This window comes from Phocoena sinus, chromosome 17, assembly GCF_008692025.1.
Source record: "Phocoena sinus isolate mPhoSin1 chromosome 17, mPhoSin1.pri, whole genome shotgun sequence".
In the NCBI taxonomy this organism is placed as follows: Eukaryota; Metazoa; Chordata; class Mammalia; order Artiodactyla; family Phocoenidae; genus Phocoena; species Phocoena sinus.
The window spans coordinates 12,084,965-12,228,850 of record NC_045779.1 but is presented as its reverse complement, the minus strand read 5'-3'; the positions used below and the strand labels follow the sequence as shown (position 1 = coordinate 12,228,850).

The 143,886-nt window shown below is 43.2% G+C and overlaps 3 protein-coding genes across 12 annotated transcripts; all 3 read right to left on the bottom strand.

The window, feature by feature from the left end:
• Positions 1–28,311: 28,311 nt before the first annotated feature.
• Positions 28,312–50,942, bottom strand: VXN (vexin). The gene is made up of 6 exons (XM_032610451.1): positions 50,876–50,942; positions 45,346–45,401; positions 36,978–37,128; positions 33,028–33,089; positions 30,389–30,480; positions 28,312–28,495 (listed from the first exon to the last, which is right to left on the bottom strand). Exons 1-6 carry the CDS (start codon positions 50,940–50,942, stop codon positions 28,312–28,314), a joined length of 612 nt encoding a protein of 203 aa, XP_032466342.1.
• Positions 50,943–77,308: 26,366 nt separating this feature from the next.
• ADHFE1 (alcohol dehydrogenase iron containing 1) lies at positions 77,309–111,409 on the bottom strand. 10 transcript variants are annotated; one of them, XR_004346533.1, is made up of 16 exons: positions 111,336–111,409; positions 104,679–104,716; positions 102,828–102,874; positions 101,469–101,522; positions 100,926–101,080; positions 100,583–100,779; positions 98,785–98,862; positions 97,105–97,210; positions 93,401–93,553; positions 91,499–91,597; positions 88,815–88,893; positions 88,555–88,651; positions 87,858–87,931; positions 85,428–85,585; positions 78,407–78,506; positions 77,309–77,843 (listed from the first exon to the last, which is right to left on the bottom strand). XR_004346533.1 is itself a non-coding variant. In XM_032610445.1 (15 exons), the coding sequence occupies exons 1-15, from the start codon at positions 111,389–111,391 to the stop codon at positions 77,664–77,666; spliced, it is 1,398 nt and encodes a 465-aa protein (XP_032466336.1). In that variant the 5' UTR covers positions 111,392–111,409; the 3' UTR covers positions 77,309–77,663. The 10 variants fall into 10 exon arrangements, 6 of the variants coding, with proteins under 6 accessions (XP_032466336.1, XP_032466340.1, XP_032466335.1 ...); XR_004346531.1 differs by lacking the exon at positions 87,858–87,931 and having other exon boundaries at positions 77,656–77,667; positions 77,767–77,843; XR_004346532.1 differs by lacking the exon at positions 78,407–78,506.
• Positions 111,410–112,836: 1,427 nt separating this feature from the next.
• Positions 112,837–114,621, bottom strand: RRS1 (ribosome biogenesis regulator 1 homolog). Its single transcript, XM_032610609.1, has one exon. It carries the CDS (start codon positions 114,509–114,511, stop codon positions 113,381–113,383), a length of 1,131 nt encoding a protein of 376 aa, XP_032466500.1. The 5' UTR covers positions 114,512–114,621; the 3' UTR covers positions 112,837–113,380.
• Between the last annotated feature and the right edge of the window lie 29,265 nt (positions 114,622–143,886).

Below are 143,886 nucleotides of genomic sequence, written 5' to 3'. Positions count from 1 at the left end.
GTCGGAAAAGATACTTGATACAATTTCAGTTTTCTTAAATTTACCAAGGCTTGATTTGTGACCCAAGATATGATCTATCCTGGAGAATGTTCCATGAGCACTTGAGAAAAATGTGTATTCTGTTGTTTTTGGATGGAGTGTCCTATAAATATCAATTAAGTCCATCTTGTTTAATGTATCATTTAAAGCTTGTGTTTCCTTATTTATTTTCATTTTGGATGATCTGTCCATGGGTGAAAGTGGGGTGTTAAAGTCCCCTACTATGAATGTGTTACTGTTGATCTCCCCTTTTATGGTTGTTAGTATTTGCCTTATGTATTGAGGTGCTCCTATGTTGGGTGCATAAATATTTACAATTGTTATATCTTCTTCTTGGATCGATCCCTTGATCATTATGTAGTGTCCTTCTTTGTCCCTTTTAATAGTCCTTATTTTAAAGTCTATTTTGTCTGATATGAGAATTGCTACTCCAGCTTTCTTTTGGTTTCCATTTGCATGGAATATCTTTTTCCATCCCCTTACTTTCAGTCTGTATGTGTCTCTAGGTCTGAAGTGGGTCTCTTGTAGACAGCATATATAAGGGTCTTGTTTTTGTATCCATTCAGCCAATCTGTGTCTTTTGGTGGGAGCATTTAGTCCATTTACATTTAAGGTAATTATTGATATGTATGTTCCTATTTCCATTTTATATATTGTTTTGGGTTCGCTACTATAGGTCATTTCCTACTCTTGTGTTTCGTGTCTAGAGAAGTTCCTTTAGCATTTGTTGTAAAGCTGGTTTGGTGGTGCTGAACTCTCTCAGCTTTTGCTTGTCTGTAAAGGTTTTAATTTCTCCATCAAATGTGAATGAGATCCTTGCTGGGTAGAGTAGTCTTGGTTTCAGGCTATTCTCCTTCATCACTTTCAGTATGTCCTGCCACTCCCTTCTGGCTTGTAGGGTTTCTGCTGAGAGATCAGCTGTTAACCTTATGGGGATTCCCTTGTGTGTTATTTGTTGTTTTTCCCTTGCTGCTTTTAATATGCTTTCTTTGTATTTAATTTTTGACAGTTTGATTAATATGTGTCTTGGCGTGTTTCTCCTTGTATTTATCCTGTATGGGACCCTCTGTGCTTCCTGGACTTGATTAACTATTTCCTTTCCCATATTAGGGAAGTTTTCAACTATAATCTCTTCAAATATTTTCTCAGTCCCTTTCTTTCTTTCTTCTTCTTCTGGAACCCCTATAATTCGAATGTTGGTGCGTTTCATGTTGTCCCAGAGGTCTCTGAGACTGTCCTCAGTTCTTTTCATTCTTTTTTCTTTATTCTGCTCTGCAGTAGTTATTTCCACTACTTTATCTTCCAGGTCACTTATCCGTTCTTCTGCCTCAGTTATTCTGCTATTGATCCTATCTAGAGTGATTTTAATTTCATTTATTGCATTGTTCATCGTTGCTTGTTTCATCTTTAGTTCTTGTAGGTCCTTGTTAACTGTTTCTTGCATTTTGTCCATTCTACTTCCAAGATTTCGGATCATCCTTACTATCATTATTCTGAATTCTTTTTCAGGTAGATTGCCTATTTCCTCTTCATTTGTTAGGTCTGGTGGGTTTTTATCTTGCTCCTTCATCTGCTGTGTGTTTTTCTGTCTTCTCATTTTGCTTATCTTACTGTGTTTGGGGTCTCCTTTTTGCAGGCTGCAGGTTCGTAGTTCCCGTTGTTTTTGATGTCTGTCTCCAGTGGCTAAGGTTGTTTCAGTGGGTTGTGTAGGCTTCCTGGTGGAGGGGACTAGTGCCTGTGTTGTGCTGGATGAGGCTGGATCTTGTCTCTCTAGTGGGCAGGTTCACGTCTGGTGGTGTGTTTTGGGGTGTCTGTGGCCTTATTATGATTTTAGGCAGCCTCTCTGCTAATGGGTGGGGTTGTGTTCCTGTTTTGCTAGTTGTTTGGCATAGGTTGTCCAGCACTATGGCTTGCTGGTCGTTGAGTGAAGCTGGGTGCTGGTGTTAAGATGGAGGTCTCTGGGATATTTCCACCGTTTAATATTATGTGGAGCTGGGAGGTCTCTTGTTGACCAGTGTCCTGAAGTTGGCTCTCCTACCTCAGAGGCAGAGCCCTGACTCCTGGTTGGAGCACCAAGAGCCTTTCATCCACACAGCTCAGAATAAAAGGGAGAAAAAGTAGGGAGAATTAGTAGAAGTATGAGTAAAGAAAGAGGGAAAGGAGGAAAGGAAGGAAGGAAGAAAGAAGCAAAGAAGGAAAGAAAGGAGGGAGGGAGGGAGGGAGGGAGGAAGGAAGGAAGGAGGGAAAGAAGGAAAAAAAGACAGAAAGAAAGATGATACAGTAAAAATAAAATAAAGTATAATATAGTTATTGAATTAAAAAATATTTAGAAAAAAAAAAAAGGGACGGATAGAACCTTAGGACAAATGTTGGAAGCAAAGCTATACAGAGAAAATCTTACACAGAAGCATACACATACACCTTCACAAAAAGAGGTAGAGGGGGAAAAATCATAAATCCTGCTCCCTGAGACCACCTCCTCAATTTGGGGTGATTCGTTGTCTAAAGGAGGGAGGGAAGGAAGGAAAGAAAGAAAGAACGAAGGTAAAGTATAATAAAGTTATTACAATTAAACTTAATTATTAAGAAAAAGAATTTTTAAAAAAAAGTCATGGACGGATATAGCCCTAGGAGAAATGGTGGAAGCTAGAGTATACAGACTAGATGTCACACAGAAGCATACACGTACACATTCACAAAAAGAGGAAAAGGGAAAAAAATCATAGATCTCGCTCCTAAATTCCACCTCTTCAATTTGGGATCATTCCTTGTCTATTCAGGTATTCCACAGATGCAGGGTATATCAAGTTGATTGTGGAGCTTTAATCCGCTGCTTCTGTGGCTCCTGGGAGAGATTTCCCTTTCTCTTCTTTGTTCTCACAGCTCACAGGAGCTCAGCTTTGGATTTGGCCCTGCCTCTGCGTGTAGGTCGCTGGAGGGCGTCTGTTTTTTCGCTCAGACAGGACGGGGTTAAAGGAGCCGCTGATTCGGGGCCTCCGGCTCACTCAGGCCGGGGGTTGGGGGATGGGGGAAGGAGGGGCACCGTGCGGGGCCGGCCTGCGGCGGCAGAGGCAGCGTGACGTTGCGGCAGAGGCCGGCGTGACGTTGCACCAGCCTGAGGCCCGCCGTGCGCTGTCCCGGGGAAGTTGTCCCTGGATCCCGGGAACCTGGCAGTGGCGGGCTGCACAGGCTCCGCGGAAGAGGGGTGTGGAGAGTGACCTGTGCTCGCACACAGGCCCCTTGGTGGCGGCAGCAGCAGCCTTAGCGTCTCCCGCCCGTCTCTGGGGTCCGCAGTTGTAGCCGCGGCTCGCGCCCGTCTCTGGGGTTTGCGCTTTCAGCCGCGGCTCGCGCCCGTCTCGGGGGCTCGCGCCCTCAGCCGCGGCTCGCGCCCGTCTCTGGAGTTCCTTTAAGCAGCGCTCTTAAACCCCTCTCCTCGCGCACCAGGAAACAAAGAGGGAAGAAAAAGTCTCTTGCCTCTTCGGCCGGTGCAGGCTTTTCCCCGAACTCCCTCCCGGCTAGTCGTGGTGCACTAACCCCTTCAGGCTATGTTCAAGCCGCCAACCCCAGTCCTCTCCCTGAGCTCCGTCCAAAACCAAAACCCGAGCCTCAGCTCGCAGCCCCGCCCGCCCCGGTGGGTGAGCAGCAAGCCTCTCGGGTTGGTGAGTGCTGGTCGGCACCGATCATCTGTGCAGGAATCTCCCCGCTTTGCCCTCCTCACCCGTCGCTGTGCACTACTCCGCGGTCCCGAAACTCCCCCCTCTGCCTCCCGCAGTCTCCGCCCGCGGAGGGGCTTCCTAGTGTGTGGAAACTTTTCCTCCTTCACAGCTCCCTCCCACTGGTGCAGGTGCCGTCCTTATTCTTTTGTCTCTGTTTTTTCTTTTGCCCTACCCAGTTACGTGGGGAGTTTCTTGCCTTTTGGGAGGTCTGAGGTCTTCTGCCAGCCTTCAGTAGGAGTTCTGTAGGAGTTGTTCCACGTGTGGATGTATTTCTGGTGTATCCGTGGGGAGGAAGGCGATCTCCGCGTCTTACTCTTCCGCCATCTTCAAGGTCCCCCCCTGGCGCGCTTCTTAAGGCCCATTTAGCAGACTTCATTTTGTTATAGCTGTGTATACTTAGGAGCAATTGCTTTGAAGGTAGAAGCCATCTCTTCCTGTTATCTTCACATTTTCTTTTATAACCCTCATACTAGCAGCACACAGTAAGTCTTCACAAATGTTTGTTATATGAATAAGTGAGTGAATGAATGGGCAAAGCAAAACTATAAAACTGTATTCCAGGGCACAGTTGTGCCCCTCAGAGAAAGCTGAGTCCAAGAAAACAAATCAAGGTGTTCGATGGAAACTGACCTCTGTCAGGAGCTGACCTCATTGCTTAGGGAGAGGGACCATTTTGAACTGACTGGACCATATGCCCTTTTGAATACCATAGGCTCCCAGTTATACTTTGGAATGTGCCACTAGGAAGGACACACCACATAACATATGGCAGTCACCATACACTGGGGTTTAGTGTTATGAACCTCTGGCAACTTCTCACCACAATCCTGTGTAATTATTCAAATGCTAATTATAGAACCCATGGAGTATCCAGGCTCTTAGCCTTTTCTACTTATTTCTCCCTCATTGTTTATTTTTGGTCACTTTTCAACATTTTGGCACTATTCATCATGTCATGTGCAGAGCTGCTAGTGAGAGCTTTACTGTAACAGAGATCTCTTCAGAGCCCTTGTCTTCCTGGGCTTCAAATGCCTGCCCACTGCCAACCAGAGTCAAGACCCCTGCTGAGCAGGGCCTCCTAGGCCCTTAGGTGCCCGCCCTGTGGCCTTTCTCCGCTTTATCTTTCAGCCTTTGCCACCATACTCTCCACTCCCTCCAAAAGGACTGTTTTCCAATCCCTGAGCACATGCTTAGTCTCCGTGTGTTTGCTTTTCCTGTTTGCTTTGCCTAAAATGCCTTCTCTCCACCTGGCAACCTCCCTTTCCCTGCCCTGTCCAATCGTCCAATCCCACCTTCCCCTGGGGTCCTCCTGAAACTCCAGGAAGAACAAGTCAGTCTTCCGGGGGCCCTGCCTCTTTGATGCTCCTCTGTTTCTTCATTCATCCCATTGCGTTATCGATGGAGCCCTACTCTGGCCCACCTACCTTCCCCTTTTGTCTCCAGCCCCACCATGGGCACCCAACTCATGCTCGTTGAAGAAATGGAGTCCATGGGAAAGCACTTTAACCACCGCTGTTCACGATAATCCCTCTTCCTTTCTCCTGGCCGTCCAGAAGGAATTCCCATCAATCCAGGACCTGCTTTGTGCCAACCTCATTACCTCCTGTCTTATTTCTTCTTCACAACTTCTCTGCGTGGTAGGTGTTATTAACCTTACTGTGTTCACGGGAATGCTGTGGTTCAGGGAAGCTAAGTCACTTGCCCCAGAGCTTTCTGAAGGTTTTGTCTGCAGATGTGGGACCCATATGCTAAAAATTGGGGCTCTGGAAGCCTAAGTCCCATAAAGTATGTGCTGAAAGCTGGTGCCTCCTTAATAAGGCTGTTGGTTGGGTAGGAAGTCTGTCAGAGGCATCTGAGTCACTCATTCCTGAAACAAGACCTCAGTTCGAATGGAATTCCCCCTCTTTCCTGTCCCTGGTTCCTTTATATGACTCAAGAGGAGGGCACGGTACGTAGGGAGCCCGCGGACTTGGTAGGTATGACTTTGAGGGTGGGGCAGCATTTTTCGAACCACAAGTAGCCAGATTATTTCCCCTTTCCAGAGGGGTTATTGTTGGTCATGCTCATGGAGCCATCATTTCAAAATATTTTCAAGAGGTTTTTTTCTTTTGCCATTAATTTAAAGACAGGTGATTTCACGCTTGCATGTTTCCTTCTTTAGATAGATTGCACTTGTGGGTAATTGACGGTTCTAGGATTGATACAACACAAACACACCCAGTATCTGTGTGACCTTGGACAAATGATCGAACCTCTCTGAGCCTTCACTTCCTCATTTAGAAAATGAGGTTGCTGGGGGGACTACCTGAGAGCACGCATTTGTGAAAACAGGTGCTGAGCCTACAGTAGCCGCTCACAAATATTTGCCGATCCCGAGGTCCCAGCACCTAGTTTTCCCCAACGCTTCTTTCTCATCAAAATCCTCCTCAGGCACTGAAGTGCTTAAGCAATTCTAGAAAGAGTTTGGATATAAATTACAAGCAAATAATCAATGATATAACTGAATATTTAAATAAGGCTGTCCTTTGGGTTTCTGTTTCTTCTCCAGAAGAATGTGGGCCACAGTGAAGTGAAGGTAAAATAAAAATGAATGAAACTCATTCACTCACTGAGGATTGAGAGCCAACTGGACCACTAGCATCAGAATCCCCTTTAATGCCCCATCCTAACCTAGGATGATCTCTAGCTGAGGAGTCCTAGAGTTTGGGTGAGTATCAAGAAAGGAGATGTAACTTAGTGAGAAACAAACTCATCAGGTGATTCTTACAAGGATTAAGAGTTTAGGATGACTCAGCTGCTTTTCTTAATTCAAACTAACAAAAGGTGCTATGGAGAATCAGTCTCCCTGCTATGGTCACGGTTTTTCCTTCAGGAGACCTCAGACCCATGTTTGGCATTTGTCACACCCCTTGTTGGTTTCTGTATACAAACCTTTTAAGCCTGAAGGTGGTGAACTGACATGTGTTTTGGAAGGAAGACCATGGAGACGGTAGAATTGCAGCACTGGGGTTTTAAATCACAGCCTGTGATTAGAAGCAAGCAAGAAGATTCATTCTGATATTGCTATTTGGCATTGATTTAGAAAATTCAGAAATTCTGAGAGTCTCTACAGGGAACGCAAAATGAATGAATCAACTCTGTTTGGGTGGAGCGCATTTAATCCAGGGAAATCGGTTTGTGTAAGTTACGACGTGCACTTTGGGGGCCGAACGGTCCTTCCACCTGTGTCTGCTTCCACTTCCTGTCCTTGGAGCAAGAGGCGTACTAGCATCCCATTAAGTCGGGGAGGGCACATGGCATTTTGACACCGTCGTTTTTATACAAGTACATTTGATACAGGCTTAAAAATGAAGCCTAAAAAAAAGCCTTAAAAAATCTCTTATTTTTTAGTTTTATTACCAAATGAAGTAAGACAAAGAGCTTCACCCATCCCCGCCCATTCAGTCCCAGAACATCACCTCCGTGCTAATCCTCCGGAGCTCCTCTGATGTAAAGATGGGACTAAGCTGGGCACCAGGGGTGTGTCAGGTCGTCAGGGTGGGCGGTAGCTGTTGGAAAATCACTAGTAACGACACAGCAGTTATGTGCCCTCAGGAAGGGCATTGTCATCCTGAGTGTCATTTCTTGTCTGAGAATCTGGGAGTTCTCTGTCTCGTGTCCTCTAATTTTGCTCTTTGAGTTGCAACACCCATAATTATTACTTTCGATTAATAATAGATTGGCAAATACCTCTGCTTTGTGTAAGTTTCTTGATTATGTCAACTTAATTATTCTTTAGACACTAGAGGGGATGGAGGGAAAGGAAGTTATTTGGCACACAATGTAGTCCTTTTTCCTTAGGCTGTCCGGAAAATGTTCATTTTTGTTTTTAATAATTTTCTCAATACACATTTTATAGAGGTTTGTTCAATATTGTTAAATTCCCTTATGCTGACAGTTTGGAGGGGACCCTCCCGTGAGACTCAGTTTGAATAGACTTTTCCAAAATATTTTTGCTGCCTTAAAAGTGGTTTTTGAAAAATGAGTAAAAGATACACACGGCAAAAGAAAAATCAAACGCACAGCTATGGCTACAGTAGAATGATCAGTCTTTGCTGGGGCTTAGAGGGAAGGAGGGAGGAATGGGTGGGCAGAGGGGATGTTGAGGTCAGTGAAACTGTTCTCTGTGATATGATAAGGGCAAACACACGCGATATACATTTGTCAAAACCCACAGAATGTTCAACATCAAGGGAACCCTAATGTGCACTGTGGACTTTCGTAATCACTTATTAGTATTGGCTCATCAGTTGTAAGATGGGAACCCCACACCAGTGTACGATGTTAGTGATGGGGTGTGGTAGCTGAGGGAGTGCATCCTGTACTTCCTGCCCATTTCTTCTGTAAACCTGAAACTGCTCAAAAATAAATTTTAAAAAAAGACTTTAGAAAATAAGTAAAAGATGCATATGGTAAAAAATGTATAATGTATAAAGTAGATGACTAATGAGAACCTACTATATAGCACAGGGAACTCTACTCAATGCTCTGTGGTGATCTAAATGGGAAGGAACTCTAGAAAAGAGGGGATATATGTATACATATAACTGATTCACTTCGCTGTACAGCAGAAACTAACACAACATTGTAAAGCAACTATGCTCCAATAAAAATTACTTTTAAAAAAATACAGAGTTTGTGAGGAGGGAGTTGTCCCCATTTCTGATCCTCAGTCCTCAGCATCCCGCCCCAGAGGCAGTGATGTTTGTCAGTTTAAAAAATATCCTTCCAGAGATATTCTCCTCGAGCACACATACATGTAAATATGATCTCCTATCTTTTTAAATACAAATATTGCATGTTATATATAATTTTCATTAAAAGGAAATAAAATATAAGACTAACACAGAACAGAAAACAATAGAGTAGGCAAAAATCCCCCATAAATGGTGGAGGCAGGAATGGAGCAAGGTCAGGGGTGCAAATGGGGTTTGGTGATACCCGAGAGAGGTGTTTGACAGGGTGGTTCTGAGGCAGTTCCGGCAAAATCGCTGCCCCCCAAAGCTGTATCGAAACAGCCTGCTCCTGTGTCTGAGTAGACAGTACTGTGAAAGCTGTATAATCTAAGGGTTGTTCTCTTCAAGACCTTGGCAAGCCGTCCATTCATTCCGGTGACATCATCTCTCAAATGTTTTTGGAAACTCTCCTCTGTAATTGGCCTTCAGAGTCGGCCAGACAGTTTGTTTTGTTGCATTTTTTAAAACTGAGAAAGGGGATCATCTGATGGCTCTGAGCCCGAGGGGTGTGAGCCCCGGGGACTGTGCACCTGAATTTGCTAATGTGGTCGTGCTGCCTGCTCCCACCACCTGCATTGCGGTAGGATAAACGTGGATGCAGGGGGCTGCTTTGCATCTGAGAAAAATGAATGCTAATACAGCAGCTTGATTTGTTTCTGACTTTTCTCCAGGTTAAGTTAAATGACATCCAAGGAGTGAAGACATTAGACCTGCGCTATCCAATACGGTAGCTACAAGCCACGTGAGTTGAGTACTTGCCACTCAGTAATGTACTAAACAGTTTACTTATTTATTAGCTTATTGTTCATTGTCTCTCCTTGCCCTTACCTCACCCCACCCCACTAAAGTATAAGCTCTGTAAGCCAGGGATCTTCGATTTATCTACTTATGTATCTAAGTATTTGCACACAGTAGGTTCTCAATAAATGTTTGTTGAATGAATGAATGAAAGACCTCACCCTCATGCCTGAAAACCTTTCTCTCTGGTTGGGAAGGGAGCAAAGGTACACACAGGAAATGTGTCGAGAAAAACATAGGAGATACATACACGCATACATATATATGTTTGCATGTGTACATACAGATTGTGTGGTATGGGTTATAAATGCTATTAGAATTCACAGAAAGGAAATAGTGAGGTCTGGAGACAGACTTGAGCTGAAACATGAGCGCGGGACCTGGAGTCTGTGTGAGAATCAAGAAAGGAGGAGATGTTACTCAGTGAGACAGATGGTAAGTGAAGCTCCAAGAGGGTGCTTGTGAAGAGGAGGAGCTAAGGACTGAGACCTTGGTTTTAGGGGGACACCTACAGTTAGGGTGTGGAAGCAGGAAGAGAAACCAGCCAAGGAGTGAGGAAAGAGAAAGTCAAGATAAGGAAACCCGGGAGTGCTCTGGGGCCAGAAGCCTGGGAAGCAAATTTGAAGAAAGGGAATGCAATCATGAGGATTCCGTGCAGGAGCCAGTATGGGATATAAACACACACAGTGAAGGTAGGTGTTTTTTTTTTTTTTCTTTTTTGCGGTACGCGGACCTCTCACTGTCGTGGCCTCTCCCGTTGCGGAGCACAGGCTCCGGACTAGCAGGCTCAGCGGCCATGGCTCACGGGCCCAGCCGCTCCGCGGCATGTGGGATCTTCCCGGACCGGGGCACGAACCTGTGTCCCTTGCGACGGCAGGCGGACTCTCAACCACTGCGCCACCAGGGAAGCCCTGAAGGTAGGTTTTGACCTAAGGGGAGTTACTAGATTTTGTCGGCACTTGCTAGATTTTGAATTGCCAGGTGTAGTTATTGCAGTTTGGATAGTTGCCAGTAGGTGCTGCTCTGCTTAAGTTTGATTGGTTCATGAATAACCAGGAGACCATAGATGGATCGCTCTACCATCCAGTCTCTTAGCATTTTCCTCTAAAATAGAAATCTCCTCTAAAATATGTATCTCGTTTGTAAAAAATAAGCTATTATTAATTGCTGCTTATAAAGAAAGTGCTACATAATTTAGAGTAACTAAATAGAGGTTAAATTCCATTGACATTAAGCTCAATTATATTTTTAGTCTTTCCTTAGCTAAGTCTTGGCTTTTTTGTTTTCTCCTAATTTAAAGGAATTTTTCTAATTTAAAGGAATCATACTTATTAAGAGTAAAACTATAGGTCTAGGTTTGCTTGAGACAGTCCCGGATTTTGCCTCTTATTCTGGCATCCTGTCTGGATTAGCCTTTGTCCCAGATGTTCCTTTTTTTTTTTAATAAGTGTATTTCTTTATTTTTGGCTGTGTTGGGTCTTCACTGCTGTGCGTGGGCTTTCTCTAGTTGCGGCAAGCGGGGGCTACTCTTCGTTGCGGTGTGTGGGCTTCTCATTCGGTGGCTTCTCTTGTTGCGGAGCACGGGCTCTAGGCGCGCAGGCTTCAGTAGTTGTGGCATGAGGGCTCAGTAGTTGTGGCTCGCGGGCTCTAGAGCACAGGCTCAGTAGTTGTGGTGCACAGGCTTAGCTGCTCTGCGGCATGTGGGATCTTCCTGGACCAGGGCTCGAACCCATGTCCCCTGCACTGGCAGGCGGATTCTTAATCGCTGCGCCACCAGGGAAGTCCCCAGATGTTCCTTTTTAACGGAGGTACTGTTTCTACTAGCACAGAGATAAGCAGGGGTGGGTTTGGTAGCTTTTACTCCTTGACCAATCGTATGTGAGACACAGTGCAGCAGCCAGAGTTCTCCCTTCAATGCATGGTTAAGTCTGAAACACAGCTAATCATCAGGCCTCTTTTCTTGTAGCTTTCCAGATGTAGCCTGACTCCTTTTCAAAGACAGTATGCAGCATGTTTGCTGATAAAATGAAGCGCTCTGGACAGGGGCAGCTGGGGATAACGAACGCCCTTTCTTCCCAGGTGCTGGTAGTTGATGCCGCTGGACCAAGTGCTGGTTGCCGCTGCTGACTTGGTAAACCAGCCAGTTGTGCTGTAACCCATCCTTTGGTCTGTGTGATGCTGTACCCTCAAAGTGCCAGTCTGCAGTCAATGGGGCCAAGGTGAAATATGAGAAAATACAGGCTAATATAGGTGGACTTGAGATATGTTCAGGAAAGAGGCTAAGAAGTTCTACCTCAGAGCTTATAGGGAGTATCTGAAAGCTGCTGCTACATTGGTTGTGTCGTTTACCGTATTGTGTAAATCTGCATCTAGTGTTTATATTGTTTAGTGTAGTAGGCTGGATAATGTCCTCCACCCCCTGAAGATGTTCATGTCCCAATCCCTGGAACCTGTGAATATATTACATTTGAAAATGTAGGTCAGTTATGGGTCTTGAAATGGAGAGATTATTCTGGATGATCTAGGTGGGCCTGATGTACTCAAGGGTCCTTATATGAGGGACGCAGGAGCTCAGAGTCAGTAGTAGATGTTATCACCAAACCAAGAGTTTGGAGTGATGTGAGGAAGGGGTCATGAGCTAAGGAATACAAGTGGACTCAAGAAATTGAAAAAGGCAAGGAAATGGATTCTCCCCTCTGAGCCTCCAGAAGGAACCAGCTTAACTGACATTTTGGCTTTAGCCCAGTGAGACTGATTTTGGACTTCTGACCTCCAGAGCTGTAAGACAATACATTCGTATTATTTTAAGTCACTAAGTTTGTGGTAATTTGTTATAGCAGCAATGGGAAACTAGCCCATTTAGAATGCCTCTTTGGCTTCCCTGGTAGCGCAGTGGTTGAGAGTCCGCCTGCCGATGCAGGGGACGTGGGTTCGTGCCCCGGTCCGGGAAGATCCCACATGCCACGGAGTGGCTGGGCCCGTGAGCCATGGCCGCTGAGCCTGCGTGTCCGGAGCCTGTGCTCTGCAATGGGAGAGGCCACGACAGTGAGAGGCCCGCATACTGCAAAAAAAAAAAAAAAGAATGCCTCTTTATTTTGCAATAAATCTTTCTGCCAACAATCAGCTAAAAACATGAAAAGTTCGTACTTAATGAAAAATTAGATGCTTAGATGTCTGTGTCTTAATGATAGTCGATAATGAAACTATAACATGAACAAAGCATTTGTCGACATTTATTGTCCACAGTGGGGGAACCATAATGATATCACTGACTACATAAAAAGCGGAAGACACACATCTGTTGAGACTGCATCAGCATCTACTTAAAAGTTTTGCTTAGCTGCAGAAGATGTATTTACATATTGCTCAGTGAAGCGTGACTTTTTATTTAGATCAAATACCATTTCTTCTAGATTAATTTCACTCATTTTCAATTCCAAGTTTTCTTATATATATACTAAAAAGAGAAGCAATTGACATTAATGTGGCTTCATTGGTAGCAGAAGAAACTTTTTTTTATATAAATAAGTCTTCTGATTACTTTTGGATTAAAATCAATTTTAAATGTTTAATCGAAGTAGTCAATGAAGGAAGGACCAAAAAAATTTAATGTTGGAAGCTTTTAACAAACTGAAACCATCAAAAACCAAGTTGCAAATAGGGAGATTTTGAAAATTATCCCTAAAAAGGCAAAGGAGAAATTGAACAATTAAACATTGAGGGCTCAGATGTTGTACAAGATTTAATTTAAAAAATCTATACTCGTGCTTGTGCTTTGGAAGATCTTGATTTGTGGCGCTCTGTTGACAAAACTCTTACTTTTAATTGTACAGATTTAGATTCTGAAGTGGAATAGAATGATATCTAGAAGGCTTACAATTTTGCAGCATCTACATTTGGCAAAATATTAAAAAGAATCATAAATAGATACAACTTAATTTGATCAGATTTATCTTACACAGTATTTGTTAAAGAAATGTACTTTGGGGGCTTCCCTGGTGGCGCAGTGGTTGAGAGTCCGCCTGCCGATGCAGGGGACACGGGTTCATGCCCCGGTCCGGGAAGGTCCCACATGCCGCCGAGCGGCTGGGCCCGTGAGACATGGCCGCTGAGCCTGCGCGTCCGGAGCCTGTGCTCCGCAACGGCACACAACAGTGAAAGGCCCGCGTACCACATAAAAAAAAAAAAAAAAAAAGAGAAAAAGAAATGTACTTTGGGGTCGGGGTTGGGCAAAATGGGTCAAGGAGGTCAAAACTTGCAAATTTCCAGTTATAAAATAAATGTCATGGGGATATAATGTATAGCATGGTGACTTTAGTTAACAATGCTGTATTGTATATTTAAAAGTTTCTGAAAGTAGATCATCACAAGAAAAAAAATGTGTAACTATGTGTGTTGATGAATGTTTAGATTTATTGTGATCTTTTCACAATATGTATATGTCAAATCATTATGTTGTACACTTGAAACTAATATAATGTTGTATGTCAGTTATATCTCAGTTTAAAAAAAGAAAAAAAAGAAATGTACTTTTTCCTAAGAAAAGAGATAGTACCTATAAAAGTATTTGGTCTGAATTATTTACATATTTCAATGTAGAAAAATAATTAGAATTGTGAATTAGAATTTATACAAATAAATTCTTCTATTTAGCAGAATTTGTTCTCAGTTTACCAAGTACTTTAGCATCTGTAGAAAGAGTATTTTTCCAAATAAAAATATTGTGGTCTATAGAGAAATCAATTGAAGATATAAACAATTTAAAATTTATTAATCGTAAAATGCAACTTTGCAGAAAATTACAGGCAACTTCATTAAATAATTAAAATCTTCAAGACTGCAATAAAAAATACATTCTTCAAAATATTTCAGTTAGATAGATATGACTAAGTAACGGATTAAAGTACATGAACACATACCAAGAATGTTTTTCTTTATTTTTAAATTTCAGATAATCCATGTAAATATGTATTTTTTTCCTATTTTGCTTTAATATACATGGATATTGGCTACTTTTTTGAATTTAATTTTATTTTTTTATACAGCAGATTCTTATTAGTCATCCATTTTATACACATCAGTGAATACATGTCAATCCCAATCACCCAATTCATCCCACCCCCACCGCCAACCCCCGCCACTTCCCCCCCTCAGCGTCCGTACATTTGTTCTCTACATCTGTGTCTCAACTTCTGCCCTGCAGACTGGTTCATCTATACTATTTTTCTAGGTTCCATATATATGCATTAATGTGTGACATTTGTTTTTCACTTTCTGACTTACTTCACTCTGTACACCAGTCTCTAGATCCATCCACATCTCTTCAAATGACCCAATTTCGTTCCTTTTTATGGCTGAGTAATATTCCATTGTATATATGTACCATAACTTCTTTATCCATTCGTCTGTTGATGGGCATTTAGGTTGCTTCCATGACCTGGCTCTTGTAAATAGTGCTGCAGTGAACATTGGGGTGCATGTGTCTTTTTGAATTATAGTTTTCTCTGGGTATATGCCCAGTAGTGGGATTGCTGGGTCATCTGGTAATTCTATTTTTAGCTTTTTACGGAACCTCCATACTGTTCTCCATAGTGGCTGTATCAATTTACATTCCCACCAACAGCGCAAGAGGGTTCCCTTTTCTCCACACCCTCTCCAGCATTTGTTGTTTGTAGATTTTCTGATGATGCCCATTCTAACTGGTGTGAGGTGATACCTCATTGTAGTTTTCATTTGCATTTCTCTAATAATTAGTGATGTTGAGCAGCTGTTCATGTGCTTCTTGGCCATATGTATGTCTTCTTTGGAGAAATGTCTATTTAGATCTTCTGCCCATTTTTGGATTGGGTTGTTTGTTTCTTTAATATTGAGCTGCATGAGCTGTTTATATATTTTGGAGATTAATCCTTTGTCCATTGATTCGTTTGCAAATATTTTCTCCCATTTTGAGGGTTGTCTTTTCGTCTTGTTTATGGTTTCCTTTGCTGTGCAAAAGCTTTTAAGTTTCATTAGGTCCCATTTGTTTATTTTTGTTCTTATTTCCATTACTCTAGGAGGTGGATCAAAAAATACCTTGCTGTGATTTATGTCAAAGAGTGTTCTTCCCATGTTTTCCTCTAAGAGTTTTATAGTGTCTGGTGTTACATTTAGGTCTCTATTTTGAGTTTATTTTTGTGTATGGTGTTAGGGAGTGTTCTAATTTCATTCTTTTACATGTAGCTGTCCAGTTTTCCCAGCACCACTTATTGAAGAGACTGTCTTTTCTCCATCGTATATCCTTGCCTCCTTTGTCATAGATTAGTTGACCATAGGTGTGTGGGTTTATCTCTGGGATTTCTATCTTGTTCCATTGATCTATATTTCTGTTTTTGTGCCAGTGCCATATTGTCTTGATTACTGTAGCTTTGTTGTATAGTCTGAAGTCAGGGAGTCAGGTTCCTCCAGCTCCGTTTTTTTCACTCAAGATTGCTTTGGCTATTCGGGGTCTTTTGTGTCTCCATACAAATTTTAAGATATTTTGTTCTACTTCTGTAAAAAATGCCATTGGTAATTTGATAGGGATTGCACTGAATCAGTAGATTGCTTTGGGTAGTATAGTCATTTTGACAATATTGATTCTTCTAATCCAAGAACGTGGTATATCTCTCCATCTGTTGGTATCATCTTTAATTTCTTTCATCAGTGTCTTATAGTTTTCTGCATACAGGTCTTTTGTCTCCCTAGGTAGGTTTATTCCTAGGTATTTTATTCTTTTTGTTGCAGTGGTAAATGGGAATGTTTCCTTAATTTCTCTTTCAGATTTTTCATCATTAGTGCATGGGAATGCAAGAGATTTCTGTGCATTAATTTTGTATCCTGCAACTTTACCAAATTCATTGATTAGCTCTAGTAGTTTTCTGGTGGCATCTTTAGGATTCTCTATGTATAATATCATGTCATCTGCAAACAGTGACAGTTTTACTTCTTCTTCTCCAATTTGTATTCCTTTTACTTCTTTTTCTTCTCTGATTGGTGTGGCTAGGACTTCCAAAACTATGTTGAATAATAGTGGTGAGAGTGGATATCCTTGTCTTGTTCCTGATCTTAGAGGAAATGCTTTCAGTTTTTCACCATTGATAATGATGTTTGCTGTGGGTTTGTCATATATGGCCTTTATTATGTTGAGGTAGGTTCCCTCTAAGCATACTTTCTAGAGAATTTTTATCATAAATGGGTGTTGAATTTTGTCAAAAGCTTTTTCTGCATGTATTGAGATGATCATATGGCTTTTATTCTTCAATTTGTAATATGGTGTACCACATTGATTGATTTGTGTATACTGAATAATCCTTGCATCCCTGGGATAAATTGCACTTTATCATGGTGTATGATCCTTTTAATGTGTTGTTGGATTCTGTTTGCTAGTATTTTGTTGAGGATTTTTGCATCTATTTTCATCAGTGATATTGGCCTGTAATTTGCTTTTTTTGGTAGTATCTGTGTCTGGTTTTGGTGTCAGGGTGATGGTGGCCTCATGGAATGGGTTTGGGAGTGTTCCTTCCTCTGCTATTTTTTGGAAGAGTTTGAGAAGGATGGATGTTAGCTCTTCTCTAAATGTTTGAGAGAATTCACCTCTGAAGCCATCTGGTCCTGGACTTTTGTTTGTTGGAAGGTTTTTAATCACAGTTTCAATTTCATTACTTGTGATTGGTCTGTTCATATTTTCTATTTCTTCCTGGTTCAGTCTTGGAAGGCTATACCTTTCTAAGAATTTGTCCATTTCTTCCAGGTTGTCCATTTTATAGGCATAGTGTTACTTGTAGTAGTCTCTTATGATGCTTTGTATTTCTGCCATGTCTGTTGTAATTTCTCCTTTTTCACTTCTAATTTTATTGATTTGAGTCCTCTCCCTCTTTTTCTTGATGAATCTGGCTCAAGGTTTATCAATTTTGTTTACCTTCTCAAAGAATGAGCTTTTAGTTTTATTGATCTTTGCTATTGTTTTCTTTGTTTCTATTTTATTTATTTCTGCTCTGATCTTGATGATTTCTTTCCTTCTACCAACTTTGGGTTTGGTTTGTTCTTCTTTCTCTAGTTCCTTGAGGTGTAAGGTTAGATGGTTTATTTGAGATTTTTCTTGTTTCTTCAGGTAGGCTTGTATTGGTATAAACTTCCCTCTTAGAACTGCTTTTCCTGCATCCCATAGGTTTTGGATCGTCGTGTTTTCATTGTCATTTGTCTCTAGGTATTTTTTGATTTCCTCTTTGAGTTTTTCAGTGATCTTTGGTTATTTAGTAACGTATTGCTTAACCTCCATGTGTTTGTGCTTTTTACGTTTTTTTCCCTGTAACTGATTTCTAATCTCATAGTGTTATGGTCAGAAAAGATCCTTGATATGATTTCAATTTTCTTAAATTTACTGAGGCTTGATTTGTGACCCAAGATGTGATCTATCCTGGAGAATGTTCCATGCGCATTTGAGAAGAAAGTGTAATCTGCTGTTTTTGGTTGGAATGTCCTATAAATGTCAATTAAATCTGTTTGGTCTGTTGTGTCATTTAAAGCTTGTGTTTCCTTATTAATTTTCTGTCTGGATGATCTGTCCAGTGGTGTAATTGAGGTGTTAAAGTCCCCCACTGTTATTGTGTTACTGTCGATTTCCTCTTTTATAGCTGTTAGAAGTTGCCTTATGTATTGAGGTGCTCCTATGTTGGGTGCGTATATATTTATAATTGTTATATCTTCTTCTTGGATTGATCCCTTGATCATTATGTAGTGTCCTTCCTTGTCCTTGTCACATTCTTTATTTAAAGTCTATTTTATCTGATATGAGTATTGCTACTCCAGCCTTTTCTGATTTGCATTTGCATGGAATATCTTTTTCCATCCCCTCACTTTCAGTCTGTATGTGTCCTTAGGTCTGAAGTGGGTCTCTTGTAGACAGCATATATATGGGTCTTGTTTTTGTACCCATCCAGCAAGCCTGTGTCTTTTGGTTGGAGCATTTAATCCATTCACGTTTAAGGTAATTATTGATATGTATGTTCCTATTACCATTTTCTTAATTGTTTTGTGTTTGTTTTTGTAGGTCCTTTTCTTCTCTTGTGTTTCCCACTTGGAGAAGTTCCTTTAGCATTTGTTGTAGAGCTGGTTTGGTGGTACTGAATTCTCTTAGCTTTTGCTTGTCTGTAAAGCTTTTGATTTCTCCGTCGAATCTGAATGAGATCCTTGCTGGGTAGAGTAATCTTGGTTGTAGGTTCTTCCCTTTTATCACTTTAAGTATATCATGCTACTCCCTTCTGGCTTGTAGAGTTTCTGCTAAGAAATCAGCTGTTAACCATATGGTAGTTCCCTTGTATGTTATTTGTCATTTTTCCCTTGTTGCTTTCAGTATAATCTTTCTTTGTCTTTAATTTTTGTCAGTTTGATTACTGTGTGTCTCGGCATGTTTCTCCTTGGGTTTATCCTGCATGAGACTCTCTGTACTTCCTGGACTTGGGTGGCTATTTCCCTTCCCATGTTAGGGAAGTTTTTGACTATAATACTTCAGATATTTTCTCAGGTCCTTTCTCTCTCTTTTCTCCTTGTGGGACTCCTATAATGCAAATGTTGTTTCGTTTAATGTTGTCCCAGATGTCTCTTAGGCTGTCTTCATTTCTTTTCATTCTTTTTTCTTTATTCTGTTCTGTGGCAGTGAATTCCACCATTCTGTCTTCCAGGTCGCTTATCCATTCTTCTGCCTCAGTTATTCTGCTATTGATTCCTTCTAGTGTATTTTTCATTTCAGTTATTGTATTGTTCATCTCTGTTTGCTTGTTCTTTAATTCTTCTAGGTCTTTGTTAAACATTTCTTGCATCTTCTTGATATTTACCTCCATTCTTTTCCTGAGGTCTTGGATCATCCTCACTATCGTTATTCTGAACTCTTCTTCTGGTAGGTTGCCTATCTCCCCTTCATTTATTTGTTTTTCTGGGGCTTTATCTTGTTCCTTCATCTGGTACATAGTCCTCGGCCCTTTCATCTTGTCTGTCTTTCTGTGAATGTGGTTTTCCTTCCACAGGCTGCAGGATTGTAGTTCTTCTTGCTTCTGCTGTCTGCCCTCTGGTGGATGAGCCTATCTAAGAGGCTTGTGCAAGCTTCCTGGTGGGAGGGACTGGTGGTGGTAGATCTGGGTGTTGCTATGGTGGGCAGAGCTCAGTAAAACTTTAATCCACTTGTCTGCTGATGGGTGGGGCTGGGTTCCCTCCCTGTTGGTTGTTTGGCCTGGGGAGACCCAGCACTGCAGCCTTCCCAGCTCTTTGGTGGGGCTAATGGGAGACTCTGGGAGGGCTCACTTCAAGGAGTACTTCCCAGAACTTCTGCTGTCAGTGTCCTTGTCCCCATGGTGAGCCACAGCCACCCTGTGCCTCTGCAGGAAACCCTCCAACACTAGCAGGTAGGTCTGGTTCAGTCACCTATGGGGTCACTGCTTCTTCCCCTGGGTTCTGATGCTCATACTACTTGGTGTGTGCCCTCCAAGTGTGGAGTCTCTGTTTCCCCCAGTCCTGTAGAAGTCCTGCAATCAAATCCCGCTAGCCTTCGAAGTCTGATTCTCTAGGAATTCCTCCTCCCGTTGCCAGACCCCCAGGTTGGGAAGCCTGACGTGGGGCTCAGAACCTTCACTCCAGTGGGTAGACTTCTGTGGTATAAGTGTTCTCCAGTCTGTGAGTCACCCACCCAGCGGTTATGGGATTTGATTTTATTGTGATTGTGCCCTTCCTACCGTCTCATTAAAGCCTCTCCTTTGTCTTTGGATGTGGGGTATTTTTTTGGTGAGTTTCAGTGTTTTTCTGTCGATGATTGTTCAGTGGTTAATTGTGATTCCGGTGCTCTTGCAAGAGTGAGTGAGCGCACCTCCTTCTATTCCGCCAGCTTGAACCAATCTCTCTATTTTTCCCCAGTTTTATTGAGATATAATTGACATAGAACATTGTATTAGTTTAATTTGTACAACACAATGATTTGATGTATGTATATATTGTGAAATGATCATCACAAATTTAGTTATCATCCATCTCACATAGAGTATTTTTCCTTGTGATGAGAACTTTGAAGATCTATTCTCTTACCTATATACTTGTATTCTATGAAAATACCACCTCAATAATAGTGTTGACTTCTTAAAAATGTACTGAGGTTGAAGGGGTGGGGTGGAGAATTACATTTTTAAAGGAATAAATTTGTTACTGAGTCTAAGCTCGTACTGTTTGCCATGCGAGAAGCCAGTAAATTGAGAAACGAGTTGTTGGGGCAAGGAATAGCTAGAAACTTTATTCAGAAAACCAGCAGACCGAGAAAATGGTGGACTCGTGTCCCAAAGAACCATCTTGCCTAAGTTGGAATTTAGACTTCTTGTATACTAAAAAGAGAGGGAGTAAAGTGAGACGTTTCCTGGTTCTGCTCAGCCTCCAGAGGGGGTGTGTTAATTTCTTCCTGCCTGCAGTCCTTCACAGGTGGGCCTGGTCAGGATATTTCCTGTGAGCTAAACAAAGGTATTTTATCTTAATGTTTATTAGCTGGGGGGTTTAGGCAGGGTCCCCAGAGATGGGCCATTATGTATAATTTAAGAGTATAGGCAACATCCCTTTAGTGATTAACTTGTAATAGAATACAAAGGCTCTTCCTTATTGCAGTTTCTGTATTGCTTGATGTTTTTCTTAGCATGAGACTATATGCATGCATTGCTGGTTTGTTTTAAAAGTAAATGAAAAGGTAAAAGTAATAAAATGTTAAGAGTGAGTTGCTGGCATGAGAGCCTCCATATAAAGATCTTGCCCTATATAACCCCAACAGAACCAGCCAATCAGGAAACTAACATGGACACATGACTGCCATCTATCGGCACACTCCATTCCAGTCTCTCCAATTGTTCCAGTAGCGTCCTTTATCTCAAAAGGATCCAGCCCTCCTCCCTCCTGGGTCACTATGGCTCTGCCCTCTTACACTGCATGGATGCCTGTCTTGCTTTGTCAGGCCAGACAACTTTAGGAGTAAGTTGGTTAAGAAAGAAAAGGAAGGGAAGGAAAGAGGAAGATGTCTCTCTCTCCATCTATTTATCCATCTGTCTATCTATATGTAAAATTTGTTGCTGTTTTGGTACAACACCTCCAAAGAGAGCCTCAAACCGTAACTGAAATATTTGAGTCAAGTTTGCCCCCTCCGGGTAGGTGCCCCGTCAGGGAGGGCCGGCAGTGTCTCTGTGTGGAGAAAGCAATGGTAATTGCCTCTAGTAGGGCTCCTGAGGGCAGTGCGCAAATCGGACATCTACATTCTGTGGTCTCCAGAGTCAGGTCTCCAGGCCTGTCACCGATGGCTTTGTGACTTCAGACAAGCCTCTCTCTATGTCGGGGTGAATGGAGTGGGTAAAAGAAAGAGCTACCTCACCGCGTTGTTTGGAGGGCTACGTGAGCCAAGGCACTTCAAGCACTTAGCACAGTGTCTGGAGCATGGTAAACACCCCGTAATGTTCGCTCTTGTTGATATAGCTGCATTTATCTTAATGTAAAGAAGTTCACTGCACCCCAGCCGGAGGGCCCAGGAAGATGTGTGGGTGTAGCCTGTGGCTTTGCGTAGCCCCTGGCACACAGCTCTAGGCACCTAGCAGTGTGTTTATCCAGTTTCAAAGGCCAGGCTTGGCTTTCCGTCCTTGCTCTCCCCTGGCTGAAGGAGCAGGGGGTAAACAGCAAGAACAGCCAGGCATCCCTTCTCCTACTTCCTGCTTCCTTCCCCGATCTCCACCTCTCAGCACATCCTGAGGAAGAACAAAGCAGAAGATGGGGAAGTGAAACAGGACCAGGCTGAGTGGCTTCACGGGAGCACCAGCTCGCAGGGGCTGCCGAGGCAGCACGCTGACACCCAGAGTCCCGCCAGGGTCCTAGGGAGCCCAGATGACAAAGAGCCTCGGCTTTGTTCTGGTTTCTTTATGTGTGGCAAGAGGGCAGGACCCTGAGGCTGGAACCCCTTCCCCTGGGAGGATGGTTTCTCCAGACAGCAGGGAAAAGTCTCCATCCCACTTTCCAGCCAGCTTCTAAACTGGCCACCTGCTTGGTCTACACGGCAGTGCCTCTCTGGGGTTTTTCATGACAAACTGAGTCCCCTGGGTTATTTGGGATACGGGGTTTGTGTGAGAGACTGGGGGGACGTACTTTCCTGATGAGGTCACTGTTCCTTGAGTAACTATCTTGCTTTCCTTGGCCTGAGTAAGCGGCAGGAGTGCCTTGGAGCCGTGTTTGTTTGTGAAACATCAAATCCATGCCTAGTTACGCCCAAGCGGGCCAGCTTGCTTCCAGACCCCGAGCCCTTGTACTTCTTCTGTCTTGAGTCCTGCGGGTACCGGTGTCTGTTCCCTGCCTTGGAACAGAGGGGCTGGGGCAGGTGGGACGGGGGCCAGCGTGCCTCGTCGGGGCCTGTGAGCTCCTGAGCCAATGTGCGCTGTAGGTCTCATCTGAGGGGGAGTTTTGCAGGTGGGGATCGTTGGCAAGGCGCCAGGGCGGCATCTGGCAGTGAACGCTCAGCTCCTGGAGCCAGAGGGCTGCTTGAATGTCAGCGAAGACGAAGGAGCGGTCACTGCTTCCACTTCCTGCCTGGGAGCCGAGGGCCCCTGGCTTGCCCTGGCCTGGCCGGGTGGGCGGCCGCCTGGGGAGGGGGTGAGGGTGGGTTGGTGGGGGCAGCAGGTAGCCTGGGGCCCCGCCGGCCTGGAGCCCACCAGCTGCCGACGGGCCCAGCCCGGGAGTCAGGCTCCAGGCTCTGAGAACGGTTCTGTTCCGGACTGCTGACTGGCTCCTGAGCCCTCACTCCTGTCCCGAGCTTCCTGAGTCACTTCTCCCCGCCCCCAGCTCTGCTTCTTTCTGAATGGAGTGGATTGTCACAACACCATATGCTGGGAAAGCAATTCATAACTCATAATGCCCTTCTATGCACCAGCTCTCTTCGAGCTTTCATCAGTCTGTGAGGGCCACTGGGCAGGTAACCGAATCCATGCGTCACAGAGGAGGGGCAGTGGAGGCTCAGAGAAATGTAAGCAGCTTGACCAACAGGACGCACACAACACACACACACACACACACACACACACACACTGCAAGTCAGTGTGTGGCTGGGTCTAGAATCAGGCTTCCTGCCATGAGCCTGGTGAACATCCCCAGCCCCTAGGTGATCATGGCGCACAGGCTGGCAAGTGGGCCCCTGCAGTACCACCTGTGCTGGCCACTTCCTTTCTTCTTCCTGGAGGACGTGTGTTTTCCGGGCATATCATACTTCGACTCCAAAGAATTTAAAACACTGGTGGTGAGAAACAGGTCTCTAGACAAAGTGGAGAAAGTCACCTGAATTTGCTTCTCCTTTCCAGGCCCTTTCTTCCCTCCCTGCCTCAGCATTTCACCTCCTCCTTTCACCTTACCTCCTGGTCCCTAAGAAACCCTCTTCTCCTTTCCTTCGTTCACCTACTCTAAGGCACAAATGACTGATAGGGTTCAAAGGGTTCCCCCTCCATACCTTAGCCCCCCTTACGATCATGCGGTCTATGCCTCAACTTACAAGACAGGCACATTCAAACACATTGTCTCCAGGAGGCAAGCACAGATTTTTAACAACTGGTGTTGCCTGGGCAAACGACCCATGAGAACCAACACTGGCCCTGGCGCTGAGTGGGCCCTGGAGCCCCTGCACCCTAGAGCTGGGCGTTACCCCCAGCAGCTGGTCCAGGGGCGGAGGTCTGCAAGGGTCCCGGGGAGGGCCTGGGTAACCGGGGCTGGGTGAGTGGTGCTTCAGGGAGCTCTGGGCGTTGACCTTTACTGGCTAGAGTGGGAGCACGGCCACACTTTCGCACGCGCACTGCCGTACTGCTGCGTACTGGCTGCATGTTCACGCCCACATTTCGTTGCATTTTTTCCAGGACATTCGGAGGAAGATACCACATTTTCTTTTTAACTACTGTGGAAACTGAGTCTCCATGAGGTTCAACAGCTTCTCAAGCTTTCATAGCCAGTGAGTGTTTCTGGCAGTTGGAGAAGTTCAGAGCATGGGGTACCCAAGATGGGAGGCCCTTCGTGGGATAAAGGAGGTCAGAGCCCTGGGTGGGCAGAGGACACGGGGAGGGCTCAGGCCCCACCAGAGGGCGAGGAGCAGGGGGAGGGAAAGGGGGGACAGGGACAGAAAGATGATGTGTATGCTTATGCAGACTGGGAAGATGGCAGGGGTGGGGTGGGCAGACACTGAGAGACAGAACACGCTGCAGTTTCAGTGCGGCCAGAGCCAGTCCTGAGTGAAACAAAGAAACCATTTCCATTGTTTGCTTTGCTTCTTGCCCTGTATCTGAACGTGGTCGCCCAGAGAATGTGATCCCTTGGCGGACTGGCTATGGCGTTTGATTTTAGAAGTAGCTGTGTCTTGTTCATCGGGGGCTGCTGCTGCACTCCTGATGTCCTCGCCACCTCCTCTTCCCCCCAAAACCCTGAGCTCCGTGGAGTCTGTGAGCAAAAGCTGGCTGGTGTTAAGTGGGGCTTCTCCCTGAAGAATTCTGGGACCCAGGTGGTCAAAGAGTAGGAAATTCAACTTGTTCTTCTGCGGATCGAGTCCAAAACGTGGGTCAGCACTTGCCCGGAATTCCAGGTAGCCCTCCCTACTGGGGGCTGGATCCAGATCCCCCTGTCCCTCCTGGAAAAGCACAGGCACCTCTTAGGCCAACAGGCAAAGCCCTGGCTGTTTGGCTCCAGGGGAAGGGAGTTTATCCTCATGGCAACCTGTGTTCCTAGGGGCCAGCCCAGGGCTTGGGACTTACGAGGTTTCCAGGAACACAAGGGGTGGAAGGAGGGCCTATGGGTGAGGCGGTATGAGACTCCGTACTTGTCTCTCCACAGACCCAACAAGGGGCACAGACCCAGCTGCCCTATCAGTGATGGAGTCACACGTCAGGTCTTTCTGTAGGTCAGTTCCACTCCCTGGGCAGCACATGCCTCTCCCAGCAAAGGACATTCATAGGTATGAGTCTTGTCCCACATCCAAAGTGACAGCCCCCTGAGAGCTCTGTCCCTCTGTACCGTGGCAACGCCTTCACCACAAACCTCTCAACAGAGGCTGACATTCTTCTAAGAAATTGAAAACTAAACGGACCTGTAATCCTTAGGAGAGCTGTCTTTTCGTCTGTGCTTTTCCTCGCATGTCCCTAGGTCTCTGCCAACTTAGAGACAACGTGTCACGTGATACCTTTTCAAATCGGGCTCCGGCTGTCGCTGCCTCTCCCTACCCACTGCCCATCTGCCTGATCTAGGGGCAGGGTGGAGGCCTGCCACAGAGAGCATCCAGTAAGAACTGAAATATGTGACTGGACTTGGTCCTAACAGAGGTGACTTTATTACCCTAAATGTCTTGGAATTCCTGTTGCCTCTGGCTCAAGAGGACTCCAGGCTCCTTCATTCCCGGACAGCCATCTGCAGCCAGCCTTGGCATCCTTTGGCAAGTGGCTGTGATGTGAGTCACGGGGGCAGTCTCCAGACAGGCTGACCGTGAGGTGGGCACAGAGGGATGGTCACTGAGCCCCCTGGGATTTGTGGTGGGGACTGAGGGCAGCATCCCAGGGAGGAGGGTGAACCCTGAGAGCACAGGTCAGGCCAGGCCAGACCTCAACAGAAGTGGCTCCGGTGCTGACTGCTGGGCAGGGCCCGTAATATCAAAACCAGACATTGCCTTAGGATGGAAAGAACATGCTGGGTTCTTTCTCACAATCCTTTTCATTTAGGTAAAGGAGCAATGAGGTACAGATGCATAATTCTTTCCCTTTGTGAAAGCCTTCTCTCATTCAATGAAGGAGCCCCAGGCATACTCTTATGCTGATTTATTAATGTCACAAACAAAGCAGACTTTATTTTTATTTGAACTGGCCAATGAAAATGTTCTATACAAGGCAAACACTTCATCATGAAAGTTTTAAGTTAAAAATAAATAAGTTCCAGCCTACATAGATCTCCAGCTGCCACATACAAATAGAGGATATCAGTTATAAAGTAAATAAGTTAAAATAAATAGCCATAGGATACTCCGATAGGTCCAGTGTAAACTACCTGTTTTCTCCCTACCTTTGTTCCGGGCCCCTTCACCCATACACTGTAAGATGATTACACAGTCCATTGAAAGAGCACTTGATGCCCAAATCTCCAAGTCATGTTCTGATGGGAGGACTGGGTGTTCGGAGTCTAAAACAATGGTTGAAGAGCAGAGGTCAGCAAGGTGAAAGCCCGGAAGCCCAGGCCCCTTATCCCCCATGCCTTCTTACATTTCACCTGGAGATGTGGAAGCAGGTAATTTAGAGATCAAAAAGCAACATGTGGTCACGGAGCAGCAGCATGTGAATTACAGTTGAGTCTGAGACCAGTGATGTGGCCCAGGTCTTCCTTGTAACCAAAAAATGGCCATTTCCAACCTGGTCTTAGACTAAAATTCACCATGGAGTCACTGGTTTTGTTAAGTGGGTTGGATTAATTTAAGCTTCTGAATTAGAAAACAAGGCTTCTGGGGGCAGAGTTGAGGCCACAGATGACAAATATGTGAGGCACATCCCACTAATCTGCTCCACAGGCAGGCATTACCAATTGATCGCTGCACTCCTTTATCTCAGATCCTAGCTCTTCTCTGTGTTCTGAATACTCTTGTATGAAGGAGTAGATATAACACAGGCATTGGAGCCTGACACCCACATGGGTTAGGTGCCTTCAGACTAATCATTTAACTACTTTAAAGCCGTGTCTATTACATGGGGAAGGCCACCTAACTCAGAGTTGACAGAAAGATCGGGATAATGTATGTAAAGTGCTCACTAACCCACCTGGCACATAGTAAGCATTTAATAGATGGTAACTATCATTATCATATTATGTTATCATTTTAAGGCTACTGATGTTGATATAGAATTGATGATGACATTTCCATTAAAAGAAGGAAAGCATAATATGATATATTATGAAACCATATGAATGGTTTACATCATTTATATCATGTACTGGTTCTAACTCTGTCAAATCGTTTCCTTAAAATGTTGCCCCCAGAGACATATTCCTACCCCTCAAAACCATCCTCAAATCAGTTACTAGAGTAGGCAAAGCAAGGAGTCTGGTGCAGAAGCTGAGGACCTGGTATCTAGTTCCACTACCAGGTATCTAGTCGCATAACCTCTTAAGGCCCTTAGCTTCCCCATCTGTAGATTGGGAATAATTGTGCTTTCTTTAACAGGAATTTTGTGAATGTAAGAGGTAATGGATGGGAGAGCATTTTCAAAAGTTAAAATAATTATACCCAAGCAAGGTATTATTAGTTCCACTAGACTGTGTCACTTCAGAAAATGTTAGCATTCAAAAATTTAAATCATGTTTTCCTATAGAAAAATCACATGTAAAAGAATACAGAGTTCATGCAATCATGCCAAATGTCATCAGAACTGATCTTGACGATACACTCAAATGAATATTAGAACTACTAAGTAAATATATATAGCACTTTGTCACTAAAAATCGTACCTCATCAAGATGAAACAAATATGGTGGCAGGAACAGTGAGAACCATTGTGCTTACAAGTGCCTGAAACATCAAATTCTTACATTTATACCGGAAATTAGAACGACTCACAAGGAAGACTGAGGAATTGCCTGCTTGCTTCCTTGGAGGTCTTTAAAATGGGTTGGGAAAGTTTGATTTTGGTGCCATTTTGCTTAAACATAGGGATATAAATTTGATGACCTCCCGAAGTCACTTTCAGACCAATGGCTTTATCGATTCTAAGAAGGAACAGTTTTCTTTTGCCTTCGAGGGAGGTTCCTTTCCTGTTTCCTGAGCCGGGGCGATTAGTTAGTACTGGAGGGTGATGTGCGTGGACCAGCTAGTAGCAGAGGTGAATGTCGCTCAGTTCCCATCTGGAAGTTTCCTCCCCTTGTGCAGTGAACTCGGGCCAGCGCAGGGCACCTGGGGAGGGTCACCTTTAGTCAGCCTCAAAGGCGCTGTTGGTAGCTCCCACGTATTCAGACTTCTTCTTGTGCCTGGTCCACATTTTCCGGAGGATGCTGGGGACACCGCAGGAAGCACTTCCTGTCAGCGGTAGGGAGGCTTCTGCTCCCTGAGGGAGGGTAGGATACTCTTCAGTCATCTTCTTGAGGTGCCTGGATCTACAGAAAATGCACAGGTGGGTGAGGAGGGCGGTCACTGTGCTGAGCCTGTCCTTCTTTAATTGCTGCCCTCGATAAGAGGAGCCAGAGCCCTCACTCCTCTGCTCATACATCCTGTGACCACGGTGGAGGGTCGCTGTTGGGGCCCACGCAGGAATGACACCCCATCCCCCTGCCCCAGGGAGGTCCTTGCATGGGGAGAGGGAAGCAGGTGGCCCTGAGCACACTGGCTCATGGATCCCAAGTTCTGGTCTTGTTCCAAACTCTACCCTTCCTCACCCCAACCCACCATCCCTCTACCTCTACACAAACGATCTTGCTGGAAAGAGCAGATGTCACAAAGCGTCAGCTATTGAAAGCCCATGAGCCCTGGGGCTGAATCCTGCTCCCCACTTACTGTGTGACCTCAGGCCAGTGATTTGACCTCAGCCAGCCTCAGTTTCCTCATGTGCGAAATGGGGATAATTTCATCTAACTCACGGGGCTTTTGTGAGGAGGAAAATAAGGTCACAAAGCATCTGGCACATGGTCCACGTCAATAAATGTTCATTTTTCTCACTTGCTCTCCTTCAGTGAAAGAATGGCCTTCGTTTTCTTTTCAATAGCCAGGGTCCAGGAACAAATGGAAATGAGAACGTCTAAGCTTAGAGAGAAACGGGCCATTTAGAAGAACCCTTTGCGATGCAGCTGCGCGGATGGAAAGGGCGCCTCTCTTGAGGCACACGGTTCACGTCTGCTGGTTACTGCAGCAGGCAGCAGCAGCCATTGCTGCTCACAACAATTTGCTGCTATAAACTTAATACAATCGAAAAGATACTTTTCTCTAACTAGGTCCCAATACGTTGAGTGGCTTGGCTTTTATCATTCATTCTAGATGGCTTTCTTTCACCTAAAAGGGCTTCACACTGGTCTGTTCCTCCTCTAACTCCCTCAGCTTTCAAGGTGTGCATACCTTGGGTTGATATTGTAGGGCATGGCCCCTCATATGTGAGCATCTATTGCTTTCCCAGGCACGTGTCTTTCCGATTCCCAGACTGTAAGCTTCTTGAAAAATGATGCAACTGTTGGTGCTACGCTCTTCTCACATTATCTCATCCTATTCTCACAGTAATCTCTCAAGAGGTTATGAGCGTCCCCATTTTTTGGGTTTTGTTTTGTTTTTAAAGAAATGAGGACACGGAGGTCTGAACAACTTGCCTGAAGTCATAGCAAGTCAGCAGCGGTGCTGGGCATGCAGGCAGATCTGAGTCAAGAACCCACACCCTGCATCATCCCCGAAGCCACTTTTCTGCTCTCTCCAGGCTGGAAGATGATGATGGGGGCGTAAATGTACACACTGAGTTGAGTTTAAGACTCTTATTGCCATCTTCTTTGCGCCATGTTGAAGGCAGTGAGGGCCTTCCTGGGGGGCTTATCACTCCTGCTACTCTAGCTGCTGTTTCTGGGTCAGAGTTAATAGTAACGTGCTGGTTATAAATTTGGTTTGAAACATTTGTATTTTGTGTACTTTCTACCTGGGCAGGGGCCCTTAATCTAATTCGTGAGGCATTTCTGACACCAGCATGCCTTCAGGAGGCTCTGCATATGGCCTGTGATTACATTTGTCTAATTAACCAAAACCCCTCCCTCTTTAGACTTCTCCTAGTCTAAAGAGTGGGGTTAATGAAGTGGAAACCATCAAAAACACTTCGGCTTAATCCTAGGGGAAAAGTTGATGTGGCGACAGAAACCCGGGATTAGTGCCCTCATTAGAAGGTAATTTACAGCTGGCAGGGATTCTCTTTTAGCTTCTTGAGGGTCTGACAGCCGGCCACCTGTTACTCTTTGGCCCAGGAGCAGGACAGGAGCGGGTGGGGAACCCTGAGGCAGCCAGGCTGGAGGCACAGCACTTACCCTCTGGTCAGAACAGCTCCGTTCTCCGAGCCCAGAGCTGCCACCTCCAGGACGGCAGGAGCTTTCACTGAGATCCGGGCCACCGGAGGCATCTAGGTTGTGAGAAGGGAGTGTGAGGATGGCACCATGTCCCCAACTCCGGCAGTGGCTGGAGCCATTGGAAAGGGCATCAGCTAAACTGAACTACCATCAATCCAGGGCAATGGTCCTCATACCGCCACGGGCACCAGGTGCCCCCGGGAGGGCTTGTTAACGCAATGCTGGGCCCGCCCCAGCTTCTGATTCAGTAGGTCTCATGTAGGCCCGAGAATCTGCATTTGTAACAAGTTCCCAAGTGCTCTAGTCCCAGGGCCCCCACTTTGAGAACCACCTACCTAGAGAAACTTGAAAGCAAGCAACTCAATCTGGCAAGGCCTCTGTCCCCCTTGCACCCCTACGGTCTGTGTCCACTTTGTTGTCAAATCCTGCAGGTTCTGTAAGATCAGTGTCACCCTCTCCCTTTTCTCTGCTGCAGCCTCAGGACCAGTCACTTGGGACAGGACCTCCTTTTTTTCCCACAAGACCTGCCACACACCTTGGGCCCCTCCTGGATTCACTCACCCAGCTTTTCCTTCATTCTCTGGATCAAGCCTCATCTCTGCCTACCCTTCAAAGACCACTTCCTCCAGGAAGCCTCCCCTCAGGCTGGTGCCCCAGCTGATTTCTCTCTGTCTCCTGCATCCCCACAGCACTGAGTCCTTAATGTGATATGTTTTGGCATCCCACCAATTCTCTCTTTACGGTTGTCTACTTGTTTCTTATGCCGGTGCAGTCTCCCCAGGAATGGCATGCGAACGACAGGGTCTGGGGCTTACCCTTTGGCGGCCCTCCTCAGCTCTCCTTAAAGGAGGTGGTGAGTGCTCAAGAAACATGTGCTGCATTGAAAAATCACTGGTAGCCCAAGCAGGGCTAGGTCCCCAGTTCGTTCAGTCAGCGGACCTCCGCTTTGCACCCCCACCCCACGCCCCGGGGAAGGCTTAAGATCACCACATTCCTAAAACTGCTGGGAAATTCCAGGTTGAGGACATCAGGAGTCACTGCCCCTTCTCTCCCGCAAGGGCCAAAGGTTGTGGGGAGAGTCACTGTGCCACCTTGTGGCCTCTCGGGAGCTGTCCCTCCCCATCGTGCCAGCAGCCCAGAAACATGCTTCTTCCTGGGCCGTCCACCATCCTGTTTGCCCCAGCGCATGTTAGCGTCAAAATCAGATTTAGCTGTTCGAGCTCTGAATTGCTCTCCGCCCTGGGATGGGGGCTCCAATGAGCTGCAGGACCCCAGCCCTACCATCTCAGACCCAGAGGAAAGGGTCAGTCATGCTGCCGCTCTGTCCTCTGCACTACTGTCGCCCCCTCCTTTGTGACCACCTCCCCATCACCACCCTGTCCCATCCCACCTCGCTCTGGCCTCCCAGCTGCAGCTTCCTCTCTGCCAAGGACACTGAGTCCAGCCCAGGGGCTGGGGGCAAGTAATCCAAGGCAGTGAGCTGCCCTCTCCCCTTAGCCTTGGGCTCAGCTGAGGGCAGCAGTTCGAGCTGTCACAGCCTGACCACCTTCACTCTGTGGTAACGGCCCAGCCATCCTCAGTTTCCCCTGGGTCCCAGGTTGGGACAGGGGGCCCTTGATTGTCCCATCCCTGCCCTTTGTGTGGTTTTCCTAGTACAGGGATGACCTAAATGAAATAATTGGCTTCGATTTCCTGCCCAGACCAGGAGCAAAGCGCTCGCGTCTCTGTCCAGTTTGTTCCATAAGGACGAGCGGGTGACTCAGACACTCTCTCCAGTCTGTTCTAGTTCCGTGAATCTCGAGAGCTGATGCCCGCAGAGCCCAGGATGCCCGAGCTGACCTCACCTCCAGCCACCACTCCACCCCTTCTGTGCTAACCCAGGGGACACCCACATTCATGCCCAGAGGATGGTGAAGGAGATGTATTTTTTCAGGGTGACGCTGAGCTAGACCCAGACATGCACTACCCGATCCCCCTTCAGGGAAGGACAAGCCGCCTTGTCCTCCCCCTGGGGGAGGGCGGGGAGCAGCTGGCCCTCAGCTCCTTCAGGTGTCCTTGGCTACGGAGGGCCACCTCGCCCAAGGTCATGCTGTCCTGGGCAGCCTGCATGCCATGAAAGAGCGGGAAGAAAATATAAAGGATCGGTCAGCTGGGTCCAACTCGGGCAGCCCAGATGGACAATCCTTGCCCCAGAGCTCCCAGTGGGAGGTGGCTCAGCAGTTCCCTCTGAGGTGATGGTGTTTTGTGTTTCCACAGTGCTCGAGACCCTTGCATCTCTTTACCCCCGTAGCTGCCCCTGGGAATTGGTCAGACACCTCCACCTGGCAGGGGCCTGCCACAGACACTGCTTCTTTCCCCCCTGTTTGAGATGTCCGCTAGGTAATACCTTCCGTTTACCTAAGAGCTGAATTTCTGGCAAGAAAGAGAGAGGCGGCCAGTGGTGTGCCACCAGCTGGTAGGCTTTAGGAGCAAAGAACCCTCAGCTACACTTTTCTAATAATCCTCAGGCCTGGAACAAAGGACACTTTGTCTTCATGGCACAGACAGGACAAGAAGGTTAAAGCACAGCAGATACAGCTAACCAGGTTGATTTTACTTACCAAAGCTTTGCTATATGCTCGATTCCCACACAGATTTGCTGATTTGGGTTCAGAAGTCCCCACTGCAAAGTTGAACGGAGGGGACGTTACTCAGTGGTAGTCTGGGTTCCAGCTTCCCCGGGTTCTGCATCAATTATCCCTTAGCTAATCAATCACAAGCCAGGAATATTCTAACGGCCTTTGTACTGAGCAGCAAAATCACGCCCTAGGGTTGGGCAATGGGACAACTGTCCAGTGGGTCACCTGCACCCCTGGCCCTCTTGGGGAGGTTAGAACTAAGGTCTAATAAGATCACGTGTGTGGAGGTGTTCAGTACGAGGTCTGCCTGCAGTAGGGGACTCAGAGAATGTGCCCTTAGCTCCTCCTTTCTTCCTAAAGCGCCAGATCACAAGAGGTTATCAGGAGTTAAGTCTTTATAGCTGGGATCAGTCCTTTAACCTGCTGCTCCTGGACACGCCTCTGTGAAAATGAGCTCAAAGTCCTGCCTGCTGTGGGAAGTAAGCCTCATAATGTGGGAGTATTGGAGGTTATCAGAGTCCTGAGGCACTGGCATGAGATGTATGTGAGAACCTTCTTTCTATGCCTTTATTTGAGGCTCGACCCGCTGCTGGGAATCCAGATGTTGAGGTAGCTGGTGATGGGCGGGGGTGGGGTGGAGTGGGGCTCCACTGAAGGCTGGCCTTCAGTCGAGTCCCTCCTGGGGCAGATGTTCCTGGAGGAGCCCCATGCTATCAGACTACAGTGTAGAGAAATACCAGCCCCCCACCCCGAGGAAAACATCTCAAGGCCAATAAAATGAAGTTACAGGCTACCAAGATCAGACCACGGTGTGCCGTGCTCTGGCGTAAGTGACGACAGTAGCTTATATTTTTGAGCATTTACTGTGTCAGTTGCTGTGCCGAGTGTAAGACTCATAAACATTGTCTCATTTAATCCTCACCACAACCCTCACAGGTAGACGTCATAATAGATGAGGAAACAGAGGCTTTAGAGATGCACGGCAGTTACGATGAAGCTGGGTGAGGAAGATCTAGGGAATGGTAAGCTGACCTCTTTGGTGGTCTTGCAAGGCTGGGAAAACTTGACCGAGGGACCCCCTAACCCATTCTGGGAGGAGTTTGCTAGGTGGGGAGACCCAGGGAGGGCAATCCACAGAGAGAACGTGTCGGGGAAGGTCCGGAATATAATGAGTGGTAACAATTACACCACAGCTCAGGGCTGTTCTGTGCATGGATTGGCAGGGATAAGAGTGTCACAGGAGGTGGCCCTGGAGAGGTGAGCAGAGGACTGGGTCCTGGAGAACCTTGGGCGTGGTCTGGAGGGCATCTGGGGGTGGAGAGGACACAGTGTTTAAAGCAGAGGGATGGCAGAGGCAGCTGCTGCTTTAGGCTACCCTCTGGTAGCCTGTGGGGCAAGAAGGACTGGTAGCTGACGACCAGGCTTGGCGGCTACACACAAGGGATGAAGGGAGTCTGACCCGGTAGCCTGAGGTTGGTACCAAGGAGAGATGAGACATACGGAGGAACTGACACTGTCAGTGGTTAGTGTGTGGAGCGGGGGTGGGGAGGACAAGGGGGTATTGGGATAAACATCCCAGCGGCTTGCTGGAAAGATGGATAGTGGCACCAGCTGAGAAAGCAAGAGAGGTTTGAAGGTGGAAGATGAATTCCATTTGAACAAGTTGATTTTGAGATGCCCCAAGGACATCCTAGTGGAGACATTCCACCGGCCCAGGAGGTGGGTGTCCCCTTTTCCGGGCCCTTGAGGTTCACCTGCTCAAGACTTCAGAGTCCCCACTCTTTCCAAGGTTCCTCAGAGCATATTTCTCCCACGTGAGAAGGCTACAGCACCCAGGAGCCTTCTCCTTTAGCTCAGAAAAGAAACACGTCTCCAGATTTGAGATCCCTGGAGACACATATCCTTCTGACTGGAGGATGGAAAACTCGTGCCCAAGGCCGGTGCCCAGCCTTTCCTGTGGGTCTGGCTTTGACTCAGAAACCCTCCCTCCCTCTCATCCCCTCTGGAATCTGTCAGATTGTGGGAGCTGAAGGAACTGAATCGATGCCCAGCTCAATCTTTTTTTTAAAAAACCTGACTAGCACATTCCCTGCGTGAGCTGACTGTCATATGTCGGGCAGAGTCTCTCCATTTCATAACTTGCTGTTCTCCCCTTCAGTTTAAGCTTCCACAAGCTACTTAGGGAGGAAAGTAGCCCCTAAAACCAGACAGCTGGAAAGACATTATTTTCTGGGGGAAAGATGCAATTAGCTGGCAAATCGGGAGACATGAGATTTAATCTTAGTTCTGCTGCTGATGAGCAGTGCACTTTGGGTAAGTCAGTTTCCATGGTTTTGGTTTCCTCTTCTGTAGATCGGCAGGGGGCGCTTGCAGAGATCAGTGGGCCTCCACCTTCAGGGAGGTGGAAAGTCACCCTGGGAGCAGGCTTGTTAAAACAGATTGCTGGGCCCTACCCCAGAATTTGATTAAATAGGTCTTGGGTGGGATCCCAAATTTGCATTTCCAGCAAGTTCCCAGGTGGTTCTGCTGCTCCAGGGATGCCACCTGGAGAACCACCCATTAGATCTTCCCTAAATCCTTGCTAATCAGTATGTTGTCCTTGGACCAACATCATCAGCATCATCTGGAAGATTATTAGAAACAAAATCTGGGGCCCTACTTGGTCCTACTGAATTAGACTCTGCATAAAAACGAGATTCCCAGGTGATTCTTCTGCACATTAAAATTTGAGAAACATGGCTCTAAATTCATTTTGTGATTTTGTAGAGAAGATATTCTTTTTCTTTCTACGCACAGGCAACCACCACCCACCCACCCACTTATATATAGACAGAGGGAAAAAAATTATCTTCTCAATTTGCAAGGCACATTGTGGTTTCCCTAAGGCTTTCATTCTCCATAAAAATGTGTATATGTAATCCCTTAACTAGAGAATATAGCTTGACTTATGGGTTCTTACACGTAGGATCTTAAAAACAGGATCAGGGTGTTAGTGACCAAAGAAACCTTAGAGATCCAATCTAACATCTATGAGGGAGGAAAGAGAGGAGATGGATGGATAAAGAGAGACACTCAATGGAGTCTACTTTCAGTTCTTCTGACATACAAAACTGTTGACACCCAACAGCTTTGAAAAGGATGTCCTAGACTTTTTGTGTATTTCTGGAGTTAAAAGTAGGAATAACTTGAGGCTGTGGGCATAACAGAAATAACCTAAACCAGGAGTTAAAGGCTAAATACGATCACAGACTTCAGCAGGCTAGACACAGATTCCTGTTTAACTGCTTGGGGTGGGAGCCATTTTTCAAAATAGTGTGGAAGGTAAGACTCTAATGCTTCCAGCTTTCAAAACAAATGTGTCTCTAAATTCTTTTTATAAATTGTTGAAATAGTTTAAGGCGTTCAAATTTAAAATGGTGGGATTTTAAGATGGCAGCTGATGAAGAGCCTGTGTAATCACACACACACACACACACACACACACACACACACACACACCCTGTAAAATAACGTAAGCTTCCTTCGCTTCATGAGTCATGTGTACACTGGTTTCCTCTCCCCCCAGCGTCTAATGATGTTTGCCTCTTCCTGAATCCCGCAGGACTGCCTGTGGAGCTAGGCGGTAGATGAGAGCATCTTTGCTCATCATGCAGACCCAGCAGCGAGTGTTTTAAGGTAGAAGGAGTTTTGTGGTACTGCAGTGGGGGAGGGGGGGCCGAGCAGGTGCATTCAGAGCAGGACCGGCATGCACTGGGGAAGGCGGCGGCCCCACGTGCAGGTGCTCCGCCCACCGGGCGTGATGGAGGACGCCAGGGAGGATCACGACGTGGCTAGAGCACGCACAAGCCAGTTCGCGGACACCGCGGCAGCTGCTCTAAGTGGACCACTGCCCCCCAGGGAGGTTCCGGGGACCCGGGCCGTGACGCACGTACCGGGCCTGGCGGGGGTCTTGGCGGGGTGGGCGCCCTGCGACCGTGCGTTCTGGAAGCAGCTCGACCTGCGGGCCTCGCCGTCGCGGTGGTCGGTGCGGTGCTGCAGCAGCTCCAGGGGCCGGGACGTGTAGAGGTCGGACTCGATCACCACCTGCGGGGGGGAGGAAGGACCGTCAGCTTGTTCCTCCCCTAGAATCTCAGCCTCCACAGCCGAGGCCAGGACTGCAGCTTTGCGGACAGACCTCGTGCTGACACGGAGCCTTCCTGACTCCAGCCATTGCTGGGAGCAGCGAGGAAAACTGGCGAGACTGGCCTGAAACGGCGAAGTGTTGTGTTTAACTTCAGCATGTCCAGTGGCACCATGGTGCAGGAAAATGAGGTTTCTGGGGGCTCCTCACCAGCCGTCCCTCACAGAGTCAGAAGCCTGGGCCCTCAGGCCTCAGACTGGGGCCAGTTAACTGCCCCAGGGCTGGACATAGTTTGACAATAGAACAGGCTATTTGAAATGAGGACAAGCCCTGGAAATCGGGCTCTTACAGTCCTTGCAGCTCAGTGGGCGCCCTTGTTCACGTAGAGGACAGCTTTCTGGATGCTCCAGCGGAGGAGAGACCTAGGCAGAGGGCTCGGGGCCCAGCTGATTCCCAGGTTGTAAAAAGAAAGAACCTGCTGGCCAGAGAAAGCAGGCACGGCTCCTGGACGCTCACGTTTCCTCTACTTTGCAGAGTGCCTGTCAGTTGGAGCTGAGAGATGAGTTTCCATGACCTGTGGCTCGGTAAGTGGAAATTCTGGCAAGCCAGAACGCAGCGCTACACGCTAAGGTGTTTTCAATAATGATCCCCTGCTGAATAGTGGTTTTGGGAAAGTACATGAAGAGGAATACCCCTTTTGTCAGGGCCCACTTGAAATGGGCCTTTAAAATTATAATAAAAATACTTAGATCATTGAAATAATTTAAATGTACAAATTTGAGGCAAATAGTACCATATTTTATCTTAATATCGGGGGTGACAAAGGGAATCTTAGCAATTTGGGGCACATATCGTGCATGTTTGAATGCAGAGCCACGACACTGGGGTCGCACATTCTGAATGTCTTCACTCCTTTGAAGCAGGTTAGAACTGCAGCTTCTCTGAGGTTTGTATTTACTCATTCTCTTGCTCACTCGTTCCTTCCTTCTACAGACATCTTGCGAGGGCACCTCTGTGCCAGATCCTGGCACTCAGTCTATCTGTGAGTGAGGTGGACCCATTTCAGCCTTTACAGTCGAGCCTTTGATGAATTCCCCATTGTCCAATGTCACAATTGTGGAGGAAGCTGAAGCAAATAAGACTGAATTTTTAAGTATTATAATAGGGTTATATTTCAGTTCAGTGGAGAAAAATTGGACCTTTAATAAATATTGTTGGAATAAATGTCAGGCCACTGGGGGAAACGGATCCATGTCCACACTTCTCATACGAAAATGAATACCAGACAGACCAAAGATGCATGTTAAAAACCAACCAAACAAACAAACAACAGCAGACACTAGAATAGAATATGGCTCAATATAACATTTGTTACATAAATAGGGAATTATCGCTATGTACATAAAACTCTTACAAATCAATAAAGAGGAAAAAAAATAGAAAAATGGGGCCAAAACCAGCTGACAATTGACATGCAAACGGCCGGTTAACGTGAAAGGTGCTGAACAAGGATAATTAAATGCAAATTAAAACAAAGTTGTTTTTTGTCCTGTCAGATTGTCAGTGATGAAGATAAATTTCCATCTGGGGTCATGCGAACCTGAGTTCAAACCCCAGTTTTGGTACTTCGAGGCTATGTGGAAAGGGGTCATGCTCTTGACCACCCTTGCTGTACTGGGGCGGAGTCACTGCTGGTCATTCGCAGAGATTTCAGGAACACAGCAGGTTCTCTTTCCCTGTGCCACCTGTTTACCTACAGCATCAGGAAGCGGTCACGTCCGTTCCCAACAGAGGAAGGGGAGCTGTCACTCTTTGCTTCAGTTTATCACAAATAGTCCTTTGCTTAAAAAAGTAATATATCCCACATTTGGTCTTATCTGGCTTAGGAAATTAACTCTTCTCAGGCCCGTTTTAGGACCCAGACTCATTCATTCTTTGCCTTTGGAGAAAGATGATGATAATTAAGGATCATTTAGGATTAGTGCCCTTTCTTTTCTGGGCACTGCAGCATGTGGGATTTTTCCCCCAATAATTAAAAATATTTTTCCTCCAGCTTTACTGAGATATAAATTTCCACATATGATTGTATACGTTTAAGGAGTACAATGTGTTGATTTGATATGTTTGTAAATTGCAAAATGATTAGAAGGTGGTGCTTCTGTTGGTTTTCCAGCAAGCCTTCAGTGCAGGCTGGGGGCAGCACCCGTCTGCCTGACGCCAGCTCAGTGGGGGCTGTAAGGTGCAGTAGTGGGTGGTCTGGACTCACCACCCTGCACAGACATTCGCCTCAGCTTTTCCATTTCCTTCCCTCCTCTTAGCATTGCACTCTACCATGGTGTCGCCCAGAATGCTGGAATTTCCTAGATTAATGGTATTTTGGACACGTGTACCGTTTGGCCTCAGGGTTCCCCCTGGAATGTGGACCTCCAGGTCCAACGGGAGAGACCTGAGCCTCATTACTGACATTCAAGCCTTTGGCTGTCTACCTCTCATCACAGCTATTTCGAATTTTGTTTTCATTTTTTCAGCGTTCCTCTAATGAGTGAGGGCTGGTGTGTTTTCCGACCCATTTTGTAGAAGGAGGAAGTAAGGCAGGATGTGAAAGCCTGAGGAGTCCAGTGGGGAGGCCCAGCATTTCCTCCCCTGAAAAGGAAGCAAATATTTCCTTTTAGGAACAGGAAACTTCAGCCAGCCCTTCTCTGCATTGTGGGTGGGAGAAGGGAATGGGGAGGGAGAGAGTGGAGAGGCATTAGCTGCTCCGCCCCCTGTTGGATGTAGGTTTCCTGGGGTGGGAGTGAGGCTGGTTACTTCCCAGGTCCTGACTGAGGGCCCAGTGCCTCAGCAGGGTATCTTCTCGGCCCTGAAGGATGCCAGAGGAGAGGGCTCAGCTCGGAAGATTTCCCTTTCTTAGCTGGCCTCGTGCTTGCTTCTCATGCCCCACAATTGCGGAGGCTCTGAGAGGGCTCAGGGCAGTGCATCAGGCCCACGCCAGGGAACAGACAGCTGGATGCATGGCTGTGGCCTCCTGAAAGCTTCCCGACAGCCTGGATTTTTTCTGGTCTGTAGGATACGGTCCGGGCTGGATACTGCAGCTGGTCTTAGAACAAACTGGTCTGAGCACAGGCTCTTTAGCACCCTGAGTACAAGGGTGAGATTGGGGAATGGGGAAGGGGTGAAGGGGAGACGTGTTTAATGTTGGATTTCCCTTTCCAAGTTCAACGAATTGCCTGCTGAAAGTAGGGGCTGTACTTGTGTAACAGATTCACTGTGATAAATTGATGCTTCCCTGCTGGGTTCAGATCAGAGACCTAGGGGGCTGGCAGGGAGTTAGAAAGACGGGTGAGACCTAGGTGTCATAATGTTGGTTGACGGCATCCAGAGTAAAGTTCTAGCCCAACTCCCTAATTTTACACACAGGGAAACTGAGGCCAGAGGAAGCCGGGTGTCTTCAAGGTCACAGAGCTGTAAGGGGCGGGACCTGAACAAGGATCATGGTTTCATAACTTCTAAGGAAGTGCTCTTTGTAAGACCCATGGAAGTGCTGCCATCCAGGTAAGAATTTTCAAGTGCAATCGATTGCTCAGTGCATTTTGAAAAATCAGATCACCAGATGGAAAAATCAGATCACCGCTCCTCCACAAGGTTGAAATCTGGGAAGAATGTGACATTTGCACTCCCATTCCTTCATCTTTCCTGATGATGGCACTGCTGCTTATTTGGAAGGGGCTGTGAATCTCAGTGGTAATGGCTCCATTGCACCGGAAGCCCTAACTAACCCACGCTTTGGTGTAAATTTATTCCTTTAAGCTACTCTTACGATGTCTGCGGCATCAGGATGATAGTAAAATTGCTTAAGAATCAGAGGGGATGGGGAGAAAAAGACTAGTGAAACCATCTAGAGAAGGAACACTGGGTGGCTGTAGAAGAACATGTAACTTACGAGGGGTCCAGAGAGAGAGGAAATGGCCGCGCTAAGGACGATTCGGAGAGGAAAGAGATACTTGTAAAGGAAGGAACCTCACATTCGTATGGTAGCCCAAGGGGTGAGAAGAGAGACAAATAAGAATTTCGGGACAAAGTCCTAAATATTGGTACATTAGAGCAGCTGCAAAATATGAACGATTTTCTCGGGAACTCAAAAGGGGAGCCAAGAGCCAGTTGGATTAAAAAAGAAAAGGTCAGAGATAGTTCTTTCTTTTTTGGGACTCAGTTCCCCCGTCTTAGGTAGACTAAGACCTTTCCTGTCTTTTCTAATTTGAATGTTCTGTGCAGCTGGGTCTGAGTTTTATGAGCAAAGGATGAGTCATGCTGTTAGGGGAAGTTAGAAATTCAGAGGAGAGCTCAAAGGCCAGAGCATTATTAAGCTGTCTTACCTGGAGGAAGAATGCATATTTGAAGACAAGCCCCTACCTTCTGTTTTTTCTTTTTTTTTCCATCGAAAGCAATTTTTATTTGTATTCATATACTTGACTCATTTTTTTTCCCCTTGGAGTAAAAATGTTTCAGGGAGGGAAGGAAAGTCATAAGCCATTCCCAGGAAAGCTGGGAGCTTGGTTCTGCAGAGCCTGGCTGAAGTCAATGGATACTCCAGGAGGCGGTGCCCCATGTTTTGGGGGCTTTGTGAAGCTCATGCCCCTGTGGCTTCACTTCCACCGTAGAGAGTTGTCTCCTTTGTTTGGGTTCTAAATCCCTTGAGAAATTTCTTCCCTAGCACCTTATTTATCTCCTAGAGAGTATGATTTAGTTTCCATTTTTAAGCTTTTGTAATCACAGTTCTGTCCTTATAAAGCCAGTAGGTATTGGTATAAGTGGTGATTCAGACAGAAACACTGTTTAAGGTTAGAAATTCAAGGCAAGAACTTGGTTGAAAACTAAATATTCCTAATTCCCAAAGGATCTTCCCAGAGTCATGAATGACTTGTGGCTCCTTCAAATCCAGAGTACAGATCTTCCTTGACTTACAGTGGGGTTGCATCCTGATAAATACCCCTAAAATATCATAAGTTGAAAATGCATTTTATACAGCTAACCTACCAAACGTCATAGCTTAGCTGAGCCTACCTTAAACGTGCTCAGAACACTTACATCAACCTATGGTTGGGCAAAATCTTCTCACACAGAGCCTATTTTATAATAGTGTTGAATATCTCATGTAATTGACTGAATACTGTACTGAAAGGGAGAAACAGAATGCTTGTCTGGGTCCAGGATGGTTCTAAGTGTATCCTTGTTTACCCTCGTGATCGTGTGGCTGGTGGGAGGCTGTGGCTTGCCGGGCTGCCCAGCATTACAAGAGAGTATGTTGTACCCCATATCACTAGCCTGGGGAAAGATCAAAATTCCAGATTCCAAGTATGGTCTCTGAATGCGTTTCGCTTTGGCATCATCGTAAAGACAAAATTCATGAAAGTCAGACTGTCGTAAGTCAGGGACCAACTGTATGCCAAACTCAAGTCTGTGCTCAAACTCCAAATTACCTACAAACAACCCCTCCCCTTCCCATTTTTGGTGACACCCACTGCTCCTTGAAAGTCAGCAGCGTTTTCCTTCTAGACTGTGTGCTGAAGTTTTTAGGGATCATGAGAAATACAAGAATTCCTTGCACTACAGCAAAGAACCCATTAAAAGCCCTTTCTTTCTTAGTATATAAATATTCTCAAAGTCATTTTTAAAAAAGGATAAACCACTGACAGAAAAATGAGCAAAAGACATGTCTTTTAACCCATGGGGAGAAAATATCAAAATCTATGAAAAGATGAAGAATGATATTAATTACTAAAGAAATGCAAATTAAAACAATGAGATGTTTTCACCTATCAGATTGTCAAAGATTAACAACATTTGATACCATATAGTGTTGGCTCAGGTGTTCTGGTAAAGGTAGTTTACAGCAGTTGCTGAGAATTTGGCAACAGCTATAAAATTTTTTCAATGCTCATATCCTTTGAGCATTTTCTTTCTTTTTTAAAATTGACATATAACGTTGTGTACGTTTAAGTATAAGGTGTTGATTTGATGACCCAGCATTTTCATATCTATGAATTTATCCTCGAAAACATTTGCATAAGAACATAAAAAATACGTTCAAGAATATTTCTTGTGGCATTGTTTAACTGGAGAAAATGGGGAAACCCCATTTATTGATGATTTGGTTAAATAATCTAGAAAACATCAGATTTGGTTTGGGTAAAAAATTATAGTACATTCATTCATACAATGGCATACTATGCAACCTCTAAAAAGAATGGGGAAGATCTGTAGGTATTAATTGGCATGTAAAGATGCTCAAAATTTATATAGTGAAAAAAGCAAATTGCAAAACAGCATGTTATGGAGCAATAAAGCGTGATAATTATACATTGTTATATGAGAAATTTTCATTAAAAAAAACTCCAGTGCTTATTGAATGTTCAGTATGTATCAGGCTCTGGACTAAGCAGTTTACATGTATTAAATCATTTGCTCCTTCCTGTGGTTATTGGGATGTGCTCTCTCACTCTCCCCATTTTTTTTTTTTTTTTTTTTTTTTTTTGCAGTACGCGGGCCTCTCACTGTCGCGGCCTCTCCCGTTGGGGAGCACAGGCTCCGGACGCGCAGGCTCAGCGGCCATGGCTCACGGGCCCAGCCGCTCCGCGGCACGTGGGATCTTCCCGGACCGGGACAGGAACCCGTGTCCCCTGCATCGGCAGGCGGACTCTCAACCACTGTGCCACCAGGGAAGCCCTCACTCTCCCCATTTTAATGTTAAGCAAGTCAAGTCCTGGAACGGTTAGGCAACGTGCCCAAGGTCATATAGCTAGAAATGGATAGAACTGGGATTTAAAAGTGGGAAATGGAAGAAACCAGGCAGTTTGACTCTAGTCTGCATACCTAACCACTATGTTCTATAGCTTCTCAGGATTTTCTGATATCATAGTTTACATCGTTTTAGTATTTGAAGTTTAGTAATGGGCCCATCCTGTTTTGGGAATTTAAAAAGTAATAAATGTATATAAAACAACAAAGACTAAAACCAATCTCATTCCCAGGACACTTAAAAATTTTTTTTAAATGGAGAATAGGATTTTAAAAATTGAGATACTTAGAAAATCAAAATAGTGTTCTACAAAAACAATTGTGATGGAAACTCCAGTATAACCAGGAGGGAACAATTAGCAATTAAAATAAAACTTTTAAAGTGCAAAGATGTATTGACAGCTTATGTATAAAGAAATCTGTAAGTAAAATGAGAAATTCACAGGCTCTAAAGACATGTAAACTAATTTTAAGGTAATGCATGTGCTTATTAAAGAAGCAAAAAATAATACAAAGAAATGAAAGCCAGTGCTGGTGGGGCTGGAGGGAAATGGAAAAGCATTGTTGGAAGCCTAGCAGTTGTCCAGAATTCTGGGTAGTATGTGACGAAACTAGAAGCAGAAGCCATCTTTTACAGATCACTGTTCTGGGCTTCCCTGGTGGCGCAGTGGTTGAGAGTCCGCCTGCCGATGCAGGGGACACGGGTTCCTGTCCCGGTCCGGGAAGATCCCACATGCCGCGGAGCGGCTGGGCCCATGAGCCATGGCCGCTGAGCCTGCGCTTCCGGAGCCTGTGCCCCACAACGGGAGGGGCCACAACAGTGAGAGGACCGCGTGCCACAAAAAAAAAAAAAAAAAAAATCACTGTTCTATTCTCCACTCTAGCACAGGGGTAGGAATGCAGATGATGGATGGATGGATGGATGAAACTGTTCTTATCCTTTTACTTGTTAATTCCACTTTGAGGCCTATGCACATAGGATTAATCCAGAAAACAGTATTTTGTACAAATTCATTGCACTGCTATTTATAATAGTGAAAAAGTGGAACATTGCAAATGCCAACAATAGAACACCCAAGTCAGGGATGCTCTACCTACACTATGGATTCTGTTTAAGGAAAAAAATGTGTATATAAAATGAAAATTATTCTCTGTGGGGAAAATGACAGAAGGGGGTCCAGTGCAGGACTGTTTATTGTCTGGTTGACATTTGTCAGTTGTTTTGGTTAAGTGGAGGATGGAGAATGCAACAGCAACATGGGCTACGGAAAACTTTTCCAGGCCGTGGAGAGTGTGGATGTAGGGGGGAGGTGGGGAGTGAAGAAGCTAGACACTGCTTTTTTAATGAAAGTCAACGAAAGGTATCAAAACTGAAGTTTTCTTACATTCTTGGTTAAGAGATGTTGAGAGCTCTTGACTCTTCTTCTGGCTGGACTGGGCACTGCAAAGAGAGAGAAAGGAATGGTTTTAGAGAACACCTGTGAGACTGATGTAGCTACAGTAGCAATACGGAGAGGGTTTGCACCTGGAGTGGGACAGGGCCCAGAGGAGGGGGGTTGGGAAGAAGAGGTGGGTGCAATTGCAATGTTATTATTTTATTTTATTTTTTTAATAGATCTTTATTGGAGTGTAATTGCTTCACAATACTGTGTTAGTTGTGTTAGTTGATGTTGCACAACAAAGCAAATCAGCCACATGCATACGCAGGTCCCCATATCCCCTCCCTCTTGAGCCTCCCTCACACCCTCCCTATCCCACCCCCCTAGGTGGTCGCAAAGCACTGAGCTGATCTCCCTGTGCTATGCGGCTGCTTCCCACTACCTAGCTATTTTACATTTGGTAGTGTATATATGTCCATGCCACTCTCTCACTTCGCCCCAGCTTCCCGTCCCACCCATGTCCTCAAGTCCATTTTCTATGTCTACCTCTTTATTCCTGCCCTGCAACTAGGTTCATCAGTACCTTTTTTTTTAGATTCCATATATATGTGTTAGCATATGGTATTTGTTTTTCTCTTTCTGACTGACTTCACTCTGTATGACAGACTCTAGGTCCATCCACCTCACTACAAATAACTCAATTTCGTTTCTTTTTATGCTGAGTAATAGTCCATTGTATATATGGTGCCACATCTTCTTTATCCATTCATCTGTCGATGGACACTTAAGTTGCTTCCATGTCCTGGCTATTGTAAATAGAGCTGCAATGAACATTGTGGTACATGACTCTTTCTGAATTATGGTTTTCTCAGGGTATATGCCCAGTAGTGGGATTGCTGGGTCATATGGTAGTTCTATTTTTAGTTTTTTAAGGAACCTCCGTACTGGAGGTTTCCATAGTGGCTGTATCAATTTACATTCCCACCAACAGTGCAGGAGGGTTCCCTTTTCTCCACACCCTCTCCAGCATTTATTGTTTGTAGATTTTCCGATGATGCCCATTCTGACTGGCATGAGGTGATACCTCATTGTAGTTTTGATTTACATTTCTCTAATAATTAGTGATGTTGAGCATCTTTTCATGTGCCTCTTGGCCATCTGTGTATCTTCCTTGGTGAAATGTCTATTTAAGTCTTCCGCCTATTTTTTAACTGGTTTGTTTTTCTTTTTGGATATTGAGCTCCGTGAGCTGTTTGTATATTTTGGAGATTAATCCTTTGTTGTTTCATTTGCAAATATTTTCTCCCATTCTGAGGGTTGTCTTTTTGTCTTGTTTATGGTTTCCTTTGCTGTGCAAAATCTTTTATGTTTAATTAAGTCCCATTTGTTTATTTTTGTTTCCATTACTCTAGGAGGTGGGCAATTGCAATTTTAGATGTTACTTGGTCCAGTGCACCAAAGCTCATAGCAGCACTATTCATAATAGCTGAAAGGTGGAAACAACCCAAATGTCCATTAACAAATTAACGGACAAACTAAATGTGGTATAGACATACAATGGAATATCATTCAGCCTCAAAAAAGAATGACATTCTGAAACATGCTCTGACATGGATGAACCTTGAAAACATTAAGCTAAGTGAAATAAGCCCGATACAAAGGGACAAATATTGTATGAGTCTGCTTATATGAGATACCTCAACTAGTCAAATTCATAGAGACACAAAGTAGAACAGAGGTTACCAGGGGCTGGAAGAAGGAGGGAATGGGGAGTTGTTATTTAATGGGTACGGAGTGTCAGTTTGGGAAGATGAAGAAATTCAGGAAATGGATAGTGGTGATGGTTGCACAACCATATGAATGTACTTAATGCCACAGAACTGGACACTTAAATAGTTAAATGGTAAATTTTATTTACCACAGTAAATAAAAATAAAAAAAAACTTGAAGAATCAATTAGCCATAAAAAAGTTACTTGGTTGGGAAAAAGGTGTGCACTTTGTTGAAAGTGGAGACACCCAGACATCTCTTTTGCACATTGATGCTAAAGTGATTTACTTGGAAATGAAATCCCACCCTGCCACTGCCCTGCCTAGAATGGAAATGACTTCTTGTCACATCTCAGATTAGTGTTCAGGTGAGAGCCGTGTTATTTTCTGCAGAGCGCCTGCTGCCGTGAAGCCAGGCGAGCAGAGGGCTGGTTAAGAGCCAGGGCTCCAGACTCTTTTCACTTGGGTGTAAATCCCAACTTGACCACTTGCCAGTTGTGTGACTTGGGCGAATGACTCATCCTTGCTAAGCTTCACTTTCCTCTCTGGTAAAACTCGCACCTACCTCAGAGGGCTGCGGTGAGAATTAAATAGTCTAATCTTTATCAAGCCCTTGGCCCGGTGCCTGGCAAAGAGGGAGTTCCCAGGAATTAGTGGTTATTGATATTAGTTATTAGTAACTATCAATTAGTTATTATTGATACAATTCTTCTCTTTCTCTGCAAGGTGAGGGCAGGTGGAAGGAAGAGGTGATAACTTCTAGAGACTGTAGCCTCTGTCAGGAGTTCTCTTTCTGGAGTTTTCTCCATTTCCTCCTGCTGTTCCCTGGCTCCCCTTGCCAACCCTGCCACATTGTTGTTTATCCCCAGGAGAATTATTTTGAATGCTGTTCACCCTAGAATTAAACCCACTGGTGAGCTTCAGGAAATGACTTCTGGTATAACTTCTCGGTAAAACCACAGATTTTATCTTTTATATTTACTGTGAATTGTGCCTATGAAATCTTTCCCTTAAAGGGCTCTCCTTCTCTCTAGGAAGTAAAAATACACACTTGTCCTCAGTTACAGACTTGATCTATGTCTTGTGCCTTAAAATACTTAAGAAACACCATAACACTTGCTGTTGCCATATTTTTTGTGAGCTTTAAGATGGCTCAGCTAAAAAAAGTACATAGATTTAGGTTGAACCCATTATATATGTATGTATGTATGTTGGAAAACAGGGATATAATACAACGATGGTAAATGTGATAATGGCTCGCATTGAGCTTTACTAGGTGACAACTTATTTCCTTCTCGCATTCACTCCTCACAGCAACTCTTTGGGGTCGGGTGTCTCCATTGACTCTATTTCTTAGGTAGATGCTGAGGGTTAGGGTCACGCAGTTGGTGGTGGAACAAGGCCTGCGCTCTTAAACACTAGGTTGCTGAACTTGTGCACAGGAACGTGTGGGAAAGGGCATACCTGGGAGGACTCTAACCCTTGTTAGAGAAAATCCAACCAGCCTATATTTCTGCAGGCAGGGAACATGGGGATGGAATGAAGAGTTACCAGTCTCTCTCATAAGCAGTGACTTAGGAAGACCTGGCCCCGTCTTCGCCCACTGAGAGCCTTATGCTTGATGCTCTGGAGGAGGCGAGATGAGGCACAACAAGGCGTAGGAAGAGGCGGACTTCTTCCACTTACAGTCTAAGATAAAACTGCGGATATTCCCTTTCTAGAGAACAGCTTCCTGAGCAGTGACATGTCCATGAATACTGATGACTGATTTGATCCCAGGAGGTGGCCATGAATAAAAATGGCAGAAAAGAAATATAAGATTGAATATTTATCTTTGACTAAACATATTCATTGCTCAAAATATGGAATAAAAATGGAAATCACTTTGTAAGTGATGTATTTAATGGTGCTTACTACCATGCCAGGTACTGTTCTAGATGCTTTATGTATTTTGTCTATATCTCATTTTTCCCCCCATAATAACCTTGGGAGGTAAGTTCTAGTTCTTCCTTTTTTATAAGAGTGGAAACTCAGGCCCAGAGAGGTTAAGTGCCTGTCCAAGGTCACACAGCGTATAAGTGGTGGTGGGTCTCTTGACTACTCTGCTAAGCAAATGGATTCAAAGGCCCTGTTTTGAATGATTTTCTTCAGGTGAAGTATGACATTGCTCCTGAATCGTATAATAAGTTTTGAATTTAATAGGACCATTCAGCTTTGATGTTTTTCTCCCTTAAATGTTTTTAAATGTAAAAAAATTATAGAACATAGACATTTTAAGATTTTCATATTTGCTTTCAATTTGTTTTCTTCTCATACAAGAGAAATAACAAATGAGAGGACAAGTTCTGGTCCCTTTTCTACTCTTCCCCAATTCTACTTTCCTCCCTCTCCAGGGCTACTATCATCACTAACTTTATCTGTGTCTTTCCAGCCTGTTTTTTATGCTTTTCTCTAGATATGTATCCATAAACAATATACAGTACTGTACAAATTTAATACTTTTTAGCCTGCTTTTTTTTTCTCTCAACATGGTGCTCTTGGGAGCTGTGTCCACACACATAGATCCAGTTCTTTTCCCTGTTGACTACTGTGGAGTATTCCAGAGTCTGATGACACCACATTTTACCCCTTCCCCTCTTCAAGGACATTCAAGTTGTTTTCAGTTTTGCCCTTGGAGACCCAGTGGCCCTGTAAGCATCCACGTATAACAGCATTTACAGGAGTGGAACTGTCGGGTCAGAGGGTCGGCTTTGACTTTTCAGGTACATTCCCGAGTCTCCAGAGGGTGTCCCAACTTCAGCACGTGGGCAGACTCCCAGCTTTTTCTTCTCTCCCTCTGACTGGCAATAGACGTCTAAAGCTTAATTTATGTTCTGCTGGCTTTCTTTTTGTGGCCAGGCTGAGTCTCTCCCTTCCCCCCAGGAGTGGCCATGTCGATGGCTGACATGGGAAGAAGAAAGGGGTTATTTGAACAGGGGGTCACAGCACCAGCAGACATCCGGCCCTCTTCATTCAGTCTGACAATGAGACCAGGGGCAAAGCCGGGGTCCCAGGCTCTCCCAGCAATACAGGGGCTGCAGGGAGAGCACAGGGGCGGCAGGAGAGAGGGCCCAGCTCTGCAGGGGGCAAGGGAACTATCCAGGGACACAGAGCCCTTCCCGGGCCTTGACACCATTCACCTCAGAGCAGCAGGACTTTTACAAAGTCACACTCTTTGGCGGTGCCAGTGCCAGGTTAAGTTTGGGAGCATGGCCCTGGGGTCTGTGCAGAGGCCAGCCTGGGTCAGGGCATTCTTGGACCACTTCATTGGACTTTAGGCCACTGCCAGAAATATGATCCCTCCTCATATTTCACGGCACAGTTAGAAATCATACTTCTGGGCCAGCTGCTTCTCATTTCAGAACCCACTTGCTCACTGGAGAGGAGGAAAGAATCTGTCTGCCCTGGGAATTTTGTTTTCATGTCTGTCTCCTAAAACAATGGCTTGCTGTCACTTTCGTTTGGCATACTGGGTTGCCAGTATCGAATTAAGTAAAACGAGGAGTAGTTAGCTGCCCTCATTTCCCCTTTGATGGACTGTTTCTCAATGATTGACGTTCATCCATATGCCTCCTTTTCAGAAACAGCCACAAACACGGTCAAAACAGAGAGACCATCCGACCTCAGAAACCTGGGGGTAAAAACCGTAATAAGGTAGCACATGACTGTCTTTGCTCTCCTGCTTAGCCTGCCACGTTAAGGAAACAGTCGAGGGCAATTTTACTCACCCTTGGAAGGAATCACGGTGGTGAAAACTTCTATATTTTCATCACTGCAGCTGTAAATCTGATGCATCGTTTCAGCCTTCTCTCCCCAAAAGTGCCTGGGAACCGGAGGCCTCTCTCTGAACCCCTAGTCGCGAGGTTTCCTAATCCAGTCTGGCTCGGGGATCATTGTGCCGGTCCACAAAAGACAGGCTGGTGCTGTGATCTCATCTCATTCCAGAGTCTTCACTGCAACATTTTCTAATCCCATCTGTCTTTTTTTTTTTTTTTTTTATGAATCCTATTATTGCGAACCTTTGATGGAGCCTGGAGGTTTCAGTCCCCTCGCGGCCAGGATGTATTTAACATTTTTATTTTGCCGTGTCTGCCGCAGTGAATTTGGAAGTCTTTTGTGAAGTGGTGATGAAGTGAAATCGCCTACTCGGGTAGCGCCAAGCGTGGCTGGAGGATTTTACCGAAAAGGAAACGTGAATTTTGGTACCAGCAACTCCCCTTTTCATTTCAGAGATGAAGAGGCTTTTTTATTTTTTCCCCTCCCTCCAGAACTGGCTATTCAGTAATCTGTCATGTGTTAATTTGGCTTCCTTGAAAGTTTCTATTTTAAACAAAAGGACTGTTCTTCCAGAGCGTTCTCGCCTCATGCCAGTACATGACAAGGCTGACATTTCTAGAGAGCTGTGTGTTTAGCATCTCCTTGTACGAGCCTGCAGGTGCTTGCAGGAATGGGGGTAACAAGCAGTGCCTGACGCTTGAGGTGCCCAGCTACAGGGAGATTGTATTTTTATTATCCTAAATGTCCTAATATATTGTATACTATCCTAAATATCCTACTGTCCTATATATATCCTATATATCCTATATTTTATCCTATATATTCTGTATACATACACAAAAAATAAGGTATTGTTGAAGCATAGGTGTATTATGTCAAACCCATGGCCTTTCATTACACCATTACAGATTTATTTCTTCATGTTGATAATGATGTAATATTTTAAAATTTTATTTTATTGAGGTATAGTTGATTTACTATGTGTTAATTTCTGCTGTACAGAAAAGTGATTCATTTATACATATATATGTTCTTTTTCATATTCTTTTCCATATGGTTTATCACAGGATATTGAAAATAGTTCCCTGTGCTTTACAGTAGGACCTTGTTGTTTATCCATTCTATATGTAATAGTTTGCATCTGCTAATCCCAAATTCCCAATCCATTCCGTCCCCACTTTCTCTCCCCCTTGGCAACCACAAGTCTGTTCTCTATGTCTGCAGGTCTGTTTCTGTTTTGTAGGTAAGTTCATTTGTGTCTTATTTTAGATTCCGCGTATAAGTGATATGGTATTTGTCTTTCTCTTTCTTACTTCACTTTATATGATAATCTCTACGTCCATCCATGTTGCTGCAAATTGCATTATTTCATTCTTTTTCATGACTGAGTAGTATTCCATTGCATTCCATCCACATCTTTATCCATTCATCTGTCAGTGGACATTCAGGTTGTTTCTATGTCTTGGCTATTGTGAATACTGCTGCTGTGAACATAGGGGTGCATGTATCTTTTTGAATTATAGTTTTCTCCAGATATATGCCCAGGAGTGGAATTGCTGGATCATATGGCAACTCTATTTTTAGTTTTTTGAGGAACCTCCATACTGTTTTCCATATGGCTGCACCAATTTATATTCCCACCAATAATGTAAGAGGGTTTCTCCACACCCTCTCCAGCATTTGCTATTTGTAGAATTTTTAATGATGGCTGTTGTAACTGATGTGAGGTGATACCTCATTGTAGTTTTGATTTGCATTTCTCTAATAATTAGTGATGTTGAGCACCTTTTCATGTGTCTGTCGGCCAGATGGTGATGTAATACTAATAATGATAGTTGGCATTTATTAAATGCTTGCTAAGAGCCTGGAAGCCTGATATATAATCTCATTTAATGTCTACAACCACTCAATGAGACTAGCTATTTTTGCCATTTTATAGGTGAGGAAACTGAGGCATAAAGAGATTGAATAATTTGCCCAAGATTAAAATATGTAGTTCATGGCAGAATTAGAATTTAAACTGTAACTTGACTCCAAAGGCAATGTAATTAACCACTAAATTGTAGTCCATTCTTTACCTCCAAAGCCATTCCCCCTACTTTGAACCAGGGGGAACCTGAGCCATACTCTCTTAGACTTGGATTTGGTGACCACTGATATTTCTACTGTAGACAAATCTGGGGCATTTACTCATTGGGTGGTTGTCAACATTACACCTGTATCTCTGAGAATTGCACCCAGCCACAGAGGATGGCTCTGGGGAGCCATGTTTGTTCCACCTGAATTTGTCCCCTTGGCCACATTTGATTGAACCAGAGCGAACATATAGCCCAAACTGCTGCTTCCCGGAAACAATATTTGGGCCTTGACCTGAGGCCAGAGGGAAGGTACTGACTTTTAACATCTGAGGTGGCTTTCAAGGCCAGTGGGGACAGAGTTAAGGGCAAGCCAGTGGACAGAAATGGAACTGTTGCTCTGGAAGGGGCCCGAGGCCCAGATGCAAACTCTGGGTAAAGAGTTTTAGCTGGGGGAGGGGAGCAGATCCTTTCACCCTGGCCTACACCAGGTGTGTCTGTGGTTCTGTTTGCACTCAGGTAAGGGCCAGTGGGAGGGGTGGGGGTGAGGGGAGTGTTGGGAGAGCGAGGGGTGGGTGTGGAGAGATTGAAAAAGACAGAGGGGAGGGAGGGAGGGAGGGAGAATTGCCCTGGCTTGATAGTTTCCCATTTTCTGCCTTGTCTCTCTCAGGCCCCGTGGTCTTCCTGTCTCGTGGTCAATAAGATACCTCCATCTCCATCTGATAGATTTCCTTTGTGCTTAAGTTTAAGTAGGTTTTGGTCATTTTCAGCTAAACAGAGTCGTGTCTAAAAGATATGTCTATAAGTTTTGTAACCTCCACAGTGATTACATTTTTAGATAATGTAAAGTTTAGAGGAGTACCTAGTACAATAGAAAGTAAGATCCAAAATTATGTTGAAGACAGAAATTATGTAACAGACTCTAGGTAATAAAAACTACAAGATGAAACTTAACAAAACTAAATGAAAACATCTCTCTTTACATTAAAAAAAGTTAAGTACAGAATTGGGGTGACCTGGTTTAACAGCAATTTATTAAAAAGAAATCCCGGCTTTGGGTTAACACGTGCTTAATAAGAGGCAATATTAAAGGGCAGAGACTAAAAGATACAAATGTAGTTTCAAGGACCTGATACTAAATTGGAATTAAGAACCCTCTAGGGCACCCAGAATCCAGTCAGGGTTACCTGGAATTAATCTCAAGGGGTCCATGCTGGATTAGGTTTTTTCTAAGAAAGCCTAAACTTAATTAGAATATATTGTACTATGTCTAATGAATAAGACTGAAATATGTAACTGAATGAGTTTATGTTAGGAAACACATCCAGAGATAAACAGTTCTTAAGAAATCATTTTTACCTGTTGGAAATATATTTTAAATAATAAAAATAATACTTGCTTATTATAACAAATTCAAAAACTGTAGATAGGTATACAGAAAAAGTGAAATCCACTTCCCCCATTCCAGCCTCACTTCCTAAAAGCAATCATTGTTTACAGATTGGTGGGTGTATTTGCAGACTTTTTTTCTTGTATATATATGTATACTTAAAAAAAATAGAACTATACTACACATATGCACGTACATGCGTGCACTCATTCATGTGGGGACATGTATAGTTCCCATTCTTTAAATGTGCAGGAGACTACTGCATTGTAAGAATTTATCCACTCCTTTCTTGATAGACCCATAGCTTATTTCAATTTTTTAAAATTAGAAACAGTGCTGCAAAGAGCATCCTTATATATGTATCTTTATATATGTCTTCTTCTAATATTTTTGTAGGTTACATTTCTAGTTGTGGGAGTATGGGTCACAGCATATGCATATTTAAAAATTTGAGGGATTTTTTCAAAGTGCCTTCCAAAAATTCTCATCAGTTGACACTTTCACCAATAGGATATGAGGGACTTATTCCCTACACCCTTGGTGAAATTTGACATTATTAATTTTTTGCCAGAATGATCCTGTTTGGTTTTTGTATTCTGAGTCCAGAATATTGATTGCGATTGACAGTTAGGGTCCTCCTAGCTCAGGTACTTCACAATCCATGGAGGGGTGGATGGCTGAGCCCTCACGTTGGAATACAAACTCTATAATCTGTGCGCAGTAGTAACTATACACCACACCTCTGAGTACTGGTCGCCACCCCTGTCCAGGACCAGGCTAAGCCTAGGTTAACAGAGTCTTTCCTGCCCTAGGGGTCCTCTCTCCCAGGTTAGGGGAATTCACTGCGGAGAGTTCTACACTGTTTGTGTGTGGATGCCCACTTCTGTTTTAAAATTTTGCTTCTACGCTTACTCAGCAGCAGTCTCAGTCAATGTTAGTGGAAGACTTTCTTGCATGCTTGGCTACCTGCTTGGCTGGCTAACGGGAGAGGCTGAGTGGTGTTACCTCTGTGTTTCTTTCTCCAACCTGAGGGCTCTGGAGACCTACCCTGGCGGAGGTGCTAGAGGAAGCCCTCTCTGAAGACATTCCATTTAGGCCGGAGCCTAAGCACTGCTTCTGAGACTTTACTGTGATGGGTTCGCCAGGGGGTCTTGTTAAAATGCAGACTCTGATTCCGCATACTGGGGGCGAGGCCTAAGAGACTGAGTTTCGAGGAGCTCCTGAGAGGCCCTCCTCGCTGGCTCCAAGGTGCACTTTGGGGCTCACGCATGGAGTTCATTTAAGGAGGGCAGATATCCTCGACCCGGATGCATTAGAATTTTGAGGAGCTCAGGTCCCCCACCAGACTACTTAAATATGATTCTCTAGGGCCCAGACATAGGTACTTATAAATACCCCTGGTGAGGATGATATGCAGCTGGGGTTTGGATGGAGCGACGTAGTTCTCAAGTTGTCCACAGACCGCAGCATCAGCATCACGCTTGTTAGACACGCAAATTCTCAGGCCCACCCTGCCTGCTAAATCAGAAATGCCGGGGTACAGCCTCGCAATCTGTGTTTTACAAGCTCTTCCAGGGCTTCTGATCTCGCTGAAGTCTAAGAACCTTTGATGAGCAGAAGAAAGAAGAGGGTTCTTGTCAGAGCCCTCCTCCAAGAATTGGATCCATGGTTCTTCATCCTGGTTGTTCTTAACCCAGACCTGCTAAGCAGCTTGATAAACATCCTCATTCCTGGGCCCCAGGCTCATTCTTTCTGATTCCAAAGATCCAGAATGGTGCCCAGGAGTATGTGCCTTTCAAAGCACTTGAGGGATGCAGGTTTGGTGGCTGAGCAGAGGTGGGGCGGACCTCCAACAGGAATGGTGGCCTCTGGCCTCCTGGCTGGCCCCATACAGCAGTCATTCACTCACTTCATGTTTACCACCCCATCATGAGCCAGACACCATGCAAGTGGCATCACTGTCGATCACCCGTTGTGTACCAGGCATTTTACACGTTAGCCTACTATACCCCTGGGAGGTGAGCCTACTGCCATTTTACAGAAGAAAGCCCTTAACCCGGGTCAGTCATGGCTCTAAAACCTGGACTCCCCACCACCGCACCCGGCACCAGTCTTTGCAGACTGGGGGGCACCAGGCTGTGGGCCTCTGAGAAACCTCTGTGTTTCATCTTCAGTGGCTTGTTTTGTGAAATTGGGGATACATTTGTAATTATAGCAGGTATAGCACATTCTCCTTTCAGTTCCTCAGAGAGAGAGAGAGGTGGTTTCGATCTCTAACTTATGCAAAGTGAGGCTCTTTGTGCGTGAAGAAGACTCTCCGTATCAGAGGGCGTGTGCTTTGGGGTGTAGGTGGTCAGATAAAATACAGGTTACCCTGTTACGTTTTAATTTAAGAGAAATAACAAATAGTTTTTCTAGTATAAGTATGTGCCAGACATTGCATGGGGCATACTTAAACTGATTTGTTTTTACTGAAATTAAAAGTTTATTTGAATTACTGAAATCCAGATCTAACTGTGTGTCCTGTATTTTTATTTGCTAAATCAGGCAAGCCTATTGGTGTGCTCCATCTCCTTGTGATGCTTCCATGTTAGAAGCTCGCATCTAGGGCTTGAGTTGGGGAGGAAGGCAAATTTCACCTGGTCTTATTAGGTGAATAAGGTTCACCTAATTCCTGGTTCTGCAATAATCGAGATAATCAGATACAGGCTTGACCTAATAATATTTTAAAAAGAGCACTTATGTGCCAAGCACTATGCTATGAGACCTTTGCTCACTATTTTATTTAATCCTCACAACCCTGTAAGTCGGCCCAGAACTAATAGCCCCATTTTACAGATGAGAAAACTGAGGCTCAGAGATTGGTTGAAAAAACAGTTGATTGAGAAAACAGCTCAGAGATTGGTTGAAAGCAGAGTTTCTCAACTGCAGTGTTCTCAACGTCTGGGGCCCGATAATTCTTTGTTGTGGGGACTGTCCTGTACATTATAGGATGTTTAGTGGCCTCCCTGGCCTTTGCAGATTAGCTGCTGGTAGCATTCCATCAGTCGTAACCAAACTTGTCTCCAGACATAACCAGGTGTCACCTGAGGTACAAATTTGCCCCTGGTTGAGAACCACTGATGTAAGGTTTTGTTAACTATTAGATGCTGAGTCAGGATCAGAGCCAAGCAGACTGCCCCAAAGCGTGTGCTTTTAGACACTGCAATGGTTTTATCCAGGGAAAAGTTCAGGAAGGAAGAGGAATCTATCATATCACATTTATTTGGAAGAAAATCATTTGAAAATGACAGAACTTTTTTTTTTTTTAATATTTATTTATTTGGCTGTGTTGGGTCTTAGTTGCGGCACGCAGGATCTTTTGCAGCAGCATACGGGATCTTTTGCAGCGGCACGCGGGATCTTTCGGTGCTTTGCACGGGCTCTTCATTGTGGCGTGCAGGGTTCTCTCTAGGTGTGGTGCGCACGCTCCAGGGCACGCGTGGGCTCAGTAGTTGCAGCACACGGGCTTAGTTGCCCTGTGGCATGTGGGATCTTAGTTCCTTGACCAGGGATCGAACCCGCGTCCTCTGCACTGGAAGGCGGATTCTTAACCACTGGATCACCAGAGAAGTCCCGAAAATGACAGAACTTTTGCTTGACCTATTATTGCAGTTTGATTTCCTCTGTTTGGCAACTAGGTAGTGGTGACAGTGGTGATGGTAGCACGACATTGTGAATGTGCTAAATGCCACTGGAATGTACACTTTAAAATGGTTAATTTTATGTAATGTGAATTTTACCTCAATTTTAAAAAAAGCAAAAACAAAAGGAAACCCTGTATCCGTTAAGTCATCACTCCCCATTCTCCCTTCCCTCAGACTCTAGCAACCACTAATCTGCATTCTGTCTCTACGGATTTACCTATTCTGGTTTTTTCATATAAATGGAATCATACAATATATGACCTTTTGTGTCTGGCTTCTTTTGTTTAGCATACTCTTTTTGAAGTTCATCCATGTTTCAGTCATTCATTTTTTTCAACAGATATTTATTGAACAATTACTATGCGTCAAGCACTGGGGATGATTAAGTGTAAATTCATGGAGCTTATCTCCTATTGAGGGAGACAGATGATAACCAGATGCTATAGTCTGAATGTTTCTGCCTCGCCAAAATGCATATGTAGAAATCTTAATACCCAGTATGATGGTATGAGGAGGTGGGGCCTTTGGGAGGTTCTTAGGTCATGAGGGTGGAGCTCCCATGAGTGGGATTAGTGCCTTTGTAAAAGAGACTCCAGAGAGCTCCTTAGCCCCTTCCACCAGCGAGGACACAGCAAGAAGGCACCAGCTATGAAGCAGGAAGAGGGCTTTCACCAGAACATGGCTATGCTGGGGCCTTGATCTTGGCCTTCCCAGTCTCCAGAACTGTAAGAAATATATTTCTATTGTTTACAAGTTACCCAGTTTGTGTTATATAGCAACCTGAATGGACTAAGACACCATGATGAATAAGTAAAATATACAATGTATTAAACAGTGATAGGGTAAAAAAGGAGAAAAAAATATAGTAAGAAAGAAAGATATGGAGGATTGAGGTAGAGATTTAAAATTTTAAATGGGGTGGCCAGAGAAGACCTCATCAGAAAGGTGATGTTGAGCAAAGCCCGAGGGACGTGAGGAAGTTAGGCTACAAGTAACTGGGGGAAGAACATCTCAGGCAAGGGAACAGCAAGTGCAAATACCCTGAGGCAGGAGTTTGCTTGTTTGCAGAATATTCTATAGTCACTGGAATAGAGTGAACAAGGGGAGGATAGTAGGAGATAAGGTCCAAGAGGTAGCAGGAGGCTCCTTCATGAAGAGCCTTGTAGTAGGTACCATATAATTGATGATCCAAACTAGGCTAATTTTTCTTTTTTTTTTTTTTTTTTTGTGGTACGTGGGCCTCTCACTGTTGTGGACTCTCCCGTTGCGGGGCACAGGCTCCGGACGTGCAGGCTTAGCGGCCATGGCTCACAGGCCCAGCCGCTCCGTGGCATGTGGGATCTTCCCAGACCGGGGCACGAACCCGTGTCCCCTGCATCGGCAGGCAGATTCTCAACCACTACGCCACCAGGGAAGCCCCAAACGAGGCTAATTTTGAAAGTGAAAGCAATTGCTATTAAAATTTTGCTGGGACATTAGGTATAAACTGAGATTGTCCTAGCCACGCTGGGTCATAGCAAGGAGCAAGGATTTAGCCTTTACTCTGAGTGGGATGGGAAGTCACCGGTGGGCTTTGAGCAGAGCTGCTCCATAACCTGACTTGAGAGCTTCATTCTGTTGAGAGGTGCTGAAGGGTGGCAAGGGCAGGAGCAGGAGAGGAGTTGGGAGGTCACTGCAGTACCACAGGTGAGAGATGATGGGGACTTGGACCAGGGCAGTGGTGGAAGGGGCGGTGAGAGTTGATGGGGGCTTGGACCAGGGCGGTGGTGGAAGGGGAGGCCAGAGTTGATGGGGGCTTGGACCAGGGCGGTGGTGGAAGGGGAGGCCAGAGTTGATGGGGGCTTGGACCAGGGCGGTGGTGGGAGGGGTGGTGAGAACTGGTCAAATTCTGGATATAATTTAAGATAAAACCAGTAGGATTTCTGACCAGTAGGCTGTGGGTACGAGAGAAAGAGAGGAGTTAATGATGGCACAAGGGGAAGAGTGAAAAAGGAAGAGATTTTGGGGGTGAGGGGGTCCCATTGCAGGTCAAGTTCCCAGGAAGCCGTCTCAGCTGAGATGTGTGTGCAGGAAGTTTGCTGGCCAGTGGTCGCAGGATCAGCCCCTGGGGTGGAAGTGAAGGAAGTGAGATGGAGCAGAGGGAGTTGCTGAGCTGCTTTGTGGTCCCAACAAGGGACTCAGCCAGCCGCATGAAGGAGCCTCCAGAGTTATCCGAACTGGGGCAAGGTGGTTGGGCAGGCCTCCTAAGTGGCCTCCTACTCGACTAACACTGGATGGAGGCCGCCTTGGGAAGGGGTGTGATCTCGGGTGAGGCAGCCCTCCCCGGTGGAGGGCAAGCTCTGGAGAGCCTCAGCTGTGAGCTGTCGGTCACCAGCACTCGGAAGGGGAGAGGAGTGTCTTGGTCCTGGAGAATCAGGGTGGCGACTCTAGCATTCGCTGTGGATCGGAAGCTAAGTTTTGGCCCTGTGAAGTTTGATATTCAAGGGGAGACGTTAACTGACTCTTGTCCCTTTTCTGCTGACACCAGGGGCCTGTACATTTTCTCAGTTCCTTCAAGGTGCCTCTCACCCATACTGTTCCCCAGCTCACGCTGAGCCACTACAGCAGCACCGTCCCATAGAAATAAAATGCAGCCACATATCTAATTAAAAATGTTGTAGTAGTCACACTTAAAAAGTTCAGAGAAATAAGGGAAATTAACTTTAATAATATATTTTATTTACCTAATAGATCTAAAATATTATATTCTAATCATATTGACTTTTTAAAATGCTAAGTGTTCCAAATCTCTGTGTATTTTAGTTATATTACAGCACATTTCAACTTGGACTAGTCACATTTCAAAGGCTCTGTAGCCATGGTTCTAGAGGTTCTCCACCAGCCAAATCCCGCTACTGACTCTTGGACTCTGCCCTTGACATGCTCAGTTTCAGCATCACTTCTGCTGGAAGATTCCCAAGGCAGGTCAGGGGTCTGAACGCCACTGCAGCACTGTAGTAGCAGTGGTTGCTTGTTAATCGGTCTGCCTGCCCCCAGGAGGCCACGTGCCCTGTTCAGTGTGGTAACCCCAGTGCCCAGCGTAGTACTGGGCACAGAGTAGGTATTCAGTGATTATATCTTGCTTGAGTAAGTTAGAGCAGCGTTCTATTTGCATAGGATTTAGAGGTGGGGAGGCTGATAGGTACGTGCATTTTTCTCTTTCTCCCCTTCCGGCCTTCCAACATTTTCAGGATTAATGGGGACACACCTAGAGCTTCCTCTGGGGAATCCAGCTGAATTTGAGGTAGTGTGCCCGGGGTGGCATTAAGAGGGACTTGCTTAGCAGAAATGAACTGAATGGGTCCTTTGCACAAGGCTCCGTCACTTTCCTTTGGTGGTTTCCCTTCCCATTGTTCTTTCCTTTTCTATTTCTTTGACAAAAAATTGCCGCCGAATTAAAGCGCCTAAGACTGAACATCCGTGGAAAGAGGCCTCCAAACGCAGAAGTGATGGTGACAGTAGGTAACTCGCAGCAGAGGAAAATGAAGAGAGAGAGGGAGCGGTGGGGGGACCGCTAAGGCTTCCCAAGCACCATGGGCTCCTGGCCTTAGCGCTTGGGCTGTGGGAGGCGTGGCTTCCTTAAAAACCACAGTAGGTGCGGCGCCATTCTCTCCCTCCGAGGTGTGTGGCTTTCCTGCTTGGTGGCCATGGCCGATCTGCCTTGTGAAATGCTCCAGCTATTGTGTGAGCACAATTCTTTTCTTTCTCTTTAAGAAAAGAAGAATTAGGCAAACATGCTTATGCTAAACAACGGAAGCTTCCATTTTCCAGTTATCTTCAAGTATTTCTTTTAACTTTAACTTCTGAATAATTTAACATTATGAATAATTGTAAACAAACATAAAAGTAAAGTATATAGTATAATGAACCCCCGGGTTCCCATCACTCAGCTTTACCAGTGATCAGCTCATGGCCAATCTTTTTGCACCTATACATCTTCCCACTCCCCCAACCAATGGGTTGTATCTTGAAACCCATTCCAAGTATTATATATTTCATTCACAAATATTTGAATGTGCATCTGAAAGTTTTTTTCTTTTTTCTTTGACTTAGGAAAATGATTTCTGGCTTCCCTTGTTACCTCTGGTCTCTCGGTGAGATCAGAATCGCAAATCAGGTCTTTAGGCTCAACGTTACCGTAAATTCTTGGGTATTTCAACGGCTGGCGAGTTAATGACAAGAGCAACCAGAGATGCTGTTAGCTCTTGATTTATGAAGCCACGGGTTCAGCCTGTGTGACGGATGCCATTAAAATCGGGCGTGGCGGCTTGCTCTGCCCAGCCCTCTCCAGGCCTGAACGCCCTCAACAGATGGGGAATTTCATGGCCACAAATGGAATTGTTTATCCTCTCATTGTTCCCGAGTCAGCAAACTAAATCCATTACCCACCAATAAAACGATCAGCCGGCTGCCAGTTCAGCCGTGGAAGGAGCTGAAGCTATGTTGAGGAGATTTAGAGTTTTAGAGGGGATAAATTAGTAATAAGCCATATAAAAATTAAGACCCAAGAGAAGAGTTTGAGTCTCTCATTCTAAAACTGAGGTTTTAAGGGATTTGAAAGGGAAGGCCTAGTAACTCAATCTTTTCTTCAACAGAAAATATACTCTAGAGACACCTGATTATAAATATTGCATAGCTTTTATTGTGTGTTGATGGCTTTATTACTTCATTAAAAAAAATCAAAAGCACTCAGATTGGGCTTTGAAGAAGAAAGCAGTGTCAGATTCATAATGCAAAAGCTGCTAAGATGTTAATGGCGTTACTACCGGTAGGAAGATTTTCTTTTGTATGGCTAAATAACTGTCTGTTCTTTATAAAGTTGTTTCTTATTGGCTCAGCTGGGGGGTTCTCTCCATTGATCTGTAAGAAGAGGCTCCTAAGTTCTGTGGACCCCCCAAGCTGCCCTCCCAACATTCTCAATGCACCAGGACTTTAAAAAGTGGGTCCTAGAACACTTTTTGCTTTTTGTCAGGTTTTTTTATATCAGGATATATTGGGCAAAAGATGCTAGTTCCAGCACTCACTGGTTATTGCTGAGGATCTGGGGCTCACAGGCTTTGTATTAATTCACTTGAAAAGTTGGAGGGAGATCAGGATTGACATATCTACACTACCATGTGTAAAATAGGCAGCTAGTGGGAAGCTGCTATAAAGCATGGGAAGCTCAGCTCGGTGCTCTGTGATGACCTAGATGGGTGGGATGGGGGTGGGTGGGAGGGAGGTCCAAGAAGGAGGGGAAATATATATACATAGAGATGATTCACTTCATTGTACAGCAGAAACTAACACAACATTGTAAAGCAGTTATGCTCCAATAAAAAAAAAAGTAAAAAAAGAAAAGTAAAAAAAACAAGTTGGAGAATTTGGCTAATGAGAATTTCGTTCTCTCCTTTCCATTCTGTTGTGCACATACTTACTGGAAACTTACTGCTGTACAGGCACACTCTTCTGCTAGGCAGTAAAGGCTCCAGAGATAATTAAGACATAATTGTATCCTCTGTTACCAGATTAGAGGGGGAGATGGACAAGAAAATAAACGCGCACAGAGTAAGACGTTTTTGCAGCATAGTACAGGCATGCAGAGGATGTTATGGGAGTTCAGAGGAGGGTTCTTTGACTCCCCCAGGGAGAAGGGTGTGACCACAGTGAAGGATCCATGGGGAGACAGGAGCGTGGGCGAGGAGGCAGCGGCAAGATCATGACAGTCCTGCCTGTCTGCTGCAGGGTGTGTGCCTCCTCGTAAAGGCCACGGGAAGCCACTGAAAGACTTTAACGGAAAGCCATTGGCTTTCAGACAATCTGTGTTTTATCAAAACCATCCTGAGGGCAGGACGGAGAATGGATTTCAGGGGGTTAAGAAGTGGAGGCTGGGAAACCATTAAAAGGCGACTAGAGGGCATCCCAGGTGGCGCAGTGGTTGAGAATCTGCCTGCCAACGCAGGGGACATGGGTTCGAGCCCTGGTCCTGGAAGATCCCACATGCCATGGAGCAACTAAGCCCGTGCGCCACAACTACTGAGCCTGCGCTCTAGAGCCCGTGAGCCACAACTGCTGCAGCCCACGTGCCACAACTACTGAAGCTGGCGCGCCTAGATCCCGTGCTCCACAAGAGAAGCTACCGCAATGAGAAGCCCGCGCACTGCAACGAAGAGTAGCCCCCACTCACCGCAACTAGAGAAAGCCCGTGTGCAGAGTGACGACCCAACACGGCCAAAAATAAATATATTAACTAATTAATTAAAAAACAAAAAGGCGACTAGAGTGATCCAGGTGAGAGATGGTGGGCTTGAACGAGGTGTGTGTGTGTGTCTGTGTCTGCGTTTGGGGTGAAGAGGAAGATGTAATAACTCATAAGGTTGTTGAAATGTCAAAACTGTAAAATAAGTAAAGTGCTTAGAAGTTGTTACAGAATCGACAATCAGTGTTAACTCGTGTTTCTCTTTTTCCTCTTTGGGAATGAATAATTCCCAGTGGTCATAGAATAGCACAGAGGAAAAACAGGAAGAGGAATAAAAGGAGGGGGATAATTGGGATGGGAGGGGAGAAAGGACACAGTGGGGAGCGGAGAGCATCCTCCACAGTGTCTCCTCAAGTCTCTGCCCTGTAGGAAACCTTACCTGCTGATGAGACTCTGAAGAAGGAGAGGTGAGCTTGGTGTTGGTGGTCTTGTGGGATGGTGGAGTTTTGGGAACACTGAGGTCAAAGTTACTTGGAAAGTAAAACCTGTCCTGGGCAGCAGTTGTGGCTTAACCTGGGTATTCCACAGAGCTGTGTGTGAAGGATTTGCTCTTCTTTCTGGATGACCAGATCCTGCTACTTTTTGGTTCTGATATTCCATGATGCTTCAGTCCCTTTCTTTATATTTGATAGTTTTCAGTGATTGTTACCCAGCACAATTATGCAAACTGACCAGGCTGGCTAGAGGAAGGTAGATATTTAGGTTTAAGGAATTCTTTCTACTTCTAGAAAGTATAAAGTACTAGAAAGAACTACCTTCGACATAAAATATGACCAACTTTAGATCTGTCCAAGAAACCAGAATAATACCTCCCTCCCTCCCTCCCTTCCTCCCTTCTGCTTGGCCATTCACTCAACAAATATTATTGAGCTCCTCTAACATTGGAAAGATATCTCACTAACTGGGGCTATGGCTTCTTCAGGGGCCAAGCTGCAAATATGCTGATCTGTTTCCCCTTCTCAACTGTGAGCTCCTTCAGGCAAGGGACTGTCTCTCATCCAGCTTTGTATCCCTAAAACCTGGCACAGGAGTTGGCACTGGGTGGTTTTCAAGACCAAGATCTGTGTCTATGTCCAAATCACTTGCTGCTTCTTGCTAGTGGTGTGACCTTGTTCAATTATCCACCCTCTCTAAGGCTTTGTATTATCATCTGTAAAATGGGGGTGGTAGTAATATCTGCCTCATCAGGCTGTTTTGAGCATTAAATGGCATAATGCATGTAAAGCACTTATAGTGCCTGGCACATAAGAGTTCAACCATATTATCAATATTAGGCTTACAGTAAATGTTATTGAACTAATGCCCTAGGACCCAGTCTGACTCTACTAATTTATGTGTAAATTGGGCAAATCAATTTACCTCTTGGAGTCTCTATTTTTAAAAAGCTTATGTGATAAATGGAAATTGTAATACCTGCATGGGTACGTTAACAGGATTATAATGGAAATGGAGAAGATCACTTTGTCCTTTGATTACAAAAATAACCTAACTCCAGTAAATTATCTAAGCATGAACACCAGGAAGTAAGAAAAGCTACGTTATAATATTTTAAAAAGATGACACAGATTCTTTAACTTGATAAAAAGCATCTACAGAAACTCTACAGCCAACATCATAGTTAATATGAAAGACTCAATACTTTCTCCCTAGGATCAGGCACAAGGGAAGGATGTCTGCTCTCACCACCCCCATTTAACATAGTACTGGAAGTTCTAGCAATGCAATAAGGCAAGAAAATGAAATAAAACGTATACATATTGGAAATGAAGAAATAAAACTGTCCCTATTTGCAGATGCCATAATTGTCTACATAGAAAATCTCAAGGAATCTACAAAAAAACTTACAGAATTAATAAGTGAGCTCAGCAAGGTTACAGGATACAAGGTAAGTATGCAAAAATCAATCACATTTCTGCATACTACCAATAAATACGTGGAAATGGAAATTAAAAACACAATACCATTTATAGTTGCTTCAAAGAAAATGAAGTATATAGGTATAAATACGACAAAACATGTTCAGGATATGTGTCCTGAAAATTACAAATGCTCATGAAAGAATTCAAAGATTTAGATAAATGGAGAGACATATTGTGTTTGTGGATTGGAAACTCAACATACTAAAGATGTCAGTTCTCCCCAAATTATCAATAGGTTTAATGCAATTCCTATCAAATCTCAGAAAGATATTTTTGTTGACATAGACAAGTTTATTATAAAACTTATACTGAAAGGTGCAGAATCTAGAATAGCTACAACACATTTGAAAAAGAAGGATAAAATAGGAGGAATCATTTTATCCAGTGTTAAGGCCTACTAGATAGCTACAGTAATGAAAACAGTGTGGTATTGATGGAGAGATAGATAGATAGATCAATGGAACAGGTTAGAGAAACCAAAAGTAGACCCACATGAATAAGCCCAACTGATTTTTGACAAAGGTAAAAAAAATCAATGGAGGAGAGATTGCTTTTTCAATAAATGGTGCTGGAGCATGTGGACAGGCATAGGGAAAAAAAGAACCTCAACCTAAGTTTCATAATTTATACAAAAATTAACTCAAAATGGATTACAGACTTAGATATAAAACTAAAACTTCTAGGAAAAAACTTAGGATAAAATCTTAGAGGTCTGTGGCTAGTCAGTGTTCTTAGACTTTACACAAAAAGCATGATGCATAAAAGGAAAATGTGATAAATTGGATCTCATTAAATTAAGGACTTTTGCAATATTTTGTAATAACTACAAATGGAGTATAACCTTTAAAAACTGTGGATCACTGTATTGTACACCTATAACTTATATAATATTGTACATCAACTATACTTCAATAAAAAAAGAAAATATATTGAAACTTTTGGTCTGTGAAAGACCCTGTAAGAAGATGAAAAGACAAGCAATCGACTGGGAAAAAATATTTGCAAACCACCTCTCTGACAAAGGACTTATATGTAGAATATATAAAGAACTTTCAAAACTCAATAGTAAGAAAGTAAACAATCCAATTAGAAAACAGGCAAAATACATGAACAGACATTTCACCAAAGAGGATGTACAGATGGCAAATCAGTGCATGAAAAGATGTTCTACATCATTAGCCATTAGAGGAATGGAAATTAAAATCACAATGAAAGCTCACTACCTACCCACCAGGACAGCTTAAATAAAAAAATAGTGGGGGCTTCCCTGGTGGCGCAGTGGTTGAGAGTCCGCCTGCCAAGGCAGGGGACACGGGTTCGTGCGCCGGTCTGGGAAGATCCCACGTGCCGCGGAGCGGCTGGGCCCATGAGCCATGGCCGCTGAGCCTGCACGTCCAGAGCCTGTGCTCCGCAACGGGAGAGGCCACAACAGTGAGAGGCCCGCGTACCGCAAAAAAAAAAAAACAAAAATAGTGGTAACACCAAATGATGATGAGAATGTGGAGAAACTCAAACATTTCTGGTGGGAATGTGAAATGGTGTAGCCCCCTGAAACAGTTTGTCAGTTCTTTTTTTTTTTTTTTTTTTTTTTTTAATTTATTTATTTAATTTTTGGCTGCGTTGGGTCTTCGTTTCTGTGTGAGGGCTTTCTCTAGTTGCGGCCAGCAGGGGCCACTCTTCATCGCGGTGCACGGGCCTCTCACTGTCGCGGCCTCTCTTGTTGAGGAGCACTGGCTCCAGACGCGCAGGCTCAGTAGCTGTGGCTCACGGGCTTAGTTGTTCCGCGGCATGTGGGATCTTCCCAGACCAGGGCTCGAACCCGTGTCCCCTGCGTTAGCAGGCGGATTCTCAACCACTGCGCCACCAGGGAAACCCAGTTTGTCAGTTCTTTACATAACTAACCAAGTCATACCACATGGCACTCTTGGCCATTTATTCCAGAGAAATGAAGACTTACGTTCGTGCAGAAACCTGTACACAACTGTTCAGAGCAGCTTGATTCATAATAGCCAAAGACTGGAATCAACCAAAATGTCCTTCAGGAGTGGTTTAACAAACCGTGGCCCATCCACACAATGAGATACTGCTCAGTAATAAAAAGGAAGGAGCTACTGGTATACACAGCAACCTGGATGAATCACCAAAGAATTATGCTGAGTGGAAAAATAGTCCATCTCAAAGATTCCTAGCTTAAATTATACAAAATTATAGATAAAGGGAATAGATTAGCAGTTGTCAGGGATGGGGGAGGGAAGGAAGTGGCTATGGCTCTGAAAGGTAGCTCAGGGCATCCTTGTGATGGAAATGCTCTGTATGTGGACTGTGGTTGTGGTCACATAATCTGCACATGTGATAACATTTCATAGTGAGTGCATGTAAAAATGGTGAAGTCTGAATAAGGTGGATGGATTGTATCACCGTCAGTTTCCTGGTTGTGCTATGATACTACAGTTGTGCAAGATGTTATATTGGGGGAAATTGGGTAAAGGGTATGTGGGATCTCTATGTGTTATTGCTTTCAGCTGAATGTGAATCTACAATTATTTCAAAATGAAAATTTAAAAGAAGATCTAGAGAAAGATGAAAGAAATGTTAGCTTATTTATCATGATTTTTTCGTTATTCTGTAACTATTATCAGTCACTTCTTAATCTGGCTTCTTGTCTTGAGTGCCTGATCTCCAACACACATCTGTCTCTGGCACTCCAGCTGGTACCTAATGATTTTTTTTTTTTTTTTAGCACCTTACTGGATTCGTTCCAAGTTCCACTGGGCACCATGTTGACTTCTCCAGCCTCAACTTACCACCTCTTGACTTGCACATGACACTCTGGCAATACCGAACTGTTACACTCTTTGCACACCCTGTGTTTTTACTCCATGCTATAGTTTATGCTGTTCGTTCTACCTGGACCATCTTTCCAACTTCCTATCTCCCATCTAGCTCTGCTTTCCTTCAGAGTTCAACCCAGGAGTCCTCTCTTTCATGAAACCTTCCCTGACTTGGTTTTTTTTTTTTTAATCACTATGCTTACTACATTGTTTTAAAAGTATAACGCAACACCCCTTAACTTGGACCTGGTCTTGGTTTGCTGTTGCAATTTAGCAAAACCATCACCGCAAAATTTTAAAACAATCTGTATCATCATCACCATCTACTAAGAAGCTCCAAAGGGAGTTCTATTCGTAACACAGAACCAACCTTTAAAAACCAAACCAAACCTCTCTTCCCTATTTATCTTCTAATGCCTGGCTTGCAGCTGCCCCTAATCTCTTCCTCTCTCCTGAACTCCCGCAAGACTCTCTCTAAACAATTTGGGGCCTCTAGTCCTTTCCTTCTTGCCTTCTGATTTACAAGTATCTTTTTTCTGCCAGTGGCTTTTAGCCCTTTCTGATGTAAAATTCTCAAGGCTCCCCCTCTTTTGCTAGCAAACCCTAGTTGTTAGGGTTACCCAAACAAAACACCACAGGGTTTAAACAACAGGAATTTATTTTCTCGCAGCTCTGGAGGCTGGGAGTCCAAGATCAAGGCATTGGCAGCTTTGGTTTCTCCTGAGGCCTCTCTCCTTGACCTGCAGATGGTGCCTACTTGCTGTGTCCTCACATGTTCCTTCCTCTGTGTGCATATCTGGTGCTTCTTTTGTGTCCAAACTTCCTCTTCGTAAAAGGACACCAGTCAGATTGGATTAGGGTCCACCCTTTGGACTGCGTTTAACCACACACCTCTTTACAGGCCCTGTCTCCAAATACAGTCACATGTGAAGTACTGGGGGTTGGGGCTTCAGCACATGATTTGGGGGAAAAACAATCCAGTCCATCATGCTGGGTATCCCAGTTTCCCCCAGAGAAGGCTGGGGGCCCAAGCTAGCAAAGCCAAAATTCCTTGTAGGAGCCAGAATGGGTAGAGGCTATGAGTGCTCACCCACTCACGGTATTTCTGCTCCCACGGAACTTTCCGTGTTCCAGTCCCTTGAGTGGGGAGGCTGGGTCTCATTTATGCAGCAGCTCCCATCCCAGTGCAGGGGCATAGCAGGCATTCAGGCAAAGTTTGAGAGCTGTTCCATCTCTGCCCCTCCACAAACTTAGGGAATATCCTTTTCTTTGTACTCGATTTCAACTTTCAAGTCAAATTCTTAAATCCATAGACTTTGGTGGTTCGGTAGCATGACAGGGAACCAGCCCTCCCAGCCTGTGCCTGTTTCCGGGGAGAGCATCCGACACCCTTGCTCACGGGCACGTGATAGTTCAAGGAGGTCAGGAGGAAGAGCAGAGAAGCCTGGGGTGCCTCTGAGTGCGCTCAGGACACCTGGGTTGTCTTTTCCTAACTGGATGTGAGTAGCCATCCTTCTCTTGGTCCCTTGAAGCACAGCTCATTTTATTCTAATTCATATCCAAGGATTCTTTACCAATAATTACATGCACAACTCTATATGTATTTACTCCTTCTATATCCACTTTCCAGGTAAAATGGAAACTTTTCCCAGAATAACTTTTTAAACAGGAGCGTAACGAGGAGGGTTTTTGTTTTCTTTTTTAAACAGAAATAAGACATAGTCTGTTAACATCGTAGTTGGGAGTTTTATATTCTTTATACCAATTATACTGAAATGAAACTCAGAGATCTGGTACATAGTGTATTTTTTAATAGTCCCATCGTGGTTGCCGCCAATACCGTGGCCTTCCAAAGCACTATAGTCACTCGTGAGTGTTCCCTTTCTGCTTGGGCTTTGACAAACAGAACGTCCTCACACCCTGGAAAGGCCTCAGCCTGAAAAGAAAGTGGAAACAAGGGAGACAGGGCCTTCTTGGCAAGGCTGTCATGGCGGGGAAGAGGGGGCCCAGCGCCTGGGGCTGGGGGCCCTGGTCTGGTGGAGAGGTATGTCCTGTGGTCAGTGTCCTGGTCCTGTCCTGACCCTCACCATGGACCCATGGTCCTGCTACACGCTGGATAGAACTAATTCCAGCTGGAATTTCCTGAATTTGAAACATGAGAAAATTGCAATCCATGGGTCCAGTGGTTCTTAAAGTGTGGTGTCAGAGTGGCAGCGTCACCTGGGAACTAGTTCAAAATACAGATTCCTGCTCCCCAGCCAGACCTATTGAATCAGAAACTCTGGGGACCAGGCCCAGCAACCCATGTTTTAACAAGCCCTCCGGAAGTTTCTGTGCACACTGAAGGTTGGGACTGATGCTCTGTTTCTGTCACCACCTATGCTGAGAGGCTACCCAACTGGTCCAAGTGCAGTTTAATTTTCCGAAGTGAAACTTACCCAACCAATAATAGATCCATGGGTTCCAACCTCGGTTGACAGGAGCTGAATTTCTGGGGGATGGGGGAAGAGCCTGGTGATCTCTGTCTTTAATTAGCATCCCAGGTCATTCTTGTCCTGGGGGAAGTTTGGAAGCCCTTGGTGCCTAGCTGACGTCGTGTAGAGATCTGATGCCAGCTTAGTGTTCCGGGAGGGAGGAGAACTCACAAGTGCTGGGCAAAGACTGTAGACCGAGCACTGTTCTAGGCACTTAGCACACGTGACTCCCTGTAGACATAACAACCCTGTAAGGTGAAGACTGTGCTCAGAGAATCTGAGTGAATCACCCAAGTTACTCAGTCAGTGGCGATCAGGGCTGGCTTCACCCCAGGGCGGCTCTGTTACCTCTAACACCCATCCGTGTGGCCACCAGCTCGGCCAGCTTGACTCCCCTCTGACATGTCAAAGGCTTGCAGAATCTCCTTTTCTCTTCTCCTTCTCCGTCTTTTAATGAAGTACAGTCCTCTATTCCACGAATACTTATGGCGTCCCTACTGTGTTCAAGGTACTGTGTCGTACACAAGCATCTACAGTGTGTAAATGGGATTCAGGGAAGTCTCTGACAACAGAAGGCATTCGACAGGCAGTGAACTTGGTGGTGGGAAGGTAGGGTCAGGAGAACCTTGGGATTGAGAGCTGGCTCTGCCACTTATCAGCTGTGTGAAGTTAGGCTGTTTGTTTTTATTAACCTGAGTCTTAGTTTCCTCATTTGTACAAAAATGATAATAGCAATGCTTCTCGTAGTAGGCAACTCCTTGACAAAGAGTCTGGCACAGGCTAAGGGCTCAATAAATTACCCAATAAATAAACTTATTGTCTTTAGTTTATTATTGTTGCCAGCTGTGGAAGATGCCCTAGCAAATAGGCCACTGTGTTTCATAAGATTTGATATTTCTATTTATAAGTTATCAATAGTTTGCTTTAAAAATACAATTAAATGTCATGTTTTTGTAATCGTTCCCCAGCTCACCCCCACTCCCCAAACCAACCCCATCCCTGCCTCCCCCTCTCCCCCAAATCCATGTTCCCCTTCGTTCTCCTTTGGGAACTTGCTTCGTCAAGGTACTGAGTTATGTGCTGAGTATGCAGTGGTTAAACGAGATGTAAAAAAATGAAAGAAAATTAGCCTGTCCTTACTCAGGTGGCCACTCAGCTTGTTGGTACTATTTTGACATCTCATTAATGTATATGTTGCTTTACACACATTCTTTTCTCTTATGCCCTGTTTGGGATAAAGCTCGCCGTGGTCCCCAGTAATGTTGCCAAAGCCAAGGTGGGACCAATGCGCCCACCTGCACAGGTCTGGGAGGTTTCTGATTAGAGGAGCAACTTAGAGCCTTGGAAGGGATATTGGTGGGTGATTCCTTGGCATTGCTTACCTCCCTCCCCATGTGGCAGTCTTTTCACTCAGAGCCCCAGACGATTCTAGAACACCGTTATAGAAAAGGACATTTATATGTTGCTCTCTTGGTTTTTTTTCCCTTGGCCAGCAAAACTGAGGACCATGAATGTAATAACACAGGCCCATAGGCTTGGAAGGGGAAAACAATATAAGTGACACAAAAAAGTAGACTTGGTGGTTTACAGTTTTACTTAAGATGCAAAAATATAACACTAAAGTAAGTTTCATAATTTTGAGAATTTGAATTTGCTTATGTGCACTGTTAAGATATACCATCATAAAACAATAGCGAGGTATTTATGATCTGATAATGTGAGTCGAGAGCCATAAAAGTGTCCAGCCATGGCCGCTGGGCCTGCGCGTCCGGAGCCTGTGCTCCGCAGCGGGAGAGGCCACAACAGTGAGAGGCCCGCGTACCGCAAAAAAAAAAAAAAAAAAAAAAAAAAAAAAAAATGTCCATACTTTAAAAATTCCATTTGGGGATTAATTAACCTAAGAAGTTAATTTAGAATATGAGAAAAGCCACATACAACTTTTCATTTATTCATTGCTGTGGCATTGGTAGGAGTAAAAATTTGAAAGCAATTTTGGTGCCCTATAATAAGAATAAATAAATTATGAAATTCCTATTCAGTAAACTGTTGTCTGCCTTTTAAAGTAATGGTTATGAAGATTATGTGGCAACATAGAAAATACTTAAAATGTCATTCCTTAGGGGAAAAGACCTAGGGATTACACCACCCAAATGAAAAAGATAGAAATATAGCAGATGTAACAGCTGTGTTGGGGCAATGGCACGATGGTAGCTTTGTTTTTCCTTTTTGCTCGTGATTATTTTAATCAGTTTCCAATTTTAAAAGTTAGAAAACCAATTAAAAGCACTCAAATAAAAAAGCCAATTTTAAAGCCAGAAAGAATGAAATGGAGTTACTTTAAAGTTAGCTGTCCTAGATGTAGAGAACAAACGTATGGGCACCAAGGGGGGAAACTGGGGTGGTTGGTGGTGGTGGGATGAACTGGGAGATTGGGATTGACATGTATACACTGATGTGTATAAAATGGATGACTAATAAGAGCCTGCGGTATAAAAAAATAAAAGAAAATTCAAAAAATAAAAAGAGTGGGGAGCTGGGAAACACACACACACACACACACACACACACACAAAGTTAGCTGTCCTGCACATAATTTCATGAGGGATTTCACATGGGCCAAAATTGCAAACAGTTATTGCAATTTGTGGAGGGTATGCATTTATTCTGAGAGTTGGGGTGGTTGGAAAGCATAATAGCATGAGAAACTAGACCCTCCCACCCCCAGCTGCCAGTAATTCAACCTAGGGCTTCAAGAGCCAATTTCTGCGCATTCAAAGTGTGACTTGTCCCTGGAGACTGCCTCCCGCAGGCCATTGTGATGGTGATGGCGGGATGTGGCCTGGCCTCCTCAACAGCTCCCAGAGGACAAGGCGTTTAATGGAAGAGCCCAGGCAGCTGTCTCAGCTCGGGGTTGCTGCTCATCAGAGACCCAGCAACCTGTGCAATGCTGACCCGGAGGTGAATAGCCCCCTTTCTCATACCCACTCCCCGGAGGCAACAGTCCCTGATTAGGGTAGTTTCTAATGCAAACAACCATTAATCTTTCTCAGGGTTAAAAGGCCAGAAAAGCAATTTTTGCTCTCTATTTTGATACTGTACTTTGTCTCTATTTTACAAGAGCAGACTTACCTCACTGACCACTGGAAAATACCCTACAGCTGTGTCCACAGCTACACTAACAATGCCAAACCCAGCACAACCCTCCCTGTGCACAGGGGAGGGACAGGAGTGCAACACGCCAGCTATTTGTTATGGCACTTGGCAAAAATCAGAGAAACATGACCTGCTTGAAACAAATTAGTAATTTTGTATCAAGAAATAAATTAGGGATGATGTATTTTAAGTGAAAATGCCACCATATATGATAATTTTATGAAAGTAATATTATATAAACTTTTGAATACTATTCCTTTAATTTTCCTTTCCTTAGCAAGTACATTAATCCATATAAATGAAGCTGTGACCCCTAAGGACTGTTTGAGCTTTTAAGGAAATCAGTAGATAAATAGGATTTGACTTAGAAAAATGTACTTGTTTTCTCAGAAAACAATTATATATTTTTGCTACAGAAATGGACATAATCTCTCACACCCTTTTAATAGCTGGTAAAGTCAAGAAACACATCTTTTGTATATTCTCAAATTGTAAGGGCCAAAATGATGGGTATTAGGATAAAAAACACGAAGACTTCCTAAATCTGTTTCTTCATGCTTGACCTTTAAATCCTTCCTTTACAAAGTCATCATCAGTATGAATGCCAAACACTCCTCCTGGTGAGTCACAGTGAGACATCTGGTTACTGGTGGAAATGGCATCGAATATTTCAGAGAGATAAAGAATGCATTTTCATATCTAAATTGATTTTACATTAAATTTCCCAAACTCAAAATCTCACAGTAAGGACAAGGTAGTACATAAAATCTAGTTACGGTATTTTCAGGCTTGGAGAGGAATTGGTTGAATAAAGTAAGGCTCAGACAGACCAAGGGGCTGGAGTGGAATCCAGGGCCCTGGACCCCTGGACTCCCTAGTCTTATGCTGTTCTAACGATGCCACATCACCTTGCAAAATGTATTACAAGAGGTCTCGAATTTACCTGGACTTTCTTTGAGGGGCTGGGGCACATATATATTTTTGCTACGCCAAATGTATTTTGAGACATTGATCAACAACTTCTACTAAAGTTTCCTGAAGGATCTCAGATTGGCAGTTTCAGTGTTCTCTGCCTTATTCACAAAGCTTCTGCTCTCAGAAGCCATAATTCTCCTGAAAAGCTGGAGGGAACTTTAGCTAGATGTAGTCTGATGGTAGAGATGAAATTCTGTCGGGACTCTCCTGTGCTTGCCTTTTGGGCACTTGGCATAAAGAATTTGAATGCTCTGTAGGAACTAAAACTATACCTTAATGGTACTGTTCCTAAGTAAAAAAAAAAAAAAATATATATATATATATATATATATATATATATATATATACACACACACATAGTTATCTATAATGTATCTATATATGTGTATCAAATTATGGGGAGAACAAATATTTTTAAATTTTGTTACTTTTTAACAGTGGCTCTCTTCTGGATGGTGCAACGTGAACAAATATTTTCTTCTGTGTGTCTCTTTGTACTACCGGCTTTTGGTACTGAACATATCTTATGTGTGTAATTAGAAAGACTCCCAGTAAACAATATTTAAATGTTATTTTTAAAATCCCAAGTAAACAGAGATGTTCACAGAGATAAAGTAGGGCCAGGCAGGTTGAATGGCACAGTAATGCCCTTCTCATGTTTTTTAAAATCCTGATGTAATTATATACTTTATATAATTATATACTATAATATGTAATTATGTACTATATATGCATACATCCTATGCCCAGTAATTACATATAATTATATATGTAATTATATACTCTACTTGATATACTTCCTGATGAAAACTTTAATCCAGTTTAAAATATGGATAAATCTGCAAGTACACTGAGATCTAGACTGCCAGAGCAGTGCACTCACCACTGGGAGGAAAAACGAGCCCTAGACGTTTCAGCAGGCTGGGAATAACAGGAGGCAGATGACCCAGCTACCAGGATTCGACTTGCGTCCTGAAGTCTGTAAACCGCAAAACGGCTTGCTTTTGAATTAATTTATTCTGAGCACCAGAACCATTTTCCAAAGAGGGAATTACCATGTAGGTTGTTTGTGTTTTTCTCAAAAGAACAATTGCTCCACCAGAGGATCCATCTCTAATACCTTACCCCTTTGGATTTGTTTTTACCTTTTAAATATTAGTTACTAGTAGTTTAATGAGTCTGACCTAAAACAGCAAAGTGATATTTTTCTTTCTTTTCTCTTCCTCTTTTAGAATTAGAAAATATGTGCTTATTTTAACAAATGCAAACAATACAGATGTTTGTAAAATAAAAAGTGAAAGGATAAAATATAGAGTAAACATTTTCTCTTAATTTTCTATCCTCCAAATTCCATTTCTTCAGTGATCCCTTTTAAGTTTGATGTGTAACGTTCTTTCTAGATATATATAGAGACATATATTTATATATAATTTAAAAAGTAAAAACCAGACCATATTAATATATAACTGTCCTGCAACTTACTCTTTTTCACTTAGTTTATCATGGACATATTTCTAGTAGAGTTATTCTCATTAGTAGGACAAAAGCATTCCATTATTTAATATACTATGATTTATTTATCCATATATTAATGAATACTTAAGTTCTTTCAAATTTTTTATTGTTAGAAAATGCACTGCCAGAAACATCCTTGCCATATTTCTTTACACACTTGTGGTAGTATTTTATAGGATAAATTTCTAGATGTGGGGTTGATTACTGGGCATAGGATAACACACATTAATATTTTTGGTAGATACTGAGTATTTGCTCTTTTGATACGTGGAGCAGGGGTAGTCTGCAGCGTTTGGGGCAGGAACATGGACCTCTAAAGTCTGGCTGAGGGTCCAGCATGGTGGGCATTTGTCCAGTGTGTTCTATGGAAGTAGCTGGACTTGGAGCATCAGGGAATCTTCTACAGGATAAAATTATATCACATTCAAGCTGGTAACAGGGATATTATCTGTGGAGGTGAAAAGACAAAGCTCTTGCTAGATCAACTTCTGTTTTCAGAATTACGATGGCCAATGGTAATTCTTTCAGTGAAAATGAAAATTAATACAGTTTCATTGACGCTTCAAACAGAGCAGACAGATCCTCTTCTGACTGAGGGCGTGGTGCAAGCTTGGTGACCCTTTCCTGAAACAGTAAACAGAAAGAATTACTCAGGGCTTTGCAAAGACAGTTTGTAAAAGCTACGAGGTATGTAAATTAACTCAGTCATGAGAAACAGTGACTTGACAATAGTCATAGCTTTAAAAATCATATTTCTTGTTTGCTTCTTACTAGCTGATTCCCAGCTCAGAAGTTTATCAAGTGATGCCTCTTTCCTGTGGAGTTTTCAAAGCCATTCCTCTTGCCTGAGCTCCTGAGAACAGCCTTCTGCTCAAATGTCCAGAACCAAACCAACCTCAGGAAAAACACCTCCTACAACGACCAAACCACGCCAGTCTGGTGCCCCTGCCAGGCTCTCCCTGTGTGGGGGGCACTGTCCCAGGCATGTGTGCAGCCAGGGAAGACAGAATGGGGTCATCCTTGGCTTCAAAGACCATATATTTTGCAACTTGGACCTCATGTATATTACAAAGGACTTCACTAGGACATTAACTTTCAGGCTATGGGCAGCAAGTGACTCTTTAAAAAAAAAAAATTAACTAAGGTTTTATCTCTACCTTCCCAAATGAATTCAGTGATTTCCTTACTTTCTCCAGCGATTATTGAGTCAAGTCAGCAAAGACACCAGCACCTCCTACTGCTGTTGACACTCCCGTCAGTGGCTCCTTAATCCCCAAATTTCCAGGCCTAAATGAAATTAAGAAACGTGCCAGTGTTTTGGTTGCATGTTTGTGGGTCTCTGAGTCCGTTATCTGTGATGAGCACCTGTGTGGGACAACACTTGGTAGGAGAGCGAAGCTCCATGGGGCAGGGCTGTGCCCAGCGCCCCACGTGGCAAACAGGTGCTCAGGAGGTACTGGTTGGATTAATAAAGATGATGGGAGGGGGGATATTGGCATCTCAAGATTCACACATACGAGATAGGACTCCGACTCCCCCATCATTCTCCCCATAGCAGCCAGAGTGATTTTTCCGCATTGCAAGTTTGATCACACCGTCCCCTTGCTTAACACCCTCTGATGACGTCCCACTGCAATTAGAACAAAACCATGTCCTCTAACCCCAGCTCTAACTCTTCTCCCACCCACTCATCTGACTTGGACCCCTGGTCCCCCTTCAGTCCCATGAAAATGTGAATCTTCACCCTATCTCAGGGCCTTTCCGCTCTGCTTGGAATGCTTCTCCCAGATCTTCACCTGGCTGACTCCACCTCCAATCAGAGGCCTTCTCTGACCACACTCGCTGGAGTTCCCACCACACTGTCCCATGTGAAATCACTATCCCATTACCCAGGTTTCCTTCAGACCACTAATCATTATCTGAAATGATTTCCTTTGTATCTTATTTGTAGATTTGATTAGATGACCATTGTCTGTCTTCCTCACTGGAAGGTAAGCGCCACAAGGGAGGGAAGGGACTTTATTTTCTAAACTGTATCACATACAATTCATGGTATATAGTAAGACATCAATAAGTATTTGTCAGGTAAAAGGAAGAATAAAAAGAAGGAAGGATGTATACAAAAATTAACTTTAAACGCACCTAAATGTAAGAGCTAATACCTTAAAACTCTTAGAAGAAAATGGGGAAATATTCATGACTTTGGGTTTGGCAATGATTTCTTGGATATGACACCAGAACACAGGCAACAAAAGAAAAAATAGATAAACTGGACTACCTCAAAGTTAAAAACTTTTATGCATCAAGGAACACTACTAAGAGAGTGAAAAGACAACTCAGAATGGGAGAAGATATTTGCAAACCATATATCTGATAAGGGATTAATATCCGAAATATACATATAATTGCTACAACTAAATAACAAAAAACCCCAAGCAACTCAACTCAAAAATAGGCAAAGGACGTGAATAGATGTTTCTTCAAAAAAGATATATAAATAGCTAATAAGCATGTGAAAAGATGCTCAATGTCATTAGTCCTTAGGAAAGTGCAAGTTAAAACCACGAATTACCACTTCGTACCTATTAGAATGGCTATCCAAAAAATGGAAAATAACAAGTGTTGGTGAAGATGTGGAGAAATTGGAACCCTCGTGCATTGTTGGTGGGAATGTAAAATGATGCAGCCACTATGGAGAATAGTTTGATAGTTTGTCAAAAAGTGATCCAACAATTCTGTTCCTTAGGTATATACCCCAATGAAATGAAAGCAAGGACTAAAACAGATACTTGTTCATTGATGTCCACAGCAGCACTGTTCACAATAGCCAAAGGGTGGAACCAACCCAAGTGTCCGTCTGCAGATGAATGGATGAACAAAATGTGGCCTCTCCATACAATGCAATGTTATTCAGCCATAATAAGGAATGAAATTCTGACACATTTAGGACATTATGCTAAGTGAAGACACAAAAGGACAAATATTGTATGATTCCACTTACATGGAGTACCTAGAATAGGCAAAGTCACAGTGATAGAAAGTAGAACAGAGGTTACCAGAGGCTGGGGGAAGAGGAGAGTGGGGAGTTGCTGTTTACCATTTAGCAATAGAGCAGGGCTTCTTTTGGGGATGATTTAAAAGTTCTGAAAATGAATAGTGATTATGGTTGCACAACCCTGTAAAATGTACTTAATGGCACCGAGTTGTACACTTAAAAATGATTAAAATAGTAAATTTTATGTCAGGTGTGTTTTACCACAATTTAAAAAAAAAGAATGGATGGACAGATGGGAGAAGGATGGGGGCACAATGCTGAAGAGGATGGGTGAAGCCAAGGTAAAGCTTCATATCCCAGCACAGACCCTAAAGAATTCTGAAAATCCATAGCAAGGCAGAGACTTGTTCACGGTGACTTATGCACTTGTTTGTGGCCGTGTGCAGAACGGAAGTTCGGTATTTGCTATGGCCCGAGTTGCCACATTATTCTGTTGATAATGGCAGAGCGTCTTATTTGATGAGCTCAAGCGCCTTTACATGCACTTTTTTTTTTTTTTTTTTGCGGTACGTGGGCCTCTCACTGTTGTGGCCTCTCCCGCTGCGGAGCACAGGCTCCGGACGCGCAGGCTCAACGGCCATGGCTCACGGGCCCAGCCGCTCCGCGGCATGCGGGATCCTCCTGGACCGGGGCACGAACCTGTGTCTCCTGCCTCCGCAGGCGGACTCTCAACCACTGCGCCACCAGGGAAGCCCTCAAGCGCCTTTAAAACAACCCTGTTCATCTTGCATGAAGTAGTTCAGGACTCTCAGCTCAGGCCAAGCTGAGGTGAGTTTCTCTTTCACATTTCTAACCCCCCAACGATCGGTTCAACAGGGGCAAGGACGTAAAGTTTGTGATATATCCTTGCACGTATCACTTGTGCCATATAAAAGCCAACCTCTCAGGATTCAGATGTGTTCCGCACTGCTATTATTTATAGACACATAAGACCGAAGGACAACCGATTAACATGGGCAGTGAAATAAATTCAGACTACTACTTTTAGCACATTCATAAAATAACATTTTAGCAGGCCTGTCTGCCAGGGAGTGGAAGTGCTCATTTTGGTAGACAGCTCTCCTCAGTAATGAAATGTTTTGATGGGAAATGTAAATGTTTCTTTCCAGAGGTTTCAGAAATCCAGCTTGGAAGATTAATTTATTCGTGCCTGCTCCCCGAGCAGCCCGGCTATGGCAGTTGGAAACCTCTGTACACAGGGCTGCTATTTGCTGCCACCAGTATGGGCTGTGGTGTTTGGTTAAGAATACTGGCCTGGTTGTTCCAGAGAAAACCGATCCCTCTTTGCTGAACATAAAAGAAGCTTTATCAGATGTTGACTGCATGAAATATCCTTTCTGGTGATGTTCTTTGCAGGAAGGGTATATCCCTCTCACTACCTTAAATCCTGTAATACTAATAAGTGAAGATTTGTCTGCTGCATGTGTAAAATTCTGAAGTTGCCATAGCATTCCTGTAAAATGTTCACTAAAAAAAAACTAAACAAAAACCCAACAGTAGTTCAACTGCAAAACAGACAAGCTTATTTCCAATATGCCTTCTAAAGTCCTATGAATATTCCCCCCTTCCCCACATATGCATATAAATCTGTCATATTGACTTCAAAACTGAACTAGTGCCAGTGAATTAAAATTAACTGTGTTTCTCCTAATCGTGAAAACATGATCAAAGGAAAAAAAGGCAGCATCCACCTTGGGGCTGCTTTATGAACATAGCTTGAGGAAATCCTGGTTTCCTACGTTATAGACATGACTTGTATTAGAAAGATTCAATTTACCTTGCATCCTTTGTGAAACTAAGAAATTAGTTTTGTCTAATTAAGGTTCTGCTATCTGTGATTTCCCAGTATGACATGTGCACTGAGGCATTCAGAATGATACCTAATTAACTTGCTATTTTAGAGGATGGTCTCAAGTGTCAGTATGGATCTGTTGCTGTTTGGAACAGCTTTTGAAAGTGGAAGCCTGGGTACAGTAGAATTAAAACCGTCCACACCTGCCAGTGTGTGCTGATGGCTGGAAGATGCTTGCCACAGCAATTAAATGGCCAAGAATATCATCCAGTTTTATCTGAAACTCATGAATACCATTCTCGGAGGTTGATAAACACATCTGCCTGAACATTTTCCTGGGATACACAAGCAGAACTTTTCAGAGGACCCCCTGAAGAGTGGACACTCTTGCTGGGACCATGCTATAAGAGCCAGAGGCTACATCAAAATCGTGGTGACCGCTTGGTCTCTGGTATTCCTGGACAGGCTTTCATGGCTCCTTTTCATTGGCTGAGTCCTATTAAGTCTAAGGAAATTGCTCAAAAACAAGGACAGAAGATTTAAGAGGAGAGGGTTGCAGGAATGTGCCCCTTTAAATGTTCATTAGCCCGGGTTAGGTGCTATAGAAGATAGATGAGCAAAACAGACAGGCTCCTACCTTCATGGAACTTTAATAGGTTTTGAAAAAACGATTGTGATGGTCATAGTTTTTATTTAGTCCCTTCGACTTACAGGTTAGGACTGTGGGTTAGAACTAGTGTCTCTGCTATACTTTGAGACTCCTCTTTTTCTCATTCATTTATATTTTTGGATGCAACTGAGCAAACTGAGCCTGACCCTAAATCAGGGAAACTCATGGCCCATGGGCCATGTTTTGTTTGTACATTGGGAAATCAGGGAATTCAACACAAACATCCCAATTGCTGATTTTTCTTAAAAATCCAAGTTCTACCAACACTGGGAACTGAATTTATGCTTGGTGATAATAAATTGTAGCTGAAAAGCTGCTCACCCAATGAAATGGGTCATGTGCTTTCCAGTTCACCAAAGTCCCCACCATTCCCTAGTGCCTTAAATTACTTTGTTCATTGCTATTATTTACCTTGCTCCTATGGACAGATAAGTCTGTGAATCCAATCCACACAAATATTATCTTATGTGAGTGGTGAGGTTTTCAACATTCTAAGTACTTGCTAAGTAGGGAAGAAGCCAGTTTGAGGCCTTTACTTAACTGAAGTGGGCTGAGGGAAAAGCACTGCCACTTGAGGTAAGCAGGATGCTGTGTGAGTGGATATTCTAGCTGTTAACTCTGTTCCAACGTCAGGGATAGATACATGAATGCCTTAATTTTGGGGAGAACTGCCTTATCCTCATAGTGTTTGTTTGTTGTTGTTGATTTTTAAATAGAAGTATAGGGCTTCCCTGGTGGAGTAGTGGTTAAGAATCTGCCTGCCAGTGCAGGGGACACGGGTTCGAGCCCTGGTCCGGGAAGATCCCACGTGCCGTGGAGCAACTAAGCCCGTTCCCCACAACTACTGAGCCCATGCACCACAACTACTGAGCCTGCGCTCTAGAGCCCGTGCTCTGCAACAAGAGAGGCCACCACAATGAGAAGCCCGCGCACCGCAATGAAGAGTAGCCCCCACTTGCCGCAACTAGAGAAAGCCCGCGCGCAGCAACAAAGACCCAACGCAGCCAAATAAATAAATTTTTAAAAAGTATAGTTGATTTACAATATTGTGTTAGTTTCAGGTGTATAGCAGTGATTCAGTTATATATATGTACTTTTTTCAGATAATTTTCCATTATAGGTTATTACAAGATACTGAACATAGTTTCCTGTGCTATACAGTAAATCCCTGTTGCTTATCTGTTTTATATAGAGTAGTTAGTATCTGTTAATCCCAAACTCCTAATTTATCCCTCCCCCTTTGCCTTTCCCCTTTGGTAACCATAAGTTTGTTTTCTATGTCTGAGTCTATTTCTGTTTTGTATATAGACTCATTTGTAATGTTTTCTAGATTCCACATATAAGTGATATCATATATCTGTCTTTCTTTGTCTTACTTCACCTAGTATGATATTCTCTAGGTCCATCCACATTGCTGCAAATACAAAATTTCATTCTTTTTTATGGCTGAGTAATATTCCATTGTATATATACCACATCTTCTTAAGCCAATCATCTGTTGATGGGCACTTGGGTTGCTTCCATGTCTTGGCTATTGTGAATAATGCTGCTATGAGCATTGCACATATCTTTTCAAATTAGAATTTTTGTCTTTTCCGAATATCTTCATGGTGTTTAAGTGACCCTTGCCTTTCGCATTTTTTTTTTTTTTTTTTTTTTTTTGCGGTACATGGGCCTCTCACTGTTGTGGCCTCTCCCGCTGCGGAGCACAGGCTCTGGACGCGCAGGCCCAGTGGCCATGGCCCATGGGCCCAGCCGCTACGTGGCACGCAGGATCCTCCCGGACCAGGGCACGAACCCGTGTCCCCTGCATCGGCAGGCGGACTCCCAACCACTGCGCCACCAGGGAAGCCCGCCTTTCGCATTTTGGACAGGAGGACTTAGTGAGCGCTCTGGGCCTGGTGAGCATGGTGTCATCTCCTGGCTCTGAGCTCTCTGTTTTATGGTGAATTACAACAAACAGGGTCTTGGCCTGTTAGGCTCTGGTGCTATAACACAAGGGTATCTGATCCTAAATGGAAGAGAGGTCCAATGGGGGATAAACTCTTTTCATGAGAACCTTGAGAGGGGAAACTTTACATCTATTATAATTCTACCATATAAATGATAGCTGCTCAGTTTAAATTCTTTTTTTTTTCAGTTTAAATTCTTTAGGAGCATATGAATAAATGAAATAAGACTCAAAGTGACACAAATAAGTATACATATGTATATGTATAAAACATATAATCTCCCAAATATGTTTAAAAAGTGATTTTGTAATCATCTTAATTTAAAAGCCATGTCTATTCTTCACAAAATAGTAGAATTTGTAACTCTTTATAATGGAAAATAATATCAGTGGCCCTTTTGAAATAGCTTCACATAGTTTTATAGGGGACTCTTAAAAGAGCAGAAATGGAGAAAAGGGAAATTCTGCTATACTCAAGATAAACTTGGTTGTTTTTGCCTTAAATTTTTATAAAGGATCCTTTCATTACATCGTCAAAGCTTCACGTAAACCACAGTTTAATGGAAGAATATAAAGGCAAGGGAGCCTTGGCCCCTTCCCCCTGGGGAAGGGGAGAGCTGCTGCCTGGTGGGGAGAGACCTGGGTTGTCATCTCCTTCCCTAAGATGCCCCAAATGGACCGGGTCTCCCCTGGAGCCTGGTGCTTCTTAGAAGGCAGTGAGGATGGGCTGCGTCTCTTACCTGGGGCAGTGTTCCTTTCACTAATGCAGGGATGTCGGCCTTGGAGTAGCCAATGGCAGCTAGGCCATCATCCACATCCAGGTCGAATAAGAATTTCCGCAGCGTGTCTGCCAAAACAGGCCCAGCATCTGGGATCCTGGCAGTGCGGGTGTCGGCTCCTGGAAGACACAAAGCACTGACTGTAGAGGGGAGGAAGCTGGCCCTGGGTGTGATTCAGTCACAGGGTAGCTGAATACATAACGTGCTGCCGGCCCCTCACACTGAAGACAAGGGCACCGCTGTGCCCCCAGCCGGGAGGCCGGCTCAGCTGTCAGCCCCGCAGAAGACAGGCCATCCTGGGAGCCCCCAGAGCCTCCATAGAGAAGTCGGAGAGCGGGGAGGAGGGGGCGCTAACTTGGCTCTCACATTTCCAGTGGGCTGCTCGCCTCTGTGTGGTGGGAAGAAGAGAAACGGCCCAGAAAAGAGGCACAGGAAGGAGAGCAAGAAAGAAGGCTGGTGTTTGGATGAGGAGGAATGAGCATCTGTAGGAGAAAACACAGCTTATGTAACTTTCGAGGCTTGGAATTTGCTGACATCTAGAGGTCTACACATTCAATGTCCTTTCTCAAGGCGACAGCTTAGGAGAAGAAGACAAACCCTTTGCAAACACCTTGTGAGACAAGGATCTACAGAAGTTCAAAAAACTCCAACATTAACTGCCAAAAGGGAGGAAAATGACAAAAATGGATTAGGTGTGGCCAGGGAAGGAGTATATTTCCTCTCTCTAGCTAGAAAATTTTTTGGACTCTGTTGCCAAAGGGCAGGTCCCTCTAAATGTATATTATACAACCTGTCAGGCAGAATTAAGAATAAGGAGACTCTTAGAAAGCAGTATTTAACATGTAGATAATAATGATATCGGTGAATGAGGAAGAAGGTTGCCAGGGGTTGGAGATTCGTAAGGGCAGAATTTGGACATAATTACTAATTAATACACAAAAGCATAGAGATGTCAATCTGGAAGAGCCAGGGGGTTCTGCTCTCAGGTAGGGTGGCAGTGAAAGTTCCCAGATGAAGGGAATCAATCCCAAACCCTTAGCACCCATGCCCCACGCCCCCATCTATTCTGGTTGGACACATTCATCGCCGGGACGTGCCGCAATCAGAAGGTAGCATTATTTATTTATTATCCAAAATGCCTCATGCTGTGGTCCAAGTCCACTTTCTCTGTATAGGTCAAAAAGAGACTAGAAGGTATGGTTCACTCCATACTGAAGTATCTTATTAAATCAGTTTTAGCCTTTCTGTTCTCTGACAGCGACCTGTTTATGTCATCCAGGAAAAGGTATAAATAGAACCAGATACAGAGCTAGTTGGGAGAGCAGCTGGATGGAAGGTAAAACTTGCCCGACAAGGCCAGTCTGTATTACACAGCGGCAGCTCAAATATGGATTAAGTGGAGGGTGACACATGATACGGGGTTTATGAGGTTCTTATGTTCCCGGGATTGCTGCCATCCAAAGCTCCAGGTTTTCCTATGAAGTGTTTTAGAAAAAAAGAGAAGGTAGGAAAGAGAATACATTGGTATAAAGCTAAGACTATCTAAGATTACATAGGGAATCAAAATATTTAATGCCATTTGCAGCAACTTGGATGGACCTAGAGATTGTCATACTGAGTGAAGTAAGTCAGATAGAGAAAGACAAATATATGATATCATTTATATGTGGAATATAAAAGGCACAAATGAGCTACAAAACAGAAATGGAGTTACAGATGTAGAAAACAAACTTATGGTTACCAGGTGGGAAGTGGGGGGAGGGATAAATTGGGAGATTGGGACTGACATATACACACTACTATATATAAAATGGATAACTAATAAGGACCTACTATATAGCACAGGGAGCTCTACTCAATACTCTGTAATGACCTAAATGAGAAAAGAATCTAAAAAAGAGTGGATATATGTATATGTATAACTGATTCACTTTGCTGTACACCTGAAACTAACACAACATTGTAAATCAACTATACTTCAGTAAAAATTAAAACAAAAATATTTAATGGCTAAATATGGAATAATATTAACCAAAAATTCCTATGCAAGAGGAAAGTACCGGTAGTTCCTCTGGCCTGGGTTTTGTCTAATAGAGGCCTTGCTTTCTCAGTAGTTTTGTTGGTGGCCTGGAATGTTAGGTTTAGGCTCTCTAAAATTTTCCCGTTTACCATACATCTAGCCTCCTATTTGGGCTCCTGCCTGTTTACATATTTACAAAGGATCTGAGTCCCAACATAGAGCTGAACAATATCCCCAGTCCAAAAGGGAAAAGGGATACAAGATCCTTGGAAAAGTAGGCACCATGTTTCTGGCCGTACGTGCCGGGAAACCTAGCATTGGGAGGTGGAGGTGAAGCAACACAGTCGGAAGGATATCTGTGTCATTCCTACCTTCTTGGAACTACTCTCTCCAACGGCTCGAGCTAGAAGAGCATAATGCAGTTTTCTTTTTAGCTTTTCCCTTTCTAAAACAAGTAGGGGAAGAGATGTTTTAAAAGTTAATTGAATACTTAAGTTTCCTTAAAAGAATTTTTGTATTAGAAAAATACCAATATTTTACTTAACACTAAAGCGACCCTAAATGTAACTGTATTTCTTGTAAGATTTAAAAGGCACTGTGGGTATATTATTATAGACATTATTTATCCTAAAAAAAAGCAAACAAATTCTTCTTTGGGGAACTTTTTATAAAGTTTCTAGTTGTTTAGGTTCTCTATAACTGGGAACTTACTGTTACTTCCTGATTTAGATTCATTTTTAGTTCCTATTAAACAAAACAAAAACCATATATAACATGAATAGTATATAAACAGTTTCACTTTCCTTGGGGACGAAAACAGTGGAAATATTATTACTGTAAACTTAATGTAAGCAGTACTTGGTTCCATTTCATTGCTAATAGACTCTTAGAAACACAAAATTACAGAATTTTAGTGCTAGATAGGAATTTGAGCAGGTCACTGACATTTTATTATTAAATTATCCCAAGCAGTATTTTTTGGTATTATTCTTTACAGTTTATCTTCAGAAGCATCCTAGGAAATGCTCCACATATGTGGGTCACAGATTTATGATTGATGGTTCATACCCAATATCTCTGCCATCTCCAGGTGGTGCTCGGGAGACATCTGTGCCGTGAAAGTGAACACTGCTGGGGAGGTGAGTACCACAGAAAGGCCATGGGGCTGGGGAGAAAGGAAACATGGTGACCGACGTGGCAAAGCCAGTCTTCAACATGCGTATTCTAGATATTAAATTACTTTACCTTGTCCTCCAAGAATTGACAAATACGTTTATGGCAATTGAGAGGAGTCTAAGACGAAATTAAAGAATTGATTATGATTTTACCACCAGTGGGTGATCCACATTATAATCCTTTGCTTTATATGTCTTCACTAAGCCTGAAATTGGGTAAGACATTCCATGGCTAGAAAAGAAAGAAAGTCCATATGTTGACATACAGATATCAGAAATTCAAGTTAACAATACTCTATGGGAGAGCCCTTCACAGTCTCTTGACAATATTGTTAACCCACAAAGTTAGACATTCTGTTTTCTTTGATTCCTATGAGGATACATTATTATGCAGTTGATATTTGGTGCTTTCATTCACAACACTTCTGAAACGTTAAAATTCAAATGCTCACAGAATTGTATGCCGTTAAAAAGTACTGATGCTTAAGTTGCTGGCCAAGCACACTGGTTAAGCTTATGATCTTGAAGAAATCAAGAATTCACTTTGAAGTTTCTTTAATAATCTTCAGGGTATGCATTTTCTATCTGGCTCCGCACTGCCTTGGCAGCGTGTTCCTTCACAAACTGAAGATGTCGGTGGGAATTTTATGAGCCAAGATGTACTGCACTAGACATGCAAGCTTGTTCCGCCAGTGATCTGTCTTGCCAATGATTGATACCTTCTTTTAAATGCTACGTACTAATGGGAGTTGAATCATACGTGATTGTTTCAGCCTGAAAGGCTATCCAGAAAAGGCATTTTTGTTTTTATTTGTGGGGACTTTTTGGTTGGTTTTAATGGGAAAACTCTATATCCTCTCGAATTGTTAGGGAACAAACAGGACAATATGATAATTTACTAGATGACCCAGAAGATACACGTTGTGACAAGTTAATATATGTACAGTTAATATATTGAAAATGAAATGTTTTACAATAGTAAAATGGTCTGTAAGTCTATTAATGTGGGTTATTGGATGACTTTGTTTTTATTTGCTAAGAGATTTACATTTCATAGACAGATGAAGTATTTTGGTGAATTGTATGATTATCCAAAAAAAGGTACCCCATGCCTGTCCTCTCTCATGAGGCAGATCAGAAGCTGTCGGTTCTCTGAGCTGTTGGATACTTAGGGATGTGCTTTGCTGTTTTCGGGCTTCATAGTATTCAGAAAAATATCGCTTAGCATGCTTCCGTGATGTGAAAGGGTTCATGTAACTTTCAAAATACCTTTCTCACAATAGCCAATATTTTAGTTTGATTTCTTTTATTTTAACAGTTATACATATTCTTTGTAAAACAGAAAAATGATCCGTAATCCTATTTTCTCAAGATAGCCATTATAGAATATTTCCTTCTAGTCTTCTTACGCATATGTTTATGATCGTATCGTGCACTGTTTTTGACATTGCTTTTGTTACTTAATATTCTTTATAAACATTTCCCCATATCATTTTCTATTCTTCTAAAATATTATTTTAATAGATATTTTATTCTTTGAGTACTAAACTGTTGGGAATTTAGGTTGTTCCTAAAAGTTTCAGTTATAAATAACTTTTAGGTGAATATCCTTATAAGGGTATTCTTTGACCATATCATGATTATTTCTTTAGGCTACATGTCTAGAAGTAACATCAGTGGGGCAAAGGGTATAAACATTTTCCAAGCTCTGGGCAGATTTTGTTCAGTTGCTTCTTAGAAAGGTGGTACCCATCTATGCTCCTCTCAGCAGCAGAGTTTGAGGGTGAACACTTCATTGCGCTCCCCTAGCAAAGGCCAATTCTTAATTCTCCGTGTTCACTGGTTTTCAAGTTTAAGGCAACATACCAATAAAGTTCTGATCAAAAGTTCTGGCTATTGACAAATATTCTAATCCCCTTCTTTTTGAGAGAGATTAGGAGAAAAAAAAATCCTGCGTTTGACGTTTTAAAAACCCATGACACATGATGAAGATGTGGAGAAATCAGAACCCTCCTCCACTGTTGGCGGGAAGGTAAAATGGTGCAGCCACTGTGGAAAACAGCCTGGCAGTGCCTCAGAATTTAAACAGAGTTACCATATGACCCAGCAATTCCACTCCTAGGTATATACTCAAGAGAAATAAAAACATATGTCCACCAGGTAAACTTGTACATGACTATTCAAGCAGCAATATTCATAGTAGCCAAAAGAGTGGACACAACACAAATGTCCATCATGTGATGAATGAATAAGTAAAATGTGGTATATCGGTGCAGTGGACAATTGCTTGGCAGTAAAAAGGAAAGAAGTACTAATATGTGCATGGGATGAACCATGGAAACGTGATGCTAAGTGAAAGAAGCCAGGCACAAAAGATCACATATTATATGATTCCATTTATGTGAAATGTCTGGAATTTGTAAATCCATAGAGACAGAAAGTAGATTAGTAGTTGTTTAAGACCTGGGGGTATAGGAGGATTGGTGGGCGACAGCTAAGGGGTACAGGATTTCTTTTTAAGGTGATAAAGTGTTCTAAACTTATTGTGGTAATGGTAGCACAACTTTGTGAATAGACTAAAAACCACTGAAAGTTTTAAATGGGTGAATTATATAGTATGTGAATAATTAATAGCTCAAAAAAGCTGTTACCAAAAAGAAAAAAAATCTATGACCCGATAAACTGCATTTGAATTAAGAAAATATTATGGGACACAAAGTTAAATATCTTCTTTCTATAGCATATTTAAAATCTGACCACATGTCCTAAATTATAAACATTTAAAAAATTTAAGGGCAATAGCTTAGGTGAAGAAATAAAATCTCAAATTTGCTCACCACAGATGAACACCAGCATTTCCAAAGCCAATGCCAGCAAAAGCACTTGCCAAGTGCATATTAGACCTTGCTTCAAGATCGTCAGGATTTCTGACAGCCCTGTGGATGACATCAATACCTAACAATAACACGTCTACATTGGCATTTCCTAGTGAATAAAGAGCCGCCTTAGGGAAAGATCTGGAAAAAAAAAAGAAATGCTACCCGATAGGAAGAAAAATTAGGCAAGTTATTCAAATGACACCTTGTCTTCTAGACGAAAACCAAAGTGAAACATATTTTCTCATCAACAGTTTGAGCAAAGGCATAATAAATATGCTGTCAGGCTGCTCATGGGATAAAAGTGCCAGGGGAAGAAAGCACTGACCCTTGGACTATGAAAGCTCCTCAAGAAAAGCGCCCTGAGACTCATTCTTCTTCTTCACTTGTCAATGACCTTGATTGCGGCTGTGAGTGGACTCAGAGTAAACACATACTCAGAAGGCCCAGGGCCCAGGCTGGTTTGCTGAAGTGAGTCCCTGTCGCCTGGGGCTACTTACTGGCCAAATGAGCCGCCCAGACATCTTTCTCTCCGTGATACCGCCCCAAATCGGACCCACTGGAGACCTCTTTTGGTATCTGTGGAAATTGCACATGTTATTTTCATACTTATTACTGTGGACGTGGGATGTTGTTGTAGGACAAGCCTTCACTTGCTCCATCCCTCCTCAGTGCCACTTTGGAAAAGCAAATTCTCAAAGGCCCCTTTCAGATGCAGCTCAGCCTTCCTGCTCCTGGGCTTGGAAACCCTGTCCCAGGGAGGAACCCTAAGACAGCCAAGGGCACCCCTTCCCGCGTGGTTTTTTGTGATCCTGCCTGGAGTAAGGGTTCTTGCTATGAAATAAAAGTGCCACAGCCCTTTTCCTCCTTTCATCTGGAATAGTTAGGCACTTTCCAAAACCCAGTGTTTGTTCCTTATTCCCAAATAACAAGGTGAGATAGCAGGTGATGGAGCTTCAGCCTCTCTTCTGTCCATTTCGCCCCCTCACCTCCCACAGCTGCCATGCCAAGCCTTGTGTCCCCGTCAGACACCTGGCTGGCCATCATCTGCATCTGCTTCTACCCAGACAAATCCTCCCTGCTGGGCTCCGAGCTGGAGACAGTTCTGTGTCCCTCCCCTACCTCTACTACAAAATGCTGTCCAAGGCCCCTCCCCCTCCAGGCCGGAGGAGGCACCGCGCTCACATCTAGTCCTAACCTGCCCATTCTTGCCCTCCGCTGTGTATAAATACAAAGGGGAGTTCGACTTTGCACAAGTCTTAATGTCTCAGGGATCAGTTTTCATCTCTAAGTATATCTGTGCTCTCTCTCAAGAGTCTATTATGGCTATTTCATGCATAAATCTTTCCAAACCTTTTAGGAATCTTTTCAGGAAGGCTTTCATATCTCCCAGGACAGACATCTCTACACATTTATTTCTTAAATTGAGTTCATGTGCGTTTGCTCATGGGTCCACCCTGTGTGCCTCTGGACAGGGCCTGATGGGGCAGGGCCAACATCTGTCTCATCTGTGGTTCTCATTTCTGCCCTTGGTAGCCAGACCTCAAAGGACATCTCCCCTCCCCCCGGTTTGGTTTTGAGGCTTTGATGAATAAACCTTCTACCTGCATCCTTCATAAATTAGGGGCTCCTATGTTGTCCCCTCATGATCTTTGCCTTTTCAGATCAAAGGATCCAGTTTTCATCTGTCCTCATGGGGCTCCCTCCAGAGGTTGCTGGTCTCTGGTGCTTCTGTACGTACAGTGACTGATTTTTTTGGTGAGCGGGCTTGCTCAGGACATTTCAGGATCTGGTGCGCCACATTTCACGGGAAGGTGGAAAGCGGCTTTTCTGTTCTGTTTCCGTCCCCTCCGGGTGACATACCTCTTCAGGTACTTAGCAACGATCCTCAGCGCGTGGACTGCCCAAATGTCACTGATGGGGTTGCCGCCCTGGTAGGCTGGCCGACTGATGGGATTTGCAGGGCAGGGGCTCCGCATGTGGTATGGGAGGGCAGTGTAGGACTCCAGGGCGTGACTAACAAGGAATATTTAAAACACACAGTTGAAAGCATCCTTTTCCTCCTTTCCTCCATTCAGATCCCAAACTGTCTCCGAATGCTCGGTACTCACCCCCCTGTGGATATGCTCTGTAGTGCTGATAATCACAACTCATCTCACTAATCAGCCTCTTGTCCACGACAGTCATTGCTTATTATAGCAATTAACACAGTGAAGCTGACATTAACAGCACTATAGTGGTTTTGACCAGTATGTATAAGATTACATATGGTTCCTTTCTAGTGCCAGTATGTCTTTATGATGTTGAATTTTTAAACATTTAAGGCATCAAGAAAAGCACTGAATCTGAAAAATGACTTCCTTCTAAAGTATATTTACCATTTTATACCTTGCATTGATCAAACACCATATTACCCATCCAAGAAGCGTCACAGTTACCCTAGCCTCCTATAAGGGCACAGTGCAGTGGGTCGGCCCCCCGATGTAAATTCTGGCACCAGACTTCCCCACTGTGGGCCTGAGGGGAGTCACCATCCTCCCTGTGATTCTAAGATGAGGATACATCATTGTATGTCTTTCTTCATGGTGCTGCTGTGAAAATTGAGTTCACATATGTAAAGCACCAGCACTCTGTAAAACTTATCATTCACCATTATTATTAATTCTTGGCCTGAACAAAAAATCAAATTCTTTCTTCTTACATGCTCTAAATTCAGGGTTGGCTGTTTTAAGAATAAAGCATCAGAGCTTCCTTTACCTACTGGGCTGCCGTGAATTCTAGCTAATCAACTGCAGGAGATGAGAATAAACGCAATCATCTAGATCAACGATTTGTTAGGAACACAGTATAACGTGAACTACTTTGTGCATGAGTTATACTTTTCAGTCTTAGAACGGAGAATTTACTTTCTTCTACATGTGTGAAGCAGATAACATCTTTTAAAAAAGTATTAGAACTTCAAAAAGAATTAGTTGGTGGACAAAAGCTATGGGTTTGTGGTTCTAAACAGGAAATCTGGGCAAGGCAAGAAGGAGGTGTCCACGTGGGGTGGACGGGGTGCTGGTGAGTCCACCAAGGTGCAGAGTTAAACCTCTGCCCTGCTGTGCATCTTGATTCTGGGCGCAAGATCAGATCTGTCTTGAAGGGGCAGATTCACTGAGCTGAGCTCACAGAAACTATGTGTAAAACCTGGAAGTCTGATTATTGATTTATAACAAGAAATATAACTGCTGAGGGGGACAGACAGCTGAGCCTTCTAGGTATCCATTCTCCCTATTGGCAAGTCTGTGGATGCCCAGTTATGGTCAGAAAGCCCATGGAGCCCTAACGAGGGGAACTGCCTCTAAGGTTGAATACAAGGGTGTGTCCATCTTCAGAACAGGCTGCTGGGCCTCAGGGGCAGACTCCTCGGGCCACGCGCGCTCTCCCGTGGTCAGTCCTTGGAAGGGCCACTGCCATCACTCTCCTTTCTTCTGAGCCCACTGCCCGCTTTTACTGACAGCAAAGTCTTTGGGTCTGTGAGTCATTCATTTAAACATGACTGCTTTAGTCTGTTATATGTTTATTATGCAGTTCACAGCTAGGGAGCGTAATCTTATTTCCAAGTTATTAGAGGACAACTCTTCAGAGTACTGACAACATTGACCAGGATGGAGTTGGACACAGTTTTCTCCAGTCTCTTGGCGGGCAGTGTAATGCAGTAAGAAAAGCAGACCATGGACTTGGGTGGACCTGGACGTGAATCCTAACTCTGCTGCCTCCTGCTTGTGTGAATTTCGCTCGACAGTTGTTAATTGAGTACCAATGATGTGACGGTCCCTGTGCCAAGGAGTAGGGATGGAGAAGCGCATGAGATGGTCCTGTCCTTGCCAAGCCCGCGGTGCAGTGAGGGAGACTGGCGTGTGAAGAGCGGTGTCTCTGAAGCAATGCACAGGCCCCCAGTGGGTAAGGGCAAAGGACAGAGTGGTTCTTATGGAGAGGGGAGGGGAGGGGAGGGTCAGCAAAGGCTCCATCAATGACAGAATGCTCCAGTGGAAAGTGAAAGAAGAATTCTCCAAGCAGATAAAGTGCTCAGCACTGGGGACATTCCAGGGACTTTGGCTTTCAGACAGTAGGTGTGGAAAGGCAATGACAGACTTGTAAGGTAGAGAGGTGTGTGTGTGTGTGTGCGTGTGTGTGTGTGTGTGTGTATAAATGCCCGTGTATATGCACGGTGGTCATATTGCATTCTGGAAGCTTGTTGAGGCCAGTATGGAGGACAGACAGAAGGACTGTGGGATGGAAGCAGAGAGACTGATAAGGAGATTGGATACTGTCCAGGCAAGAGCTGGGGCAGGCCTGAGCTGAGGTGGGAGCAGATGGGAGAGATTGAGTTGGACAAGAGAGGGGCTCTGTGGCTTGGTGTGGGCACGCAGCGAGGGAGAAGTCCATACCGGGTCCTGCTGCTCGCTAAGGTCAGGGACCCAGGAGGGGAAGCTGTGAGGGGTGGGGGGATTGAGAGAATTGTAAGATTTCATCAGCTTCAAGATGCCATGCTTTAAGCCGCAAGGCACAGGGATATTAGCTCGGGGCTTTGGGACAGCCTGGAGGGGTGGGAGGGGGAGAGTGGGAGGGAGGGAGACGCAAGAGGGAAGACACATGGGAGCATATGTATATGTATAGCTGATTCACTTTGTTATAAAGCAGAAACTAACACACCATTGTAAAGCAATTATACCCCAATAAAGATGTTAAAAAATAAAAAATAAAAAAAATAAAGGCAGTAAAAAAAAAAAAAAAAAGATGCCATGCTTTATAAGATGCACCATTAAAAAAAAAAAAAGTACTACTGAGGAAGAAAACCGTACTGCCATGCCACAGATATACAGATATGCCTTGATTTCAGAGATGTTAAAATGAGAAGAAATGTGCATGTGCAAATGGGTGGAATAGGGTCTTTTGGACCAGGTGAATGTGAAGCACCCGTGGGTCCCCGTGATGCTGCTGGAACGCAGGGCCCAGAGCTCGGGAGCGAGGCCTGTGGCAGAAACACTGATGAGGGAGCCACCAGCACATGGCAGGTGAAGCCTGGGGAGCACGTGGTGTGGCCCCGTGCAAGCTGCTCAACACCTCCAGCCCAGTTTTCTTTTCTGTGTGGCACAGAGCTGTGGTGAAGTGATGGTGCGTGTGAAGTGCCGACAGCGAGCCCTTCCAGCTCCGGCGGTGGGCGCTGCCGCCCCTGCTGTGTGCCTGAGGCTGCAGCCCTGGCATCCCCTGGTTAGTGCAGCAGAGGCAGTGCTGTGGGTCTGAGATGCTGCCTGCCAGCTGCCGCTGCTCCCCCGCCTGTGTCCCCGTGCCTGCAGCTGTGGCTGGGCCGGTCCATCCCAAACAGCAGGTTTGTGGCTCACCTAGGACCTCGCCTCATCTTTACAGCTTAGCTTTGTCACTCGGGAAAGGGGATAATGACAGCCAAAGCCAGCGCTGTCGTGGCACACAATCAATGAGTGCTTAACAAGGGCTTTCAGCAGTAAAACACTGTCCGTCAACCGAGTACCGGCAGAGCCCCTGCAGGTGGCATGGGTACCTACCAAAGCACATCGAAGCCACTGTTGGCGATCACCCGCTCAGGCATGTACAGGGTGTGCAGAGGATCGATCAGGCCCAGTGTAGGTTTGATGGCTCGCGAAGCGATACCTAAGGCAGGGATTTTCAACAGAGGCTATAAGTACGTACACAATTTTTTAAAATTTAAATAACTTTAGGGTAACAAATTATCCTAAAAAAATTAAAATATGAGGGCTTCCCTGGTGGCGCAGTGGTTGAGAATCTGCCTGCTAATGCAGGGGACACGGGTTCGAGCCCTGGTCTGGGAGGATCCCACATGCCGCGGAGCAGCTGGGCCCGTGAGCCACAACTACTGAGCCTGCGCGTCTGGAGCCTGTGCTCTGCAACAAGAGAGGCTGCGATAGTGAGAGGCCCGCGCACCGTGATGAAGAGTGGCCCCCGCTTGCCGCAACTAGAGAAAGCCCTCGCATAGAAACGAAGACCCAACACAGCCAAATATAAATTAATTAATTAATTAAAAAATATATACCATAAGTCTCCAGATCTCATTAGCCTTTAAAAAAAATTAAAATATGAGATAAGATTCATTCTCATATAGGGAGGCAGAAAGGATTAGCGGGAAGAGATTTGGGGTCAGAAACCAGGTTTTTCAGCGGCCGAAGCCCCTTGCAGTTTACACGAGCCACTATACCCATGTCCTCCCAGCTCCAGGGAAGTAAATAAGCTCTCAGGGCTTATTTACTCATTAAATTCTGGAGAGCTGGTTTACTAGCAAACCACTGGTTTGGGTCCTTGCTCGGTGATTTGCTGCACGTCTTTGGTATGTGTCTGGGCCTTTCTGAGTTCTCTGTAAGATTAGACTCTAATAACACAGGGCCTCCATCCCTCCCGGAGCTGTTGTAAGGATCACAGTAGATAATATGACGGGAAAGTCTTTAAAAAAATTTAAGGTAGTATTTAAGTGTTGGTTTCTATTATTATTATCTTTAACAATGTCAAAGGATAATGTAATTTAAAAAGAGAAGTTACCATATATGTGCAGTTCAATGCCAATCTATTCCACTACGAAGGCCTGGAAGAAGGATATTGAACCAGACTCAAGGAGAGGGACATTTCCCCCACATTAGCTGAGAGTCAGAGAAGAAGACAGGATAAAGATGACAAAGAAGGTAGAAAGCAGAATGGTGGTTACTTGGGAATGGGGCTGGAGGGATTGACTGGGAAGGAGCATGAGGGAACTTTCTGGAGAAGTGGGAATGTTTTGTAGCTTTACTGGGGTGGTCGGTACTTGTGGTATATATTTGTCAAAATTCATCAAACTAGACTCTTAAAATGTATACATTTTATTATATAAAAATTACACCTCAATGAAATTGAGTTAGAATATAAAAAAGATGTCTAAGAAAGGGAATAACCACTTATCACTGATCTATAGTCACTAACTTGGGCAGAAAAATGGCCAATTAAGATTCATGGCATTTCAATAAGCTTTTGTAGGTAATTCTCAAAAACGTGTTTATTAGACTGCTTCATATTTTTTATATGTATGTGGGAAAAGAAAGAAAATGTGTCTATGTACATACCCTTTCCTTAACTCTGTAACTCCTTGAATTTTAAATATTAGGGTTAAAGAAAAGGGGGTAGAGTTAGTTGAAAGGTAAGAGAGAGAATTAAAAAAAATTTTTTATGGGCAAAGTTCTTACCAGTTTTTACTTTCAAGCGTTCGTAGTCAAAAATGGCAACTCCAGTAGTTTCGCTCCCAGTTCCTGAGGTAGTTGGGACTTGAACAAAAAAAAATGTCAGTTTTAATAAAGCATCTAAATAAAGGTCAGTGGAGATAATTAAGTCTTAGGAAATAAGGAGCAAGGTTAGAGGAGAAAGTTTGCTGCCCTTGTTTGCTCACCTGATGTCTGTATTTGTATTAACATGCATGTATGCTTAACGTGTATGACTGTGTCTACACTAACATGTGAGTAACAGGTCTGATGCCTGTGTTGGCATTAACATGCCAGCATCCGTGTTTAACATATGTGTGTGATGGCAGTGTCTGCATCAATACGCATGCATGTTTGGCATGTATGGTGTCTATGCATTAACATGCATGTAAACCTAACATGTACACGCACTTGGTATGTATGCATGATGCCTGTGTCTGTGTTAGCACGTATGTTTGATGTCCGTATTGGCACTAACACGTATGTATGCCTAATATGTATGCACGATGTCCATGTCTGTATTACACACATGTGTGTTTAACGTGTATGTGTGATGTCTGTTTCTGTATTAACAGGGAGGAGTTCTGGGAGCCTCGGGCTCCTCTAGCGTCAGAGCTTAAGCAGCTGCAGTTGGGAATTCAAAAGCAGGCCTCTCGGCATCTCTGGGAAGAAAACTCGTATTTGCCATCCCTAAAAGACATCTTTATTCCCTCTTGGCAGCAAGAAGAGTAACACTCTGCCTTTGCCGGACTCTGCGGTTTTGTAGTTCCGTCAAGTTTCTAAACTTCACTAATCACCCCTCTGTGTGATGCTGACACAGTTTCACCAGAGGGTTCCATTTGCCAGACGTCAATTATGCTGCCCCTGCTGATCACTCATTCACGTCAAAGCAGTTCATCCGCTGTCAACTCACTCCTGCCCCCTCACAGGGCCCGTTCACAGTGGGACTAGGAGAGCAGGAGAGAGAGGACAAGACTTTACACTGATATTTTCCTGGGGGTGGGTGTGGTGGGATGAATTGGGAGGTTGGGATTGACATGTATACATTAATATGTATAAAAGAGATAACTAATAAGAACCTGCGGTATAAAAATAAATAAATTAAATTAAAAAAAAAACCCCTGATATTGTCCAGCTAGTACATTTTAGATGTAAGACTTTAGACAGTGATATGCTGACAGCCATAAAATGGGAGGGAAGACAAGACAGAAAGGTCCCAAGGTCTGTGTGGAACAGACAAGCGATTCTAATTTGGATGTGCGTGTCTGTGCCCTGGCAGCCACAGAGCAGGTGTCACCCAGAGTGACGAGGCCACGCTGGCCACATGTCCCAGGGCAGAGACAAAGCCCCAGGTCAGCTGAGGAGCCATTAGGTGGAAGAAAGGGTTGAGTCAACATCAGAAAAATAAAAGGGAACGTTCCCCTTAAACTTCACAGTGGCTGGCAAAGTGGGACAAAACCAAGAGGGGCTCAGAAGACAAACCTGCCCACAGGAGGATCTAATAATCTATAGACGATGACCTTCCCTTCTCTTCCACATAGTGACTTCATAGCTTAACTCTGCAAACTTTCCTACTAGTGACCCAAATTTTCTCTGTCTGTGCAATAATGAAAATCAGAATTTTAAACATGAATGAATTGCTCTCTGTTTCAATCTCCAAACAAGGTACTATATGGAAATGAAGAAATCAGGAAACTTTGGAAAACATACACCCAAAAATTACTGGCTTGTGTCTTTCCTGAGGCCTTTTGCCAGTTGCAAAATAAAAGAGACAAACAGTCTTTACCTGCAATCAGAGGCTTAAGAGGCACAGTCACAGGCTTTCCCTTCCCAATGGGAGCATTGACATAGTCCAGGAAATCAGAGTCAGGGCTGGATGCATACAGATTAGCGGCTTTGCAGGTGTCTATGGTGGAGCCGCCACCCATGGCCACGTAGGCATCAAAAGCTCCCCTTCTGGCAAATTCAATAGCTTCCAGGAAGCTTGGAGAAGGGAAAATAAAGGCCATATGTCAGGGTTTTCAGAAATAAATTGCCGAGCCATTAAATAAGGCCTGGGGCAAGTTTCAATCAACATTGGTATGTGTTGACTTCTGCTTAAAGTAAATTTAAGGACAATCAAAGAATACCTTCTATCGGTTGGTTCCACCCTCACATTATCATAAACCTTAAAGTTTATGCCATTCTTCACGAAGGAATCCATCACTGTCTGTACAGGAGGGAGTTGGGAGAGGTTCTTGTCTGTCATCAAACAAACATTTTTAGCACCCATGTTTTGTAGGTCCTACAATAACAAAAATAATGTATAAGTTAGGTTTGATTACACTAGATACTTCTGGCAAACTTAACATTGAGTCCAAAACAAAAGACTCAACTGCTGTCAATTTGTACTTGTTTTAAAATATACAGGGACTTCCCTGGTGGTGCAGTGGATAAGGCTCCGCACTCCCAATGCAGGGGACCTGGGTTTGATCCCTGGTCAGGGAACTAGGTCCCACATGCATGCTGCAACTAAGAGTTTGCATGCCACAACTAAGGAGCCCCTATGCTGTAACTAAGATCCGGCGCAACCAAACAAATAAATAAATATGTTTTTAAGAAAGCCTAAATAAAATAAAATAAAATCAGTGTAACGTTTATAGTAGAAGACTGTAGAAATCTTAAATACTTGCCATGCCCACTTCCTTTGTAACTCCTGCTCCATATCTAATATTTGAAACAGCCATCTGAAAATAAAAAAAGATTTAGGTGATGGGTGTTTAGAGAGTTGGTCATTTCACTTCTAAAACCCTGGAATGGTTCCCCATTGTCTAGAAAATAAAGTATATATTCCCCAGCATGGCATTCTAGGTCATCGCATCTGGCCTCACACTCATCGTACTTCTTTAAGCAAACGTTGGCTCCAGTCACACTGGAATTATGTATTTTTCCCCAAATATATCATAATCTCTCAATTGTTCCCTCAGCTTGAAATGCTTGCCTCTTCTTGCCTCCACACTTAAATGAACAAATATCTTCTTATTTTCCAATGTAAATGTTGTTATCTTTGTGTATTTTTAGTGCCTTCATTCCCTCCTCCAACCATTCATCTATCCAACCACCCTTGCATGCGTGTATCCATCCATCCATCCATCCTCCCATCCAACCAACACTACTGAGTGTCTGCTATATTCCAGGCATGTGCTAGGCTCTGGTAACACAACTACGAACAAGAGAAACATGGCCTCATAAAGTTTACAGCTGAGAGAAGAGCTTTTATACCAATGCATGATGGGTCGCTTTTGGCCTGAAGACATGTTTTGTTTGATCGATGTTTGATCGATGTTATGTTTAAATTTCTTCTTCTCTTTTTTTTTCTTGGTTTCGATAATGACTCTTATTATCTAATTAAAAATAAAAAGCAATGTGACCATCTGGATTTCTATCTCTCTTGAATAATCGGGCAGCACCGGGCTGCATTCCAGTGTGGCTGCAATCACAGGGGGCTGAGGGCAGGCTGCACCCTTGAGATGGGCCTGTGCTCTCAGCAAACTCAGCACCATCCTCCCCCAGCCTGCTCCTGGAATGACTAACTGTCAGGCCTCTGGTCACATTTTAATTTATGACCCCTGAACTAGAAGGAGACAGGGATTTATACAAATAATTATGTAATTACAGTATGATAAAAATTCATCGGAATTAACTGTTCCGTTATTCTTGCTTCAACCGATTACTTGCACCTCTTTTGGGGTTGTTATAATTACAAAACTAAAGAAGATTTATCATACAAGTTGGAGAGTTCGTAGAACTGGGAATTTGCTCTATTTTAATGGCTGTACAGAAAACAGTATCCTACACATTACTTGTGTTATCAGAAGATTTATATTCCATTATCCTGACAAAGTACTTTGCTAAATAGGTGCTGATAAAATGATGTTAGGGAACATCTATTAATAAGAGACTTCAAATGAGATAATAATGCATTAGCAAAATACTCTGATTGTATTTCTTTCAAGTCATTCATAAAAGAAAGAAAGAATGATTAAATCTACCTCAAAGGCATAATCTGTTGTTTTCCCGGAAGGTGAAAGTCCAGGAGCTAGAAATGTAAAAATTAGCATCAGAGTAGGCCTCAAAAACAGAGCAAAAATATTGTCATTTGATAGTGAATTGGATTTTCAGCAGTGAATATAAACATTTCCCTTGAAGCCTTACCTAAAATACATTTTTCAGGTTTCATTGTTGCCTATTAGATGAAAATTAAAACCTGCATTTTAGGAGAATGTAACGCTAGCTTGATGCAGATTGTGTGAAAATAAAGTTACTTAAAATCTTTCCTCCGTTGAAATTAAAATATACTTTTGAAAACATAATGTGTAAAAATCCACTAGAAAAAAATCCTCTAGACTCTAGAGTTCAATTATTATTAGGGAACAACTATTAGTAAATTCATTAATTGGAGTCCTGCTTACACTTCTTATAGCAACTGTGATAATTTATTTAAATTAAGATTTTCTCTATGGGGGGTACTTATCACAGTGAGATATTTATATTTCTCAAGCTTATACATGTAAACTATTTAGTTTTCTTTGGGAAATTAAAAAATTTTTATAAACTGATATTTCTTTACAAAATATCAGGTTTAGTTATGGCAAAAATGATTTTCTGTTATATTGGAACAATAAGAGGCCTCTACTTAGTGGGTTTTATCTTTGTTTTCATCTACTTATTTTTATCAGTCTTGACCAGTCATAAGATTGAAAAAAGTCTACAGAACAATTTTTACTACCTTTTTTTTTTTTTTTTCAAGACAGACCACAACGGAACAAAAATCTACCTTTGGCAAGGGTATCCTTAATCATAATCCAAATTTCTTTGACCTCAACAGGCTTTAAAGAAATAATCTATTACTCCTGTTACTAAAATTTAGGAAAAGACATAAACTGGATCCTAGAAAACACTGAGATTATCTTTCTCTAAATTACTAATTTTATAGCCCCAAATAGGAAAATTACTGATTCTTTGTTGAAACCAATTAAGAATTGCAGAAAATCAGCTGAAGACAAAATTCTGCATGTGTCCATGAGGGCCTGGAAGGCACGGCATGCTTCTGCTTAGTGGATGGCTGTTAATGACTTGTGGGGGCAGGTCTCTTGGCTGGTCCTGAAGGATGAGTCACTCTCTAGGCAGGAAAAAGCCCTCAGTTACTCTATCTGTTCTAATCCCAACAGGCTTCTTTGTGAGTTTCTGCTTAGGATCCTGTGTGGGCAGGCCCCTCCCTTCCATCCCTTACCACTGTTTAGATTTGACCTTTTCTCCTAAGAGGTGAAATCTGTTTTTGTGTCAGTATAATTCATGTGACATTCTGAGGACTCGTTGAAGCTACAATGAGCTGCCCACTGCTCTGTGGACAATGGAGTTGGTAAGAATGAAGATGTTTGTAGGAACTGAAAACTTTTGTCATTTTTAATTATTAAGAAATAGAGTGTTATTTTAAAAATTGATGCAAGCAATTTTTTTCCTTCTGGGAACCACAGTGTTCTTCAGACTCTTTGGGGATGTATTAGAACCTTTCAGAGATTTCATCTTGATTAATTCTGTTTGATGAACTCAGAAAACCCTAAAATCCTATTTGTGTCACCACTTTTAGCTTTGGCAAATAATTCTGTTTAAAATAGAAAGACATTGTAAATAGCATTAAATATATATTTGAGCCAAAAACATAATCAGTAGCATACATTCAGCTGAGATAGTATAATTCGAACTTCATACTACCAATTTCAAGTGAAAATTTTCACCAATCTTCCTATCACATGCCTTGATTCTCTTACTTTACACTTTGCCCAAATCTATTACCAACAGTGGAAACTGAAATTGTGGCTAAACACAAAATGTATTATTACCTTGGGAGTAAGTATGAGAATGACTTGGGCACTGGCATCTAGGGAAACGAAAAGAAAAAGTAGCGTGAAACCAGAAAACCAGAATATAAGAAGCCTTAAAGTAACACCCATTGCATTCTGGTCTTAAGAGGCTATCAGAGTAGTAGCTACAGCAAACACTCCACGACAGAAAAAGCCAGAAATCACCATGGACAAAAAGTTGACTCGGAGTCTTTCCAGCAGTGTAGGATCGTTCTTCCACTTATTTCTCAAGCTATAGTTAAATGCGGGGAGCTGGGATGAGCGCTCTGGGGCTACAGGAAAGTTTAAGGGAGGGTGCCCCGTCCCCGTCCCCACCGGCAGGCCAGGCGAGGCCCCAGGGCGGGCGCTGGACTCCCTCCGGCATTGCCCGAGGGCCTCTCCGGCCGGGCACCCGAGGCCTCGCTGCGCGCTCTCCCAAAAGACTTCTGTCCGCTTCCTGGCTTCATCGGGTTGATTCCCTGCGGCCGCTGCCGCCTCAGGACCTACATGGACGCAGCAACTCGCAAACGCATCCTGGCTACTCCGGGGGACGTGAGGAACCGGCGCGGAGAGCTATAGGACTGAGGCCTTGGCTTTTTGCTGGCTGTCCACTGGAGACTGCCCTCAGTTCCTAGATGGCACCTGGAATTCCTGGGCCAGCAAGGCTATTTACTTCATCAAGTCAGCAAGGAGAGTCTCCAGAGCGAACCTGCTAGCAAGATGGAATCTCATATAACGCAAGGCGTACACAGAGGAAGATCACGCGAAGGCACAGAGAGAAGACGGCCGTCTACAAGCCAAGGAGAGAGACCTCAGAAGAAACCAACCCTGCTGACACCTTGATCTCAGACTTTTAGCTTCCGGATTTGTGGAAAAATAAATTTCTATTGTTTAAGCCCCCCCCAAAAGATGGGGTCTCAGCTCTTCCTAGGTTAGGAGCTTTGGCCAAATTGACCCAGTGTTAACTACTCACACCTCATCCCCCCATCCTTCTCCCCCGGAACTTTCCGTTTTATTTTCCCGTTGTCTTCAGGGTGTTTCGTCCTTCTTCCAGCAGGCTTTGGGCCGTTTCGTCCGGAAGCCCTCAGTGGGCCTGCAGGCCACCCTGGTCATCACCTCGCGCCTCCGTCCCTTCTCTGCTCCGCCTGCTCGGCCCTCCCCGGCCCCACCCTCCGGGTGCGCATAAATTACTGTCACACCTACTGTCATATCTGTCACATTTTCGCCGAATCCCTCACCCCGACTCAGTTCTCAGTCCGCTTCTCTACGGATTTCCCACGCCCTCCTCTTTCGAGACTTTCCCTCCCTTAAATAATAACCTCCGTATCCCTTCCTGTCCAGGTCGCCTCCGATTTCTTGGACGGTCTCTTCTCCGGCTTCTCTTCCTGCTGTTCTCCATCCGACTGAGCCTCGCAAAGGGGTTTATGTTTCTCTCTATTGCCCAGGGGACCCTGTCCCGGTGGGTCCAGTAGGTACGTGCGTGCATACCACCCCCCTGCCCCCCGCCTGCAAACTTAGAATGAACACATCTGAGAGGGGAAAGGGGGAAGGAAGGAAAAGGGTTAAACTCAATGACGGTCAAGATCTCAAAAACTGTGAATTAAGTGAAAACGGGCGTGGGCGGGTGTGAGCGCCACCATGAGCCGAGGCTGCCATCTGGTGGGCACGGCTGAGAACGCCACGTGGAATTGTTTCCCAAGAGCATCCCGGCGGGTCTGAGCCATTTGCTGGCTCCCGCAGGAAAACCGGCATTAGGCAAGGCCCTGGCGTTGTCCTTCACAAGGCACTACTTTCGAGGTCTTTCCCTGCTTTACGCCCCTCCAGGACAATAAAAGAGACTCAAAGGGAAGGAAAAATCCAAACTTGAAGCTATCCAACACGAAGGACTGTGGGAGCACCCATCCCCCCTTCTCTTTTTATTATATATTTTTCAAGTTTTCAGGCTACCTCAATTCATCATTCCTACTCCTTAGTTGTGGTCTGAATCCCACCCTCTCTTGCTTTCTTGGGACCTGCATCTGTTCTGTATGTCCTAGCCTTCCCCCTTACTTGATCCTTGTCATCATATTTAAGAGTTTCATGCTTAAAACTCTCAACCTCTTAACCCCTCTGGCTTGCTTGCTGTCCTCTGGTTCTCTCCTCCTCGCCTACATCCACTGACTCCATTTCCTTTTCTCCCACGCATCCTTGGGCCCCTGAAATCCAAAGGGTTAGAGCGGGGCTCTTATCTACCCACCATCTGGCTCTGGCACCATTATTCTGGCTTCCCTCCTGGTATTATTAATAAACTGGCCACGCCCTTAGCAAAGGCCAACCTCTCCCCTGTGCACTCAACGTCAGCCCTGCTCAGCGACTCAAAACATCACTACCAACAGTTCTTCCTTTCCTCTCCTGCGTCATCAAAATCCCCCTCCCCCCAGGGGCTTCCCTGGTGGCGCAGTGGTTGAGAGTCCGCCTGCCGATGCAGGGGACACGGGTTCGTGCCCTGGTCCGGGAAGATCCCATATGCCGCGGAGTGGCTGGGCCAGTGAGCCGTGGCCGCTGAGCCTGCGCGTCCGGAGCCTGTGCTCCGCAACGGGAGAGGCCACAGCAGTGAGAGGCCCGCGTACCGCAAAAAAAAAAAAAAAAAAAAAAAACCCCTCCCCCCAAATCTGATCCATCAGTAGGAAAATGTTGACTTCCTCATATTATATCAACTATCATCCAACAACTTCCTCTTGTCCCCCCTCCCTTTCCCACTGTTCCCCCCACCTCCCCCTTTCCCTTCAGCCGACTACACCTGCTATCTCCAATTTCTCTTCTCCCATTCTCTCTGGGACATCTTCCAATGAGCCTTTGCCCCATGTCTCCACTGACAAACTTACCAGGTCGCTAAGGCCCTCCCCTTGGTGCTAATACACCACTCAGTTCTCAGTTCAGACCTGTCATTTGCATCCTCCCGTTCACTCCCTCCTCCCTGGAAATACTTTCTTCCCTTGGTTTCCAGGACACAATTCCCTGGTTTTCTTCTTACTGCACTGGCTGCTCCTGGCCTAGTTTCTTTTCATGCTCTTGACTCTAAATGCTGGAGGGTCCCAGCGTTCAGCCCGTAGATCCTTCTCTTTTCTTTCCACACTCACTCACTCCCTGAGTGACGTCACCTGGTCCCATGGCCTTGATCACCTTCTATGTTGATGACTCCCACTTTACTCTTTCTGCTTAGACCTCTCTCCTGAACTCCAGAATCAACTTCCTACTCAACATCGTCACTTGAATGTCTGTTAGGCGTCTCACATTTTCCCTAAGACTCAGCTCCTGGTCTTCCCCTCAAAGCCTCTTCCTTATCCCAGCTTAATGACAACTTCAACTTTGGTTGTTTAGGCCAAAAACCTTAGGGTCATCCTTGGCCACCCCGACATTCCCACCGTGTCTCCGGCCTCATCTCCTCGCTCAGTCTGATCCAGACACCTTGTTCTGAAACCATGCCAGGCATGCTCCACCTCCAGATATGTCCCCAGAGAGCCATGTGGTTTGCGCCCCCCTTTCACTGGTCCTTCTGCAACAGTTACTTCCCCGGTGAGTGTGCTGAGCTGAGCCCAAAAGCTGTTCCGGTCCTAATCACTGGACCCTATCAATATTACTTTGTGTGGCAAGAGGGACTCTGCAGATGTGTTAAGGATCTTGAGATAGATTATCCTGGATCATCTGAGTAGGCCCTAAAGGTAATCACAGTGTCCTTCTAAGAAAGAGGCAGAGGGAGATTTGACACAGAAGAAGGCAATGTGACCGCTGAAGCGAGATGCTACATTGCTGGCTGTGCAGATGGAGGAAGGGGCCACCAGCAAAGGAATGCAGGCACTGCAGCTCTAGAAGTTGTTAAAAGCAAGACAATGGAGTCTGCCCTAGAGCCTCTGAAGGGAATGTGGCCCTGCCGACACCTTGATTTGGGCCCAGGAAAACTGATTTTGGACTTCTGAACTTCAGAACTGTAAGATAATAAATGTGTGTTGTTTTAAGCCACTAAGTTCATGGTAACTGGTTACAGCAGCCACAGGAAACTGTAAGTAGTCAAGGTTTTCTGTCTTTAAAATTGCACCCTCTCCTCTAACACCCCATCCCCCTTTGCTTTCTCTTTCTCTTTAGTACCTAGCTGCATCAAATATACTCTAAGTTTTACTTACTAGTTTATTGTTTATTATCTGACCTGCCTGACCCCACCGCCCCCCCCACCCCACCACCACCACACACACACTTAAGTCCCACAGATGTTAGGCTGCTTGGTTCCCTGCGGTACCCTGGGGATGAGAGCACTACAAACTGTCCTTCCCTCCTTCCCTTCCTTCCTCTCACCTCTTTGGTCACCCCTCCTATCCTTTAATGCTGGTTCCTTTTCCAGCAGTCAGAGTGCAAAGCATGTGCAAATCCAAGTGCCTAAAGAGGCCAGCAGGTAATGGAAATGAGGCCAGAGCAGCTGGCTGTCAGCACAGCTGCTGTGTGTGTGGACTGAGTGGTGAGCTGCCCTGGGGTGGAGGGACTTGTCTCTCAGGAAGCTGGAGTGCTGCCCTGTCCAAAGCAGGTGGGCACAGCTTCACCTCAGCTCTGGCAGACTTTCCCCGGGCAAAACGTGGGCCTAATGATACCATTTCCCAATTTTCCAAGATTTTTACCTGCAATCTCTCACTTTCTACATGGGATTAAAAAAAAAAATGCAAAGAACAAAGCACCACACAGTGCTGCTCCGCAGGACTTCATCCTCAGCCCTTTTCTTCTAGGAATACAGTTTGTTAAGGCCTTTGCTTCTACATCCGTGGTGTCAACCGCTCTCTATATATGGGTGTGTTTCCAACTCGCTCCCGAGCTCCAGAACTATGTATTCAATTACCTGCTCGGGGTCTTCACCTGGATGTACGTGAGGCATGTCCAACTCAAAATGATTATCATCTTCCTCCTAAAGTTTACAGTCCCTACATTGGTAAATGGCCTCACTGTTTACCGATGCCCCAGCCAGAAACCTCCACTTCTCCTGTCTCACTGATCAGACACAAAATCCTGCTGATTCTAACCAATTTTTCTTACATCTCCGTATCTCTTACATCTACCCTCTTGTACCAACTGCCGCTCCTTGGTGCCTTTTAGCTGGAGCCTGACAGTTACCTCCAGTCTTTCCTCTCCACTGCCGCCAGAAAGCTTCAGCTTAATTCTAATCATGCCACCCTCCTTTGCATGCAGCTATTCCAAAAACACGTTCTACGTGACACTGGTTCCAAGGGATATGAATGGGGTTGCTTGATAAAGAGTTCTGTGATGACACAGGTTTAGAACAAAGAGTTTAAATACAGCTAAACTTTGTTTCTTTTCTTCCCTGCAGGAGTTCTCAGTGTCCTTCGTGTGCTGATGTATATCCTGACTCCCCATAGGGTGATGCAGCAGTTGGTTAGTTTCGCAAACTTATCTGGCCATGGGATTCTTTTTTCATGGGGCATCTCAAAGAGTATGTTTCACAGTGAGGACTATTGCTTCAACAGCTTTCTATTATCTACAGGACACAGTTAAAATTCCTTAGCATAGGACTGAGAACAAGGATAGTGAAGCCAGAACACCTGGGTCCAGATTATGGGTGTGCCACTTGCTTAGTGTATGGCACTGAGCAAATTATTTTTCTCCATGCCTTTATTTCTTTATCTGTAATAGAAGGATAATAATACAGCTTGGCATAGCGTTGTCGTAAGGATTAGAGTTATTAGTAGTAGTACATGTAAAGTGTGTAGGACAGCGCCCTGTGCTTGGTAAGTGCCCAGTAAATTTGGCTATTTTCTAATTCATGGTCTTTCGCCATCTGTTTTTTCTTTCCTCACGTCCTCCTATCATGGTAGGTCCAGTCTTTAGCTACTTTTATATCCTGGAACTACGGCTTTTGTCTCTGGTGTTGCTCTTCCCTTTGCCTGAAATTCCTCTCTAGTCCCCTCCTTTCCCCCTATTTATCTCCACCTGTTCGCTCATTTTTCCCCCTGTGTTCCCAGGCGGACTTGTGCACCTGCACATTCAACAAGTATTTATCAGGCAGCTACTATGTACCCGGCATTTCTGGAGAGCGAGTCAGACGTGTCATAACGTTTAATACCCTGACTGCCCTGTACATGCCAGGGAGTCAAGCTCCTGGTGATTTCTCATCCCTCTCTCTTCTACACCCTCTGTCCGCTGCATTCTGCAGAGGCCCGTTTCACTCCTGTCCGCTCATGCAATTCCCTGCTAGACTTTGCTGCAGAGTCTTTCGTCTTTGTATCCCCGGCACCTAGAATAGTTTTGGGCACATTACATACACCCGATACATATGTGTTGATTGGATACATGCATTTCTCTGGGTCACTGTTCCAAGCTCTCCGCTGCCTGCGTAGATCTGGGACCAGGCGCTCTCCTCTCTGGGCCTTACTTTCCTAAACCGCAGATCAGGCAGAGGAAAAGCAGCCTATCGCGCCGCGCTCGGCCGTTTGCCTGCTTGGCTAAGCTTGGCAGACAGCGCCGTCCAGGCCGCCGCGCACTGCGGTACCCGGTCCCCAAATTCTCGAAAGTGACACGAGGAAGAACGTGCCGGCCCGGGCGAGTTGCTCCCCGGGGGCTGCGTGGGCTCGGCCGCACCCTCCGATCTCCTGCCCGCCAGCCCGCGCCGCCCGCACTCACGCTGCGCGTTGCAGTTGCCTCAGCAAGTGCGCTACCCTGTCGCGAGGAGCGGCCATGGCTGTGCGGAGTGCTTCTCTCCGCGGCCCCGCCCCCTCCGCCGCCGGCTAATCCCGACCGCCGCCTCTCCTCCGCCCACCCGCGCCGCGGTCTCCGGCCCCAGCGACAGCCCTTGGCAGAGGACCATTTCCCCACCAGTCGGAACTACGACTGCCCCACCTGAAAAGTCTCACCATCCACCTTTGAAATTGCCACACAGGTAACTGCTCCGTAGGGATTTGGGGTACTTTCCTAAGTCTCTATATAAAACGCTCTATGTCACAAGTTGGGGACGTGGGGAAAGGGAGAAACAAAGGCATTCTTTTTCCACTCTGTTATTTTGGCTTCTCAGAGTATTTTCAGAATAAATTAAGACACCGCATTTAAATTTGTTTTAACGGTAAACAAGAACTTTGCAAAAAGCCCGAGGGTCTTTTTTTTTTTTTTACAAGGCCAGTATTGTGTCCAACTGCTAGATCAAGTCACAAAACAAAAGCCAGAAAAATTCCCAAACAAAACAGTAACAAAAACAAAAAATCCCAGACAGTTAAGAAGAATTTAAAAGGTGTTAAATGGTCTATGAATGGTTTGGCTTTTGATGAAGTTGTTCAGGATACCATTAAATGGTTTTATCAGCAGTTAAGTTTCCACGGTTATGTGGGAAGGGAGGGCCAGGGTTTAGCAGCTCCAAGTTTCCAGGTCCCAGTGGAAACAATGATCAATGATGGCAGAGTTAACTTTATCACAAAGTATTTTAAGACAGTAACAACTGAACGTCTGTGTTTTAGTAACCTATTATGAAATCTGAATTAATCTTTTCTTTCATAGCAATTTCTAAAAGTAACAAAGATGAGACAACAGTGAAAAAATGAGAGACAAACGATCTCAATTTTAATTTCCTATCAATCCTCAGACCAAAAAGCAAGAGTAGAGTGGCTCCTCAGACCTATAACAGCAGCAAAAAAAGCACTACCCGCCCCCCATTTTAGATGTACTATGAATCCTTTTCAGGAGATATGTATTTTTATTTAGATGAGTTACTGATATCAATTAGGGAAAGAGACCCAGAATAGCCGTAAACGTTTCACCTCCTAATCAAACCAGCTCAGGTAAATTTGACAAATGAATCAAAAGATAATGTTCCAAGTAAGGACTTTGTGAGTTTCTTTCTCTCTTCCCCAAAGAGACCTACTTGAAGCTTTAAAAAAACTGGAGACATAAATTTTGATAAAGATTTAAGTATAAAATTAGGATTAATGAGGATTATTACTATTATTAGTGAAGCCCCAATTTATCATTTACAGCAAATTAATGTTTTCAGTGTTGAAAGAGGCACCAGTTGTACTACACTTTCAATATTATATCTGATACCAAAAGAAGTATGAGCTTTTCTAATAAAAGTGGTCTCACTGAAATCATAATTTAGCCACTATGTTTTCTAGAAAGTAAATGAAAGTAATCTGTGCCAGGTATCCAGGTCACAAGCTTTACTTAAGATTTGTACCAGTAGCCAAAAAGTTAAAAGCAACATTACATAAGACACTTTTATTAAATAACCTTTACAACAGTTCTGAAAATGTAACCTTTCTGTTCCTCTCCTTTGATAAATACACAAGCTTGTTATCAAAATAATGCAGATACCAATCTATTAAAAGTCTCTGAAATATGACCAGCTCTCTCCCTTACACCCCATCCAAAGTTTAAAGAGAGAGAGAGAAAAAAAAGGCTGTTTAAAAACAGAACTCATTCCTAGTTCCCACAAATTCTTTCCAATTCGTATGTCCTTAAATACATCCTTTAATCTCCAGCAAAAGTTTTGGCTGTGGGAAATGCATTAATTTGTCGAATCAAACATTTACAACCATCTTCAGAGGAGGGCAAGCCTAGCCCTTTAACCTGAAGCTCGATGCAGTTAGTGGCCCCATCTTCTGTATCCCCCTACTGTACCTGTACCTAGAACTTAACATTAAGTACAGTTCTTGGTTTACAAGCAGGTCCGAGGGTGAAATTTACTTCCTCCTCTTTCCTCCTTGGTGTTGCCCTCCTTTTCTCTTGCCACTCAAGCCAGGCCGCCCGGAATTCATCTTGCCTCCCAAGCCCCCTTTCCTCTTCCCTCCTTGGCTGGGCGGGCCCCCTTTCCTCTTCCCTCCTTGGCTGGGCGGGCCCCCTTTCCTCTTACCCCCGGGACCCTGTCGGCCCCCCTTTCTCTTGCCCTTCTGACTCATTTTCCTCCTCTTAGCCGCCTCTTCCTGGTCCTCCTCCCTCATCTGCTTATTGGTGGCCCTCGTAACGTCCAACTGAGGCTTCTTGCTGTTCATTATTCGCAGCATCTCCAACTGGCTATTTTTCTCGGCTGCAAAGTCCCCGAAAAGAGGCTGAAACTTCCTCTTCTTTCCAGAGCCCCGGGGCGCCTTCTCCTTGGGCAGGCGCTCCTGGAAGCGCCCCACAGAGGCGGTGGAGACCCTGGCCACCTGCACGGCGCGGCCAAGCTCCTCCTTACTCTGGTGTCCGGTAGGGTGCATGCCGGCCGCGCTGGGCAGCCGCAACTTGTGCGCGCGGGCCAGGTTACGCAGCCGGTTCAGCTCGTTCTTGGCCACCCGTTCCTTCTTAGCCTGAATCCGCTTGGCGAACTGGTCCTCCATGGGGTCGGCATTCCCGGGCACCTCGATCAACCATTCCTTGGTGTCGTCGTGGGCCCGCTGGTAGCCCCAGCGGCGGCGCCACTGGCCGCTCCCCTCGTCCCACACCAGATTGGTCTTCTTCTTGGGACGGATGCCCTTGAGGCGCGCAAACTGCTGCCAGCGTGTAAGCGGCCGCGGCCGGGGCACAGGCTTCTCGCGCGGCAGACGAGTGGTGGGCTCCGGCAGCCGCGCCACCAGCGCCTCCTCCACACGATCGGTGGGCAGCTGCCACAGCTGGTTGATGAGCAGCTGCGTGTTGTCCCGCGCCAGGGCCCGCAGCTCGGCCTCCTGCGTGGGTCCCGCGTGCCGCAGCCCGGTCGGAGGGTTCCGGTCCGAGGCCAGCAGGTTACCCAGGTCGAACTCCAGCTCCAGTTCCTTGTGCACCGTGATGCGCTGCAGCTTCTCTGCCTCGTCCCGCTCCGCCTTTGCCAGCAGCTCCTCCACGCTCTGACCCTCCATGGCTCCGGCTCGGCTCCCTCTCTCTGGGAGACAGTTGCAATCACTTCTCTACCAGCTAGGTTCAAGCCCCGGCGCTACCACCACGTGCGGTTGCCCAGACGCTCGTCCCGGAAGAGAAAGCTCCGCTTCCGGGACACCCGGAAGGGACTCACAATGCCGGCGACCCAAGAGAAGGCCGGCAGAGGGCGGTGTTGGAGAGCAAATGGGAATAGAGGCGGCCCTTGGGCTCGAGACCGGATGTAGGCGGAGTAGGGGCGTGGAGCCCAGCCTGCGGTGCATGTTTTGGGGGCCGCAGATTAAGGGGGTCACGGAGCGACTGTGTTACAGTTTAAGTGTAAGTCAGTTCTCAAGATGTTTAGCCAATCAGCTCTTCTTAGGACCTGACAAATTATTTTTCTCCAGAGCCCTGACTTGTTCATGGGGGTCCAGGTTGTGGGCCGAGAAAGACACTTCTCACAGATGTACGTAAAGCTACGTGTAGACGAGGGCTTGGTTTGTTTTGGGAGTGAGCGGACCTGGCATTTAGAGCGCCCTGAGTGGGTGAGCTGATATCTGGTCCCCGGAACCCTGGGCCGCATCCTCTGCTGGCTTGTGGCAAAAGAGCGCCGGGCTCTGCCGTGAGACTGCCTGGATTCCGACCTTGACTGCACTAGTGTTTGACCTTAAGCTGTTTAACTTCTTTGGGCCTATTTTAAAACCTGTACGATGGGGATACTAATAGTACCTGCCTCTTAGGGCTGCCATGAAGATAAATGAGTTAATATGCTCCCAAGGGAGCTTACACAGAGGTCTGGAGCCTATGAGTGCTCAGTAAATGTGAGCTAAGTACCAATTATTATTTAATCTTCATAATGGCTCTGGGAGCTATGCTGAAAAGGCAATCTTATACAGTGATTAAGCACCAGGTTCTTGAATCAAACTCCTAGAATAAGATCTGGGTTTATTGTATCCACATTGGACAGGTTGTTTAACTTAAGTCCTATTCATAAGTTGATAAATTTGAAGCATTATTTCCTGGTACCTAGTAAGCACCATATTCCAAAGGCAGGCTCAGTAAAATGACTTGTCTAAGATTTTACAACTAGGAAGTGTGGGAGCAGGAGGTATCTTAACTGTGATTTTAAGACTACATACATATTATCTGCAATATCTTCTAGGCTCTTCATGCTGGAAAAGTGTGGTCTGTCGACCAGCAGTGTAGCATCACCTGGGAACTCGTTAAGAGTTGCAGAATCTCTGGCCTCACCCCAGATGTAAGGATTCAAAACCTTCATTTTAACAAAATATCGAGGTGATGAATATGTACAGTCCAGTGTAGGAGGCACTGATGATTGTGTGGTTTATAGGATTTGTTTTCCTTTAATGGGAAGTTGGGATTAGTGAAGAAGGGGTTAGCTGGAGAATTAATCCATAGAAATGGACATAATAGCCGTTAGTTAGGAAATAGATTCAGTTGAGTGTCAGCTAGAGAGGGCTTTAGATACAGCCCCACCTATCACATCTGCCCCCCTGAGTTTGGTCTCTTCTTGAGCTCATTGGCTTTCCTCAGCTCTCCTTTGTTCATTCACTCATCAAACATTTAGTGAGCACATTTTATGCCTCAGGAATTGGGCTCTAATATTCTTTCTTCCTCTTTTCTAAAAGCATTTTAAGATTTGCTGGGGTTTTTCTGAGCCTTTGTCTTAATGCTCAACACCAAGTTTTTAATACCAGTCATCCCATGGGGCCAAGGCCAGGTCAAAGGTCATGTTAGGTAACTTCCTTGACCCTTAAAGCGTTTGGGATTTGCCATAGGAGAGTGTTAAGGACACTGATATGGCTGTTCTGGGCTTGGCTTAGCTTCTGATTCATTCATTCATTTAACAAACATTTGAATGACTACCATGTTTGAGACACTAGATACAAAGATTAACGAGACCTTATGGAACAGTGGGGAAGAAAGAAAGGTTAAGAGGAATTTACAATGTGGCATGGTTGGGCCTTAAATAGGAAGTACAGCTGTGTAGAATTTAGCTCCTTTGTCAATCTTCTGAGTTAGGGAAAAGAAAGAGCAGATGTCGATAGGCGTTGAATGGTATTCTCACTGGATGAAATGCTATTTGGTTCGAATCATAATGTCAGCTCTTAACCGAACTTTAATTGTTTTATGCTCAAGTGTTTCTTTATAATCCAAGTCGATTTTAATTTCCTTGATGACCAGAGACTGATTTTTACTTCCACTTTGCTGAGTATAGTGCTGGATACATAATAGGTATTCAGTACATGATTGCTTGAAAGAATAAGCCTCATTTCTAAATTAAAAAGGGATTAATGATGGCTGTTAGATTCAAGGTGAGCAAAACTAGTAAGACCGGGATTTGGGGCTTTAAAAAATACCTGATTGAGGCAGATAGGTATGTGGCAGTCTCCAGCTTGCATTTGTATCATCTTTATGTTGGGCAGGATTGTGCAGTGTTAAGAAAAAAGAGAGCTTACCAGGGATGTGCAGATATATGTGAATATACTATAACAGTACGGCAAAGGGTTGTAAATATTGTCGTTTCCTTTTGTTGGTTTTTCCCTTTGTCTTTCTTCCTTTGGCGCATATTGCAGATAGATCCCCAGTCTGGTCATCAGACCCCACTTCTTTTCTCTTTATACCTGCTCTCTATGCCATTTCATCCACTCTCACTGTGTCAGCTGCCACTTCTGTGCGGATGAATCTTAGAGGTACATCTTCCTCCCTTTCCTTTTCCGAGCACTGGACTCAAGTCTCCAGCCCCCTGCTGGGCTCTTCTACCATACTCTAAACTCAGTGTGTCTAAGACTACATAACATAATCTTCCTGAAAATTTGCTTCTTCCATCATCCGTCCACCTTTTTTCCCCTCCAACAAATGTTTATAGAAGGTTTTTCATGGCCAAGGCACTGTGCTGGGCGTTGGGAATACAACGGTTAGTAAAAACGGGCTCAGTTGATGTAATCATCCATTCTAGTCTAGCAAGGCTTGAACCTATGATGTCATCCTTGGCTTTTCTCTTCCCATCTCTAAATTCAGTTGGTCTAAAAGTCCTATTAAATTTGTCTCTGTATTGTTCCTTTCTCATTCCCACTACCGTGACCTCACCCCTAGACTGGGACTCTTCTATCTACTTCTCCCGGTACTCTCTCCACCCTGCTCCTGCCCCTGGCTTCCAGCTGCGTGCAGCCAGAGGAGGCAGTGACGGAAGATCAGAGGATGTGAAGAGGGAGAGGTGAGGGCATGTTTGTCCCTAGCCCTCTGTGGTTATTACTGTGGGTTGGCTGGTTCCTCTAAAAGGCCATAGCTACAATCAGGCAGCTTTCTCCGTGCAGCCACCCTCTCCCAGCTACTCTAATTATTCCCCTGGTTCTTGCAGGCCTCGGAGTGGTTATGGCTTTTGCCATTGTAGTCCTATCCTTTGTGAATTTCCTTAAGCCATGTCTACATCCTTGTAGTATTGCCTTTGTTGATCTTAAATTACCCAGCCTGACTGCTACCTGTTTTCTGCTGGGACCTTGACTGATACCTGGGGACCTATCCCTGGAGCATCCTAAGAGTTTCCTTACTTAGTTCTAGAGGATTTATCTTTCACAGATCTGGCCAAATCACTCTTCTCCTCAAAAACTCCCTTCTCTACCTTGTTCTTGGGCTTGGATGTTTGTGATCTGGCCCCAAACTACTCACGTGGGGTGACACTTCTGCTTATGCTTCTTTTCCAGATATTTCTTACCCACTCCGATTTTCCATCTTAGCTATTTTCTAGAGCCTTAAGAAGTTTTCTCAAGAAAGGCAAAAATGAGGGACAGGACAGAAAAAGCAACAATTATGTTTTTGTAGCAATGTAACCTATAGGGAGATTCCCCTCCCCCCAACCGTGGGCAAGAAGGTTAAACATGTGAAAGTACTACCTTTCAGGTTCCCTCAAAACACAACTAGTTTGGTCAGTTAAACATTTTTGTAAGCGATTTCTTTCTTCATTCTTTTGATTAACTTAGATTTACTTTCTAAACATTTCTCAGTTGCCCCTTTTTGGTAAAGGAAATCATTAGGGTTGATTCGACCATTCTTTAATCCTGCTGTGAACATAGTTAATTTGAGTATTTTTGTCTAGGAAATCCAATGTTCCAGTAATTTGATAAAATAATAGAAAAGGACCCTTAAAACACTTACATTATTTCCACATGGTTCATTTTTAACTGATTTATAATTTAACTTGGAAGTACTTGAAGTGAAAATTTAATTTTGAAAATTTCTTAATCATAGATAAAAATCTGTGTATTCATGTACTTCAGTTTTAGTCAGAAACCCATACACAAAATCTATTATTTCATTTTAAAAAGGAAAAAAATGCAGCGCTAAGGTTTTGTGCGGTTAGTGGAGAAGCAGATTGAACATTGCACATTTGCCTAGAAGGAACTTCGGATTTGAGGGCAAAAAAAATGATGGTAGAATTTTAGAACTGACGTAAGTTGTTTTGTTCTCTGTAAAATACACAATGGTTGCACTTCAGAAAACGGCGTTTGCCAAAATCTTTTTTTTTTTGCGGTACACGGGCCTCTCCCTGCCATGGCCTCTCCCGTTGCACTTCATCACCAAATCCCAAGGGAATGAAATTGGCTTTAGATTTAGAGTTCAATATAAAAATGAAAGAGTGATATACAGAGGAAAGCCGAAGGTCCAGAATTTTATGCATATTTGTACTTAGAGTCCAATAACAGAAAAATTTAGGTCCATTTATTAAGTGATCATTTTCTATTCTGTTTTAACTTACAAAAGTAAAATTGCAATGAGTAAGAAATCTTTTTTTGTGTTTTTCTTAAGTCGATAAAATCTGAACAGTTTTTGTAAATGACTTGAAAGTAAATTTACTCCCAATTAGGCAACCGAGTCCTGAATGCCTTTCCCCTAAAGAAAGCAACTGCATCACCACACGGCCTTCAATTTGTCTTCGCAGTTATAGACCATGTGTGAACATATACCGATCTGCCAATCAAAATGTTCTAAAAAAAAAAAAATGTTCTTCTAAATTTCCCACATGAGCAATATCAGGAATGAGCACGGGGCTCTCCTGATGGCTCAGTGGTTGAGAACCTGCCTGCCAAGGCAGGGGACACAGGTTCGAGCCCTGGTCTGGGAAGATCCTACATGCCACAGAGCAGCTAAGGCTGTGCGCCACAACTACTGAGCCTGCGCGCTACTGAAGCCCGCATGCCTGGAGCCCATGCTCTGTAACACGAGAAGCCACGGCAATGAGAAGCCGGCGCACCGCAATGTAGGGTAGCCCCCGCTCTCTGCAACTAGAGACAGCCGTGAAGACCCGACACAGCCATAAATAAATAAATTTATTTTTAAAAAAAAGAATGTGCAGGGAAGTTACCCCTATGCCAAATAAACATTAATTCTTGGCCCTCAACCAAAAATTGTTTCTAAACATTATTAACCCATTATTTTTTAGAACATGTCTGTGAAAAATGAAAACAACAGGTGGAAAACCTAAAAAGCATGACCCTATATATGGTAAATTCTGTAGCGTACACTTTTCTTTTTCTAGGTCTTTTTACTTGCCAAAGGAAGACAGCAAAGGAAACGATCTCTGAGTGGCAAGTAGGTGTGTGACTGCATCCTTGTCAGCATCCCAAGAGTGCACTGCAGTCTAAGCCAGCTCCCTGGGCATTTGGTAATCCAGAAGATCCAGTTGCTTGTGGTGTGTGTACTCTCCCCTAAGGCCTAAGTAGGAGTTATTATTTAGAATGTATAAATAATGTTCCTGGCATTTTCCAGTATTTATTTCAATTGCCTCATTATACAAGATAGTGTGAATTTCAGCTGGGGAGGAAGCTGCCTTCTTATGGTGGTTCCTAGATTCCCTTCTCTGGAAAGCCTGTGGATCTCAAAGGAATCCATGGTTTAGGTCTCAGGCTTCAGGTTTTTCATCTGGAAAATGAAGGATTTTGACTAGGTGGCCTTTACGATTCATCTGTATGATCCTTTTCTTTTGTTAAAAAGTTATGCTCTTCAGATACTCCAATATTACTTTCTTGTAAAGTGCTTTCTCTCCTGGTCTTTGATTAAAGCTTTTGACTGATGTATCCATTTACAGACCTCCCCCTCTTCCTGAGTCATTTATCTCATTTCCTAGGCTGGTTGTATGACTCCACATAGTGAAACAGCTTCCTGTGTGCACAAGGAGACTGTGACTACAGTGTACGCTACAGAATCTACCAGATGTGCTAATCAGTTTTTAATAACGTGGAGGTTGATTATTGTGTTTTGTAGGTTATTCATGATGCTTTTCCTTTTTCTTTTTTTCTTGCTTACCGTTAAACTTCTTTGAGAATTGGAAGAAAGGGTAGAGAATGAGCAGAGTATAGATTATTTTACTATTTGTTAGTTGTTCTGGAAAAATTCTTGTAGGTAAGAAGATAGAAGCTTTTCTTTTTTTTTTTTTGCGGTACGTGGGCCTCTCACTGTTGTGGCCTCTCCCGTTGCGGAGCACAGGCTCCAGACGCGTAGGCTCCGCAGCATATGGGATCTTCCCGGACCGGGGCACGAACCCGTGTCCCCTGCATCGTCAGGCAGACTCTCAACCACTGCGCCACCAGGGAAGCCCCGATAGAAGCTATATTCTAAAATATTTATATTTATAAAGTCATGTCTGGGAATGAAAGATTATGGTGGATTGGCTTTATTTGTATCTTTTCTGGCCCGAGACCTAGAACTGATGATGTTCTTTGTTTATTATAATTACAGAAAAGTTTTAAAGAAAGCTTCAAAGTTAACTCCCTCAAATAATAAAATTGGGGCAATTTTGTGTTTCATAGTTTGGTGTTGCTTCAGAGAAAACTAGTCAGAGAATTTCAATACAAGGAAGGTAAAGTACAGGCATACCTCGGAGAGACTGCGGGTTTGGTTCTAGACCACTGCAATAAAGTGAATACTGCAATAAATCAAGTCAAGAATTTTTTTGGTTTCCCAATGCATATAAAAGTTATGTTTAGATAATACTTTAGTCTATTAAATGTGCAATAGCATTATGTCTAAAAAAACAGTGTGCATACCTTAATTAAAAACACTTTCTTGCTAAAAAATGCTAGTCATCATCTGATAACTCAGGTTTGCCACAAACCTTTCAATTGGTGAAAAACAGAATCTGCAAAGCACGATAGAGCAAAACACAATAAAACAAGGTATTCCTATAGAATAAAATATAATAACATTGCTGGCATGTTTAGTAATTATCATTCTGAGAATGAGTCTTGGTGATTTCTGGCCTGATTACCTGGGGACAGATTCCCCAAGGGATCATCATCTCATCTGAAAAATGGGCTAACATTATTTCTCAGTTTTAGAGTTCTATGAGTGGGAGATAAGTTATTCAAACACGCGTTTGTGAAGAACTCTTAAGAAGATCTTCTTTTTTCCCCATCAGATTCTCTAAGACCTCTGTGACTCTCTACCCCTCCCCTACAAGGTTGAGAACTAGTGTACTGTAGAAGAGGGAGATAATGAAGGGAGTAACTGGTGGAGATTTTATGGAAGAATAACTTGGCCTTTGAGCCTGCATAGAATTTGAATAGTTGGGAGGAGGAAGAGGGTCATTCCAGTAGATGGTAGTGATATGAATAAAGACATGTAGCCAGTATTTATGGAGCAAGTACAATGTATCAGGCAGTGCTTATTTTTATAAATCTTCACAGTGGGCCTAGGAGGTAGATATTACCAGTATCCTCATTTTATAGATGAGAAGACTGAAGATCATAAGGGTTAAGTAAATTGCCCAAAGTCATGCAGTTAGTAAATGGTAGAACCAGGATCTGCATCTTTGCAGTCTAATTCCAGCCCAGCTACGTAAGCACTACCCCATAGAGCTTCCTCTCTCTGGTCCATTAGCAGTTTGCTTGTCTAGAATAGATGATTTGTGTTGTAAGAAATAAGCTAGGTAAGAAGTGAGCTAATAAGCTTGGGTAGATAAGTAGAGCAGTACCAAATGTGGAGCACTTTTAGGATCAAGAGGAAGAATTTGGATTTTTTTTCAGTTTTTAAAAAATTGAGATATAGTTAATGTACAATATTATATAAGTTACAAGTATACAGCACAGTGATTCACAGTTTGTAAAGGTTATACTCCAGTTATGGTTATTCTAAAATATTGGCCATCTTCCCTGTGTTGTACCATATATCCTTGTAGCTTATTTATTTTATACATAATAGTTTGCACCTCTAAATTCCATACCCCTATCTTGTCCCTCCCCGGTCCCTCTCCCTACTGGTAACCACTAGTTTGTTCTCTATGTGTGTGAATCTGTTTCTGTTTTGTTATATCACTAGTTTGTTTCATTTTTTAGATTCCACGTGCGAGTGATAGCACACATTATTTGTCTTTGTCTGACTTATTTCACTAAGCATAATACCCTCCAAGTCTATCCATGTTGTTGCAGATAGCAACATTTCATTCTTTTTATGGCTAAGTAATATTCCATTGTGTGTGTGTGTGTGTGTGTGTGTGTGTGTGTGTGTGTGTGTGTGTATTACATCTTCTTTATACATTCATCTGTTGATGGACACTTAGCTTGCTTCCATATCTTGACAATTGTAAATAATGCTGCTCTGAACATTGGGGTGCATGTATTTTTTCAAATCAGTGTTTTCATTGTTTTTGGAGATACTATCAGGAGTGGAATTGCTGGGTCATATGGTAGTTGTATTTTACTTTTTTGAGAAACCACCATACTGTTTTCCACAGTGACTGCACCAATTTACATTCCCACGAACAGTGCACAAGAGTTCCCTTTTCTCCACATCCTCTCCAACATTGTTATTTGTGGTCTTTTTGATGATGGCCATTCTGACAGGTGTGAGGTGATATCTCACTGAGGTTTTAATTTGCATTTCTTTGATGATTAACAGTGTTGAGTATATTTTCATGTGCCTGTTGGCCATCTGTATGTCTTCCTTGGAAAAATGTCTATTCAGGTCTTCTGCCCATTTTTTAATTGGGCTGAGTTTCTTATTCTTTGATGTTGAGTTGTATGTGCTGTTTATATATATATATATATATATATATATATATATATATATATAATTTTTTAACATCTTTATTGGAGTATAATTGCTTTACAATGGTTAGTTTCTGATTTATAACAAAGTGAATCAGTTATACATATACATATGTTCCCGTATCTCCTCCCTCTTGCATCTCCCTCCCACCCTCCCTATCCCACCCCTCTAGGTGGTCACAAGGCACTGAGCTGATCTCCCTGTGCTATGCGGCTGCTTCCCACTAGCTATCTGTTTTACATTTGGTAGTGTATATATGTCCATGCCACTCTCTCACTTCGTCCCAGCTTACCCTTCCCCCTCCCCGTGTCCTCAAGTCCATTCTTTACATCAGTGTCTTTATTCCTGTCCTGCCCCTAGGTTCTTCAGAACCATTTTCTTTTTTTTTCTTTGCTTTTTAGATTCCATATATATGTTACCATACGGTATTTGTTTTTCTCTTTCTGACTTACTTTACTCTGTATGACAGACTCTAGGTCTATCCACCTCACTAAAAATAAGTCAATTTCGTTTCTTTTTATGGCTGAGTAATATTCCATTGTATATATGTGCCACATCTTCTTTATCCATTCATCTGTCGACGGACATTTAGGTTGCTTCCATATCCTGGCTATTGAAAATAGAGCTGCAGTGAACACTGTGGTACATGACTCTTTTTGAATTATGGTTTTCTCAGGGTATATGCCCAATAGTGGGATTGCTGGGTCGTATGGTAGTTCTATTTTTAGTTTTTTAAGGAACCTCCATACTGTTCTCCATAGTGGCTGAATCAATTTACATTCCAACAAACAGTACAAAAGAGTTCCCTTTTCTCTACACCCTCTCCAGCATTTATTATTTGTAGATTTTTTGATGATGGCCATTCTGACAGGTGTGAGGTGATACCTCATTGTAGTTTTTTTTTTTTTTTTTTTTTTTTTTTTTTTTTTTTTTTTTAAACATCTTTATTGGGGTATAATTGCTTTACAATGGTGTGTTAGTTTCTGCTTTATAACAAAGTGAATCAGCTATACATACACACATGTTCCCATATGTCTTCCCTCTTGCGTCTCCCTCCCTCCCACTCTCCCCATCCCACCCTTCCAGGCTGTCACAAAGCACCGAGCTAATATCCCTGTGCCTTGCGGCTGCTTCCCCCCAGCTATCTACCTTACTACGTTTGTTAGTGTGTATATGTCCATGACTCTCTCTCGCCCTGTCAAAACTCACCCCTCCCCCTCCCCATACCCTCAAGTCCGTTCTCCAGTAGGTCTGCGTCTTTATTCCTATCTTACCCCTAGGTTCTTCATGACATTTTTTTCCCTTAAATTCCATATATATGTGTTAGCATACGGTATTTGTCTTTTTCTTTCTGACTTACTTCACTCTGTATGACAGACTCTAGGTCTATCCATCTCATTACAAATAGCTCAATTTCATTTCTTTTTAAGGCTGAGTAATATTCCATTGTGTATATGTGCCACATCTTCTTTATCCATTCATCCGATGATGGGCGCTTAGGTTGTTTCCATGTCCTGGCTATTGTAAATAGAGCTGCAATGAACATTTTGGTACATGACTCTTTTTGAATTTTGGTTTTCTCAGGGTATATGCCAAGTAGTGGGATTGCTGGGTCATATGGTAATTCTATTTGTAGTTTTTTAAGGAACCTCCATACTGTTCTCCACAGTGGCTGAACCAATTCACATTCCCACCAGCAGTGCAAGAGTGTCCCCTTTTCTCCACACCCTCTCCAGCATTTATTGTTTCTAGATTTTTTGATGATGGCCATTCTGACTGGTGTGAGATGATATCTCATTGTAGTTTTGATTTGCATTTCTCTAATGATTAATGATGTTGAGCATTCTTTCATGTGTTTGTTGGCATTCTGTATATCTTCTTTGGAGAAATGTCTATTTAGGTCTTCTGCCCATTTTTGGATGGGGTTGTTTGTTTTTTTGTTATTGAGCTGCATGAGCTGCTTGTAAATTTTGGAGATTAATCCTTTGTCAGTTGCTTCATTTGCAAATGTTTTCTCCCATTCTGAGGGTTGTCTTTTGGTCTTGGTTATGGTTTCCTTTGCTGTGCAAAAGCTTTGAAGTTTCATTAGGTCCCATTTGTTTATTTTTGTTTTTATTTCCATTACTCTAGGAGGTGGGTCAGAAAGGATCTTGCTGTGATTTATGTCATAGAGTGTTCTTCCTATGTTTTCTTCTAAGAGTTTGATAGTTTCTGGCCTTACATTTAGGTCTTTAATCCATTTTGAGCTTATTTTTGTGTATGGTGTTAGGGAGTGATCTAATCTCATACTTTTACATGTACCTGTCCAGTTTTCCCAGCACCATTTATTGAAGAGGCTGTCCTTTCTCCACTGTACATTCCTGCCTCCTTTATCAAAGATAAGGTGTCCATATGTGCGTGGGTTTATCTCTGGGCTTTCTATCCTGTTCCACTGATCTATCTTTCTGTTTTTGTGCCAGTACCATACTGTCTTGATTACTGTTGCTTTGTAATATAGTCTGAAGTCAGGGAGCCTTATTCCTCCAGCTCCTTTTTTCGTTCTCAAGATTGCTTTGGCTATTCGGGGTCTTTTGTGTTTCCATACAAATTGCGAAATTTTTTGTTCTAGTTCTGTGAAAAATGCCAGTGGTAGTTTGATAGGGATTGCATTGAATCTGTAGATTGCTTTGGGTAGTAGAGTCATTTTCACAATGTTGATTCTTCCCATCCAAGAACATGGTATATCTCTCCATCTATTTGTATCATCTTTAATTTCTTTCATCAGTGTCTTATAATTTTCTGCATACAGGTCTTTCGTATCCTTAGGTAGGTTTATTCCTAGATATTTTATTCTTTTTGTTGCAATGGTAAATGGGAGTGTTTTCTTGATTTCACTTTCAGATTTTTCATCATTAGTATATAGGAATGCCAGAGATTTCTGTGCATTAATTTTGTATCCTGCTACTTTACCAAATTCATTGATTAGCTCTAGTAGTTTTCTGGTAGCATCTTTAGGATTCTCTATGTATAGTATCATGTCATCTGCAAACAGTGACAACTTTACTTCTTCTTTTCCGATTTGGATTCCTTTTATTTCCTTTTCTTCTCTGATTGCTGTGGCTAAAACTTCCAAAACTATGTTGAATAAGAGTGGTGAGAGTGGGCAACCTTGTCTTGTTCCTGATCTTAGTGGAAATGCTTTCAGTTTTTCACCATTGAGGATGATGTTTGCTGTGGGCTTGTCATATATGGCTTTTATTATGTTTAGGAAAGTTCCCTCTATGCCTACTTTCTGGAGGGTTTTTATCATAAATGGGTGTTGAATTTTGTCGAAAGCTTTCTCTGCATCTATTGAGATGATCATATGGTTTTTCTCCTTCAATTTGTTAATATGGTTTATCACATTGATAGATTTGCGTATATTGAAGAATCCTTGCATTCCTGGAATAAACCCCACTTGATCATGGTGTATGATCCTTTTAATGTGCTGTTGGATTCTGTTTGCTAGTATTTTGTTGAGGATTTTTGCATCTATGTTCATCAGTGATATTGGCCTGTAGTTTTCTTTCTTTGTGACATCCTTGTCTGGTTTTGGTATCAAGGTGATGGTGGCTTCGTAGAAGGAATTTGGGAGTGTTCCTCCCTCTGCTATATTTTGGAAGAGTTTGAGAAGGATAGGTGTTAGCTCTTCTCTAAACGTTTGATAGAATTCACCTGTGAAGCCATCTGGTCCTGGGCTTTTGTTTGTTGGAAGGTTTTTAATCACAGTTTCAATTTCAGTGCTTGTGATTGGTCTGTTCATATTTTCTATTTCTTCCTGATTCAGTCTTGGCAGGTTGTGCATTTCTAAGAATTTGTCCATTTCTTCCAGATTGTCCATTTTATTGGCATAGAGTTGCTTGTAGTAATCTCTCATGATTTTTTTTATTTCTGCAGTGTCAGTTGTTACTTCTCCTTTTTCATTTCTAATTCTATTGATTTGAGTCTTCTCCCTTTTTTTCTTGATGAGTCTGGCTAGTGGTTTATCTATTTTGTTTATCTTCTCAAAGAACCAGCTTTTAGTTTTATTGATCTTTGCTATTGTTTCCTTCATTTCTTTTTCATTTATTTCTGATCTGATTTTTATGATTTCTTTCCTTCTGCTAGCTTTGGGGTTTTTTTGTTCTTCTTTCTCTAATTGCTTGAGGTGCAAGGTTAGGTTGTTTATTCGAGATGTTTCCTGCTTCTTAAGGTGGGCTTGTATTGCTATAAACGTCCCCCTTAGAACTGCTTTTGCTGCATCCCATAGGTTTTGGGTCGTTGTGTCTCCATTGTCATTTGTTTCTAGGTATTTTTTGATTTCCTCTTTGATTTCTTCAGTGATCACTTCATTATTAAGTAGTGTATTGTTTAGCCTCCATGTGTTTGTATTTTTTAAAGATCTTTTCCTGTAATTGATATCTAGTCTCATGGCGTTGTGGTCGGAAAAGATACTTGATACAATTTCAGTTTTCTTAAATTTACCAAGGCTTGATTTGTGACCCAAGATATGATCTATCCTGGAGAATGTTCCATGAGCACTTGAGAAAAATGTGTATTCTGTTGTTTTTGGATGGAGTGTCCTATAAATATCAATTAAGTCCATCTTGTTTAATGTATCATTTAAAGCTTGTGTTTCCTTATTTATTTTCATTTTGGATGATCTGTCCATGGGTGAAAGTGGGGTGTTAAAGTCCCCTACTATGAATGTGTTACTGTTGATCTCCCCTTTTATGGTTGTTAGTATTTGCCTTATGTATTGAGGTGCTCCTATGTTGGGTGCATAAATATTTACAATTGTTATATCTTCTTCTTGGATCGATCCCTTGATCATTATGTAGTGTCCTTCTTTGTCCCTTTTAATAGTCCTTATTTTAAAGTCTATTTTGTCTGATATGAGAATTGCTACTCCAGCTTTCTTTTGGTTTCCATTTGCATGGAATATCTTTTTCCATCCCCTTACTTTCAGTCTGTATGTGTCTCTAGTTCTGAAGTGGGTCTCTTGTAGACAGCATATATAAGGGTCTTGTTTTTGTATCCATTCAGCCAATCTGTGTCTTTTGGTGGGAGCATTTAGTCCATTTACATTTAAGGTAATTATCGATATGTATGTTCCTATTTCCATTTTACATATTGTTTTGGGTTCGCTACTATAGGTCATTTCCTTCTCTTGTGTTTCGTGTCTAGAGAAGTTCCTTTAGCATTTGTTGTAAAGCTGGTTTGGTGGTGCTGAACTCTCTCAGCTTTTGCTTGTCTGTAAAGGTTTTAATTTCTCCATCAAATGTGAATGAGATCCTTGCTGGGTAGAGTAGTCTTGGTTGCAGGCTATTCTCCTTCATCACTTTCAGTATGTCCTGCCACTCCCTTCTGGCTTGTAGGGTTTCTGCTGAGAGATCAGCTGTTAACCTTATGGGGATTCCCTTGTGTGTTATTTGTTGTTTTTCCCTTGCTGCTTTTAATATGCTTTCTTTGTATTTAATTTTTGACAGTTTGATTAATATGTGTCTTGGCGTGTTTCTCCTTGTATTTATCCTGTATGGGACCCTCTGTGCTTCCTGGACTTGATTAACTATTTCCTTTCCCATATTAGGGAAGTTTTCAACTATAATCTCTTCAAATATTTTCTCAGTCCCTTTCTTTCTTTCTTCTTCTTCTGGAACCCCTATAATTCGAATGTTGGTGCGTTTCATGTTGTCCCAGAGGTCTCTGAGACTGTCCTCAGTTCTTTTCATTCTTTTTTCTTTATTCTGCTCTGCAGTAGTTATTTCCACTACTTTATCTTCCAGGTCACTTATCCGTTCTTCTGCCTCAGTTATTCTGCTATTGATCCTATCTAGAGTGATTTTAATTTCATTTATTGCATTGTTCATCGTTGCTTGTTTCATCTTTAGTTCTTGTAGGTCCTTGTTAACTGTTTCTTGCATTTTGTCCATTCTACTTCCAAGATTTCGGATCATCCTTACTATCATTATTCTGAATTCTTTTTCAGGTAGATTGCCTATTTCCTCTTCATTTGTTAGGTCTGGTGGGTTTTTATCTTGCTCCTTCATCTGCTGTGTGTTTTTCTGTCTTCTCATTTTGCTTATCTTACTGTGTTTGGGGTCTCCTTTTTGCAGGCTGCACTTTCGTAGTTCCCGTTGTTTTTGATGTCTGTCTCCAGTGGCTAAGGTTGTTTCAGTGGGTTGTGTAGGCTTCCTGGTGGAGGGGACTAGTGCCTGTGTTGTGCTGGATGAGGCTGGATCTTGTCTCTCTAGTGGGCAGGTTCACGTCTGGTGGTGTGTTTTGGGGTGTCTGTGGCCTTATTATGATTTTAGGCAGCCTCTCTGCTAATGGGTGGGGTTGTGTTCCTGTTTTGCTAGTTGTTTGGCATAGGTTGTCCAGCACTGTGGCTTGCTGGTCGTTGAGTGAAGCTGGGTGCTGGTGTTAAGATGGAGGTCTCTGGGATATTTCCACCGTTTAATATTATGTGGAGCTGGGAGGTCTCTTGTTGACCAGTGTCCTGAAGTTGGCTCTCCTACCTCAGAGGCAGAGCCCTGACTCCTGGCTGGAGCACCAAGAGCCTTTCATCCACACAGCTCAGAATAAAAGGGAGAAAAAGTAGGGAGAATTAGTAGAAGTATGAGTAAAGAAAGAAGAAAAGGAGGAAAGGAAGGAAGGAAGAAAGAAGCAAAGAAGGAAAGAAAGGAGGGAGGGAGGGAGGGAGGGAGGAAGGAAGGAAGGAGGGAAAGAAGGAAAAAAAGACAGAAAGAAAGATGATACAGTAAAAATAAAATAAAGTATAATATAGTTATTGAATTAAAAAATATTTAGGAAAAAAAAAAAAAAGGGACGGATAGAACCTTAGGACAAATGTTGGAAGCAAAGCTATACAGAAAAAATCTTACACAGAAGCATACACATACACCTTCACAAAAAGAGGTAAAGGGGGAAAAATCATAAATCCTGCTCCCTGAGACCACCTCCTCAATTTGGGGTGATTCGTTGTCTAAAGGAGGGAAGGAAGGAAGGAAAGAAAGAACGAAGGTAAAGTATAATAAAGTTATTACAATTAAACTTAATTATTAAGAAAAAGAATTTTTAAAAAAAAGTCATGGACGGATAGAGCCCTAGGACAAATGGTGGAAGCAAGAGTATACAGACAGGATCTCACACAGAAGCATACACGTACACATTCACAAAAAGAGGAAAAGGGAAAAAAATCATAGATCTCGCTCCTAAATTCCACCTCTTCAATTTGGGATCATTCCTTGTCTATTCAGGTATTCCACAGATGCAGGGTATATCAAGTTGATTGTGGAGCTTTAATCCGCTGCTTCTGTGGCTGCTGGGAGAGATTTCCCTTTCTCTTCTTTGTTCTCACAGCTCACAGGAGCTCAGCTTTGGATTTGGCCCTGTCTCTGCGTGTAGGTCGCTGGAGGGCGTCTGTTTTTCCTCATTGTAGTTTTGATTTGCATTTCTCTAATGATTAGTGATGTTGAGCATCCTTTCATGTGTTTGTTGGCAATCTGTATATCTTCTTTGGAGAAATGTCCATTTAGGTATTCTGCGCATTTTTGGATTGGACTGTTTTTTTTTTTAATATTGAGCAGCATGAGCTGCTTGTAAAGTTTGGGGATTAATCCTTTGTCAGTTGCTTCATTTGCAAATATTTTCTACCATGTTTATATATTTTGGATATTAATCCCTTATCAGTCATATCATTAGCAAATATTTTCTCCCACTCAGTGGGTTGTCTTTTTGTTTTGTCAATGATTTCCTTTGCAGTGCAAAAGCTTTTAAGTCTAATTAGGTCCCATTTGTTTATTTTTCCTTTTATTTCCTTTGCTTTAGGAGACAGATCCAAAAAAATATTGCTACAATTTATGTCAAAGAGTGTTCTGCCTATGTTTTCTTCTGTGAGTTTCATGGTTTCCAGTCTTACATTTAGGTCTTTAATCAATTTTGAGTTTAATTTTGTATATGGTGTAAGAAACTGTTCTAATTTCATTCTTTTGCATGTAACTGTCCAGTTTTCCCAGCACCGCTTATTGAAGAGACAGTCTTTTCTCCATTGTATATTCTTGCCTCCTTTGTCGTAGATTAATTGACCATAAGTGTGTGGATTTATTTTGGGACTCTCTCTTCTGTTCCATTGATCTTTATGTCTGTTTTTGTGCCAGTACCATACTGTTTTGATTACAGGAAGAATTTGGATATGATCCCAGAGGTAATATGGAGCCATGGAAGATTTTAGACCAGTGAAGACATAACCAAAATAGAATTTCTTAATTATATTTTTAAATCTTCCATGTTCTTACTGATATTCTATCTTATTGACCTATCAGTTAGTGAGATGTGTGTTGAAATCTTCTATCTTGATTATAGATTTATCAATGTGTAATTCTACCAAATTTCCATTCTGTATTTTGATGTTATGTTATTAAAGGGCATGGACATTTAGAATTACTAAATTCTCCTGATGAATTTTTTTTATCCTTTTATCACAACATAGTGACCATCTTTATCCTGAATAATGCTTTCTACAGTACTATAGCTCTGTTACCATTTTTGGTTAGTATTCGTCTGATTTATCTTTTTCCAATTTTTATTTCCAAACTCCATATGTCCTTTTGCCTTAGATATGTTTCTTGTAAACAGTATATAGCTGGATTTTGTTGGTGGTTTGTTTTTTTAAATCAAATCTGACAGTCTGTGACTTTTCATCAATATATTTAGACTAATTAATATATTGTGAGTACTGCTGTATTGTATTTATTATTTTATTTTATGCTTTCTATTTACATGGTATTTTCTATACCTATTTTTCTCTGCTCCTGTATTGATTGATTAGCTTGATTTAGTTTTCTTTCCTTTTTTAGAAAATTGAGACATAGTTAACATGTTGTATTAATTTTAGGTGTATAATATAATGATCCAGTAGTTGTATATATCATGAAATGATCACCACAATAAATCTAGTTAACATTTGTCACCACACATAGTTACAGTTTTTTTCCTTCTGATAAGAACTTTCAAGATACCCTCTTAGCAACTTTCAAATATACAATACAGTATTAACTATAGTCACCATGCTGTACATTACACCTGTTGGACTTATTTATTTTGTAACTGGAAGTTTATACTTTTGACCACCCTCACCCATTTTACCCACTCTCCCCACTCCTCTCCTCTGGCAGCTACCAGTCTGTTCTCTGTGTCTGTGAGTTTTGGGGTTTTTTGTTAATTTTTTTTTGTTTTTAAGATTCCACATATAAGTGAGCTCATATGGTATTTGTCTTCCTATGTCTGACTTATTTTACTTAGCAACGCCCTCAAGCGCCATCCATGTTTTTCCATATGGCAAAATTTCATTCTTTTTGTGGTTGAATAATATTCCATTGTGTATATATATATATATATACACCACATTTTAAAAATCCATTTATCCATTGATGGACACTAAGTTGTTTTCTTATCGTGGCTAATGTAAATAATGCTGCAGTGAATGAGGGTACAAATAATCTTTTCAAGTTAGGGTTTCATTTCCTTTGGATAAATACCCAGAAGTGGAATTGCTGGGTCATACGGTAGTTCTAATTTTAGTTTTTTGAGGTAACTTCATACTGTCTTCCACAGTGGCCGTGACAATTTACATTCCCACCAATAGTGCACAAGGGTTCCCTTTTCTCCACGTTCTCACTGACACTTGTTATTTTTTGTCTTTTTGATAATAGATATTCTAACAGGTGTGAAGTGATATCTCATTGTGGTTGTGATTTGCATTTCCCTGAGAATTGTAGATATCCTTAACTTAGTTTTCAGAGGAATCCTTCTATAATGTTTTATAATAAGAATGATGCCCTGTATAGGGTAATTAACTCTATACTCAACTCCTAATTTGCAGATATCTTTTCTAATGAGTCAGTGTTGAATATTATCAAAACTTTTCTGTATCAATTAAAATTATCATAAAGGTTTTTCCCTTTTAATATGTTAATATGGTAAATTATATTTATATATTTCACAAATTTCACATTCTGAGATAAACCTGCTTGATCACGATATATTATCTTTTTCTGTACTGCTAGATTTGGTTTGCTAACATTTTGTTTACATTTTTGCCTCTGTTCACAGGTGAGGTGGGCCTGTTACTTTTCCTCTGTACTATCCTTGTCTGGTTTAGATATCAATGCTACAGTAACATTACTGGATAAGTTGGGGAGTACTCCTCTTTTTCTCATCTCTGGTAGTGTTTGTATAAGATTGGAACACCTGATTACTTGAAAGTTTGGTAGAATTCACGTATAAAATCATGGAGGTTTAGCATTTTCTTTGTGAGGAGATTTTAAAGTTCTGATTTCATTTTTTTTTAACATCTTTATTGGAGTATAATTGCTTTACAATGGTGTGTTAGTTTCTGCTTTATAACAAAGTGAATCAGTTATGCATATACATATGTTCCCATATCTCTTCCCTCTTGTGTCTCCCTCCCTCCTGCCCTCCCTATCCCACCCCTCTAGGTGGTCACAAAGCACCGAGCTGATCTCCCTGTGCTATGCGGCTGCTTCCCACTAGCTATCTGTTTTACATTGGGTAGTGTATATATATCCATGCCACTCTCTCACTTTGTCATAGCTTACCCTTCCCCCTCCCCATATCCTCAAGTCCATTCTCTAGTAGGTCTGTGTCTTTATTCCCGTCTTACCCCTAGGTTCTTCATGACCTGTTTTTTTTCCCTTAGATTCCATATATATGTGTCAGCATACGGTATTTGTTTTTCTCTTTCTGACTTACTTCACTCTGTATGACAGACTCTAGGTCCATCCACCTCACTACAAATAACTCAATTTCATTTCTTTTTATGGCTGAGTAACATTCCATTGTATATATGTGCCACATCTTCTTTATCCATTCATCTGTTGATGGACACTTAGGTTGCTTCCATGTTCTGGCTATTGTAAATAGAGCTGCAATGAACATTTTGGTACATGACTCTTTTTGAATTATGGTTTTCTCAGGGTATATGCCCAGTAGTGGGATTGCTGGCTTGTATGGTAATTCTATTTTTAGTTTTTTAAGGAACCTCCATACTGTTCTCCATAGTGGCTGTATCAATTTACATTCCCACCAACAGTGCAAGAGGGTTCCCTTTTCTCTACACCTTCTCCAGCATTTATTATTTGTAGATTTTTTGGTGATGGCCATTCTGACCGGTGTGGGATGATGTCTCATTGTAGTTTTGATTTGCATTTCTCTAATGATTAATGATGTTGAGCATTCTTTCATGTGTTTGTTGGCAGTCTGTATATCTTCTTTGGAGAAATGTCTATTTAGGTCTTCTGCCCAGTTTTGGATTGGGTTGTTTATTTTTTTGATATTGAGCTGCATGAGCTGCTTATAAATTTTGGAGATTAATCCTTTGTCAGTTGCTTCATTTGCAAATATTTTCTCCCATTCTGAGGGTTGTCCTTTGGTCTTGTTTATGGTTTCCTTTGCTATGCAAAAGATTTTAAGTTTTATTAGGTCCCACTTGTTTATTTTTGTTTTTATTTCCATTTCTCTAGGAGGTGGGTCAAAAGGATCTTGCTGTGATTTATGTCATAGAGTGTTCTGCCTATGTTTTCCTCTAAGAGTTTGATAGTGTCTGGCCTTACATTTAGGTCTTTAATCCATTTTGAGTTTATTTTTGTGTATGGTGTTAGGGAGTGTTCTAATTTCATACTTTTACATGTACCTGTCCAGTTTTCCCAGCACCACTTATTGAAGAGGCTGTCTTTTCTCCACTGTATATTCTTGCCTCCCTTATCAAAGATAAGGTGACCATATGTGCATGGGTTTATCTCTGGGCTTTCTGTCCTGTTCCATTGATCTATATTTCTGTTTTTGTGCCAGTACCATACTGTCTTGATTACTGTAGCTTTGTAGTATAGTCTGAAGTCAGGGAGCCTGATTCCTCCATCTCCATTTTTCGTTCTCAAGATTGCTTTGGCTATTTGGGGTCTTTTGTGTTTCCATACAAATTGTGAAATTTTTTGTTCTAGTTCTGTGAAAAATGCCAGTGGTAGTTTGATAGGGATTGCATTGAATCTGTAGATTGCTTTGGGTAGTAGAGTCATTTTCACAATGTTGATTCTTCCAATCCAAGAACATGGTATATCTCTCCATCTATTTGTATCATCTTTAATTTCTTTCATCAGTGTCTTATAATTTTCTGCATACAGGTCTTTTGTCTCCTTAGGTAGGTTTAATCCTAGATATTTTATTATTTTTGTTTCAATGGTAAATGGGAGTGTTTTCTTAATTTCACTTTCAGATTTTTTCATCATTAGTGTATAGGAATGCCAGAGATTTCTGTGCATTAATTTTGTGTGCTGCTACATTACCAAATTCATTGATTAGCTCTAGTAGTTTTCTGGTAGCATCTTTAGGATTCTCTATGTATAGTATCATGCCATCTGCAAACAGTGACAGCTTTACTTCTTCTTTTGTGATTTGGATTCCTTTTATTTCTTTTTCTTCTCTGATTGCTGTGGCTAAAACTTCCAAAACTATGTTGAATAATAGTGGTGAGAGTGGGCAACCTTGTCTTGTTCCTGACCTTAGTGGAAATGGTTTCAGTTTTTCACCATTGAGGATGATGTTGGCTGTGGGTTTGTCATATATGGCCTTTATTTTGTTGAGGAAAGTTCCCTCTATGCCTACTTTCCTCAGGGTTTTTATCATCTGATTTCATTTTGAGATGGAGTCATTTGACTTCTCCAAACAGTTTTGGTAAGATATATATTTCTAGAAATTTGTCTATTCTAATTTTTCAAATTTATTGGCATAACATTTTCATAATAGTCTCTCAGAAAATTCTCCTCTTTATCTGACGTTATGTCTGTCACTTCACTCCTAATATTTTGTCTATTCTCTTTTTTTTCTTGATCAATCTTACCAGAGGATTTTCTATTTAATTAGTTTTTGCAGAGATCTAGTTTTTAACTTGATACTCTCCATTGTATCTTTATTTTCCATCTTATTAATTTCTGCTTTTTTATTCATCTTCCTTCAACTTAGATATTGTTATTCTTTTTTTTGTTTTTTTCAGTACGCAGGCCTCTCACTCTTGTGGCCTCTCCCGTTGCGAAGCACAGGCTCCGGACACGCAGGCTCAGCGGCCATGGCTCACGGGCCTAGCTAGCTGCTCCACGGCGTGTGGGATCTTCCTGGACTGGGGCACGAACCCGTGTCCCCTGCATTGGTAGGCGGACTCTCAACCACTGTGCCACCAGGGAAGCCCCGATATTGTTGTTCTTTAAAAAAAGCTTCTGTAGTTCAACTTAAGTTCCTAATTTTCAGACTTTGTTTTTTATATGTAAGTATTTAAAGCTGTACCTTTCCCTTCAAGTAATACTTTCACCACTTCTCACAAAACTTATGGTACTTTGATTTTCACTCAGTTCTCTGTATTTTCCTGGAATAAATATTATTTAAAGCTTTTTAAAAAAATTAAATTATTTTATTTTGTTTATTTTTGGCTGTGTTGGGTCTTCGTTGCTGTGCACGAGCTTTCTCTACTAGTGGCGAGCAGGGGCTACTCTTCATTGCGGTGGCTTTTCTTGTTGCGGAGCATGGGCTGTAGGCGCACAGGCTTCGGTAGTTGTGGCTCACAGGCTCAGTAGTTGTGGTTTGCGGGCTTAGTTGCTCTGCAGCGTTTGGGATATTCCCAGACCAGGGCTTGAACCCGTGTCCCCTGCATTGGCAGGCGGATTCTTAACCACTGCACCACCAGGGAAGCCCTATAGCTGGACTTTAAAAGAATCCACCTCACAGTCTCTTTTAACTGGCATGCTTAATTCATTAACATTCAATGGAATTTAGAATATTTTTGGGTTTGTTTTAACTGTCTTCAGGTTTTTGGGGTTTTCTGGTCCTTTTATTTTCCTCTCTTTTTCTCTGAATAGTTTGTTTTTATTCTTTAATTCTTTTTTTTCTCTCTAATTGTTTAGAAGTTAGACACTATTTTTTTTCTTTTCAAGGTTGCATCTGGATTTTTTCCTTTTATATTTAACTTCATGAAGTGTAAGGTTAATCAGTATCTTAACACTCCCTGCCAAATAACAGAAGGTTGTGAACTTTGATCATCCTCCATCAAATTATTCACTATTCTTGGCCAGTATTTTGGTTGTATCTTTTTAAAACTCCTAAATTAGACATTATTTTAGTTATAGATAATATGTTTAAATTTCCCAATTTGTTTAGATGTTTACGAATATCTCTGTTCATTTTCCCTTCTTGTCTCTTAAAAGTCTTTTAGGGTCATTTTCTGTCTTCCTGAAGTATATTCTTATAAGATTCGTTCATTAAGTTTTCCTGATAGCAAACTCTTACAGTTTTTGTTTATCTGAAAATATCCTAATTAATGAAAGATAGTTTAGTTGAATATGCAGGTCTAGATTGATAGTTACCTACTCTCAGTACTTTGAAGATATTATTCACCCTTTTGGTTTCCATTCCTGCCCTTGAGAAGTGGGCTGTCTTTCGTATTACATAAACATAATACCTTCATGTATTTTGATATAACTATATATTTTACTAGATTTATGGATCACCACTGTTTCTTATACTTTATCATAATTTCCTCAGAAAAAGTGCGTAGGTGGTATACTGGGTTGACCAAAAGTTCATTCCGAATGAACTTTTTGGCCCACCCTATAACCTCCAAGTTCTTTTATGTTTGAAAATGCTCTTCTTTGACCTCTCTTGTGGTTTGTTCACTGCTGGGCCCACTCTTCGCTCCTTTAAAGATATTCATGTCAAGACATACTACGCCAAAGCCATGATAGCAAGTAATTCACAGGTTTGTTACTCACTCAGGTGTAGGCAAAGTGAGGGAAGTCTCAGAGGGAGGGGACTCACCAGTGAGACGACTCTCCAGCTTCCATATAGATGATGTTCTGGACAGGCACAGAATTCTTGGAGCACAATTCTTTTCTTTCAAAAGTCACTAAATAGTAACTCATGCTGAAATATATTTCTTCCCTTTAAATAAATCTACCCAAGAGTTGTCATTACATTTTTTTTTTTTTTTTTTGCGGTACGCGGGCCTCTCACTGTTGTGGCCTCTCCCGCCGCGGAGCACAGGCTCCGGACACGCAGGTTCAGCGGCCATGGCTCACGGGCCCAGCCGCTCCGCGGCACGTGGGATCTTCCCGGACCGGGGCACGAACCCGTGTCCCCTGCATCGGCAGGGTGACTCTCAACCACTGCGCCACCAGGGAAGCCCTGTCATTACATTTTAATTAAAGTTCTCCTTAGGTTTTCTCCCCCATTAAATCTGCCTCAGTAGGAGCCACCTGTTCAGATATGGTCTGTAAACTCTTTGCCTGCTCATGTCAGATGGGGGGGTTGGAGCCCATATGGAGCAGGATGTGGGGTCTCTTTGAGCAGCATGATTCTCAATTCTGGGGAGGTTCAGGGTCTCTAGCTCCGGTTCCCCTTCAGGCAATCTTAGCACTGTACCAGGCTTGGCTGGAGAAGCCATTTTCTCTGCAGTGGCTGAGTCCTCCTGGAGTTGTAAACAACATTCCAGAGGTATGCATCCTCCACTGGCTGCTTGGCTCAGTTTTCTTGGGAACCAAACGTCTCAGATGGGTGTGGGATTGCCTCTGTCTGTAACAGTGGGCCACGCACCATGCACACACACACACATCCACACACCTCTTTCTCCAGTAGCTGTTTATTTTGCTTATTAAATGATATGGAATGAAGTATGACACGTGGGCGTATTCATAATCCAGCCCACATCTACCTTCCTGGTCCCCTTTCCTGTTGCTCCTGCACACACAGCGTGCTTCATGTGCTGAATTACTCTTCTGTTTCCTGGACACATGATATACTTTCTCATTTCCAGATCTTCTAGCAGAGAGTGGGAGAAATAAGAATCAGAGTATTAGAAACAGATACCCAGGCTGACATCACTCCAGAATCTGTCTGCCAACTGCATTTTTAAAATGAGTAAGGAAACTGAATCTGGTTCAGGGTCATATAGCTTGTTTTAGTTAATGTTAGGGGGTTATGGTGGGGTATGACGCTTGACAGGAAGCAGTGAGACGGAGAGAAGAGTGTTGACAGGGAAGCCCTGCCAGTGAGATACAGGAGGAGAGGCCAGGTTCTTCCGAGAGTTGTGTGTTCATTTGTTCATTTAGTGCCTCTCAGTCTGAACTTCACCAGATGAATTAGGAGGTGACAAAATAGAAATGGGTGAGGAACATTTTAGATAGAGAGCAGCTTCATCAAAGGTCAGAAATGTGAAAGTGCATGATGTGTTTGGGAAAACAGAACAGTTCAGAATTGCTGAGACATTTGGAGGACTAGCAGGAAATGAGGCTGTGGCGATCAGGTGGGCCAGACTGTGGAGGCGTTTGCATATCACACTTTGTTCTGTATTCACCCAACATTTACTGAAGACTTCCTATGTGCCAGGAGCCGTGCCAGCACTGGGGATAGATGAGTGAGAGACAGTGTTCCCGCTCTCCAGGAGCTACAGGCATTAAGGAGCTGATGGAATGGAGTGATTTAAGCCTGTAGATTGATGGAAAGTTCAGTCTAGTGGCAGTCAAGGGCAAAGGGACTGGAAACAAGGATTCCAGATAGGTAGGAAACTGCCTTAGTTCAAGGGAGAAATGATGCAAGCCTGGACTTTGGAGAGTGATGGCAGCTGGTAGAGCAGAGGTAATAGAGAGGCATGCACGGGCCAGGAGAAAGGTCAAGGAGGCAGGACCTGAAGAGAGAAGAACGCCAATAGCCTCTAGCTGCATCCATCCTTGTCTGGTCTAAAAATGGTGATGATGTTGCTACGTCTCAGCTCTTATTTCTGCTTCTTATGGGTTCTTGGAGAGAAAGAGTCTAACCGCCCATCTTGCTCCCCATGGCTTGAAGCATTGCATCTGTATTTCCAGTAAACACAGGATGTTGTTAGCCAGGTTTGAGTTCACAGTCAGCTAGTTCATCATAATTGACTTACTGGAAGTGCTCCTGTGGAGGAATTCAGTTATTTTCTTAGTTTTTACTAGAGCAGTTGGAGATTCCCTTTGAGGAAATTCTGTGAATTATCTTATATAATTGTTATAAAAAGAATTGCTAAATGAGGCAATATTGTATAATTCTATGTTTAAGTGTATATAGTTTGAAATATTTAGGGACTTAGTTTTTGTTGTCTTCATCATCTTTCAATAGCTATAAAAAAAGGGGGCACAGCAATTGCCATTTTAACAAAGGACGTTTTACCAAATATCCTTTCCCTCCTCTTGGCATCTTGTTGAAATCTATTTTCTCATAATATGCAACAAAAGGATTTATTCCCTTGGCAACATATTTAATACAGACGATTTAGCAGACACTATTGATACCTTGCAAATCATAATTTCTTCTAAGCAAATAAGTGTGGAGAACATTTTGTTACATTATATTTTTCTCCCTGTTTACAACTCCCAGGTTAGCCATATACATCAACTGCACACTGCAGCTCTTCTACCAAGCCTTCAGGACAGCATCTCGTGTGTTTGCAGGCTTGGAAATGGACATATGATAGGATACTTTATTTTTCTCCTTTTCTGGTTTGCATCGATTATGAATCAACAGATACTTGGCGACTGCCTAATGCAACAGAACAAAAAGACAACAGGTTGCCTGCATTATAGGGACTGTTACTGTAATTGAAAGGACAAAATGCCACCATGGGAAGTCATATAAAAAGTGTGGCAGGGTTTCCCAGACATTGTAATGTACCCCTGGCACATGTATTTGCTCCCTTCCCATCATATTCCATACTGGTCCCAATATTTTTCATGACCACCTGCTTCCTACTTATGTGTAGAAAAAGAATGGAAATCATCTACCTCACAATTTTGGGAATAAGATCCAATGCCTCCCAGGAGGAAACAAGATCTGAATGAAGTACCATCTAAATAAAGTGGAGGATAAAAGTTTGAAAGGGTAGTTTAATGTTTATGCAGTCCTTGTCGACTGGTTTAGTAGTAACCAGTGGAAAATAAAAAGTGATATAACTTACAAACTTGCTGCCTGCCAAGAGTCATAAGCTCATGAGATTAATTAGGAAAAGTGAATGTTTCCTTATTTGATGCTACCGCTCCTTCCTGTTTACATTCGGAGAAGAGGAGTGACTTCCCCAGGGAACCTGTCCTCCAACTACTGTCTTTGACTGGGGCCTCCCCTGTGCTCTCCTCCCACCAGCACCAGAGTCCAGGCCAGAGCGGATGCTTAGGACAGTGCCAGTGAGTCGTCAGAGTTGGTACTTTCTGACTCTGCATCATTTGCCTTTCCCACTCCTGGGTCCTGTCCTCTTTGGGTTACAAGTGTCAGGTCTGAGCCCATTTCAGAGATGTTATAGGCCAGGGACCTCAGTCTCAGGCTCTCTCATAAGCATGTAGTTGTGGTTCCTTATGATCTCTGATTCCTGTTCTGGTTTCTCAGTCTCTGTGCACTCTTGGTGAATTTAGGTGCACCTGTCAATCCAACTTAATAGTGTTTTGTACCTAAAAACTATAAAAATATAATATGATATCATTTTAGAATTGAGACAAATGAAAGTGACAGCTATAATTTAAAACAAACCTTTTGTCAAGCAGAACCGAAGTCAGAAATGCATAGAATTTTGGAAAATAAAACCTAGAGAAACCACAAATTTGGGTTTTATGATTTAAAAATGACCTAAGTACTTTCTAAGATTCTCTAATACCAGATTCACCATAGCATAATGAGTCAAGTGGCTTTTTCTTTTTCTTTTTTGATATAGGAGATTGAAATTGTAGCTCCAGGATCTTTAACCTATAAGAACAATTGATCTAGGTAGGAATGGTAACTCCAATACCCAAAAGGGTCAGGCAGGAAATGTACATGAGTGAAGCCCATAGCTACCACACATTCTGACAAACTATCTGAAGACATCTTTGGATTTATGGCTTCCCTGGTCCAGACATTTCTAATATATTACTTAATTACTATAGGTTAATCTGGGCCTAAAATAATTAATCAAGAAACCTGTTAAGTGTGTTTGCACAATCTCCTGGAACTTGCATTAACCTGAAAGGTACCTGGCTAATCCTTTCAGGTGTCTGCTGTGTTTGTTTCTCTGAGTAACCAATTACTTTGTAAGGACTTTCCAGTTCATCAGACTATAGCATAGTCGCATATGCTCTTAAACTTCAACAGCAAGTGAAAAATAGTAAAGGAAAAAAATTGAGATTGCAGACAACTGAAAAACTATGATGGGAATACAGGATTCTAAATGTTGACACCAGAGAATCAGGCATGGCTGAGAAACAGCAGCATCTGTCCTGAAGCATCATGCTTATTTGGACCAAAGTTGTTACCACTCATAGCAAGAGAGATACATGGCAAAGGTGGATGATGAAGGTTGCTATGGAGATGATGCAGGAAATGATTCAGGATATTGCCCAGAAATTTATTTTATTGAATATTGATAAATCCCATGCAACATGTGTCAGGCTATTATACAATGAATTGGATATCAGGGATTCCTGGTGACTGTCCTTAGGCTATGACCATCATGTGTAACCCACATATGAAAGCGGAAATTTCCAAATGACACTCCATGCCACAGAGTTACACACAGAGTGAGTGGTTTTCAGATTTGAGTATGCATGTGAATCACTAAGTGTGCTAATTACAAAAGTCAGCTTTATTCTGATTCAGGGGATCTGCAGACTATATTTTGAGACATGATGCTTTAAAAATGAAGGAATAGAAAGCATTACAGAGGTTTTGACTTGTTTTCTTGATAACTGGTCTTGTTCACACTCTTTGGAAGCCATTCCTGCAGCTACAAAATGTTAGAACACCTTGAAGAAAAGAAAACATGTTTTATCATTGTCCAGAACCGTTTTTTCATATATTTATGATGACTCCAAAGTTTATCTTCCTAACGCAGAACTTTTTTGAACTCCAAGTGTGTATATCCAGCTGCCTGCTGGACACCTGTACTTGAATGTATAGTATACGTCTCCCGCCTCACACAGCAGCTAAAATCTTCCCTCTGAGCCTGGTTCACCCACAGCTTTTCCTATTTCAGCTATCGGCAACACTATTCTTCCAGTTACCCAGGCCAAAAACTTGGAGTCATCCAAGAAGTCATTTTCTTTTTTCCATATCCCATATCCAATTGGCTCACAAATCCCGCCCCCCACCTTCAGAGTATGTGAGGAATCTGGTCATTTTCCCTACCCCTTGCTACATCCTGGTCCAAGGTTTTAACCATTTCTTCCCTGAATTACTGCAGATCTCCTTACGGGTCTCCTTGCTTTCATTCTCGTTCCCT

Bases quoted from the DNA above. Each gene is read 5' to 3' on its own strand.
- VXN (XM_032610451.1), bottom strand. From the start codon at position 50,942: ATGCATCAGATTTACAGCTGCAGTGATGAAAATATAGAAGTTTTCACC. The intron at 37,129-45,345 runs GTAAGAAAACTT...TCCCCCCCGCAG, and splicing joins AACATCTCTTAACCAAGAAT to GTGGTGATCGAGTCCGACCT. The intron at 33,090-36,977 runs GTACGTGCGTCA...TCAACTTTGCAG, and splicing joins CAAGACCCCCGCCAGGCCCG to TGGGGACTTCTGAACCCAAA.
- ADHFE1 (XM_032610444.1), bottom strand. From the start codon at position 111,391: ATGGCCGCTCCTCGCGACAGGGTAGCGCACTTGCTGAGGCAACTGCAA. The intron at 101,523-102,827 runs GTAGATTTAATC...TTTTATTTTCAG, and splicing joins CAACAGATTATGCCTTTGAG to ATGGCTGTTTCAAATATTAG. The intron at 88,894-91,498 runs GTGAGCAAATTT...TTTCTTTTCTAG, and splicing joins AATGCTGGTGTTCATCTGTG to CCATGGAATGTCTTACCCAA.
- RRS1 (XM_032610609.1), bottom strand. From the start codon at position 114,511: ATGGAGGGTCAGAGCGTGGAGGAGCTGCTGGCAAAGGCGGAGCGGGAC.